At 45.4% G+C, this 143,801-nt stretch overlaps 2 protein-coding genes and 1 long non-coding RNA gene across 5 annotated transcripts; 2 read left to right on the top strand and 1 right to left on the bottom strand.

Annotated features, from left to right (window-relative positions):
• Positions 1 to 24,110: 24,110 nt before the first annotated feature.
• BARX1 (BARX homeobox 1) lies at positions 24,111 to 27,846 on the bottom strand. Its single transcript, XM_003260508.2, has 4 exons — positions 27,405 to 27,846; positions 25,378 to 25,669; positions 25,211 to 25,295; positions 24,111 to 24,810 (listed from the first exon to the last, which is right to left on the bottom strand). The coding sequence occupies exons 1-4, from the start codon at positions 27,625 to 27,627 to the stop codon at positions 24,646 to 24,648; spliced, it is 765 nt and encodes a 254-aa protein (XP_003260556.2). The 5' UTR covers positions 27,628 to 27,846; the 3' UTR covers positions 24,111 to 24,645.
• A 467-nt stretch (positions 27,847 to 28,313) lies between these two features.
• LOC105738477 lies at positions 28,314 to 30,399 on the top strand. Its single transcript, XR_001114283.2, has 2 exons — positions 28,314 to 29,345; positions 29,994 to 30,399. It is a non-coding gene; the product is annotated as an uncharacterized LOC105738477 (long non-coding RNA).
• A 50,499-nt stretch (positions 30,400 to 80,898) lies between these two features.
• On the top strand, positions 80,899 to 128,299 carry PTPDC1 (protein tyrosine phosphatase domain containing 1). 3 transcript variants are annotated; one of them, XM_012500628.2, is made up of 10 exons: positions 80,899 to 81,129; positions 85,794 to 85,881; positions 109,759 to 109,930; positions 112,054 to 112,134; positions 112,365 to 112,483; positions 113,457 to 113,594; positions 115,480 to 116,723; positions 120,041 to 120,226; positions 122,714 to 122,824; positions 126,277 to 128,299. In XM_012500628.2, the coding sequence occupies exons 2-10, from the start codon at positions 85,800 to 85,802 to the stop codon at positions 126,391 to 126,393; spliced, it is 2,250 nt and encodes a 749-aa protein (XP_012356082.2). In that variant the 5' UTR covers positions 80,899 to 81,129; positions 85,794 to 85,799; the 3' UTR covers positions 126,394 to 128,299. The 3 variants fall into 3 exon arrangements, with proteins under 3 accessions (XP_012356082.2, XP_004087059.2, XP_003260557.2); XM_004087011.3 differs by having other exon boundaries at positions 115,480 to 116,738; positions 126,277 to 128,274; XM_003260509.4 differs by lacking the exons at positions 80,899 to 81,129; positions 85,794 to 85,881 and adding an exon at positions 108,436 to 109,280 and having other exon boundaries at positions 115,480 to 116,738.
• Positions 128,300 to 143,801: the final 15,502 nt, after the last annotated feature.

The raw sequence follows: 143,801 nt of genomic DNA, 5'->3' as shown, positions 1-143,801 counted from the left end.
AAGGCTCAAGAAGGTCCTAAAAGGAAAACAGAGGACACTGGACAAGTAGGGGTTGGGAATCTGGGAGTTGTATTTCAGGAGGAGAGGGAGACCACCTGCTGTGGATAGTCAAGAGGTGACAGCTACCATCTAGGTAAGGTATCAGGTGTGTTCACTTGTTAACTCCTCACTACAACCCTGGGAGGTAGTTGTATCACTGGCCTCATCTTACCGGGAGGGAAACTAAGGCACATAGAGGTGAAAGACCCCTGCCTTATGTTTGAGAGCCCAGAAGCAGCAGCAGCAGGATCTGAACCAGGTGGTCTAGAGCCAAAGCTTGCGCTGACCACTGCTGCACACTGCCCATGGGTACTGCAAGCTCTGGGTTTGCTGTCACTGGTGGCTGGATCGGCCAGCTCAGGCTGCTATCACGAAGCACCATGGACTGGGGGCTTAAACGACCACATTCGTTTCCTCACCATTCTGGAGGCTGGAAGTCTGAGGTCTAGGTGTCGGCAGGATTGGTTTCTCCTGGGGCCTCTCCTTGGCTTGCAGGTGGCATCTTCTCCCTGTGCCTTCACATGGCCATCCCTTTGTGTGGGCCTCTGTCCTCATCTCCTCTTCTTATGCGGACAGCAGTACTGAATCAGGACCCACCCTAAGGGCTTCATTTTACCTAAATCACCTCTTTAAAGGCCCCACCTTCAAATGCAGTCATGTTCTGAGGTACCGGGGGTTCGAGCTTGAACTCCCAGTACATATGAATCTTGGGGACATAATTCAGCCCATCACAGTGACTTAGTGAGAGCAATGTTAGTGGAGAAAGCCAGATGTAGGGTGCAGACGGTATGAGAGGAAGAGGACCTGAGACAGCTGGGGAGGGCAACTCCTTAAGAAGCTTAGCTGTGAATGATATATGCTGGTTCTCTATGGCTGGGTAACAAATCATGCCAAAATAACAATTAAAATAACAATTTATTTTTCTGGTGACTCCTACTTGGGCTTTGCTGGGGCTTCAGGGTGGATGGGAGTGCTAAGATGGCCTTGTGCGTACAGCTGGCAGTTCGTCTGGGCTGCCAGCTGTACGCACAAGGCCGTCTTAGGATAGCCTTAGGCACAAGGCCATCGGCTAGGAGTATCTTGGTTCTCAGCCCCAGGTTCTCTCCATGTAGCTGCTTGGGCTTCCTTACAGCATGGTTGCTAAGTGTCAAGACCCAGCACTCCCAAAGGACAAGTCCAGGGTGCTAGTGTGTATTAAGCTTCTGTTTGCATCATGTTTGCCCATGGACCACGCTACTCACATGGCCAAGCCCAGAGTCAGCACGGGACGCATGGCTCATTAAGAGCCACCAAAGTCAGTATGCCACAGGGCCAAGTCACAGCTGACCAGCGGGAGGGCACTCTAAGGTTGCAGCAGGATGTATTTTACAAATGGTTGTGACTTGCTCATGTTTGAGAGCTGACCACAAAGTGGTCAATAGAAAAGGGAGAGGCTGAAGATAAGGGCAACAGAGTGATGATTTAAAACATGTAGAGCTATGCTTTACATGTAGAGCATGGCATGTAGAGCATTTACTGCATGCCATGCTCAATTCTAAGAGCTGGCAACAGCCCAACAATGCAGTTCCTATCTGCACCCTCATTTCACAGATAGGGCTCAGTGCTCTGGGACTGAGCTGCGTGCACAGAGGGAGTCAAGAGGTCTCCTATTAAGCCTAACCTTAAAGTCCTCGTCCCTAACCACACACTTCACTGCCATGGAGGAGTGAAGTAACGCTCACTGGGTGTGATGGGCTGGTTTGTGTCTGCCCAAATTTGTGTATTGAAGTCCTAACCCCCAGGATCTCAGAGTATGACCTTATTTGGAAATAGAGCTATCCTATAGAAGTAATTAGTTAAGATGATGTCACACTGATGTAGGGTGGGCACTAATCCAATATGACTAGTGTACTTAGAAAAAGGGGAAATTGCCAGGCACGATGGCTCATGCTTCTAATCCCAGCACTTTGGGAGGCCAAGGCAGGCAGATCACCTGAGGTCAGGAGTTTGAACCAGCCTGGCCAACATGATTAAACCCAGTCTCTACTAAAAATACAAAAAAATTAGCTGGGCGTGGTAGCAGGCACCTGTAATCCCAGCTACTCGGGAGGCTGAGGCAGGAGAATCACTTGAACCCAGGAGGCGAAGGTTGCAGGGAGCTGAGATCGTGTCACTGCACTCCAGCCTGGGCAGTAAGAGTGAAACTCCATCTCGAAAAAAAGGAAAAAAGAAAAGGGGGAAATTTAGACACAGAGACATGCACTCTGGAGAATCCTTCCTAAAGATAAAGGCAGAGGTTGGGGATGATGCTTCTACAAGCCAAGGAACACCAGTGATTGCTGCAAACCACCAGAAGCTTGGGGGTGGCCTGGACAGGTTCTCCCTCACAGCCTCAGAAGGAACCAACCCTGCCGACACCTTGATCTCAGATTTCTGACCTCCAGAGCTGTGAGACAATGCACTCCTGCAGTTTAAGCTGCTCGCTCTGTGGGACTTTGTTATAGCAGCCCAGGAAGCTAAAGCACTGGACGAAGAGGCCAGGGAGGCTAGAGAGAGTGGACCCTAGAGCTCCGGGGAGGAAATGGCTTCAGGCAGGAGGCGGCTCCGTCTTCCTCCCTAAGGGGAAGCAATTAATGATTGCCGTGTAAACCATCCCAGTGGCAGGGTGTGGTGGCTCATGCCTGTAATCCCAACACTTTGGGAGGCCAAGGCAGGTGGATCACCTGAGGTCAGGAGTTTCAGACCAGCCTGGCCAACATGGTGAAACCCCATCTCTAATAAAAATACAAAAATTAGCGGGACATGGTGGCAGGCGTCTGTAATCCCAGCTACTCCGGAGGCTGAGGCAGGAGAATTGCTTGAGCCTGGGAGACGGAGCTTACAGTGAGCTGAGATCATGCCACTGCACTCCAGGCTGGCTGACAGAGCAAGACTGTCTTGGAAAGAAAAGAAAGAAAAGAAAAGATGAAAGAAAAAGAAAGAAAGAGAAAGAAAGCAAGAAAGCAAGCAAGAAAGAAAGAAACCATCCCAGTGACTCATGCCTGTAATCCCAGCACTTTGGGAAGCCGAGGTGGTCTGATCACTTGAACCCAGGAGTTTGAAGCCAGTCTGGGCAACATAGCTGAACCCCCTCTCCAGAAATAATACAAAAATTAGCCAGACATGGTGGTGCACACCTGTAGTCTCAGCTATTCAGGAGGCTGAAGTAGGAGGAGCGCCACTGCAATCCAGCCTGGGTGACAGAGCAAGATCCTGGCTCACACATACACAAAAGTGGCTTAAAACCTCCAGTTTCTTATCTTTCAGAAGCCTATGAATGCACCAGGCCTGTTCTTGGCATTGTCTGGTGACTCGGACCTGGACTGGCTGGTCCCATCTGTCTCTGTTCCATGCGGTCTCTCAGGAGCTGGCAGCTTAGCCCAGCCTTGTCCCCATAGGCAAGGGCCAGGAAAGCCAAGGTTGCAAGGACTCCTGGGGCTGAGCTCAGAGCTGGCATGTCTTCAATTCCACCATATTTTATTGGCTGAGACAGACTCAAGGGGGCCGGGGGCAAGGGCATGGACACAGGGATGCCTGGAGGGGTGAAGAATGGGGTATTTTCACAATCAATCTATCACAGGTGGTGGAGACTTGAAGGCTTGAAATCATCACCACAGAGGAAAGGGGGCAGGACTGACCAGGAACCTCAGAAGGATTTCCCAACAATGCCCACTCCTCGGCAGAGGTGGGAGACCCTGAATTTGACAAACACTTGAACTGAGCAGGTTGCACTTGAGTCAGCACCTCTGGCTTCAGGGAGAGGCAGGCGCTGGAGGTCCTGATCTGTGTGGTGTTTGGGACAAGGCACACAGGCAGAAAAGTCACGGGAGCCCCTCAGCCTTGTTCAAGCCCTGCCTTCACCACCCACTTGCCAAGCAAGTTACTTCCCTTCTTGGTGTCTCTGTTTCCTCATCCATGAAGTGGAAAAAAGAAGAACACAGTTCCCAGTTAAAATCCAGAAGACCCTGAAAAATGGGAGGTGTTTTGGTAAGTTTGTGGAAACCTGGGTCGGTGCCATGCCCCGACCTTGCATGAGGCCATCTGTGGACTACCTACCCTCTTGGGATCATCATCTCCACAATCCATTCATCATGTTTGATAACATGAGACACATACGTAATGCATGGTGCATGTGCCTTCCAACATCTGAAATACTTAAAGCCTGAACCATTCAGCACCAAGGTTTCGTACTAGGCAGTTGGGACAGGAACTGCTGGAAATGTGGATGAAGTGACCTCATAACGTGCCCAGCCCAGTGCCTGGTGCATGGTGAGTTTCCTGCTGTTACAGTTGAAGGGACCCATGGGGGGAAGAATCCAGCTAGTATCCCCCTCCCTGGCGTGCTTCTTAATATCTCAAGAGGCACAATGCCTGGCAAGGGTCGACATTTGTCCAGTGAATGAATGAGTGAATGAATGTCTTAGCTCCATGTCTGCTCCGCACTCTCTTTAAGGGCAGGGGCTGTGCATTGTTCCCCTCTGCACCCATGATACCTGCTATAGAAGCCAGCCTGAAGCAAGCACTAATAGATATGGGATGAACAGGGACCTCATCTTTGCACCACAGCATGAGTTCCTCAAGGCCAAGCTGAGGCTCATGAATCCCATGGCTTGCATGCAGGGCTCAGAGCTGCACAGGGCAAGTGTCTGGAGACTGAGTTAGCCAATGGATGAATGGAGCTCTGCACTGTTGAATCGAATCAGTTCTAGGCTGATTTCCATTTGCTTCTAAAAGCACTAAGAGAATTTCAAAATTTCTTAGCCTCAGTACTATATAAACAGGAAAAATAAAAGTCTGTGGGGCTGTACTTGTCAGCTGTGGCTGCCATAACAAAATGTCACACAGTGGGAGGCTTAAACAACAGATATTTATTATCCCAGTCTAGCTGGAGGCTGGAACTCCGAGATCAAGGTGTCGGCAGCGTTGGTTTCTCCTGAGCCCTCTCTCCTTGGTTTATAGACAGCGTCTTCTCCCTGAATCCTCACAGGATCATCCCTCTGTGTGTGGCTGTGTCCTCATCTCCTCTTCTCATAGGACTCAGTCATGTTGGGTTAGGGCTCACCCATATGACCTCATTTTGCTTTAATTACCTATGTAAAGACCCTGTCTCCAAATACATTCACCTTCTGAGATTCTGGGGGTTAGAACTTCAACACAGGGTTGGGATAAGGCACAATTTGGCCCATCACAAGGATTCATGCCGTACATAGTTCTGACCACAGCAACTCTGCTGTCTTAAAATTAAAAGAGCACAGACATTCACATTCTCCCAAAACAGAAAGCTCTTTCCAACTACAATGTCAGCTTGGCACAGGGACTCAAGGGCAGATTCTTGTGCACCCTCAGTTGTGTCCCTTCCCTGACCCGGGTCTGCAGTTTTCACCTGTAAAATGGGGACACAGGAACAGCCGACGGCTAACACCTCACTTGGCTTCCAGCTTGGTGAAGGCAGGAGCCAGCGCCAACCAGCTACGGGAGCCATTCTCTGCGGCTCAGTCAGGACATGGGGACGGGGTCCTGCCCTGTGGCCGAGCTGAGCCCCATGTGGGCTCAGCGCCAGAGTAGTGACTCCATCTTTTGGTCCTTTCAGCACCTCAGGGAGCACAGCTGGCCCGCACCCCTAAGCAGAGTCAAGAGGAGGCTCACACCCAGAGGGAGCCTGGCTGTGTGTCCTGCAGGGTGAGCAGGTGCTCGCATGGCCTAGGCAGCTCTGCATTCCTCACACCTTCCCTGGGACTCTAAAAGTAGTGTTTGAGCCCCAGGCAGAGGGGCAGAGAGAGTGGGAGTTGGGGGTGAGAGTGAAGGAAAGAAGAAAGCGGGGAGGAAGAGGAGAGAACCGATACCAGGGAGATCCAGCAGCAAATGCTGCCGGGGGAAGGTCCCTCTCGTACGATTTCCACTTGACCATTTTGTCGCTGGGCCTCAGGAGCCACCTCATCGCCAGCTTCCTGCCCCTCTAGCGTGGGTCCAGCTGCAGAGGGAGTCTCCCAGGCAGGCCTGATTGGTCAGCACTTGAGACTTCTCCAGGGGGAGCCCCAGGAAAGGGTAGGGAATGTATCTGCCTGGCCCTGTCCCTTCTGTATTCCACCAGCCAAGGCCTCCAGGAAGTGACACTCCTGCACTTCAAGCCCTAGGAAACCTGAACTCCAGGTTTGACAGTGAGGAGCCAGCATAGCCTGGCACTGCACAAGCCAGCGTTGATGGGATCACAAAGGGTGCATGGTGTTTTACCCCGTAAACTTACACTAACCACTCTGCTCCTGGGTATCTGTCAAACGCTCTTTCAGCCTGAGAGGAGCCCTGGTGTGGTAGGGGATGGAGGTGATGATTGGGGTCAGCCCGGGGTCTACCACTGGGGAAGCAGTTCGGGGACCTCCTGGGCACACCCCAGCAGCTGTCAGGAGCAATGGGCGGGATCCCTCCCAGCAACACAGACAGACTGTGAAAAACCACAGCGCGGTGTGCAAAAAGCAAGACGCAGAAGGATTCACGGTAACAGCACAATTTCAATGGTCTACGTTAAAAACTCATTTTATTCATTCATTTCCTTGAACAAACATTTACAGAGTGCCTCTATTAGCCAGGCACTGTCTTGAACATCCAAACAATGATACACACTTCATAAGAACATAAAAGCAAACCCCCTAAATACATCAGAACAGTCATGTGCAGGAGGGGGAACGTGGATAAAGGAGAGATACAGGGCCCAGGGCCGGATGGCCAGTACTTTGCTTCAGCTGATTGGAGCCCACAGACCGAAGGCAAAACAATACATCCATGAGTGCCTCTGCCTATCTGCAGGCAGTTTTTAGGAAAAATAGAAGATTCCTCTTGTGGGAGGAGAATGCAGTCTAGACCCAGTACTTGCAGTTCAGCCAGTGAAACGCAGGCCAGATTTCAGCCCCACTCACCGCACAGTTGTCAGCCTTGGGCAGTGCTGGACCCGCAAAACTATGCATGGCTGTCCTGCGTGCAGCTCAGCAGTTAGTACACCCAGTGGTAACACACAAGGTAGTAGGGTAGGGAGACAAAGGGAAGTAGAGAGATGATCGATTTTAAAAGTACAGGAGGAAGGTGAGAGTCTCTGAGCTTCAAACCTGTATGGAAGGACACACCCCAAATCCCTGTGGCTAGCAGTCTTGATGGGAGAGGAATTGGAGAGACTCACAGAGGAGGCTGGGATTTCAGGTAAATTTTATTTTAGTCTTTATTGAATCAACAGACGCTTGACTTTTTAATTAAAAATAAAGCAAAGGATCCCTTTTGCCATTCTGGTTGAGTGCCATTGGGCGGGAGCTGCTGGACGGCAGGAGACGCAGCGTAGGGAGGAGACACAGCGTAGGGAGGAGATGCAGCGTAGGGAGGAGGGCACAGATGGGCTCTAGATGCTGGGCCCTGTGCCCACCAGGAGGAGAAAGCACCAGGGCACGGGAAGCTGAGTCTCCCTGCATTGCCCACCACCATCCATGGGCCTGAACTGCTTGGCCTGGCCTCGAGTCCCAAGAGTGGCGTGCAGGCCCCTGGGGCGCTTCGGTGGAGAGTGAATGGTTAGGGGCCATCCGTACACTGTGTTTCGTCCTCTGCCACTGCATTAGAAACCTGGCATACCTTCCAACACCTGCTAGTGCCCTTTAGAATACAGACAGCGCAGCCCTCAGGATCTAAGGCTTCTGACTCTGCAAGATCATGGTTTAGCCAGAAGTTGATGAGCTTTTTTCTTTTATTGTATTCTTTTCTTAAACTTACTTTCTACGTACAGCAAGACGATACTGGTTTTCCACTTATTGCAGTGATACAGTCTTTCTTTTTTAAAAAACACTTTATTTACATCTTATAAAACTAAATATACTCTGACTATATAATCCAGCAATTACACTCCTGGGTATTTACCCAAAGGAGTTGAAAAATGTACGTCCACATGAAAACCTGCGCATGGATGCTGATGGCAGCTTTATCCATAATAATTGCCAAAACTGGGAAGCAACCAAGATGCCTATGGATAGGTGCATGGATAAACAAACTGTGCGACATCCAGACAACGGAGTAGTATCCATTGCTAAAAAGGAAGGGGCTGCAAGTGCTGAGAAGACAGGGAGGAAGTTTAAATGCATATCACCAAGTGAAGAAGCCAATCTGAAAAGGATACATGCTGTGTGATTCCAACTATAGGACATTCTGGAAAAGGCAAAACCACGGAGCAGTAAAAAGATCAGTGGTTGCCAGGGTTTGGGGGAAGGGAGGATGAATAAATCAAGCACAGGTGGTGTTGAGGGCAGTAAGTCTACTTTCTGGGATTCTGTAGTGGTGGATACATGGCATCAGACATTTGTCCAGACACATAGAGTATACAGCACCGAGAGAGAGCGCTAACGTCTGCTGGGGACCCTGGGTATTGCTGTGCATTAATGTAGGTTCATCAGTCGTAGCCAATACCCCACTCTGGTGGGGGATGCTGATTATGGGGAAAGCTGTGCATGCGTGCAGATGGGTACAGGAGAACTTGCTGCACTTTCCTTCAGTTCCGCTGTGAACCTGAAACTACTCTAAACAATAAAGTCTAGTTTTTAAAAATTAGAAAATTCAGAAATATGAAAAGAAGAAATTATGGTTATTACTTTAAAATAAATGGAGAGATCTACCAACCTAAAAAACAGTGAATGGGTTTAAGGAGAAACATGAAGTCATAGATAGTCAGTCACTCAGTCAGTCAGCCAGCCAGCCAGTCAGTCAGATAATCAGTCAGTCATACAGATAGATAGTCAGACAGTCGGTCAGATAGTCAGTAAGTCAGTCAGTCAGCCAGTCAGTCAGTCACTCAAATAGTCAGCCAGTCAGTCAGATAGTCAGTCAGCCAGTCAGTCAGCCAGTCAGTCACTCAAATAGTCAGTCAGCTAGTCAGTCAGTCAACCAGTCAGTCAGCTAGTCAGTCAGTCAACCAGTCAGTCAGCCAGTCAGTCACTCAAATAGTCAGTCAGTCAGCTAGTCAGCCAGTCAGTTAGTCAGTCCGCCAGTCAGTCAGCCAGCCAGTCAGTCAGTCAGCCAGCCAGTCAGTCATTCAAATAGTCAGTCAGTCAGCCAGCAAGATAGCCAGTCAGTCAGACAGAGGATGCTCCTATTTCATCCTCAGAAGGGCTTGGAGGGCTTCCTGGAGGAGGCAGTTTCTACACTGAATCTTGAAAGGGAAGCAGGAGTTCACCAGGCCTAGAGGCCAGGCAGGCATTTCAGCAATGTGTCAATGACGTGGTTGGCCGAGGAGGGGTAGGGGTACGCTGTGAGCGAAGCACCAGAGACTGAAGCAACCACGTTCCTTTGAGACCCAGTGGTGTGGCCACTTCCCACACAGTGTCTACTTCTAAGATGGACACTCAGAGCCAAAATCACCCTCAGGAAAGAGTCACGCCCAAGACTGCCAGTACAGCCCATGACAAGCCCAGGCTGACCCAGCCTATCTTTATTCCAACTTGGAAATGGACACCTTGTTCCCTCAGTTGAGCACCAGCTGAATGAACAGCCTGAATTGGGGTGGGGTACTCACAGTTAAGGTTTCCCAGGACCGAGGGTGCCTGAAGAACCGACTTGCACATGCACACCCAGCTCCAGACAAGTGTGCAGGGAGGGAGGGTGGTGTGGACTTAGTGTCACATGACTATGTTCTTACTGCAACCCATGCAGTGACAGAGGGTTTTATGCCTAATACATAAAGACTTTTACAGGTTAATAAGAAGAAAATAGGTACCTCAGTAGAGAAATGGACAGAAGTCTTTCATTTTGAGACAGGGTCTCACTCTGCTGCCCAGGCTGGAGTGCAGCGACACAATCACAGCTCACTGCAGCTTTAACCTCCTGGTCTCAAACAATCCTGCCCTCCCAGCCTCCTGAGTAGCTGGGGCCACAGGTGCATATGCCACCACACCTGGCTAATTTTGTACTTTTTGTAGCGACAAAACATAGTAGAGACTATGTTGCCCAGGCTGGTCTCAAACTCCTAACCTCAAGTGGTCCTCCCACCTTGGCCTCCCAAAGTGCTGGGAGTGTAGGCGTGACTCACCACACCCGGCTGAAACTCTTGAATAATCATTTCACAAGAGAGGATATCCATGTGGCACTACATATAGGAAAAGGTGCTAATGCAAATTAAAATCCCAGCGAGCTAGCACTACACACCCACCAGATAAGGTACAATGAAAGAGACTGACTATGCCCAGTGTTGAGGAGGATGTAGAGCACTGAGGATTCTCCCAGGAGGAGGAGAAGATGGTGTTGTCACTTTGGAGAACTGTTTGAAAGATCCAGGAAAGCTGAACCTATGCATACGCTGTGACCCAGCAGTTCCACCCCTGGGCACAGACCCTACTGAAATGCATACGATAGATTGATCTAAAGCTGTTACTCAATCCGTCAGCACATCCATCACTCATTCCACAAGTACTTATCAAGCACCTCCTATGTGCCAATCACTGTCCTGAGAGCTCAGGAAACACATGATAAAAGAGACTAAAGTGCTGGGAGATTGCATTCTGGAGGAAGAGAGACTTAAATAAGACAAAATAAGGACAGCGGATGTGTGCCCAATAGGGATACAAGTTGCGGAGCACACTGGAGCAGTGAGTGGGGAGAGGGGGTGGGCCAGACTAGGGGTTCTGGGCTGGGGCTATAATGGGGCGCTCACTAAGGAGACAGTATCTGGGTACCTGAGCGGCTTGTGAGAGGCCAGAGGGAGTGGACTGTGGGCAAGTCTGGAGGAGGAGAGTCCAGGCAGATGGAAGAGCGTGAGCTAAGGCCCTGGGGCAGATGTTGGAGGAATAGCCAAGAGGTCAGTGTGGCTGGGGGTCTTGAGCAGAACGGGAAGTAGAAGCAGTTAGAGAGGGGAGGGGGCCTTCAGAAGAGCCAAAAGAAAGGCAGGGTCTGGCTGGGAGCACTGGCTCACGCCTGTAATCCCAGCACTTTGGGAGGCCAAGGCAGGCGGATCACGAAGTCAGGAGATCAAGACCATCCTGGCCGACATGGTGAAACCCTGTCTCTACTAAAAACACAAAAATTAGCTGGGTGTGGTGGTGCATGCCTACAGTCCCAGCTACTCAGGAGGCTGAGGCAGGAGAATCGCTTGAACCCAGGAGGCAGAGGTTGCAGTGAGCTAAGATCGCGCCACTGCACTCCAGCCTGGCGACAGAGCAGGACTCAAAAAAAAAAGAAAAAGAAAAAGAAAGAAAGGCAGAGTCTGCCTCCCCACAGATAGGAGCTGATGGAGGCAAGGCTGGCTCTCACCCCTCTGCGTCTCCCCAGCACAAACCAGGCACTTCACAGCTTCTCAAAAATGCAGCAAATCAAGCCAGCCCCATGGCGACAGGACCTGGGCTGCCTGGTCTTCCACTGTGTCAATCAAGTGTCTAGACCATGACCTGACAACATTTCTTATCTGACCAGCCCCTTCCCTGGGGCCTTGGCAGTGACTGCCACCTGGGCAGGCAGGCATCTCATGCCACCGTGTGCAGGAGACCTGCAGTCCACACATCCAGGCCCCAGAGGCTGCAGCACCACAGACGGGAGGTGTGCCAAGGCCACCAGGCGAGGGCACTAACAGCATCCCATAGGCAGAGCTGCCCTCCATGCTGTGGACCACTCTGCAGCCCCACAAAAATCCCAGGCCTCAGCAGACAGCCTCCTGGTCATATTACAAGCAGCCTAAATAAGATACCTTTAATAAAAAGGAAACACACAACCCCATTTATATAGAGTGTAAAATAGATTAAAATAATTTTAAATGTGTGAGTAACTCACAGAGACTGTTCAAAAAAAAATCACAAGCAGCACTTTCTGGTGAAGACATCCAGAAACAGGGGCTTGTCCTGCAGACAAGGGACCCCAGAAGAGAGGGGCCAGGCCATGGATGGTGAGAGGTGAAGCCAGCTGGACTTCCTGGGTCGAGTGGGGACTTGGAGAACTTTTCTGTCTTACAAGACGATTGCAAAATGTACCAATCAGCACTCTGTAAAAACGCACCAATCAGCGCTCTGCAGCTAGCAAGAGGATTGTAAAATGCACCAATCAGCTCTCTGTAAAACGCACCAGTCAGCACTCTGTAAAATGCACCAATCAGCACTCTGTAAAATGCACCAATCAGCAGGATCCTAAAAGTAGCCTCCCTAAAAGGGAGGATTGAAAAAAGGGCACTCTGATAGGACAGAAACGGAACATGGGAGGGGACAAATAAGGCAATAAAAACTGGCCACCCCTCAGCCAGCAGCGGCAACCTGCTCCGGTCCTGTTCCGTGCTATGGAAGCTTTATTCTTTTGCTCTTCACAATAAACCTTGCTACCGCTGCTCTTTGGGTCCGTGCCATCTTTAAGAGCTGTAATACTCACCGTGAAGGTGTGCGGCTTCATTCGTGAAGTCAGCCATATCACAAACCCGCTGGAAGGAACCAGCTCCAGACACAATGGGACCCCTACGATGTAGTCCTGAAGGCTGGCCTTTCCAGGAGTGGGACACTGAGCCTGGCTTATACCCAGGTACGTGGAAGAGCAAGATGCTAGCGCCATGAGCATCCAGCCTGAGTCCTCCCTTCCATTTTCCATGCTGTCCACCAGCTCAGACACACGGGCAGAGATGGTGGACCTGAGGTTTGGGCATAGGCACGGAAATGGTGCTTTGGGTCTCACGCACTCACCCTTGGCTTCCGTGTCATTTAGGAAACAACTCTAAGGGCCAGCGCTGCTCACTTGCTGCAGCTGTCTTGTGGCGGCCCCTCTTAAATCACACACCTCATGTGATGGAGAACTTACCCCCTGACAGACATCTCTGGCGGCTGACGCTAGGAGAAAGCTTTTCTTTGCTGGCACCAGCTTCCCTAGGAGAACAGCCCCGGAGGTTGTTTCCCAGAACTCCACGGGGGGACTGTCCCCCGCCTACCCTTGCTCCTCTCATGGGACCTGGGACCTCTCCTGAAGCCCAACTTGGTCCTCCTACTGGGACGCACGCCTTCCTCCTAGGTCAAATGAGCTGCTCCTCTTCTCTGTGAGTCCCCAGTCCTGTCCCTTGCCCATGCCTAATCACAAACATCAAGTCCCAGCTGCGTGGAGGGCAGCCAGCAGGGAACTGTCAGTGGCTGGCACCACTTCCCACCTCTACTCCCCAGGGTCCTTTCCACCTGCCACAGCTCAGGCCTCACATTAATGCTCCTCCAGCTCAGCCAGCCAGCAACTGAGTGCTCCTCCAGATGCACCTGAATCCCACCTCTGCCCACCTCTGCCACATCTGATCCAGCCCCATCATTTCTCATCTGGATGGTGGCAGTAATTCCCACGGCTCCCTGCCTAGACCCTCATCCCACCCCCAGACACAGCAAGAGGAACCCTCAAACCTCCGTCAGACCCCCTATCCAAGGAAAAGCTAGGCCCAAGCCTGCCCCACAAACTCTTGCTGCACTGGCCAGGCCCTTGTGCCTGCTGTGCTCCTCCCCTCCCACTTCTCCCTTGCTCCCGTGTCACCACCGCCTCCATGGGGCCTGTCGGATTGTGCACCCATTCCTCTTCCTTGGTTTAGTTTCACCAAAGCACTTCCATTTTGTGACCTATTACATCTTTACTTACTAATTTTGTTCACTGTCCCCACAACTGGATGTGGCTCCAAGGGTGGGGTCTTGTCTGTCCTGCCCTCAGCTGTGTCCTAGAATCATCAGATGCCCAGCTGTGTTCACTGAATGTACTAACAAGTGAAGAAAGCAGTCATCAGCTCAGAGTAAATGATGCAGAAGGTGAGGGAATGCATGCTCTCAGAAGGGATGGGCCAAGCCCAGAATCTTGTCCAAAGAAGGCACAATAACTTTTCAGTTGTGGTAAAATATGCATAACATAAAATTTACCATTGTGACTATTTTTAAGAGTTCAGTGGTTTTAAGTACAGTCACATTGTTGTGCCACCATCATCATCATCCATCTGCATAACTCTTTCCATCTTGTAAAACTGAAACTCTGTCCCCCTTCAACACGAATTCCCCATTGCCCCTCCTCCAGCCCCAGAGTAGGCTCACTGTGCACTGGCTAGCAACTTGTCAGAGTCCAGTGAGAGCACACCCAGGTACCCAACAGGTTACATGAAGTGGGTTTGTTCCTTACAGATAGGTAGCAAGGGACAATGGAAGCCTGGGATCCCCTGTCTTGTTCATTCATGTGTGCCCCACTTGCACCCCAGCTGAAGGGTCCTGGAAAGCAGATCTTGGGCTGGGTTTTAGACCATGGAGCAAAGAGACTTGCTGGCTAAACCATTGAAGGACATCCTGCTTCTACGGGGGGAACTAGAGCAGAGCCACGGCTGCCCCAGCCGTCCCCCTCTATGGATGTCGTATCCACAGCACATTCTACAGTTACTCTTGAAGACTACAAGTGAGTAAAAGGGGAGAAGCGAGATTATCCAAAGCCGCCTAAACCCTGGCACCCCTGTTCTACTTTCTGTCTCTATGACTTTGATGACTGTAGGGACTTCATATGACTGGAATCACACAGTATTTGCCCTTTGCTGACTGCCTTATTTCACTTAGCATCATGTCCTCAAGTTTCGTCCACGTTGTAGCATGGGTCAGAACTTCTTTCCTTTTTAAGTCTGAATAACATTCCATTGTGTGTACAGAGCACATTTTGTTTCTCAATTCATCTGTTGATAGACACTTGAGATGCTTCCACCCTTTGGCTATTGTGAATCATGCTGCTACGAACATGGGTGTACAAATAAGGCACAAATAACTTCTTATTGTAAGATCAAATAAGGGAATGAGGAAATGAATACATGAATGAATGAACGAATAAATGATACGTAAAGGCCATCCTTCCTCCGCTTCTCCCACAGCCCCACTCACTCCCTGCCTGTGATGCTGGTCTCCTCCTCCTCCCCCTCCTCCTCCCCCTCCTCCTGCTCCTCCCCTCCTCCTCCCCCTCCTCCTCCTCCTCCCCTCCTCCTCCCTCTCCTCCTCCTCCTCCTTCCTCCTCCTCCTTCTCCTCCTCCTCCTTCTCCTCCTCCTCCTCCTCCCCCTCCTCTTCCTCCTCCTTCTCCTCCTCCTCCTCCTCCCCCTCCTCTTCCTCCTCCTCCTCCTCCTGCATCCCCCATCAGCAAGAGCACAGGAGCTCCATGTGGACTGGGCCTCCAAGAACCCGCTGAGCTGCCCAGCGGGGCGCCTTCGCAATGAAGCATGCTGTCCCTTCTTTAGAAGGGGTTCTGCTTGCTTATGTTCACAGGATGTCCAAGGTCTCCTTGAAGATCAGGAAATGCAGGCAGCCATCCCAGCCTCTGAATAGCCGCTGCCGGCATCACACAGACCGGGCATCAGACAGTGTGTGGTCCTCCTTGGTTTCTCCTACTTTCTTTCCCTCTTCCTTCCTCCTCCTCCTCCTCCCTGTTACACACCAGGGAGGCTGCTGCATGATTGACGCAAAGCCAGTGGTTGCTTGAAGGGGAACGTGAGGATTCCAGAAGCTCAGAGCTGGGCCGGGGTCTCTGAAAGTCTCTACTCTTAGCTGGTCTTAAACCTCGTTTTGCAGCTATCCTGTTGTTCAAATAAAAGCCTACCCAGAGCCACAACAGTTCAGAGACATGAGGGGAGCTGGTTTCATGGTTTCCCCTCCCCACAGTGGCCCTCTATGGAACTTGCCCATCCACTCATGTTACACAGGACAGGACCAACACCACACAGCTGACAAAGGGTGTGGTGTCCAGCAAATCAACCCAGGGGCAACTGGAGCTTGACCTTGCAGGGGAACTCTGGGAGCCAGTGTGGATAGCACCCCTCAGCATCATCTACCTGGGGGTGAGGCAGGTGTCTATCCACAAACTCCCGCCCACCCCTGGTTGAGGACCACTTTCAAGGATGGAAGGGGTGAATTTCTTTGCACTTTCAGGCTGCTGCAAGGGCAGGCTTTGGTGGCAGCAGAAGTCCTGAGCCAACTCAAAGCCAGAGCTTATAACTGAAAGAACTGGGCCATCACTCATTCATTCGTTCGTTCATTCATTCACTTCAGGGCCTGATGGGTTTGACTGAGAGCTGCCGAAGCATCAGTGTAGGAATGACATAGCCTGACCTATGAGACCCTGAGGAGCCCCAAGAGTAGAGCACCCCTAGGGTGACACCCATGCTGCCAAGGGACTGCCAATCACCCTGCCCCTGCCTCAGTTTACCACCAGCAGGCAGGGGAAGAGAGGGTATTGCATTCCACCGGCTGTGACAGGGAAGGCCAAGCTAACTATCGTCATATGAGATCTTCACACATGGGTCATAACCACAGTGAGAGTTTGGCCGGGGCTTCCCAGTGTGTAAGTGTGGGGGCAGCAGGACATTCACTTATCCGGTCCACAGATCTTTGCTGTGCACTTGCCACATCCCAGCGCTGTCCAGGAACTGGGGTGCAGGACAGGCAGGGTCTCTGCCCTTCCGGAGCAGACATGCTGGTGGGAGAGATGGGCAGCTCCCGAGGACTGCCCTCGTGTAAGTGCCATGAAGACAACGGAAGGGAATTATGCCAGACCCTCAGGGACCCCAGCACAAACTTGCCTCCAAAGCCCAGGATCTCTCCTGGACAACAGTCCATCATCAGCCCACAAGGAGGAAGGAGCAGCAAAGGCCTGCAGAGAGCCAGCCCTGTCCCCTTGCCCAGAACAGGGGTGCCCCCTGCAGTTCTGTGAGCTGCTCCATCCTAGCAGCTCCCATCAGCTCCAGGGACACCACGAGAACACCAAGTAATACCCTCGCATTTATTCCAAAAATCTTTTGGGAGGAAATCCTACTCATTGCATGTCCAGGCACCTAATGAGGACATGAGATCGTATTATCGGTTCCTATTTTAAAGAGGGGGAAACTGAGGCACTGAGAAGACAGGTAACTTGCCGAAGGTCACACAGCTAACAAATGACCTGGGTCTTAACCACAGTGCTAGGCTGCCCCATGGCTCAGCTGTGCTCGTATTCGGGCCCTTCACTGATTGAACTCAGAACAGCTGTATTCTGGAATGAATTGCAACGCAGTTCAGCCAGCTAAGCCTTCTCTGGGAATCTTCTCAGGGCTGAAGGTACAGGACTAGCTCATCAAGTTACTTTGGGCTGAATTACACCCCAGCTCTGCTTGCCATTCACTAGGTGTGAGACCCTTTTCTAAGCCTCAGTTTTTTCATCTGAGAAACAGATTTCACCCTCTCTATCTCAAGAGGTTTTTAGGATTAACCACACTGGGATTAGCCACGGCCATGCCCAACATCAGTGCTTCCAAAATGGTGGAGGTGGGGATGGAGAGGCCCCATCCTGGGCCTAGCACACATAGATGGTTCCCAGTGCAAGCTGGCTTCTATCTCTGCCTCTGCTTGGAGAGGGCCTGGGCTCCCTTCAGGCTCCAGGGCTGGGGAACGATGCCACTTGGTGCTCCTGCACCACATCCCCACATGAACCCCAGGACCATTCCCAAATCCTGACTGCAGGACCAGCCCAAACCCCTCCAGACCTTCCCCCCGCCCACACTCAGCCACCAGCCACCATTCAGACAGGAGGAGGGACTCCTACAGATACCCCTGGGGGAAGAAAAAGAACCACTCAGCCAGCATCCTCCTGACTCTGAGTTTGCGGGGCGGGAGCGGTGTCTGAGCATTTGCAGAGTAAGTTCCTTAAAGTGCAGGGGAATGCTAGGTGGAGAGGAGCTGTGAGAGACCTTGCCCCAAAGATAGATCCCAGGTAGATACACAAGGCATTGTGAGTGGTGGTGAGTGCCAGAGCGCACTGCAGGGTGAGTCAGGGTCAGAGCAGGCCTCTTCTGCGAAACGACCCTTGGGAGCCCAGGACGGAAGAAGGAGACAGTCCCTGGCAGCCGGGAGCACAGGGAAGAGCATTGCAGACTGAGGAACAGCATGCGCGAGTGCCCTGGGGAAGGAGGGAGGTTGGCTCATTCGAAAAGCAGAACACACGGAGGAAGTTTTCTGTCACTTTCCATTTTCTCCACTACCAGGCAGGGAACTCGCTCGTTTCTGTGCTCAAGGTCACATGGTGGTCTGCGGGACAGCTGGGCTGCCTTCCTTCAGTAACTCTTTCCTCACCCCAACTTTTCCACCTTCTTCTCCCATCTGCCCTTTCCCTTTCCTTTCTCCAGGCTGTCTCTCCATTTCTCCCCCTCCCTTTCCGCCGTTTCTGTGCCTCCCCACCCCCCACTCTCTCACACACACTTCCCTGTTTCCCCTTTTCTCTCTCTTAGAAACTGCCGCTGTCTTCCACCTCTGTCTCTCCTTTCTGCATTTCTTACCCCGTGTCTCGGTCTCTCGTCCCTCGAGGTCGAGTCCCTCTGCGTGTCCTCCCCTGCCTCGGCCTCCACCTGCCCCTTGCACGGGCGGCGCTGCCTGCCGTGCGCAGCGCGAGCCTCGCTAATGCGTTTCGCATGGCGCGTCAGTCAAACGCCCTTCTAATGTCCTTAAAGCACGCAGAAAATTGCATCCTTATGAAAAAGGAGAAAAAAAGCAAATTGCCTGGTGGAGGCGGAGCCGCCGCGGGGCCTGGGGCGGCTGCGCGTGCGGGCCGAGTTGCGTTCGGCAGGGCGGACTTGGGGCGGCTGCGCGTGCGGGCCGAGTTGCGTTCGGCAGGGCGGACTTGGGGCGGCTGTCAGGGGCTCTCCCGGGCCAAGGCGCAAGAGCAGGACGCTGCCCCCTCCCAGCGCTTCCAAGTGGCGCCTGGGCCCACATTCTTGCCCGCTCTCTCCCACTCTTCCACCTCTCCTTGCTCGTTCCGGACACCCTGGCCTCCCACTGCACCACCTCCTTCCGCTAGGCTCATAACCGCCCCCGGATCTTGCACTTGGTTTCGCTCATCCCCAGGCGCTTTTTACAGAGGTCCCCTTCCTCCTGGTCACTCAGGTCTCCACTGAAGGGTCACTTCCTGAGACCAATCTTCCCAGACCACCCTGACTAAAGCCCCCACCCTACTCATCTTCTATCACCTGTTGCATTTTCCACATGACAACGATCACTCTCTGAAATCATCTTGTGGATTTAATTGTGGCCTCTTCACCGTCTGTCCACCCCTCCCTAGCACAGTGTCTGGCACGTAGAGGGCATGTTGAACAAATTGGTGAACAAATGAGTGAGACTTATTCCAGGCAGGCAGGGGCTCTGGAGACCCTAAGGCATGTGGGGCACCCCAAGCTGGACCTTGAGGCTGCTGAGTGAGGGGCAGTGGAGACTAACCAAGCTGAAATCAGATCCAATTCGTTGCTAATGGCTTTGTGTTCCCGGGCAAGTTGCCTAACATCAGTGAGCTTTATCTTCTGGAAAATGGGAGCAGGAGCACCTAGCTTACTGGGGTGTCCCTGGATCGATAAGATAATTCAGAAGAAATTGGGGGGGTTCTGTCCCTAGCGCTGAGAATTGTCTGCCACACTCAATAAGTGCTTGTTAAAGGAATGAAGGGCTGACATAAGAGCTTGATACCTATCAGTGAGTCCATGCTGCCACTGATGTCAGATGCACGATTATTTCCTGAAGCACTGAGAAAGAAACGTTGTTTAAATATTGCGAATGAAGCCATAACCCATTGCTCTCATATCACGTGGAATTTTTATTTTATACTTACTCAAAGATCTCTTTTAGGCTTATTAGGACATAGATTTAAAAAAAAAAACCCATAGATCACTATTGAGTTTACATCAAAACGGAAACTATCAGCACAATCAATCATCAGTGGAGGTATTCCTAAAACTTCTTTGAGGTCAGAGGCACCTCTCTCAATGGACACCATCTAAGCTGCTCCTCCCCTGTGAATTTCTGTGCCTTGCCGAAGGACCCCCACCCTCCGCCCCGCCCCAAGCTTCTCCTCCCGTGTGAATTCCTTGGCCTAGCTGAAGGACTCCCCTCCGTGGTCTTCCCATCCAGCGTTGGTGCCTGAGAGGCCAGGGGCCACCACTGTCCACTGGAATGGCTAAATAACCTCGGCAGTACACCCATGGGAGTGGGCGGGGGGTCACATGGAGCATCCATGACACCCACAGCCTCTAGGACCCTCACCCCTATCTCAACTGTCATGGAACCCAGATTTCAGAAATGGGAAGATGCTGTCTTAAAGTCGAGACCTAGGAACACTATTGTGTAAGAGCTAAGACAAATTGAACTTCTGAAGTCATACCAGTGAGGGTCCCCCTTCCAAAGTCAGAGAGATCCCAAAAGGGAAGGCCCTTCCGTGGAGGGGCCTCTGACAGTCCTGGGGCAGGAAGTTATGAGTGGCCCCGGGGACCAGAACAGGGTTAGAGAGCTGAGCCAGAGTCAGCACCTGCTAGCCCCGCGGTTGCAGTTACCTTCCTGCCTTGCCCAGCGGAGCGAGAAGTCCCAGCTCCCTTACCTCCCTACAGTGGGGTTGGGGAGGTGGCATTTGAGAAGTTTTCCTTCAGCTCCGAGATCTGCCCCGGGCTGGGCTGGGAGGGAGGGTGGGGGCGGTAGGTGGGACCGCTGGGGAACCCAGCCTGGACAGAGAGGCAGAGGTTCCCAGCATCAGCTAGTCTCCTCCGTGGACACAGGAACCCAAAGTGGGCTCAGGGGTTGTCCTTTGCGTTCCTTCTCCGGTACTGTCATTTCTAGGGCAGAGGCTCCCTGACCTGTAGAAAGGAAATCAGACAGGGGAGCAACTGAAAACAGAGGCGGTGCCAGGTTTCTGCTCGGACCCTGGAGCTCCAGGGAGATGGAGAGAGATGGCCGAGTGGAGGTGCTCACTCCGGGTTGAGAGGATCACATTTTGGCCACTCCTAGCCGGCCCTGCTCGGTTTCCCTGTAGGCACAGTGCCGGCTCCAGGGGACAAAAACTTCAGATTCTGCTGTTGTCGACTTGGGCTGGGACCCGCGCTTCTTTTTTTTTTTCTTTCTTAGTCCCCACAAGTGATCCTCTAGGGGAATCCAGAACAGGGAAGGGAGCAAGCCAGAGGAACTTATTTTTTTTTTTAGGTGAAAAGCCAGGGGGAGGGATGGGGCGCCCCCGCTCGCGACTACGCCTGCGACTGTCCTCGCGGTGCGGGGGCTGTGCGTGGAGCCCGCGGTGAGCTGGAATATCCAAGTCGGCTGCAAGTGGCCTTCCGTTCCCCACACGCCTCCTGCGTGCTGGGCCCAGCTGGGCGCCGCCCAAATCTTCTCTCTCCCGGGACTCTCCAGCTCCCCTTCTACTGACCAGGAGAACGTCTTGCTCCGGCCAGCACCACACCAGTCGAGAAGCGACCCCCTCCCCCATGCCGGGCCAGGGCCCTTCTGACAATCCTCCCCAAGGACTCCCTCATTCCCCAGGCCACCTTGAATAAAGCACACTGAGCGCAAACTTCGCGCCTCTGGGCGAACGCTGCGGCCAGGCTAATCTCAGCCCTCTCTCCGCCCCCAGCCCTTCGCGTCCCCAGGGTCCAGGCGGTCGCAGGCGCTCCCCACTCCCGCAGGGCCACAGCTCTCGCGAGACTCCTGGGGCCTCTCCCTCCCCTGGCTGCGGCCCCCCGGGCTCCAGGAAGCTCAGCCACCGCCTGGGCCCAGGCCATATCTGGGTTTTGTTTCCCAGGACTTTGGGGATGAGAAGAGACTTGTGCATAGAGGGGAAGAGGAACGGGATCCAAGGGACCTTTTCCTCAAGCCCCGGGCCTGAAATGAGGGATGCGACTGCTGCCTGCAGGCAGAGAGACAACCTCAGCGCTCGGTGGCTGGGGCACAGTGGCACGCAGGGCGGGCGCCAGGTAGCTCGGGTCGGGCACGCGCAGTCCGACAGACCGCGTCACCTTGGAAGACAGGACGCGGCCCTTTACCTAGAATGGCAGCTTTGCGGGCTAGGTCAGCACGGGGTCTCCGGGCCGGCGGGCAATTGTCTGCCTCTGCGCCTTAGCTCCCTGGAGCGGGCCTGGAGCTTCCGTTGGGTCTCAAGGGTTCCACCAAGCAAGGAAGCCCTGAGCTGCCCAAACACAATGGCGTGCAGCCCTCTCCTCTTCCCCAGTCTCGGGGACTCGGTCTGTCTCTGCGTTCCCTGTCCCGCCAAGGAGCACAGAGGTGAAGGCAGTGACAAAAACCCCACCCCTCCTGCACTGCAGGGCCTGGAATCTGGTCTCCCTCATTTGAGGCCCAACTTCCCCACTGACCCACAGGTGACCCCCGGACCGGAGTTCCCGCATCAAGTTCCCCTCTGTGCCGGGAGGGGGCTGTTCCCGCTGAAATATTGGGGCCCTTGTGCTCTGACTCCGGATTGGCCGGACCCCCTCCCCCACCCCTCAGAGCCCTGGTCCTACGAAGACCACTAGGTCCAGAACAGCGAGGCACCTTGGGAAAATGCCAAAGACTCGCAGGGCAGCTAATCTGCCGAAGGTTGCCTTCCTCGGATTTAGTAAAACCGGAGAGCCCTGAACTAACTGTGACTGATGCTGGTCAGATACCCCTCCTTGCCCCTCTTGACTGGTTTAGGTGCATTCTACCTTCTTTCACAACTCTGTATGGTAGAGACATAGCTGGAAACCAGGTCCCTCAGGCCTCCCTTTCCACAGAAGTCAGACCTTCACTTCCTGTCCTTTCAAATGGAGAGGATTAAATGCAGTCAGGTAAGTCACTTGGCTGCTGGGACCAGTGCAGGAAAGTTACTGCAGGGTCACCAGGTTGAAAGATGTAGGGGTAACCCCAAGCCTGGAAGGGATTAGGGGCCGCAGTCACACACTGATGATTCATTCATTCCAGGCGGTCAAGGTTGGGTAGGTTTTCTGGCTTCTCAGGAAAAGCAGGCGAGTAGTCTGGGAGCTGTTTGCAAGGCTGAATTAAGAACTCAGAGTGAGCAAGAGCTGGTTTCCCACACCTGGCAGGACTAGGGTGAGGAAAGTGGCTGCAGCCCTTGGAAAGCGCTTGCTCTCTCCCTCTCCTCTCCCCAGGCCGCCCTCCCACCGGGCCCCCCACCCCACCCCCCACCACTCATTCCTTCAGGCCTTGAGGTTCCGGCAGGGGAAGTCCAAGCTCAGGTTCTGGGAAGAGCCTGTCAAGCCAAGATCTGAAAGGGAAGCTGTTGCCACAATAGGTGGGGGCCAGAAGAAGTCACTTTCAGATTCTGAAACACAAAGTCTGCAGCTGAGTTTTTTGTTTGTTTGTTCCTGAATCTCTTTTTTGTTGTCCTTGTTGTACCTAAATCTCTTTTACTTTTTGAGCCTGGAAGGACCTGGCTTCAGGAACTCTGAATGGCCAAGTTTCATAGTCTTCCTGAGCTTTAACCAGTAAAGTGGCCATCGCTCCATCCCCACCTCTGGTCATCCTCCCCACCCCCAGCTTCAGGAAGCACGAGGACAGGAACCCACAGGCAGCCCTGAGCCCAGCCTGGACTGCGGGAAGGCAACTGAGACCTCCATGAGAAGGGGGCACCTGACAGCACACGCAACCAAGCTGTGTCGCTGCAAGGGAGCACCCTCCCTAGGCCGGTGTCAGCTGAGTCCTCTCTCTCCGTCAGCCAGGTGCTCTCACTGCCCGGAGCTGGAACTCAGCAGCCCAGGCGCCGCCGCCCTGAGTATCCTGAGGAAAAATGTGCGAACTCTGGGGAGCCATTGCTGCTGCAAGGACCCGCGGGCGGGCTACCGCGCTGGTGGGGGGCTCTGTCCAAACCTTGCGTCCTCGACTTCCCATCCGCCTCATAAAGGGTTGGTGAAGACCATCTCAAGGACCGCACAAACTGGTCCTTCAAGTCCCAGGAAACCGAAACAACCGACGCGGCTCTCTGTCCGGGCCACTTCCGGAGCGAGCTCTGCGGCGGACCTCTGGCTCCCGCTCCTTTGGGCACCCGCGGTGCGGCCAGACTGCCCCTGCCAGCGGCTCTCTGGCTGGCAAGGGAGAGGAGGTGGAGTTCAGACTGGCCCCTCACGCCCAGAGTGGAAGCGATTCCTAGGATCCTGCAGCCACCGAGCCGCCCGCCCTGCCTAGCCCGGGCTTGATGGTGAAGAGCACAGCTGCCTTCGACAGAGCCGGAGGAAAGGAAGTTTAAGAAGCAATTGCCGGCGTTCCGCTTATCTTGCCGCGCCCACCCCCACCCTCTGTGGATTCAGAAGCTGCTCCACCGAGCCCGATTGTGTCATAAAATATTTTATTGGAAAAAAAGTCACCGTCTTCGCAAGAGGGGGTAGGGGCCCCAGCGACATCGGAGACCCGGCCTCCAGGCCGAGCCGACGGGTTGCCTCGGGGCAGTCTCAGGCCGTGGTGGCCTGAGCCCAACCGCCAGGTCCCCGACGTCCAGTAGCGGGTGTGTGCCTGGAGGCTCCCCGGCCGGGAGGGCAGGCCCCAGACGGGGTGGGGGTGCAGAAGAGGAGCGGGGCGTGAATGCGCGTGGAGCGCTCTGCGCCACGGAGCTCGGCAGAGACTGTAGCTTCCGCCGCGCTGGACGCGAGTCTCCCAGGTTAGAGCGCAGAAGCGCGCTGGGACCTGGGTCTGGCTTTAGGGTCTGTGTCCTTCCTCGTTTGGCCCCAATTGTCCGCATTCAAGATCATAATAAAAAGGTTTAGGAAGTAAACGTCTTGGACGCGGAAGGGCCGGCTCGCGGGTTTCCGCCGAGTGAGGGGGCTGCCGGTGGCGTGGGCATCCCGGGCCCGGCACCGTATACCGCCCTCAGTCCTCGCGGCTCCTGTCGCTGGGCTCGCCCGGCACCTCCGCCGGTTTCTCTGCATCCTTGGCGCGCTCCTGCTCAGTAAGCTGCTCGCTCGTTGGAATTGAGTTCTTCTTGGGCCGCCCCTTGGGCTTGGTGGGAGACTCCAGGCCGCCGCCCTGCAGCACCTGCACCGGGGACCGCCAGCACCTGGGTGAGCCAGGACGTGGACTGGGGACCCCCGAGGAGACTTGAACCCAGGTGGGACTAAGGAGTGCAGGGTCCATATGAGGAAATGGTGGGGAAATGTCCCGGGAAATGGTGGTTATTTGTCCGAATGCCGCCTGGGAAGCGGCCTGGCCTGGGGAGCATAAGACTGCCAGGAGGCCTGAAGGTGCCGCGGGAAAGGAAGAAATGTTGGCTTACCCAAGGGGCAGAAAGAACTGAGAGGGTTCCGGTGCGTACCAGGCACCGAGGGAATCGGGAGGTTGGGCAGAGTCTCCGCGGGGAGAAGGAGGAGAGCAGCTCTGCATTCACCGGGGCATGGCCCAGGAAGCCGAGGGGCGGGAAGCCACCAGGCACACTCACTATTTTCTTCCACTTCATCCTCCGATTCTGGTACCACGTCTTCACCTGCAACTGGCTCAGGCCCAGGGACTCAGCAAGATCTATTCTGGAAAGAGCAGGGCGCACTCTCAGCAAGGCAAGTGACCACCCTCCCACAGCCCGCTGGCCCCAGCCTTGCCCCGCCCTACCTGTCCGGCGTGGAAAGGTACTTCTGCTTCTCGAAGCGTTTCTCCAGGCCCATCAGCTGCAGCTCGGTAAACACAGTGCGGCTCCGACGCCCCTTCTTGGCCTTGGTGCCTGGCTCCCCAGGGCCTGCCGCCTCCAGCTTCCCGCGGAGCTGCAACTCGAGCGGCAGGTGTGGCGCACCCGCGGCGCCGGGCAGCCCAGGCCCCGCCGCCAGCAGCGCAGAGCTCAGCCCTGAACAGCCCAGCGGCGCCAGTGGGAACTTGAACACCGCTGCCTGCTCGGCCTTCAGCACGGCTGCGAAGAAAGAGAATGAGGAGCCGGGTGAGCTACGGCCGCGCTCCTCTGCCCCAGGGGCTGCCGCACCATGTGCCGCGGGGGTGCTCGCGCTTGGCCAGTGCCACCCAGCGCAAAACCTCCACGCCCTGCCGCTCGGCGCGGGTGGCGCAGATGGAGACCCTCCTCAACGCTGCTGTTCCCCAGATTTGGGAGGGAGTATCTCCTCGACCCTGTCTGTGTTCTGTCCTGGAGTTCTCCAAGCCTCAGCTGCCTCTGAGATCTCGGGGTTCTTGATGAACATGTTTGCAGCTGCGAGAAACTCGGAGTGTGTCTTGTCTTTCGGGGAAAGTAGAAACCAAAACGAAAACGGCAGCCGGTCCTAAGAAGATGGGCGTTTGCTCCAACCAAATCAGCATTGCTGCGTTCGAAAAAGAACATGCATGGAGCGTGCACATTTGCTCTTCCGTGCGTGGCACAACAGCCATGGGTGGCCAGGAGTCATCTGGGCCGGAGTTGGGTGCTTCCCGGAAATTCCAAAGTACCCTGAGAACCTGGAAATTATTGTTCACGTTTTCTATTTTCAGACGCTTCCCCATGAAGATGTTTCCATTTTCTTCAGTCCTAAAATGATTGTTTGCCCGCTTCAAACGAATTAGTAACAACAGAGCAGATGGAGATGAAAGGTGGCCGAATGGCCGAGTCCCAGTTGGACTTAGAAGGAGCGCGCTGGCCCTGCTGTCTCCAGGCTGGGGAGCACCGACTAGGAGGTGGGGGGTGCAGGGAAGGCGACTTGAAAGGCTGGGGTCCCGGCTACAGCGTAGGAGCCTCCCTTCCCCGACAGGCCTGTCACTGAGGTGCGAGTCCTAGCCCGGCTGGAGTCGGAAAGGGCAGGGCAAGGCGCGGGTAAATGTGGGGCAGAGGATCCGTAGGGAAAAGGTGAGAAATGGGAGGCAGACCGACCCCAGTGAGAGAAGCCGAGGGAGGCTGACCGGCAGACGGGTGGAAAGCGAGATAGGGAAAGACAAGACGAGGGTGGAGTGCGATGGAGACAGCACCATCAGGACAGAGCAGGCCCCGCCAAATTAGGAGAAAGGGCAGAAGCTGAAAAGGTCTGCGCAGGCCGTTCAAGCCCTGCAGAGGCCCAGCCGACCTGAAAGCAGAAGGGACAGCCAGCAGCTGCTCACAGTCAGGCCTCTGGCCCCGAGGCAAGGCCCAAGCAGGTCCGCACTGCGGCCAAGGCCGCGTTCCTCGCCCGCTGGAGCTCCCGTGGGCTCCGGGCCGGCTTAGGCCCGCGTCAGCACCAAGCCCTCGGGAGCGCAGGCCTCCTCCCCAGAGGTCCGACTTCCCTGGCTTGGGCAGCCGCGGCCACTCCCGGCCAGCCCTCTGCGGCGAAGCCCAGGCGCCCGTGGCCTGAGGTCGCTTCCACCCACAAGAGTCCGTAACCTGGCCGTGCGCCTGCAATGGGGATGCTCACTCGGGGTCCCCGGGCTGGAGGCCGAAGGGAAGCAGTGAAGGAAACAGCGAACACCCTCCCTGGGCGGCCCGCGGGCACGAGGCCTGGTTTCTGTGAGGCCTGGAGCTTGCACCCTCCGCCTCCCGCCTGGAGGGCTCCGAGAGACGGTCCTAGAATCTGCGCTCCCAGAGCAGCTTCCCGGGGCTGCTTCGAGGCCGGAGAAGGCTCGGGGCGCCCCCGCGGTTCAGCTCGCTGTCTCCCGCCAAGCCCGGCCCGCGACCCCTCGGCCGCCACACGTACCCAGGTGGCTGTGGAAGGGCCGCGCCGCCAGCAGCGCCTGCACGCCGAACTTCAGCAGCTCGCCCGCCGCGGCAGCGGCGGCTGCGGGCGCGGCGCCCTTGGGCCCTGGTGGCTCCGTGAGGATCTCCTCAATCATGAAGCTGCGATAGCGGTGCGGCCGGTGGTCCGCGCAGCCCTCGGGCGGGCCGAAGCGCGCGGCGCCCGGCTCCCCCGGCCGCTGCATCGCGGCGCCCACTGCTGCGCCCGCGGTTTGGCAGCGGCGGCGGCGGCGGCTTGGCTCCGGCGCGGGGCCCGCACGGGTCTCTAGGCCGGCCCGCAGCTCGGGGCGGCGCGCGGGCGCCGGCTCATGCCCCCTCCCCCGCCGGCCGGCCGGGCGGAGGCGCAGGGCGCGGGCGGGGCGCGCGGGGCTCGGCCGGTCGAACCCTGGACTGCGCCCCCGCCCCGCGCCGCCGCGCCTCTTGCCCGGCCAGCCCCGCGTCACCGCCCCGCCCCGCCCCGCCCCGCGCCACCGCCCCCAACCCCTAGGCTGAGCCGGAGGGAGGGACCCAGAAGGGAGGGAGGCGGAAGGGAGGCCAGAAAGGAGGGGGCCGCGTGAAAGAGGCCGGCCGACCGAGACCGAGGGAGACCGAGCGGAGCGCACGCCCTGGAAGGAGAGAGCCGGAGAGTTCGGGAGGCAAGACCCCCAGAGACGAGAGTCGGAGGGATCAAACGACACAGGTGAGAGAGGGGGCAGAGGGAGACGGCGTGGGCCAAACAAGATTCCAGACAGTGATGTGAGGGTACCAGAGACGCCACCGAGATGTGCGCAGAGAGACCAAAAGAGGCGTGAGAGCCAGCGGGCTGTGACGTGACGGAGGGCACAGAGGCAGGCGGGGCAGAGGGAGGGGGCGGTAAAGAAAGGGGACAGCTAGAAAACGGGCGGCTTGATCGGCTTTTAGGTAGCCCCGGAAAGGTCGGGAGGAGGAGGGGCAAAGGCCGCGCTCCTCAGCTGAGAAGGAGGTGGTCTCGAGCAGCCTCCAGTCCCGGGCTCCACACCGCCAACCCGGCAAGGGTGAGACAGCGTTCAGGGATGCAAGGGGCAGAGCGGTAGCAGCACCTGTGCACCCCTCCCACCTCTGCCTCAGTTTACCATGTACGGCCTCATTTCTCTCCCGGCTGCCCTGAGAGAAAAATGTTCTCCAGCCGAGACTTGCTTGAATTGCAAATTCAAGTGATCCATGGACACATCCTCCTTGACAGCCCCCAGGAGGCTGTGGGCTGGTTACATCTCCCTAGTTAGAAAAGGAAAAGGATTCGAGGAGAAGGGAAGGATGCAGCTTTGCCTTTTCCCAGCTTTGGAGCATCAAGAAACTGTTACTGGGCAGAGTTGGGGCCAGGGGGCCACTGGGTGCTCTGAGAGTGTAAAGACCAAACTCTGGTGGGACCTGGCTCCATTGCGGAGCCTCAAAGTCTCCAATATGGTGGAGGAAGTTGGCAGTGCCTTCTCTAGATCTTTCTTTCCATCCTTAGAAGAGTATAAGCCCAGGCCGTGGAGTGAACAACCCCAAAGCTACCCTACGCTGAACTCCTCTCTTTGGTCCTGCCACTACTGGTGAAACCACTGACCCTTTCTGGGCCTGTTTCCTTACCTGTCCTGAGGAGATGCTGACCTTTGGCTCCAGAGAGACTGTGAGAACTCAGTGAGGGGGTCCTGCACTCTGAGGGTCCTGCACCCTGGGAGCCCTTAGGTCTGTTTGGAGAGAAAACAGTTCCTCCAGGCAAGAGGGGAGAAGTGTCCCCAGGAGGTTGGGGGAGGAGCACCTGCCCTCCTCCTCAGGAATCACAGGTCCTACCTCCCAGCCCCATCCATCATTGCCAGTCAGCACCTGACGCACTGGGGGTGTCCTGGGCCACCCCGACTTCCTCTGTGAGCTCCATGTGGGGCCTCAGTCTTTACCTCAAGTAATTAGGGCTTACCACACCTACAGACATGCCACCCCCCACCCAAGTTGAAGTCCTTTCTCCAGCTCCAGCTGCTAGTGGGGAGGCCTTCAGGCTGGCCCTCAGCCCCTGGCACCTGCCCCAGACTCGGGAGTGGGGGTGGGGGGCAGGTGGGTAGGACGAGGAAGTGGCCCAGATCCTTTGTCCGTAGGGCCTGGAGTGAGGACAAGACTACCTTACTCTGGTAAGATCCCAGTCCCAAGAGCCCACTGTCTCTCCTTCCCAGTTGTTGCATGACTTTCTGAACTCGGAGTTACCATTGGGACTGAAAGACGGTGGCCTCAATGGCCGCCAGTTGCTTCAGGCTCCCTTGGAGAGTTGTACTGTGAGCCTACATGGTTCTTTGGAAAGGGTGGAGAGGGGCCCGCTAAGAGCAACAGTATCCCACACTGAGCAGGCCTCCTGGTGAGAAACCAAGAGACCAGGAAGCTGGCCCTGTCGCTGTTGGCCAAGCAGCCACCGACATCCTACCTGGCAAATAGAAACAAGCCAGTGTCTCCTGGGAGGCCAGGGCAGCCCAGTCCGGCTCCCCTATCCGTGGGTAGGCTCAGAGAACCCTCCCTAGATGAGTGCAATGGTATCACTCAATCCAACCATCTCCTTCTTCAGATGGGAAACTGAGGCCCAGCAAGAGGCAGGGCCTGGTGCAGGGACTACAGTGAGTAGGGCTGGTTTACTATTGCTCCTTGTACAGAGCCATATCAAGCCCCTTTTCCCGGCTTCCTCCCTCACCTCCCCCATCTTAGCAGGGCCCCTGCCCCCTCCTCACCCCCTGGCTTCTACATCTCCTTAAGGGCATAGCCTAGTGGTGGTTTCTCCCCTGAGTAGGCCCAGCTAGCCTCTGTCCCATCCCCTGTTATTTGGGCTCTAACAGAAGCCACCCAAATTTGAACCATCTCTGCCCTCAAGACCTGAGGGTCTCACATCCTCAAAATGGATCCCCAGATTCCAGATCCAAGGATTTGGGGATCACACTGTTCGTCAGCTGTCACGAAACTTATTTTACTAAGAGCCATCGCCCTGGGGTAGCTCCCTTGGTCAGCTTGTGGGGGAGGGGGTCATTTTCAGGATGAAGGCCTCATCTCTAGATTGTGGGGAGTCAAAAAACTAGTGCAGCCCAGCCCTCGCCCCATTCCACAGGTGTGCACCCCCAGCTCCTTGGACACTGGCCAGGACCATTTCCTGCAGCCCCAGGCCAGCCCTGCAGCATGAGCAGAGGTAGGCTTTGGGAATGAGGCCCTGAGGGCTGGAAGGAGAATGCCCAGCGCCTAGGGAACTTTGGGAGACCGCAGCTGGCTCCAGGGGCTGAGAGAGCCAGGGTCCTGCCCCTGGTCGCCCAAAACACCTCCCTCATAGGTCTGTCCCTGGTCCCCCGGCTCTTCCTAGACACAGCCTCCCCATCGCCCGACCCCCAGGGCAAACCAGCAGATAAACCCCTTTTAGGCGAAAATTACACAAAAACGGCGGCGGCGGGGCCTCCTCTGCTCAGGCACTGCCGCGTTGGCGGCCGAAAAAAGAGGCTCCCAGAGAACGGGAACCCCCTCCCTGTCGAGGACACCGAGGCCCAGAGAGGGGAAGCCTCCTTCCCAGTGGGGTGCAGTCTGGGATTGCAGTCCCCACCCCAGGGGCGCAGCTGCCAGCCCGACGCCTGGGACATCCCCCCTCCCGAGGCCTCTAGCCGCCGCCGCGAAAATCCCGGAAACCGTCCTGCTCGCGGCGGGCGCAGTGGAAAAGGTGACCTCAGCGCCCCGGGCCAGCCGCCCTCCCTAGCAGCCGGGCGGCAAGGGGCTCCGGGCGGCAGGGGGTCCTCGGCGCCGCCCGGTCGCTGGATGTGGGGCCCTCAGAGCGCAGAACCGGCCCCCTCCCCACCCATGTTCTGCTCCTCAGACCCTACAGCCCCTTTGGAGGCTGCGGGACAGGGAGGGGACCACCTTATTCCCACAACCGAATCCCCTAAGCATTCAGGTGTAGGTTCCAGAACCACCTCCCCTCCACCCACACCCTTCTCCAGCGCCTCCCAGGCCGGGTTGTGAAATGGCTCCGCGTGCGAAGGTGTCCAGGAGCCGTTCGTTGTGCAGAGGGGGAAGCTAAGTCTGGAAGGAGCACTCGGGGCAGGCTCAGCGGCCAGCAGCCAGCGGCAGGGGGATCGTGCATCGTTTGGAGGGCGCTGGGCTCTCCTCCATCCGCCTCGGCCGTGGCCAGTTTGTTTCCGCTCCCACTTGCAGCGGGTCTGCAACTTAATTGGCAAAACGAAGTTGGGGCCGCGGTGGAACGGAGGCTTCTTCCAGAACGGTCAGCTCACCTCCGGATGCGGTCGTCCGAGCAGCCGCCTGCGGGGGGTTCCTCGCCCTCTAACTGGTTGACGTGCAGCCCCTAGGGGCCCAGGCGGCCCCGGGCCGCCCCACCTCGCGGCCTTCTGCTCCCCGCGCAGCCTTGAGCGCCCAGACGCCCAGCACACGGTCCGTCCCTGGGGACGCGTCGCGAGCGCCGGGAATGGAGCTCGTTTCCCTTTTTCTTTTTTCTTTTCTTCTTCTTTTTTTAAACCTTTCGTTCTGATTGTCCTCGGCCCAGCAGGCTGTTGGTGGCGTTGGTGGTGCTGCTGGGACTGGGGCACCGGCCTTGGCCGCAGGTGTGCTGTGCTCGACAGAGGCCGCCTGGACCTCGCCCCGAACGCTCCGTCCGGGTGGGCTGCGGCGTTCGCCCTGCTTTTGCCCCGCGCCGACTGGCAACATCTTTTCTAGCTTCAAAACAGAAAATTTTGGAATTATAAAATTACCCCCTCCCCACGCTTACAGGTCACTATCTCCTGGAGACCACCAACTCGCTTTCTCTTTGGAGAAGCCAGTCTCTGTGACCCTTTCTTTCATGAAAATTTCGAACTCAAATGTGGGCATTCGTTTTGAGTCATTTCAAAGCCCTAGAAGCTCGGGGTCAAATTGTGTTTCGGGTGACAGCGCCTTTAGACACATCCCCCTGTCTTTCCAAGCTCCCCCTCTTGGAGCAATTTACAAATTTGTTGCTTTGGAATTCGCTACTTTATTTTTGTTTTGTAAGTTTTGTTGTTGTTTTTTTTAATGTTTAATTTTCTATGGAAGTGTTAGTTTAAATACATCCAACAGCCCAGCGTGGTGGCAAGCGCCTGTAGTCCCAGCTTCTGGGCAGGTTGAGGTAGGGGGATTCCTTGAGCCCAACAGTTCGAGGCTGCAGTGAACTATGATTGCCCCACTGCACAAGCCTGGGCGACAGATCCAGACCCCGTCTCTTAACAAAAATAATAAATAAAAATAAAAGATAGATCCTTAGATAGGTAATAAATAACTCGCTCCTGTGACCCGGAGATGACCCGGTTCTTAGTAGTCCAGGAACCTGAGGCGATGCTCCTGGACACGCGGAGCCGCCAGCCCGCCGCTTCCAGCCCTCCAGGCCCTGGACGGGTCCCGCCTCCATTTCACACCCACCGCTCGCCAGCCCCGGCGGCTCCCGCAGAGACCTTGCATCCGAGTCCAGTTACGCGAACCAGCGGCGCCTGAGGCCACACCCAGAGCCAGGAAGTAGCCATCTGGGTGCCGGGGCTCGGTGGGGCCCGGCCGCGCCGGCCAGAGCTGCTAGGCGCGGACTGCAAAGCCGGGCGGGGACGGTGTTTGCGACCCGCATGGGCGCTCTCCCGCCGGCGAGTGTGGACCCTTCGAGAATGCTCCCTTGGCCCAGGTCTGATCCCCACGAGCATGCAGCTTCGGCCTTCCGAGGAGAGTCAGGGTCGGTGCGGACCGACGCAGGCCCTCCCTGCCCCATCCGGGCTGGTGGAGCCCATGAAGCGCTGGTCACAGCCCCTGGAAGCTGCAGACCCGGCTCTTCGAGGAGCCTCCCCGACGTGCAGAGCCCGAGACCCCAGAGAGCGTCCGGCTCGCGCAGGCCAGAACGCGGCGAGGCGCCCGCGGAAACGGCTCGGCTTTTCTTTCTTTTTTTTCCCCTTTTCTTTCTTTATTTGCTTTTTTTTCCTCTCTTCCCTTCTTCCACCCATTTCCGCCTCCTCTTTCTTTCTTTTTTTTTAAGTCCTCCCCCCACCCCTCTTCTTTCTTTTATTGCTCTCTCACTCTCGCTCTTGTTGTCTCCTCTTCTGCTCCCGCTCCCCCCCCCTTTCTGTTCCTTTTCATCAGAAGGACGGCCAAGCCACAGTCCCGTCCTCCTAATAGGAGAAGAGGCCTTCATGCTCGCGGTGGGCCCACCAGGTGCCAGACGCTCTGCAGATTTAATACGTTTAATAAGCACAGAGCTCTTGGAGGGTTCTATAGCCTGTGTAGTGGGTGGGGAATTCTTTCCAGCTTGGGCAGCCTGGGGAGCTAGGCCTGGGATTGGGGAAGGGGTCTGGGCCCTGGCCCCTTAGCCAGGTGAGATGGACCACAGCATCTCCTCCAGAATGTCTCCTGTGGCAGGGAGGCCAGACCACATCACATTGCCCACGTTCCAGCAGGGACTCACACTTGCATTTGTCCTTCCTGACGCAGGACTCTACTCTGGCTACCAGTCCTGTCTTCACCTGCCACCTCCCCCCTCCACCACCATGCCAGGACTGGAAGGGAGAGGGGGCTGGGCACTGCCTCCTCCAGCTGCACCTCCCACTGGGTGCTGCTTGGGAGAGGATGGAACAGGGGGCATGGTGCTTCTTTTACAGGCAAGAGTTCTGGGGTCTGGGGGGAAAAAGGAGGCTACAGCCACACCACCCCTCAGATGCCAGGCAGGATCAGCCTCTGGTACCCTCGCTCCAGGCCAGCCCTCCTGCCTCCTGCTGGTTTGAACTGACTGAAGATGACACACGGAGAGGATGGGGACAGGAGCTGGTGCCACCTCCACAGGCACTGGGCTTCCCTGGGCCCCCTGTCCCATGTCACACCTGTACTTTCTGCCTTGTTCCTGCCTCTTGGTGCCAGGAATGGGCTTACAAGCCCAGTTCCCAAATGGCCAAATTCCACACATTTGCAGATAGGCAGAGCACACAGGGGACCTCGAGATGAGCCGGAACCCTGGTTTGCAGACCTCTCCCTGCTACTGCCCTTGAGCAAGCCCATTTCCTGTCCAAGCCTCAGTTTTCCCAAATGAAAAAACAAGAGGGGGTTTTTAGGTGAATCTTTCTCCTTGCCAGTGTTAACAGCTTAGGTCATGGTTTGAAAAACTTGTTCTGTAAAGGGCCACATAAGCAAATATTTTAGACTTTGCAGGCCACATGGCCCTGTTGTGGTGACTCAGCTGTGTTTTTGTAGTGTGAAAGTAGCCCTAGATAATGCATAAATGAGTGGGTATGGCTGTGTTCCAGCCAACTTTATTTATAGATATGAAAACCTGATTTGTATCTAATTTTCACATCCCAAAATATGATTCTTATTTTTTTTTCAACCACTTAAATATGTAAAAACCATTCTCAGTTTGCTGGCCAAACAAAAACAGGCAATGGGCCACAGTTTACCAATTCTTGTGTAGTTTCAATTATTCTGATTGCACAAATATTGCACTTCCATATCAGACATGTTGCCTTATGTTAACATTTTTTTATTTTAATTTCTTTTCTCCAGGAAAGCATCTATTAGTTTAACAGTATTTGGGACTTAGGAACACAGAATCACCTGACTCATTTCCTACTCCCATTTCTGAGTTCTCAATAATTTAAATGTTTCCCTTATTAATACTATACCCAGACACTGGATTGCACAACGTACAATCACCCTCTCACTTAATCCTTGCAACAGCCTTTGGAGTAGAGACAGTTTACCCTGCCTTCCAGCTCCTTGCACACCCCTGGAGACAGGGCGCTCACTCCCTTCAGTGGCTGCCTAACGAACTGCTGAGAGCCCAGTGACGTAGGCTTGCAGCCCCTTAAGGGCGAAGGCCACCCCCGGTGAGAATGCTTCTTCCCAGCCAGCCATTCCCAACCCCTGGCAATTCCATCTAAATCCTCTCCAGCTGCTGAAATGTGGATGGACAGGGGGCGGTGGCTCTGATTTTCTGGGAGTTTCCCAAGCCTTGAGCCTTTGCAGCTGCCACGTAACAAATCTTGCAGGGACTAGGCAAAGGGAAAGAATATGACAGAAAAATAGAGATTATAAATGTGTTGCTTGCTAGAAGTGTTTCCAGGAAATCTTGCTCACAGGGAGGCCTTATCGCCCCGCCCCCGCATCTTCCTTGGTTCTTGCGCCGTCTGCTGGTCATATTGAGTCTTAACCATGCTCACTCGGAACCGTTCCTCTTATAAAGGAAAACAAGACTGCATGATCTCACTTGTATATGGAATCTAAAAAAGTTGACATCATAGAAATAGAGTGAAATGGTGGTTATTAGGGCCGGGATGTGGGGGAGAAATGAGAAGATGTCGGTCAAAGGGTACAAACTTTGAATTATAAGATAAATTCTGGGGATTTACTTACAGCATGGTGACTATAGTTAACAATCACGTATTGTGTGCTTCAAGTGTGCCGAAAGGGTCGGTTTTCAGTGTTCTCACCAAAATGGTAACTATGTAAGGCGATAGATATGTTAATTAGCTTGATTGTGGTGATCATCACAATATATACATATATCAAAACATCACATTGTACACATTGAATACATACCTTTTTTTTTTTTGAGACAGGGTCTGACTCTGTCACCCAGGCTGGAGCCCACTGGTGCCATCTCAGCTCACTGCAACCTCCACCTCCCGGGCTCAAGCAATCCTCCCACCTCCTGGGCTCAAGCAATCTTCCCACCTCAACCTCCCTAGTAGCTGGGACTGCAGGCATACACAACCATGCCCGACTAATTTTTGTATTTTTGGTAGAAACTGAGTTTCACCATGTTGCCCAGGCTGTTCCCCAACTCCTGAGCTCAAGCAATCTACCTGCCTTGGCTTCCCAAAGTGCTGGAATTACAGGTATGAGCCACCATGCCCAGCCATATATACAATTTTTATTTGCCAATTATACCTCAATAAAGCTGAGGGAAATTTTTTTTTAAAAAGGAAAAATTAAAAAAGGAAAAATAATCCAGTACTTACTTTCCCTCTCTATGTATCAAACACCTTGCTGGTTGCTGAAGATACAAAGAAAAAGGCATCTTATCTGCCCATGGGAAGTGCAGTTTAACCATGCAGAGACATACAAATGTGCTCACAGCCAGTGGCAAAGACACAGCAAGCAGAAGGTGGTGGACACAGCGGGAGGGAGCATGCCATGGAGCAGAGGCATGCGGGAGGCCCTGAGCGCTGGGAGTGGGGAGCTTCCAGACATACACAGTGAGCTCATGGCTTCCACTGTGGGGTGTTGGTGTTCCGATCAGCGGGCCAGACAGCACAGGTTGGATTTTAAATGTTTGGATACTTTTAGAGCCAGCTATTTCTGACCTTCAGGGACTTAAGAGGCTGAGCTCTGTGCCTGTAATGAAGCCCATGGGGATGCTCTCTGGGCCAGCTACTGAAAAGGGATGTCTCTCAGTACAGTTGTGGTTTCCACTGTGCACTCCCCAACCTGGAAAAGCCCTAGTCAGTCTTCTAGAGAGCACACCCTCTGTGCAAGGCCTTGTGCCCCCGTTACATGATGTCATTTAAACTTAAGTCTTCCACTCTAGGAGACTGGCAATTTTACCCTTAATTTACTAGTAAGGAAACTGAGGCACAGAGGGGTGACCTCATTTGCCTGAGAGGTGGAGCTGGGATTAGAACCAGTGCTCCCTCCACAGTATCACAGTGACCTTTTTGGGGTCCTTCACCTTCTGACTTAACCCCTACTTTCCCTCACTGATTGCCACTGAGACAGACCTATCGCTCCAGCTGCCCAAAGGTCACCCAAGCTGGGTGACCACGGGCACACCACACTCACTGTGTCCAGATCTGGACTTATTGTTATCCTCCTCACCCTGCTCTGAGTGGAGAAGATGGACTGGAGCAGCCATCCCCTGCAGACACAGCTCACTGACCAGGGAGTGCCCTGGGAGACAGCCCCGTTCCTACCCAAGCATGAGCAGCAGGCAAGGCCTCTCCACTCAAAGGGCAGGGCCCTGTGGACTCAATTCTGGTCAGGACACCCATGGTACTGGGCTCCTTCCATAGGTTGGCCCTGTGCTGGTCCCAACCCCATCCCATTCTAGCTCAGTCTTGGAGAGCAGGACTGCCATTTACAGACTATGTAACTCCCAGGGGTGTCATCGACTGTGCTGAGAATAGCACTTCTTGATTGTGCAGTGTGCAACCCACACAACTGTGCCCAACAGTCCTGCCAATTATTTGTTTGCATCTCTTCTCATCAAACCAAATGGATAGAAAAGGTTGTTATCATTGTTTTGAGTTCTGCCTGCTCCTTTCCGAGATGATAAGCAACATATCGAAACAAGGGAAGAAAACATATCCTATCTGCATACTTCCTGTTAAAAATCCACCTTAATTTATAAATCTACTGGCTTTCCATTTTATGTTTCTATTACAGATTAGAGCAAAATTCATCATCAAAGTGTTTGTGCCCTACATAATCCATCCCTTTGAATATAGGGGACCTATCAATGTGATAGGATAGCATCGCCCTCATGGTGCTACCTGATATGGCAAAAAGGATTTTGAGGTCCCTAACTGGTTGACTTTGAATTGATCGAAAGGGAGATTGTCCTGGGCCTGACTAACTGAGACAACCCCTTTAAGAGGGACTGGGGCCAGGCACAGTGGCTCATGCCTGTAATCCCAGCACTTTGGGAGGCTGAGGCAGGCAGATCACCGTAGGTCAGGAGTTTGAGACCAGCCTGGTAAACATGGAGAAACCCCATCTCTACTAAAAATACAAAAATTAGTCAGGCGTGGTGGTGCATGCCTATAATCCCAGCTACTTGGGAGGCTGAGGCAGGAGACTCACTTGAACCCAAGAGGCAGAGGTTGCAGTGAGCTGTGATCGCACCACCTCACTCCAGCCTGGGCAACAGAGCAAGACTGTCTCAAAGAAAAAAAAAGTGACTGAGGTATTCCCTGAGGTCAGAGAAGTTCTGCCAGCCTTGAAGAAGCCAGTTGCATGTTGTGAGTGGCCAACAGAGGGCCCGCGTGGCCAGGACCCAGAGCAAACAGGTAAACTCAGCCAACAGCCTGAATAAGCTCAGAAGTGGGTCTTCCTTGGTAGAGCTCCAGGTGAGACCGCAGCCTGGCTGGCACCTTACTGCTGCCTTATGAGACCCTGAGCAGATCCTGACCCATGGAGGAGATAATAATATGAGATAATAACAGTGTTTGGTTTTCAGCCACTTAGTCTGCAGAGCTTTGCTGTGCTGCAGTAGCACCCGAGTTCAGCCAGGGAGGTGTGTGTGTTGGTGGGGAACCTCATGTCTGCCACAGGAGAGAGACCACAGGAGGGCAGACATCCTGTTTGAATCTTCACCCTCTCCCATCACCCAGGGGCAAACCTCAGAGTCCACCCCAGGCCAGTGACCCTGCCTGCAGAGGGACTGTGATGTCCTTCATCCCTACAATGCCCGCTGGTGCCTGAGGAAGCCCCTTTGGCAGGAGGCTGGCCACAGCATGGACAAGAGAACAAGGGGCCACATTCTGGCCAGCCCAGGGACTGTTGTAATGGCCTGCAGCCGCCACCTTGCTGTGATTAAGAAAGAGCAGATCCTTGGCTCACACCTATAATCCTAGCACTTTGGGAGGCCAAGGCAGGTGGATCACCTGAGGTCAGGAGTTTGAGACTAGCCTGGCCAATATGGTGAAACCCTGTGTCTACTAAAAATACAGAAATTAGCTGGGCCTGGTGGCGGCCGCCTTATTCCCAGCTACTTGGGAGGCTGAGGCAGGAGAATTGCTTGAACCCGGGAGGCAGAGGTTGCAGTAAGTCGAGATTGCGCCACTGCACTCCAGCCTGGGCAACAAGAGTGAGACTCCATCTCAAAAAAAAAAAAAAAAAAGAGCAGATCCGAGGAACACCCTGCCCGGAGAGGGGAGGCCCCTCTTACCCAGGCAAGTCCCAGGGCAGAGATGGCGGCCATCCTCTGCTGAGGTGGCAGAGCTGCCAGTGGTGGACACAGACCAGGGAGCACATCTGGTTCCTTTTTCTCCTACCCCTGGTTTAATTGTCCTGGGCTCCAAGATGCAGGACAGGGTGGCATGTAGAATTTGACCACGTTCTCAGACCCTAGTTCTGGTGGCTGGGGCCACCCTGCTCTGCACCCACCACGGCCTCCACCCCACCCAGCCCCACTCTCAGGACACAGGTGCTGCCCATAGGAGGCCACCCCTCCCTCTCCATGCCCTGCAGGAGAAGTGCCTCCCAGCCTGCTGGACCCAGTGTGGGCTCTCAGGAGGCTCCTGGCACCAGCGCCGGCTGCAGCTGACGCCTGACACAGCCTGTGAGATGCCACGTTCTGCCAGCCAGGCCTGGGCTGGAGGAGCACCCTGACCACTACTCTACCCCTTCCTGTCCTCCCCTCACTTCTCCCAGGTTAGGGGAAAGCAGGAATGTGTGCAGGTGAGGCAGATCCAGGCCTACCCCAAGGGCTTTGAGCTACACGGGCTGTCTCAGCTGATGTGAGCATGGCACTAATCAACACCACACCCCAGCAGGAGTCACTCCCACCCCAGGCACTTTCTGTCTTTCCAATCATGCTAAGTCGAGTCTGAGTTTGGTGCCAGTGTGATCTCACTGTGCTCACAGGCCCATCACTGCCTCATTGGACCAGTTAGGCACCCCCGACCAGTGGTGCCTGGGAGAGTGAAGGCATAGCACTATGCGATGAGATTCAGACCCCAGTTAACTACTTCCACAATTGCTAGGTGATGCTGGGCTTTTATTTTTATTTATTTTGTTTGTTTGTTTGTGTTTGTTTGTTTTTTCTGAGACGGATTTTCGCTCTTGTCTCCCAGGCTGGAGTACAGTGGAGCGATCTTGGCTCACTGCAACCTCTGCCTCCCAGGCTCAAGTGATTCTCCTGCCTCAGCCCCCCGAGTAGCTAGGATTACAGGCACCTGCCACCACACCTGGCTAATTTTTTGTATTTCTAGTAGAGACGGGGTTTCACCATATTGGCCAGGCTGGTCTCGAACTCCTGACCTCAGGTGATCCATCCGCCTGGTCCTCTCAAAGTGCTTGGATTACAGGCTTGGGCCACTGCACCCAGCTTTTAAAACTAAGATCCGGATCACTTTTAAACACATTTATTCAGTAAAAACAACATTGTCATTTAAAGAGAACAGTCAGATAAAGGGAGCACCGGTTATGCATGAGGAAACAGCAAGAACATGAAGATGAAGGTGCGAGCGAGGTGGCACAGTGTCCGGTTCAAACCTTGTCCTGCTCAGTGTCAGAGGCACATTCCTTCTGTGTGCCTCAGTTTCTCCCACTGAGAAATGAGGATAACACTAGCACTCGCGTCCTGGAGTTCTCCTGAGGCGAGGACCAGCTGATGCACATTCCTACAGCCCCAGACCAGCCCAGGCCCCCAGCACATGCTGATGAGTCATCTGTTAAATAAACTGGACAAATGAAGTGGGGGAGCCCTGCACCAGCACAGTGAATCCAGGCTGGCTACCACTCTGCCACCAGCTCATCCCCCCTCCACCAAGCACTCAGGGCCCTGCCAGAGGTGGCCTGACAGCCGTTCCTTCAGGGGACTATGTGATCAGTGTCAGCTGGGGCTGCCCCAGCACCGAGAACCACAGCCTCAGCTTCCTTGACACTTGCTTTTCTTGTCCCTCCAATGGAGGACTCAGCTTCTATGGGAAGAAGTGATTGGCCCTGGCAGGGCTTTCCTCAGTCAGTGGAGTGAGAACAAATGAAGTGAATGAATGAAGCACCCAGGAAAGCTCTGATGCTGCCATGCATGCTACCTTGATGCCCTCGATCTGAGCGAGGACAGTGTCTGCTGTGTGTCCTGCAAGCCACAGAGAGAGCCCTGGGCCTCCAGCAGAGATCCACATAATCCGTCCTGTCTGAAGATGACCCCTGGGCAAAGGCCTCACCAAGGTGGGGACAGCAGCTGCGGGGGCCCACGTGCCAAGGATGCCATCTACAGTGTCCACTTGCTTCCCTGACCAGCAGCAAACTGAAACAGAGTCTCTTTGGCAGGAATCAGATGGCCATGTCCACTGGGTGCGGCCTGATGTCTGGGGTGGGTGCGAGTTGGGGGTTCCCGAGGCCTGTGCCTTCTGGAGCGTCCATGCAGGCCGGTGAGGAGTGAGGTGTGGGCTGGGGCTGGGGGAGGAGGCTGGTTGTTGTTTGTGTCAGTCTGCAATACCTGGAGTCCCGTGAGCCCTCTCCTGGTCCTGGAGATGACGGCCTAATCCCCTTTCAAATGGGGCCGCCACCCTCCCCAGTGCTGGGCCACCTATGTGAGGCCAGAGCATGCCTGGAGGTTGGGTGGGGGCTTTGTGCCGCAAAAACACTCCAGTGACAAGGACATCTGGCCGGAATGTCCTTCCTGAAGGCCTTGGTCACTGGTTCCCATAAAGCTGCCATCTCGGGAAGTCAGGGCAGGGAAGACTTGGTCGCCATCTCTGGATGGCCCTGTTCCGCGCACTTGCTCATCTGCTGTACTTGCCCCTCCTCCACAGGGATCCCCAGAGACGCTCCGTGCTCAGACCCCTCTCCCCATGTACCCCCGCATCTTCCCCCTCCAGCCCTGCCTGTGACTGGTGAGTCCCTTCGCTCCTTCCCCTGGCTGAGGAGGCACTGCCTCCCCTCCCTGCCGCCCTCTGCGTCCTCAGAGCTCTGAGCTCCCTCCGGTGAAATGCCCATGGATCTGTGGGAAGAGCCGCCGGCACCGGCACCGTCCAGGGCCGCTGCTCTACCGCTTTGGTCTCTGTTTCCGCGAGTCACTTCATCCCTGGGCCTCAGCATCCCCGTCCACAATGTTAGAAGTAGAATGCCTTCCTCGAAGGGCGGCTGAGGACACCAAGGGTCCCTGGCGTCCTGGGCACAGGGCCTTACTATGGCAAGTGCTAAATAAATACAGAGCTTGATTTGCAGCCAGCTCGTAGTCCACCGCCTCCAGAGCCCTCCCTAGAGGAGACTCTGTAAGGGCCCCTCTCTTCTGAGAAGTGTCTCCTTCCCCACAGGTCTCCTTTGTCCCTGGCCCCTCATTCCGTCTCCACTCCCAACCATCCAGGCCCTGCTCATGGCTTCCAGAGCTTCCTCTTCTCATTCGCCTAAACTCCCTTGTCCTTGCCTCTGTTTGGAGCCTGCTGTCAGCGCTCATCATTGCATAGGCAACAGCAGGCACGACTTCTTCACTTTCTGATGGGGAAACTGAGACCAGAGCAGAGAGGGACTCACTCCAGCCACACAAATAGTGGCAGAATTGGGACGACATGTCAGTCAAGACAGGTTGCTATGATGAAAACCTCCAACGCCTGGAGGCTTGCAGGGCCGGGGTTTATTCTCTGTCCTGCGGTTGGCCCCTGATGTCAGTGGGGAGCCAGGCTCAGCCTCTCTGTCAGCCAGCACCTGGCCCACGGAGTGGTCCCTTCCTCTATTCAGCAGGTGTTTTGTGCAGCTTACTGTCGGTCGGACCTTGTGACTTAACTTGCTGTGGCACTTTGTCCAGCCAGCTCTTCTGGTGAAGAACAGAACTCCTCAGGGCAAAGATAAGCTTGTTTATTTTTGTATTTTTAAAAATCCCTGCCACTAGTTTCTGTTCCTTGGGAACAGAAAGGTCCACCAATCTCCACCTCCATCCAATATTGATACATTTCTAGGGAGATGGAAAAGTTCTGATATTTTAAATGCTGAAGGGGGGAATCCAGAACAGGGTCATCACTGCCTGGTTAGTTTCCTGTGGTTGCTGAAAAAAAAGAAAAAAGCACCATAGCTGGGTGACTTAGAACAGTGGGCATTCACTCTCTACAGTTCTGGAGGCCAGAAGTCCAAAACCAAGGTGTTGGCAGGCGGCACTCTCTCTAAAGGCTCTAGGGGAGGAGACTTCCTTGTGTCTTTCAGCATTCAGTGGAGGCCGGCAGTCCTTGGCTTGTGGCCACATAATTCCAGGCACTGCCTCTATCATCCCATGACCTTCCCCGTGTGTGTGTATGCAAATGTCCCTCTCCTTATAAGACCACCAGTCATTGTGTTAGGGTCTGTCATTCAGCCGGACCTCACCTTAACTACCTACATCTGCAAAGATCATATTTCCAAAAACAGCTACATTCATAGGTTCCAGGAGGTGAGGACTTCAACATATCTTTTTGGGAGACATGATTCACCCCACAACACTGCCTATATGTCATCTTTGTACAAATTAGATACAGACTCCCCCTCCTACAGATAGGCACAGCTGCAGCCAGCAGAGCACAGCTGGGTTGGAACCCCCAACTAGCACCCTTGTGCAGTGAACAACCCACACAACTGCAAGCAGCCACCCTATCCAGGAACCTGTCCATTCATAAGCTTAACATTCATCCCAGGTAAAGAGTCCAGGCCAGAATTTCAGCTTGAACCTAGGCCGGCACATGTCACAGAGCCCAGGGGAATGGCACCTCAGCAGCGCCTCAAAAGTAAGGCTGAGGCATGGGGGCCTTTAGGGGTACATTATCTACACAGAATGTAAAAACAGTAACAAAAGTGACTAAAAATTTGGTCTGCCTTTTGTTATCACCATGCACCCATTATTCTAAACAATGTCAGTCATGAAATGCTCTTCTCCCCTACTAAATATTTTGTTGGGTTATGTTCCAAACCACTGCTGTAGTTACCACTGCATTTCATAACATGCATGTAAGCTTCAGATGAGCACATATGCATTATTTAACTGCCCATCAACACTCTGTTCTACATGGAAGTTGTGATGGTTAATACTGAGTGTCAACTTGATCGGATTGGAGGATGCAAAGTATTGATCCTGGGCTTGTCTGTGAGGATGTTGCAAAGGAGATTAGCATTTGAGTCAGTGGGCTGGGGAAGGCAGACCCACTCTTCACCTGGGTGGGCACCATCTAATCAGCTGCCAGCAAATATAAAGCAGGCAGAAAAACATGGAAAGATGAGACTGGTCTAGCCTCTCAGCCTACATCTTTCTCCTGTGCTGGATGCTTCCTCTTCTTGAACATTGGACTCCAAATTTTTCAGTTTTGGAACTTGGACTGGCCCTCCTTCCTCCTCAGCCCACAGAGGGCCTATTGTGGGACCTTGTGATCATGTGAGTTAATATTTATTAAACTTCCCTATATATAGATGTGTGTGTATATATATATATTCCATTAGTTTTGTCCCTCTAGAGAACCTTGACTAATACAGATTTTCATACCAGGAGTGGTTCTAGAGGAACAGAATATTAAGGATGGAGTTATTTCGTTGGTTTGGGGGTTTCTGGAGTTGGCTGCTTAATATGATTATGCTAAAGACCCTACTTCTTTTTTTTCTTTTTCTTTTTCTTTTTCTTTTTCTTTTTTAGACAGAGTCTTGCTCTGTCACCCAGACTGGAGTGCAGTGGCATGATCTCGGCTCACTACAAACTCCACCTCCTGGGTTCAAGAGATTCTCCTGCCTCAGCCTCCCAAGTAGCTGGGACTACAGACACGTACCAGCACACCCAGCCAATTTTTTGTATTTTTAGTAGAGATGGGGTTTCACTGTGTTAGCCAGGATGGTCTTGACCTCCTGACCTTGTGATCTGCCCACCTCTGCCTCCCAAAGTGCTGGGATTACAGGAGTGAGCCACCGCACCGGGCCGACCCTACTTCTAATAGTATGGGTATAGATAGTCCTTGGCACGAACTGTTTAGAGAGTTAGACAAAATAAATGCATTTGACACTCCTGATTCTTCACTCATGAGAGGCAAGGAGTTTAGTGACTCCATAAGTAATACCTTCGACCATATGTGGAGAACCAAGGAACATAAGGAAGCTGGTTGGTTGCTCCTAAGTTCAGAGGACAAAGTGATGAAAGAAAATGATGAATTCAGGGATTCTGTCTCCCGGGTTCAGAAGCAGATACTGAGCCTCAAATCTGCTAAGATTGCCCTGAGTGAGAGTCTTATCTCCTGTAGAGAAAGAGCTGAAATTGTGGAAAAACAGATACAAACTCTTATCTTGCAAGTGGCTAACCTGCAATGAAAGATGCATGCACAGCCTCACCAGGTGTCTACTGTTAAAGTGAGGACATTGATTGGAAAATAGTGGGATCCTGCAACTTGGAATGGGGATGTGTGGGAGGACCCTGATGAAGCTGGGGACACTGAGTTTGTAAACTCTGACAATCTTTTTTTGCCAGAAGAAATAGTTTTCCCATCCCCAGTAGTGGCAACATCCCCTCCCCAACCCATGCTGCCATCAGCCTTTCCACCTTTGTCTGAGGAGATAAACCCTGTGCGGCCTGCGGCAACAGTGATGGCCTCCCCTGAGGCAGTTTCCAGGCAAGATAATGTTGATTCTCCTTGGGAGCCACCCCCAACACCCCTGTTTGCTTCTAGTCCTGTAACTAGACTAAAGTCCTGGCAGGCCCCTAGAGGTGAGGTTTAGAGTGTGACCCAGGAGGAGGTACACTACACTCAAAAAGAACTGCTTGAGTTAATTCTAATTTATACAAACAGAAATCTGGAGAACAGGCATGGGAATGGGTATTAAGGGTGTGGGATAATAGTGGAAAGAACACAGAGTTGGATCAGGCTGAATTTGTTGATTTGGGCCCACTAAGTAGGGACTCAGTGTATTAGTCTGTTTTCATGCTGCTGATAAAGACATACAGAAAACTGGGAACAAAAAGAGGTCTAATTGAATTTACAGTTCCACATGGCTAGGAAAGCCTCAGAATCATAGTGGGAGGTACAAGGCACTTCTTACATGGCAGCAGCAAGAGAAAAATGAGGAAGAAGCAAAAGCAGAAGCCCCTGATAAACCCATCAGATCTCATGAGACTTATTCACGATCACCAGAATAGTACAGGAAAGACTGGCCGCCATGATTCAGTTACCTCCTACTGGGTCCCTCCCACGACACATGGGAATTTTGGAAGATAAAATTCAAGTTGAGATTTGGGTGGGGGCACAGCCAAACCATATCATTCCACCCCGATCCCTCCCAAATCTCATGTCCTCACATTCCAAAACCAACCATGCCTTCCCAACAGTCCCCCAATGTCTTAACTCATTTCAGCATTAACTCGAAAGTCCACAGTCCAACATCTCATCTGAGACAAGTCCCTTCCACCTATGAGCCTGTGAAATCAAAAGCAAGCTAGTTATTTCCTAGATACAGTGGGGGCACAGGTATTGGGTAAATACAGCCATTCCAAATGGGAGAAATTGGCCAAAACAAAGGGGCTACAGGGCCCATGCAAGTCCAAAATCCAGTGGGGCAGTCAAATTTTAAAGCTCCAAAATTATCTCCTTGACTCCAGGCCTCACATCCAGGTCATGCAGATGCAAGAGGTGGGATCCCATGGTCTTGGGCAGCTCCGCCCCTGTGGCTTTGCAGGGTACAGTCTCCCTCCTGGCTGCTTTCATGGGCTGGCATTGAGTGTCTGCGGCTTTTCCAGGGGCACAGTGCAGTGAATCTACAATTCTGGGGTCTGGAGGACGGTGACCCTCTTCTCACAGCTCCACTAGGCAGTGCCCCAGTAGGGACTCTGTGTGGGAACTCCAACCTCACATTTCCCTTCCACACTGCCCTAGCAGAGGTTCTCCATGAGGGCTCCACCTCTGCAGCAAACTTTTGCCTGGGCATCCAGGTGTTTCCATACATCTTCTAGATCTAGGTGGAGGTTCCCAAACCTCAATTCTTGACTTTTGTGCACGTGCAGGCTCAACACTGCCAAGGAACATAATGGAAGCTGCCAAGGCTTGGGGCTTTCATCCTCTGAACCCACAGCCTGAGCTGTATGTTGGCCCCTTTCAACTACTAGTGGAGTGGCTGGGACACAGGGCACCAAGTCCCTAGGTGGCACACGGCATGGGGACCCTGGGCCCGACCCACAAAACCACTTTTTTATCCTGGGCCTCCACACCTGTGATGGGAGGGGCTGCCATAAAGTTCTCTGACATGGCCTGGAGACATTTTCCCCATGGTCTGGGGAATTAACATTAGGCTTCTTGCTACTTATGCAAATTTCTGCAGCCAGCTTGAATTTCTCCCCCAGAAAATGGATTTTTCTTTTCTATCACATAGTCAGGCTGCAAATTTTCCAAACTTTTATGCTCTGCTTCCCTTATAAAACTGAATGCCTTTAACAGCACCCAAGTAACCTCTTGAATGCTTTGCTGCTTAGAAATTTCTTCCACCAAGTACCCTAAATCGTCTCTCTCAAGTTCAAAGTTCCACAGATCTCTAGGGCAGGGGCAAAATGCCACCAGTCTCTTTGCTAAAGCATAACAAGGGTCAACTTTGCTCTAGTTCCCAACAAGTTCCTCATCTCCATATGAGACCACCTCAGCCTGGATTTTATTGTCCATATCATTATCGTCATTTTAGGCAAAGCCATTCAACAAGTCTCTAGGATGTTCCAGACTTTCCCACATTTTCCTGTATTCTTCTGAGCCCTCCAAACTGTTCCAATCTCTGCCTATTACCCAGTTCCAAAGTCGCTTCCACATTTTTGGGTATCATTTCAGCAACACTCTGCTTCTGGTACCAATTTACTGTATTAGTCTGTTTTCACACTGCTGATAAAGACATACATGAAACTGGGAACAAAAAGAGGTTTAATTGAACTTACAGTTCCACATGCTGGGGAGGCCTCAGAATCATGGCAGAAGGTGGAAAGCACTTCTTACATGGCAGCAGCAAGAGAAAAATGAGGAAGAAGCAAAATCGGAAACCCCTGATAAACCCATCAGATCTTGTGAGACTTATTCACTATCATGAGAATAGCATGGGAAAGACCAGCCCCCATGATTCAATTACCTCCCACCGGGTCCCTCCCACAACACATGGGAATTCTGAGAGATAAAATTCAAGTTGAGATTTGGGTGGGGGCACAGCCAAACCATATCACTCTGCATTTAATATTGCAGCTTGGGGAGTTAAAAAAGGTTCTAATAGTTTATTTGTTTGGTTAGCTGAAGTATGGATTAAAAGATGGCCCACTGTGAGTGAGCTAGAAATGCCTGATCTCCCTTGGTTTAATGTAGAGGAAGGGATCCAAAGGCTTAGGGAAATTGAGATGGTGGACTGGACTAGTCACTTTAGACCTACTCATCCCAGCTGTGAGGGTCCAGAAGATATACACTTGATCAATGCCTTGCAAAATAGATTTGTGAGGCCAGCACCTGCACCTTTGAAGTGCCTTTTAATTGCTCTTTTCTGTATGTCACATCTAACAGTGGGAACCACAGTCACTCAACTACAAAATTTAAATACAATGGGAATAATTGGATCCCGAGGTGGCAGGGGCCAAGTGGCAGCACTCAACCATCAAAGGCAAGGTGGGCATAGCTACTGTAATGGACAGAAGAGGCAAAGCAGCAATCAGAATAGTCTGACTCATGTAGAGCTCTGGCATTGGCTAATTAATCATGGTATTTTTAGAGGTGAAATTGATAGAAAGCCTACTGAATTCCTACTTTTTATAGGCAGAAAACTTCTTGGTCAAATGGACAAAAGACTAATTTAAATTATAAAAACAGAGAATCATGGCCCCTCAAACAATTCCCAGACTTAAGCCAGTTTACAGACCCAGAACCCCTTGAATGAAGGGGAGGCCGGGTCCCCTTGAGGAAGGACCCCACTACATTGCTGACAATTTATGCTGTAAATCTTTCTCCATTCCTTCCTCAAGGAGACCTCTGGCCTTTTACCAGGGTAACTGTGCACTGGGGAAAGGGAAATTATCAGACATTTCAGGGACTACTGGACATTGGCTCTGAGCTGACATTGATTCCAGGGGACCCAAAATATCATTGTAGTCCTCCAGTTAAAGTAAAGGCTTATGGAGATCAGGTAATTAATGGAGTTTTAGCTCAGGTCTGACTTACAGTGGGTTCAGTGGGTTCCTAGGCTTATCTTGTGGTCATTTTTCCAGTGCCAGAATGCATAATTGGCAAACTAAGACATACTTAGCAGTTGGCGGAACCCCAACATTGGCTCCAGTTCTGAATCTTGCACTCGGTGGTGGTTACACAAATCTGCACGTGATAAAACGGCATAGAACAACACACAGTACCAACGCCAACCTCCTGCTTTCAATTTCAATTAACAATAATTAATTAACCCAAGATGCCCCGATGGGGCCACAGGGGGTGAAGGGGATATGGACCTCTCTCTGTCACTTGTGCAACTTCCTGTCAATCTATATTCAAAACAAAAAGATTTTTTAAATGGACAAGAATAATACCCCAAAATAAACAGTGAGACAGTGCCAATTACAGATGTAATAGTTTTGCACATGAAATACTTGTTTTTACACGAAAAATTGTTTTGTACATGAAATATTTTACTGAATTTGAAATTTTGAAATTCAAATGTATAATTGTTTTATTTTTTAAAAAAATTTTTTTCTTTTGAGACACGATCTTGCTCTGTCACCCAGGCTGGAGTGCAGTGGTGTGATCTCAGCTCACTGCAACCTCCGCCTCCCAGGTTCAAGCGATTCTCCTGCCTTGGCCTCCCAAGTAGCTGGAATTACAGGTGCCCACCACCATGCCTGGCTAATTTTTGTATTTCTAGTACAGACGGTGTTTTGCCATGTTGGTCAGGCTGGTCTTGAACTCCAGACCTCAGGTGATCTGCCTGCCTTGGCCTCCCAAAGTGCTGGGTTTACAGGCATGAGCCACTGAGCTCAGCCATTTCTTTTAAAATTCTGCTGCTTGTTTAATTTTTATTTGTTACTAGACCATAACAGACCAATATATGGGTTGAGGCCTTTCCCCCTTTAGAAAGTACATGATTGTACATTGAAAGGACTAATCCATTAGGCTGTTTTCTATTCCTTCTCTAATAGTATTACTTCTTTAATTATTTTACTGGCATGAAGTTCAGTAAAAGTTTACCATTCCAGTTCCTTGCTTGCCATTATTATGATTATGATTGTTACTCATGTCATTTCATAATTATTATTAAAAAATTTTGCAGTGCACTGAAGGGAAGATGGGATAGAGGTCCACGTGGACTGTCAGATCTGCCAGATGTTACTCTGGGTGCAATTGTTCGTGTTAACCAGAATGATCTTCCCTGGCACCAGGGTCTGACCCTGGCTCTGCCCAGTGCCCCGCCCCCGCGCCTCTGGACCTGAGTGGTAAAAATGCAGAGGGCCACACAATCTTGAGTCATGAGGAAAAACTCGCTCTGCATTTGGTTCTTAGAAGGAAACACATGTTGGAAAGCTTTATTCCCCCAAAGAGAAAACTCAACAGTCCTCATGCCGACAGGGCTAACTTTAGATGATTTGGGACCCATAACCCATGGATGCCTGGGGAGAAGCCACGTGGGCCAGAAACCATCAGGCCTGGGCCAGTGGGAGCCCCAGGAGCAGCCCTGGGTGCAAAAGCTGGTGCCCAGCGCACAGTGTTCCCTTGGTGGGCTCAGGCTCCTTGTGTGTGAATGGTGCCCGGCGATGCCTGCCTCCACTGCCACGACGAGCTCAGTCCCCATGGCCCTGTGTCATCATTGCCACAGATACACATTACTGGTCTCCTCCCACACAAGGAAAATTCAGGGCCACACAAGCCCTGGAGCCCCAAATGCCACTTTGCAGCTTTGTGGCATTAGCAGAGCCTCGATTTCCCTGTCTGTGAAAGGAAGGCTGGATTCAAGAGTTCTCAAGGCCCCTGCCAGCCCTGGCAATTTTGAGTGAGTCACCAGCAGCACCAGCCACATTCCCTGTAAGCTCCGGGTGCTCTGACAGCCCTGGGAAGGCACAAGTAGAGGTCCCCTGGGTTCCTTTTAACTGGGAATCTTATCATCCTAGGATCAATGTCCTCTAGCAAAGACCTGACTCCAGGCCCAGAATCACTGCTTTGTTCCTCAGCCTGTTATCGTATTTCCCGGGCAGTGTCTTTCCCCTCCTGTGTCTGATCCTACACCCCCTGCTTAGTCAGCAGTTTACTTCTAATGGCTAGAGTATTGCTATGTGCTTTAACAAACCCGATAGCAGTTTTTGTTTCATTTATGCGCTTGGCTGATATGGATGCTGCTGATCTGTGCAGGGTTTTCACCATGCAGTGACTCAGGAATCCAGGCTGGTTCCATCTTGCAGTGAGTAACTCCATCCTCTGGGCCCTCAGAGTCCTCTCTGTCTAGGTGGTAGGAGGCTGTGATGAACTGAATAGTATTCCCCCAAAATTCAGGACAAAGCCCTAACTCCAAGCACCTCAGAATGCGACTGTATTTGGAGATAGGGCCTTTACAGGGTTGAATAGGATAATATGAGGCCTTTAGGGCAGGCCCCAGTGCAAAACGGCCAGTGTCCTTATCAGAAGAGGAGATGAGGACACTTGCACAGAGGGATGACCAAGTGGGGACACAGGGAGAAGATACCATCTGCAAGTCAAGGAGATAGGCCATAGGAGAAACCAACCCTGCCAATACTTTGACCTTAGGCTCTGTCCCCCAGAACTGTGAGACAATAAATGTCTGTTGTTTAAGCTCCCCACCACTGCCAATCTGTGATATTTGTTATGGTGGCCCTAGGAAACTGGTACAGAGGGGAGAGAAAGGATGGAAAGAGCACCTCACTGCAAAAGCAAGATGCATTACTTCTCCCATTCCATTATCCACTTGTAGCCATGCAGCCAAACATGGATGCAAAGGGGCTGGGCAGCTGCCCCCCAGCAACCACCTCCTGCTGGGGCAGGGGAAGCCCAGTGCTGGTGGGCAGCTGGCCATCCCTACCACTGGACTTCATTCCAGGCTGAGGGGATCTCAGGTGTAACCTGCACCAGGTGAGTCAGGGGGAGACGGGAGCTGAGAATGTTCCCATCATTTCCTGTCTGCTTCTCCATGCAAATCGAGCTGCTCTGACCCACTTCTTCCAGTTGTAGAGAGGTGAGAACCATCAGAAAAAGCTAGAATAGGCGACATTCTCCAAGGAACCCAGCCCCGTTTCTTCCACAAGTCAGTGGCATGAAAAAGGTGTGCACTGTTTTAGACTGAAAGGCCTCAGAGAAATAATAGCTAAACACAATGCATGGTCCCTAACTGGAGACTGGCTTTAACAAATGCAACGAGGGAAGCTGAGCTTGAATCACTGCACTGGATCTCCTTCTTCTCCACCAGACCCACTCTCCTCCTTCCTCCTGCTCTGCGCCCTGGAGCTGACCTCTATAAAATACATCATCAGGCTCCCAGCTGAACAAATTGTATTTTTCCAAACATTCATTTCTCCTCACACTCAGAATTTACAACCCTACCTATTGCCATGAGAAAGGGTCTGACCTCTAGTCCTGCTGACAGCTGGCTGGGTCGTGTGTTTTGCTTTGGCCTATGGGATATGAGTGTAATTGACGGGCACCACTTCCTAACAGAAGCTTTAAGACCCGAGGTGTGGGTCTTGATGTGACCCAGATAAGAGGACTGCCCAACCCACAGCCAACATAGAAGCAGGGAAAGAATGAGCAGATGCTGCTGGAAGCCACTGAGATGATGGCACCATTGTTCAACCTTAAGTTAGCAGAAGCCTTGTTTCCAGTGGGTTGGCTGATGGGTACACCTGGAGGAGGGCAGCCCCTGGGAGAGGGAGAAGATGGGGGTTTATTTCTCTTGCACTCGCAGGTGCTCAGGTGGATGTTGTGCCTCCACCAAAAGCCACTGCTCCAGGCAGGCAGCTGGCAGGCTCCATCCAGCTGCTTCTCTGAATTCCAGCCAACTTTTTCTCTTGCCCTGCAAGCCGATAGCTAGTGACAGCTATTTCCCTAATTGTCCATCCTAGTCAATTGTCCTTTACTCTTCTCTCCCCGATGGCCCAGTTCCAGCACACCACCTGCTTCCTGCCAGGCCTTAACCAAAAGAACCAGGTAGGAGTGCTCTTCAGGTTTTACTGCTAATTTTTTTAAGCTGTGATAATCGGGGTTATGTTTAAAAGTGAAGGCTTTCAATGTCCATAATTAATTTAAGATGGCTCTGCAAAATAGAAAAAGAGAAAAAGCAAACTATTCACAATTATTAAACCTAGGTAGAGATGACTGTTCATGGTACTATTCTTTTCACTTTTCTCTGTTCAAAAATTTGCATAATAAAAGGCAAAAAGACAAATTGTGGGTGGCAGGGGTCCCAGTCCTACCATTGAGTGAGCTGAAGTTCCTAACCGTCATGCTCCTTCCTTCCCTCCTCTGAACTTTTTTCCAGACTATTCCCTGGGCCAGGGCAGTGCCCATCCTGCATGCCTTCACCTGGAAAATTCCTCCTCATCCTTCTAGTATGTACTCACCTTAAGCTGCTCCCATGCTCCCTGCCCCAACCCAGACAGGGGGAACCCCATGCCCCAGAGCATTCAGCTCTATCCCAGAGCTTCTCTGCCCCACATGCGCCAAACAGTGCATGATGCAAGCCTGAGCAATGTTGCTTTAAGTCTTCTCCAGGTCCTGATATTTACAACATTGTTCCTGACAGCACCCGCCCAGCTCACCCTCTCCTGGTCCTGAGCCCGTTGTTACCACCTCTCTTCCTTACTCTGCCCTGAAGGACATGCTTCATTTGGAAGCCATTCATTAATTCATGCTCTCATGAGCTCATCTGCAGTCACCAGGACACACAAGTGAGGCAGGGTGGTGCTGCTCCCTTGGGGTACCATCAGCTGAAAAGATACAAATCAACCAGCCACACAGATGATCACCCGGCTTTGGCCACAGTGAGTTTCACCAAGGGATATCACTTTGTGCAGCAGTGAGGCCATCTCAGGCTAGAAGGCCTTCTCGTAAGAACCCTTAGGATGCTGGCTGGATATGTGGATTCCCAAATCTTCCACTCAGAACATCCAGGGGGGTACCCAGGGTGTCTGCATTTTCCACAAGTAGCTGGAGTGACATTTATAGTCAGACAAGTCTGGAAATCACTAGCCTCCAGGAATAAGGAGGAATATTTCATTCGTGCAGCACTACGGCAAGGGCTCAGGTGGACTCCAGGCCCTCCCCACCGTGCACATGGATCACAGCACTCTGGAGGCCATCTGGTGATGGTACGGAGGGCAAGTGGGTGCAGCAGGTACAAGGGCTCCCCCAATGCCAGGCCCAATGCAAAGTGGTGTGACAGTCAGTGGAACTCAGCCCCATTAGGTGCAGTCCCTTGGCCGAGGCCCCCAGCTCATTGGCATCAGATCTAGAACAAGGGGTGACCACTGACCAAGTGCTTCCTCGGGATCCCCAATGACCTGCAGGCTGCTCCTCCTGTTGAGCCCCATTACAACCCATGTGGCTGTCACCTCAAACTCCCTCCTGGCCCCCATACTCACTCTGCTGTCCCGGTCCACCCTTCCCTGAACTCCTGCAGCCTCCACAATAGCCCACTTACTCTCGTCTCCACTCTGTTCCACATCCCATTTCCCTAAATCCTGGTCTGCATCCTGTTGCTCCAAGTTTAAAAGCCTCTTCTAGCTTCCAAAATCATTCTGTCCTACTGGCCGCAGGGCCAGCTGCCTCCTCTGCGGCACCCCTCCTCTTGTCCCCAAGCTCCGGCCATGCAGGCCCCTTCTTGCCTTCTAGTCGGCAGCTCATTCCCTCCCTGAGGCCTGCACGTCTGCTCTCCCCTCCTGCCTGCATTTCTCCCTTGGTGGGGCCTCCCTATCTCAGCTGGAGTATGAGTTCCTCAGGGCAGGCTTTCTAGACCCCAGTCCTAAAGGCAGGTTTTCTCTCCCATGTATATTCCTTCACAGCATGCACCACAGTCTGCATGTGCACGTTTCCTTGAGCGTTACTCATTTAATGTGCATCCTCCCATTTGACCAAAACCTCATGGAGGAAGGGACTGCACTTGGCTGGCTGTGGGGTCTGGCACAGGAGGTGCCCCAAGGGACTGTGAACGTAAATGAGTGATGTGAGATTTAGGGAGGGGAGTCCTATTATCAAGGCTCTGTGGTGCTTGATATGGGCTGAATCGTATCTGCTCTAAAGATAGGCTGATGTCTTAACTCCTCTCTAAAGATAGGCTGATGTCTTAACTCCTAGTAGCTGTGAATATGACCTTATTTGGAAATAGGATCTTACAGATGTAATCAAGTTAAGATGAGGACATTCGGGTGGGCCCTAATCCAATATGAATGGTATCCTTATCGGAAAGAAAAGTGCCACATGAGGACAGACACATGGGGGGAGCGCCATGTGACAATGGAGTTATGAAGCTGCAGGCCAGGTCACGCCCAGGAGTGCCAGCAGCCACCAGGTGCTAAGGAGAAAGAGTGGGATCCATCCTGCCCTGGGCCCTGCAGAAGGGGTGCAGCCCTGCTGGTGCTTTCATTTCAGACTTCTGGCCTCCAGAGTTGTAAAAGAATAAACTCTGTAGTTCTAAGCTGCCCAGTTTATGGTAGTTCATTACAGCAGCCACCGGAAACTAATACGTGATTATATCATTAATGAGCGGTAGTGTCAAACTCAGACTAGTTTGGCTATAAAATTTCTGCAATGCTACTTTGTTGTTTTGGTGATTTCAAGCAAATTATTTCACCTCACTTCTCTATGCCTCAGTTTCCTTTTCTGTAAAATGGCATTACTGATGAAACTTACTTCGTGGAGTTGCTGTGAGGTTTAAACACAGTAGGTGTGGTATCAGAGGTGAATATGCCCTTTTCCGATAAGGTATTTGCATGTATCATGGTGGGAAATTTCTTCAGCCTGAAATCTTCTTAGTTCAGGGATTCTGAACTAAGGATTCAGATTTTCATCTGCTTTATTGAAGGGTGTGTATACTATAGTTATTTAGGCACAGGTCTGATCCTTGTTTGAGGTCTTGATGTTCAAAAATTTAAAGTTAGCCTTGAATACAGGGAAGATTTTGGTTGCATGTATTTCATTATGGGGTATACCTTTGCCCTCTCCAGCACAAAAAAATATTACTAAAAGAAAATTGATAAATTCCTGGCAACATACAACCTTCCAAGATTAAATCAGGAAGAAATTGAAACCCTGAACAGACCAATAATGAGTTCCAAGATGGAATCAGTAACAAAAGACCTACCAACAAAAGGAGCCCTGCACCAGGTGAATTCACAGACAAATCCTACCACATGTACAAAGAACAGCTGGTACCAATCCAACTGAAACTATTCCAAAAAAATCAAGAAGGAGGGTAATATGGTTTGGATCTGTATCCCTACCCAAATTTCATGTTTAAATGTAATCCCCAACGCTGGTGGTAGAGCCTGGTGGGAGGTGATTAGATCATGGGAGTGGTTTCTCATGGTTTAACATCATCGCCCCTTGGTGCTGTGGTCACAAGAGTGAGTGAGTTCTCATGATATCTGGTTGTTTAAAAGTGTGTGGCACCTCCCCTTTCTTCTCTTCCTACTGCTCTGGCCACGTGAAGTGCTTCATTCCCTCTTTGCCTTCCGCCACGATTGGAAGCTTTTTGAGGCCTCCCCAGAAGCAGAAGCCACTATACTTCCTGTACAAACTGCAGAACCATGATCCAATTAAACCTCGTTTCTGTATAAATTACCCAGTATCAGGTATTTCTTTACAGCAATGCGAGAACAGACTAATACAGAGGGATTCCTCCCTAACTCATTCTATGAAACTGGCATCATCTTGATACCAAAAGTTGGCAAAGACACAATAAAAAAAAACTGCAGTCCAATATCTCTGATGAACATAGGCACAAAAATCCTCAACAAAATACTAGAAAACTGAATCCAGCAGAATATCAAAAAGTTAATTCACCATGACCAAGTAGGCTTTATTCCTGGGATGCAAGGTTAGTTCGACATACACAAATCAATAAATGTGATTCACCACATAAACAGAATTAAAAACAAAAACCATATGATCATCTCAACAGATGAAGAAAAAGCTTTGAATAAATCCCAGTATCCCTTCATGATAAAACCCTCAATAAACTAGGCATTGAAGGAACATACCTCAAGATAATAAGAGCCATCTATGACAAACCCACAGCCAACATCATATTAAATGGGCAAAAGCTGGAAGCATTCCTCTTAAGAACTGGAACAAGACAAGAATGCCCACTCTCACCACCCCTATTCAATATAGTACTGGAAGTCCTAGCCAGAGAAATCAAGCAAAAGAAATAAGAGGCATCCAAATAGGAAAAGAAGTCAAATGACGTCTCTTTGCTGGTGAAATAACACTATGCCTAGAAAACCCTAAAGACTCCATCAAAATGCTCCAAGACCTAATAAATAACTTTAGTAAAGTTTCAGGATACAAAATCAATGTTCAAAAATCAGTAGCATTTCAGTACACCAATACGTTCAAGCTGAGAGTCAAATCAAGAATGCAATTCCATTTATAGTAGCCACAAAAAATAAAATATCTAGTGATATGGTTTGGCTGTGTCCCCACCCAAATCTCAACTTGAACTGTAGCACCCAGAATTCCCATGTGTTGTGGGAGAAACCCAGGGGGAGTTAATTGAATCATGGGGGCTGGTCTTTCCCGTGTTATTCTCGTGACAGTGAAAAAGTCTCATGAGATCTAATGGGTTTATCAGGGGTTTCTGCTTTTGCTTCTGGCTCATTTTTCTCTTGCCACTGCCACGTAAGAAGTGCCTTTCACTTCCCACCATGATTCTTAGGCCTCTCCAGCCATGTGGAACTCTAAATCCAATTAAACCTCTTTTTGTTCCCAGTTTAAGGTATGTCTTTATCAGCAGCATGAAAATGAACTAATATATCTAGGAATATATCTTACCAAGGAGGTGAAAGACCTATACGAGTAGAACTACAAAACACTGCTAAAAGAAATCACAGGTGACACAAACAAATGAAAGAGCATTCCATGCTCATGGATTGGGAGAATCAATATCGAAGTAGCCTACAAGGCTACAGTAACCAAAACAGCATGGTACTGGTACAAAAAACCAGACACATAAACCAGCAGAACAGAATAGGAACCCAGAAATAAAACTGAACCCTTATAACCAACTGATCTTTGACAAAGTTGACAAAAATAAGCAATGAAGAAAGGACTCCCTATTCAACAAATGGTGCTGGAATAACTGGCTTACCTCATGCAGAAGAATAAAAATAGACCACCTACATGCTACCATATACAAAAATTAACTCAAGATGGATAAAATGCCTAAATGTAATACATAAAAATATTAAAATCCTATAAGAAAACCTAGGAAATACCCCTAGACATTGGCCTTAGGACATAATTTATGACTAAGCATTTGCAACAAAAACAAAAATAGACAAATGGGACCTAATTAAACTAAAGAGCTTCTGCATGACAAAAGAAATTATCAATTTAGTAAACTGACAACCTACAGCATAAGAGAAAATATTCACAAATTATGCATCAAACAATGGTCTCATATCAAGAATCTATAAGGAATATATACAAACAAGCAAAAAACAATAGCCCTATTAAAAAGTGAGCAAAGGACACAGACATTTCTCAAAAGAAGACATACAAGCAGCCAACAAACATAAGAAAAAAATGCTCAACATCACTAATCATCAGAGAAATGCAAATCAAAACCACAGTGAGATATTATCTCAAACCAGTCAGAATGGCTACTATTAAAAATTCAAAAGATATTATGTTGATGAGGCTATGGAGAAAAGGGAATGCATATACACTGTTGAGGAAAATGTAAATTAGTTCAGCTACTGTGGAAAGCAGTTTGAAGATTCCTCAAAAAAACTAAAAATAAAACTCTTATCTGACTTAACAGTCCCATTACTGGGTATATACCCAAAGTAAAATAAATCATTCTACCAAAAAGACACATGTATTCATATGTTCATTGTAGCACTATTTATAATAAAAACAAGGGCATGGAATTAAACTAGGGCCCATCAATGGCAGATTGGATAAAGAAAATGTGATACATATACAGGATAGAATACCACACAGCCATAAGAAGGAATGAAATCATGCCACAACACGGGTGCAGCTGAAGGCCACTATCCTAAGCAAATTAATGCAGAAACAGAAAACCAAATACTATATGTTCTCACTTATAAGTGGGAGCTAAATATTGGGTACACATGGACATAAAGATGGGAACAATAGACACAGGATTATAAGAAAGTGGGAGGTGGGGAGGGAGCAAGGGTTGAAAAACTACCTATTGGGTTCTATGTTCACTAATTGGGTGATGGATTCAATCATACCCCAAAACTCAGCCTCACATAATATACCCTGTAACAAATTTGCACATGTGCCCCCGAATCTGAAATAAAAGTTGAAATTTTCAAAATATGTATTACTAAAAAGAAATTAAGATTGAGCTTTATTTCCTGCAATGGTGGACTAGCTTGTTTCAAATTAACACCAAGAAAAACTAGAAAAGCTGGACAAAATATAGATAAATATCTTTTTGACAGCATTGCAGAGAGACAGCAAGCCCAGAGAGGGGAGCTTGATAACTGGTATATTTTCTCCTCAAGACATTTGCCAGTAACAAATGCTGTTGTAGCTGAGAGGCCTAGAAGCTGAGCAAGACTGTAGGTGGTGGCATTGGCCTAGGGGACAATAATTGTCATGCAAAGTCAGCCAAACAGAAAAGGCCCTGTCAAACATCCAGGCTCTCAGGTAGGCAAACAGGAAGAATATCAGCTCTTACAAGGACCAAAGCCAGCTTTAAATCAGCTCAGCCTTTTGTTTGATTAAGGTGATCTGCCTCTCATTAACATCCTGCCAGAAGCAAAGACAAATCCTGTCTGTATGAGACAGAATCCAACGTCTCAAATTCCCTCTATGATTTTTAAATCACAGTCTGAAACTCAACCAAAGTTAGGCTGGCATACAAAAAGACAAGAACTGACCAAAATTTGAGAGAAAAAAGTAAGACCAAAGACAGACGCATAGAAGGGCCGGATATTGGAATTACCAGACATGTACTTTAAAATAGTTATGTTTCATATATCATATCATCAATACATCAAATAAGAAACTGCTTAAATTTTTTAGAGAACTGGTAACTATTAAAAATAATCAAATGAAAATTCTAGAATTGAAAACTATAATAACTCAAATTAAGAACTCAATGGATGTCTTCACTTCTGTCGATAACAGAGTAAATGCTATGGGAATTGCTGTCAGGCTATCAAAAAAAAAAAAAACAAAAAACAAAACAAAAACAAAAACAAAAAACCAGAAAACCAGATAAAATATCCAAAACAAAAGTTTTCAGAAACTGCCAACGCAGGTGCCAGCATACACTACCCTGAGGCACAAACAGGTATCAGTGTAAAGACACAAGAAACATGAAAAAGCAAGGAAATACAACACCCCCCAAAAAACACAAGTATCCAGCAACAGATCTTAAACAAAAAGAAATTCTTGAAATCCCAGATAAGGAATTCAAAATATTGATTTTAAAGAAGCTCAATTAGATGCAAAAGAACATTGAAAAACCAATACAAAGAATCCAGAACAACAATTTATGATATGAATAAGATATCTATTTACCAAGGAGATGGATTTTTTTAAAAACACCAGATATTCTGGAATTGGAGAATTCATTGCAGGAAATACAAAATACATTTGAAAGCTTCAACAATAGATTAGGTTAAATAGAAGAAAGAATTTCAGAATTTAAAGAAACGTCTCTTGAAATAATCCAGTCAGACAAAAATAAAGAGAAAAGAATAAAAGAGAACAAAGTCTTCAAAATATTTTGGACAATATAAAGCAATAGAATTTATGAATTATTGGTATCTCCTAAGGCAAATGTTAGATATAGTAACTCCAAGTTTCTCTTCAAAGAATCAGTATATCAGTATGTTCAGCTCTCTTATTCTTTGATTCTCCATTTTAAAGCTTAACTTCTTGGTTCTCTTTGCCCCCTTGCCTCCAGTTTCAGTAAACAACTTTCCCCCCAGTTCTAATCAGTAGTTCACATCTGTTCCCCTGGTCACCTGCTTTGACCTGAGTCACCTCAGTCACCTGCTCCATCCTGAGTCACCCCTGGTCACCTCCTCTGACCTTAATCATCCTGAGTCACCTGTTCTGTAACCGCCCTTCCTGCCAAATTATCCACCCTGCTACTCCAGCTCGTAGCCCTGCTCTCTTTAAAATAGCCAGTCGGAATTAGCTTAGACTGTGTGGTCCAACCCTAGCCAATAGGGGAATGACACAGCAGTAGGTGCTACCTGCGTCAGGAATAAGAACCCCTTCTCCTCCCTTGTCCAGGTGTGCTCTCGCCATTACTCCATTCATGAGCTGCACCCTTCAATAGAAGTAAAAATTGCCTTGCTGAAAAAATTAAATTTATGTTCGAGTGCTAGGTCTTTGCAGCACCAAGGAACAAGCATTTTGTTTCTAACACGAAGAGAGATAAAAAGGTTTAGGAAACATATTTAACAAAATAGTAGATGAAAAATTCCCAAATATCGCAAGAGATTCAGATATTCAGATATACAAGGCTCAGTAACTCCCAAATAAATATAACACGAAAATGTCTTCACCAAGGCACATTATAATCAGACAGTCTAAAACAAAGTGAAAGAGTGAATTCTAAAAACAGCAAGAGAAAAACATCTAGTCATTACAAAGGAAACCCCATCAAACTAACAGCAGACTTCTCAGCAGAAACCTTACATGTCAGAACAGAATGAGATAATATATTCTAAGTCCTAAAGAAAAAAAAACCCGTCATCAAGAATACTACATCCAGCAAGATTAACCTTCATAAATGAAGAAGAAATAAGCCTGCTGGCACCTTGATCTTGTGTAGGGAAAAGAAAGAGAGATCAGACTGTCACTGTGTCTATGTAGAAAGCAAAGACATAAGAGACTCCATTTTGAAAAAGACCTGTACTTTAAATAATTGCTTTGCTGAGATGTTGTTAATTTGTAGCTTTGCCCCAGCCACTCTGACCCAACTTGGAGCTCACAAAAACATGTGTTGTATAAAATCACGGTTTAAGGGATCTAGGGCTGTGCAGGACATGCCTTGTTAACAAAATGTTTACAAGCAGTATACTTGGTAAAAGCCATTGCCATTCTCTAGTCTCAATAAACCAGGGGCACAATGTACTGTGGAAAACCACAGGGACCTCTGCCCTTGAAAGCAGGGTACTGTCCAAGGTTTCTCCCCATGTGATAGTCTGAAATTTGGCCTCGTGGGATGAGAGAGACCTGACCGTCCCCCAGCCCGACACCCGTAAAGGGTCTGTGCTGAGGTGGATTAGTAAAAGAGGAAAGCCTCTTGCAGTTGAGATAGAGGAAGGCCACTGTCTCCTGCCTGCCCCTGGGAACTGAATGTCTCGGTGTAAAACCCGATTGTACATTTGTTCAACTCTGAGATAGGAGAAAAGCTGCCCTGTGGTGGGAGGCGAGACATGTTTGCAGTAATGCTGCCTTGTTATTCTTTACTCCGCTGAGATGTTTGGGTGGAGAGAAACACAAATCTGGCTTACGTGCACATCTAGGCATAGTACCTTCCCTTGAACCTAATTATGACATACTTTTGCTTACATGTTTTTTGTTGACCTTCTCCTTATTACCACCCTGCTCTCCTACTACATTCCTTTTTGCTGAAATAATGAAAATAATAATCAATAAAAACTGGGGGAACTCAGAGGCTGGTGCCCATGTAGGTCCTTGGTGTGCTGAGTGCCAGTCCCCTGGGCCCACTGTTGCTTCTCTATACTTTGTCTCTGTGTCTTATTTCTTTTCTCAGTCTCTCATCCCACCTGACTAGAAATATCCACAGGTGTGGAGGGGCAGGCCACCCCTTCAATCTTGGGCATCCAGCCTCCAGATCTGTGAGAAGTAAATTCCTGTTTTTTTTTTAAATTACCCAGTCTCAGGTATTTTTTTAATACACACATTAATGGACTAAGACAAGACTCAACACTGTCAAGTTGTCAATTTGTGCCAAATTGATCTATAGACTTAATATGTTCTCAATAAAAGTCCAAACAGGGTTAATGTGGAAATTGACAAGCTGATTCTAAAACATAATGAAAGGCAACAGACCTAGAATAATGAAAACCCTTTTGAAAAAATGACTATTACCTGAAATGAAGAGTCGGCATAAAGTTACAATGATAAAGACAGTGTGTTACTGGCACAGGGATAGACGTATAGACCAATAGAACTGAATTGAGAATCCAGACGTATATATCAAGTCAATGGGGGAAAGGTATAGAATAAAGAGGTATTCATATAGGAAAAAGCAAATCTCAAATTTTACTTCATATCATACACAAAAAATGACTCTAAATGGAGGGTAGTCCTAAATGTAAGAGCTAAAGCTATAGTACTTCTAGAACAGGGGTTACAATTTTTTTTCTTTAAAGAAACAAATAGTAAATATTGTATGCTTTGTAGGCCAAAAGATCTCTATTGCAACTACTCAACTCTGCCATTGTAGCACCAAACAGTCATAGATAATACACAAACAACTGGGTGCGGCTATGTTCCAATAAAGCCTTCTTTACAAAAATAGGTGGTGTTCCAGTAAAACTTTGTATACCAAACTGGGGGCTGTAGTTTGAAGATCTTCATTCTAGGAGAAAGCAAAAAATAAAATATTTTTGACCTTAGGTCAGGCAAAGATTTCTTAGATTTAACACAAACAGCATAAACCATGAAAGAAAATAAATTAACCTTCATCAAATTAACTCTCATCAAAATGAAAGCTTCAACTTTTCAAAAGAAAATGAAAAAATAAGTCATAAGCAAGGAGAAACTATTTGGTGTATATATATTATATATTATATATATATAAAATATAAATTATATAGATATATAAAATTTCTGAGACCATGAAATTTGTGGAAGAAAAAGGAGAGCTTTATATCCTATAAAAGGTTATAACCTGCAGATTGAGAAACAAAGATCCTAGACAAATAAAACATATTTTAAAATAAAGATGATTTATGCTGATAGGTTGGCGATATAAATTTTGGAGGATAGGAGAATCTATAAAATTATAATGAGGCTAAATGCATGCTCAGTGAGTAAACATATATGTTAAATACATTCCATGTTCACTTTGGGGTAGAGATTTAACATTAAAATGAAGTAAAACTTGGCTGTTTATGTCAAGAGGTGAAAGACAGGACACAAAGGCATCTCATGCACAGCCTCTGTGGACTGGCCAGAACCAGGCTCTGGTTGGTGGTCGTCTACCAGGAAGGAATGTTTTGTAAGGCTGGTCAGTTGTCATGGCAAGACCAGAATAAGAGAGGGGAGGTTGGCTACGATGTCAAGCGGTCTGTCAAGATTGGTGGGGAAATCTTCCAAACATTGTTTCTCAGGAACTGGTTTCTGTTTAATTATGGGAAAGAAAATCTTGTGGCAGTTGGCAAGGTAAATAAGAATATACGACGTAAATAAGAATCAAGTGAAAATTTTAGAACTGAAAGATACAAATGAAAAACTCAATGGATGAGCTCAGTGGAAAATGGGAAGAACAGAGTAAAGAATCAGTGAAGTTGAAGTTAAGATAATAAAAATAACCCAGCCTGAGAAATTACCCAATCTCTGAGAAACGGAGAAAAAAATAGATTGGAAAAAAATACTGCAGCCTCAGAGTCCTATGTAATTACAACCCCAAAAAATCTAATACTATGCCATTGGAGTTGCAGAAAAAGAAAAAAGATAGGTGGGGGTTAAAAAAGTATTCAACAAAATAATGGCCGAAAACTTCCAAAATTCAGCAAAAGACATAAAAACAGATTCAAGAAGCTAACACTGAACAGTATAAACCTAATGGAATCTATGCCAAGACATATCAGTCAATCTCCTGAAAACTAAAGACAAAGAAAAAAAAATCTCAAGAATAGTGAGAGAGGAACACCACCTTATCCATAGGAGAAAAAATAAAAATGGCAGCAAATTGCCCATCAGAAACCGTGATGGTCAGAAAGGAGTAGCACAGCATTGTTTCAAGGAACTGTAAGCCCAGAATTCTACATCCAGTGAAAATACCCTTTAGAAATGAAGGGGAAATCAAGACATTATCATCTGAAGGAAAACTAAGAGAATTTGTCAATAGCAAATCTACCCTAAAAGATGCTCTTGAGACAGAAAGGAAATGATAAAAGAAGAATTTTGGAACATCAGGGAGGAAAAGTAAAAAATTGAAAGGGTAAAAGTACAGATAAATGGAATAGACTTTCCTTTTTTTTTTTTTTTTTTTTTGACAGAGTCTGGCTCTGTTGCTCAGGCTGGAGTGCAGTGGCGCGATCTCAGCTCACTGCAACCTCCGCCTCCTGGGTTCAAGTGATTCTCCTGCCTCAGCCTCCCAAGTAGCTGGGACTACAGGCGTGTGCCACCATGCCTGGTTAATTTTTGTATTTTTAGTGGAGACTGGGTTTCACCATGTTGGCCAGGCTGGTCTCGAACTCCTGTCCTCAAGTGATACCCCCACCTTGGCTTCCTATTACAGGTGTGAGCCACTGCACCTGGCCTCCTTCTCGTGAGTTTTCTAAATAATGTTTGGCAGTCGAAGCAAATCAATGTTACCTCGAGTCTACTATGTAACAAGGAGCATCAGTGTCAGGCATGTCCTGTAATTGAGGTTTCAAGCTAAATGGAATAGTTTATACATGTAAAATGTTTAGAACAGGCCGGGCACAGTGGCTCATACCTGTAATCCCAGCACTTTGGGAGGCCAAGGCAGGCAGATCACTTGAGGTCAGGAGTTTGAGACTAGCCTGGCCAACATGGTGAAACCCTGTCTCTACTAAAAATACAAAAATTAGCAGGGTGTTGTGGCAGGTGCCTGTAATCCCAGCTACTCAGGAGGCTGAGGCAGGAGAATCGCTTGAACCTGGGAGACCCAGGTTGCAGTGAGCCGAGATCATACCACTGCACTCTAGCCTGGGCAACAGAGCAAGACTCAGTCTCAAAAAAAAAAAAAAATTAGAACAGCACCTGACACATTAAGGAATAAATAATTAGTTATCTAAATGCAATAAATGTAAAAAGACAAACAAAAGTCAAGAGAAGGACACCCACTAGCAAAGAAGGCACTGAATCCTTCTGTCTTCACCCCTAAATGTGGGCACAAAGCAAGGGTGGGCAGAAATCCATCTAGCTTTTCCATTTCAGTCCTATGCTGAGCTATCTGTTCTTAGTGTACCAGGGTTGAGGTGGTCATAGAAACTATTTTAGTGTGCTTGGGCTACCATAACAAAATACCATGCACTAGGTGGCTTAAACAACAGAAATTTATTGTTTTCACAGCTCTGGAGCCTGGAAGTTGATGATTGAGGCCCAGCAGCTTGGGTTCTTGGTAAGGGCTCTCTTCCTGGCTTGCAGTGGACACGTTCTCACCGTGTGCTGACGTGGCCTTTCCTTGGTGCATGGGAGAGAGAGTGAGCAATCTCTCTCTTCCTCTTCTTTTTTTTTTTTGACAGTCTTACTCTATACCCCAGGCTGGAGTGCAGTGGCACAATCTCGGCTCACTGCAACCTCCGCCTCTTGGGTTCAAGCAATTCTCCTGCCTCAGCAGCTGGGATTACAGGCGCCCGCCACCATGCCCGGCTGATTTTTGTATTTTTAGTAGAGACGGGGTTTTGCCCTTTTGGCCAGGCTGGTCTCGAACTCCTGACCTCAGGTGATCCTACCACCTTGGGCTCTCAAAGTTCTGGGATTACAGGTGTGAGCCACCAGGCCCATCCGGGAGAGGGAGTGAGCAGTCCCTCTCTTCCTCTTCTTATAAAGCCATCAATCCTGTCACATTAGGACTCCACCCTTATGACCTCATTTAATTACCTCCTAAAAGCCCCAACTCCAATACAGTCCCATAAGGGGTTAGGTCTTCAACATATGGATTGGGTACGGAGAGGGCACAATTTAGCCCACAGGGCAAATCTGGGGGGAGATGTGAGTTCTTCTCGGTCTTTATGCCCCAACAGGCTTTCATGTTACCAACTCAATCAGACCACTAAAATCTGTTCTCAGAAAAAAGTCCTTCCCTTCATTTTCTGTCCTGAATATACACTTTTCCCCAGGCCCCAAGCCACAGAGCCTGAAACATCAGGAAAAGGTTCTGTTCCTACTGCTCTTATCCAACCTCTTTCATCTGACTATTTCAAAATGTCCTCACAGCCCTAATTAGGTAATGAATTAATCAACAAAGTTGCTGGTTAATTGGCTTTCATTTTTGGAAGTAGTTCCAGAAATGTCAGGAGAAATGACATTTTTCAGAGTTTAAAAATGCATTGCTCAGCCTGAAATGCTGTGCTACATGAAAAGTTTTCCTGCTAGGCTAGATCAGAGTGAACAGGGGGAGGTGGAAGCAGGCAGGATTTCTCTGCTTCTGTGGCAGCCTGCCGGGTCTGGAGTGCACATCCTCTGCTTTCTCTTCTGATTCTCTTTCAGCAGGCTAGACGAAAAAGGGCACTGCATTCAAAGTCAGAAGACTGAGGCCACAGTCTCTGACCATAGCTCAGCTCTGTCACTAACCAGTCACCTGACCTTGGATGTCAATTCCACTAGCCTTGCCTATAAGGTGGATGTTAATCTACCCCATCTAGCCTTTGGAAATGAATTAAATGATTCTGTATGTCATCTATAAAATGGATACAAGTCTACCCAATCTAGCCTTTTACAAGAATTAAATGATTATATATGTAAAAGAACTTTGTAAACTGCAAAATACAATTACACAGTCATTTTCACAGTATGAGCACCTTTCTCAAGCTGGGGTAGAGAAGTTGGGGGAAGGCTTCATGGAAGAACTAATAACTGAGTTCAATCATGAAGGATGAGGAAGGGAAAGCAGGGACATTTTGGGCCAAGAGAGCAGCATGGCAACAGTGAGTGAGGGCCTGGCACATCTGACAAATTGCCTTAAGTTTGCATAGCTAGGTTTAAAAATTAAGGGAAATGGAGTGGGAGGAAGGATGCTAGAGAGAGAGGGCGAAGCACTTTGCACACCATCCTAAGGAGTGTGGACTTTTCACGGACGTGGGAAACAGTGAAAGCATTTAAAGAGGCAGTGCCATGATCAGATTTGTATTTAGAAAGCTCACTTGGTGGACAGCAGTATAGAAGATGGATTGGAAGCAGTCCAGGCTAGACAGAGAGATCACTCAGGAAGCAGGTGCAGTAACCCTGTTGAGGATCTAGGGAGGGCAACTGTAACAGAAGTGGAGAAGAAGAGTTGATTAGTTAATTAATCCAAGTGGTTCTGAGGAGGTGGAATCCATAAGACAGATAGCTGGTAAGCATGGAGACAAAGGAAAAGATCAAAATTAACTCCCCAGTTTCCAGTTTGGGCTAACAGATAAATGGTGGTGGTTACATTCACTCGGCTAGAAGGAGCAGTTAGGAGGAAAAAGACTAAGTCAAGTTTTAGAAGGTTAAGTCTGTGGGATAAGAAGTAGAGGTGTCTAATGACTGTTAAATATAGGGTTCTGGAGCACAGGAGAGAGATCTGAAATGGATAAATATAAGATAAATATAAGACAAAATTATGTTTTAGAATCACATTACTGACTAATAGCTAGTATGAAAGATACTCTAGATCCAGCTATTTTCAAACTCTGCACCCATTTTCCACAGAATTTTTTAAAAAGGAAATCAAACTGGAACTCCAATATCTAAAATATATTTTAAAAGTTCTTTAGGTGGTTTAAATCTTCATCTTGCATGGACCATGGTTTTAAAGCCCTCAGATTCGTAACGATCTGAGAATATTGCTGCCTAGATATACTTTTCCAGGATAGAGAAGCCTCAATAACATGGCCAGTATCACTTAACATTTAGTCAAGAATTGCCCTCCATATCCAATGTAAATTTCTTTTGTCTACTTAAGCCCATTGTTTTAGGTTCTGATCTTCATCGGAAACAGATTAATTTCTTGTTGTCAGCTTACACAATAATAGTTTACAACTTTAAACCTGTGATTTGACTATTACAAACATATGGATGAAGAATTTTAAATGCAGTTGTTCAGATGTTTCCAAATTTCAACTGATAACATTGACATTATTTATGCCCGTACCCCTAGACAGGGACTAAAAAAATAGTTAAAATTGCCCAGAAGGCCCTGTGTGGTCTGAGCCTGGCCTACCTGTTCAACCCAATTGCACGGCCTTCTCCCTCTTGCTCACTTTCTGCTACAGTGGGCTTCTTTTTATTTCTGGGAGGCCCTGGCCCTTATTTTCACTGTTGTTTTTTTTAAAATAATGACTGCAAATAAGCTGATATACAAATTAAGCCCTTATTTTCACCGGTTTTTTAATAATGACTGTAAATAAGCTGATATACAAATTAAGATCAAGGGCAGAAATGAGGTCACTTCCTTCCTCTTGGCTGTTAGTTTCTTCATCTATAAAATAAGAAGGTTGAACTAGATTGGGGTTAAACTCCAAGGTTGGAATCCCTGAATTGGGGGTAGAGAGCTCAGCAATATGAATGGGGGTTAGTAAGCTTACTAAAACCAAACTTTTGCCCATGAGAATGCTAGAAAAGCAATAAACATTTACTAAGTATCCTGTTAACAGCTCATTTTTCCTCACAGTTACTTAAAAGTAGATGTTGTTATATTTATTTTATCATTTCTATTTTCAGAAGAGGAAATGGTCCCACAGAAAGTCAAGATAGCTTTATTAAGGCAGAGCTAGAGTTTACAAGGCCAAATAAAACACAACAACAAATTTCTTTGCTTTTATATAGAATTATATCAACTTAATAATGTAACCAAGATAATCCAGTTAGAGAAAAAAAGAAAAAAAGGAAAAGGAAGTGTATCAGGCATGGCCTGGTGGTTCATGCCTGTAATCCCAGCACTTTGGCAGACAGAGGTGAGAGGACTGCTGGAGCTCAGGAGTTCAAGACCAGCTGGGCAATATAGCAAGACCCCATCTCTACAAAAGATTTTTTTTTTAAATTAGCCAGGCGTGGTGACATGTGCTGCAGTCCCAGCTACTCAGGAGGCTGAAGTGAGAAGATCACCTGAGCCTGGAAAGTTGAGGCTGCAGTGAGCCATGATCATGCCACTGTACTCCAGCCTGGTGACAGTGAGACCATCTCTCAAAAAACAAACAAAAAAATAGTGTGTTTTTGTTTGACAGAAATCTTTCAAAATATGGGCGCATGTGGGAAGCAGATAATCAATGGTGTCCCTCCGAACAAAACTTGGAAACCAATGGAATAGTCCTTTTCTAAAGCAAAGACCTCCAGCTCAAAAAGTACCAGGAATCTAAGGAAACCTGTTGACACAGTATGGTCATTGACAGCTAACTGCCACAAGAGGGCAAAATTCTCAGGAAAAGGAATGAGGTCGATCCAAGTCTGAAATCTCACTTTTGCCTTCTCCACTTAGAACTTTTTTCTTTTAGATATTGTCTTGATTTTTCAATTTAATAAGAGCTAACTTGTAAGACTGTGGTTATTTCTTTGGCCTGAAATCTCTCCCACCCTTTCCTCCCTCCCTCCCCGTTAACTCACATTCATATTCAGTTGTCACCTAAGATATTATTTCCTTAGAGAACCTCACCTCCCTGGACTAGGTTTGTTCCCTGCGCATACACTCACTCCCAGAGCATCTTGCCCTTAGCCATCAAAATACTTTACACTCTTGAAGTTTCTAACTTCTAGATTTTAAGCTTCATATAAAGGCAAGGGACCATGTTGATCTTTTTTGCAGTTCAAACCTAGAGGCCAGCCCAGTGTTTGAGTCACAGTGGGTATTCAATAAACCTTTGGTCAATGAATAAATTAATGGTAGATTTTAGGGGGAAAAAAATCTTCCCGCCAAAAATAAGCAGATAAACCTGCAGCTACCAACTGTCTATCTTACCTGGTCTTTTATTCTGTGTAACGGTGGGAGATTAGCAATGCATATGAATTACTTAATAATTCTTTGGTGTCACAATATTTTCCATAATTGTTAATGTAATTTAACCATCAATTTATGGAGCAGTCAACTACAGTAATAATAACTGAGTGGTAATAATCTCTGGTGGCTCATAGAACAGCTCAGACCTAGTGTGAAGAGGGGATTTCCTCCCGGCAGCTGCCCTCTGGCAGCTGAATGACTTCTCTCCAGTATCAGGGGTGTCAACTGTGGCATTCTCCCAAAGTGTGCTGTAGCTGCTCCATGCTTTCCAGCCATTCGGGTTTGGTGTGTGCAAAAAGCCTGAGCACAATCCATCAGGAAGCTCTGAATAGGATCCCTGCTCCTTTTTTGTGTGCTAATTTCAATTTATCTCCAATTAAATTTAATTAGACATTGAGCACCTGCTGTGTGCAGGAAACTATGCTGAGTGTTTTAGGTGATATTGAGAAGTGAAAGGAAGTTTGCAATCCAGTAATTGTTATTTCAGCCCTGTGATTCTGTCATTCACATTAAGGTTATATTCTGGACAAGTGAGTCTTCAGGAGCGCCTAATAGGATCCTGTGCTAGGTGGCAGGTGGGAGCAGGGTTAAGTTCTGAAGTCATTGGGAAGAATATATTCAGTGTATTCTTATTGATTTTTATCATTCTAACTACAGAAGGTAAAGCTCAACAAAACTATCCTTCAGAGGGGATAAGCACTAGATTAAAGGATTAGTAAATATTGATTACATGGATTTAAAATTAGCGGGAGCCAGGCGCAGTGGCTCACGCCTGTAATCCCAGCACTTTGGGAGGCAAAGGCGGGCAGATCGCTTGAGGTCAGGAGTTAGAGACCAGCCTGGCCAACGTGGTAAAATCCCGTCTCTACTAAAAATACAAAAATTAGCTGGGCTTGGTGGCGGGTGCCTGTAGTCCCAGCTACTTGGGAGGGTATGGCAGAATTGCTTGAACCCAGGAGGCGGAAGTCGCAGTCAGCTGAGATGGCACCACTGCACTCCAGCCTGGGTGACATGGTGAGACTCAGTCTCAAAAAAATAAATACATAAATACATAAAATAAAATAAAATAAGCGAGGTTATATCAGAGTGATGCTTAACGTGTTCAGCATAGAGGTATCCTGTTTACAGAATCCTCTCTCCAGCTTCACCACTCCAAATACTCCAGCAATATTCTGTTTGCTAACAGTTCCCATTTACTCAATGCCAGCCCTGGGCTTTAGAATCAGCAGGTATAACCTATATGGTCAGTCTTACTAATGTCCCATGCCTTCCTTTATGCTGCTACCTCTATACGGGCTGCTCCAGCACCAATAGCCTGGCAAACCACTTAGCTTTAAAATCCAGCCCAAGCTTTACATCCTTCAACCAAGACTCCCTTCCTCCTCTGGGACTTTACTTTGTAGTGACTGCTTATTCATATGGACACCAACGCTCGGCCTCCCTACCCAGAGTGTAAGGGCAGGTACCTTGCATTATTCCTGTGGTACTTCTGAGCTCTAGCACAGGGCCTCAGGACGTTGAAGAGCCTCATTCCCTCCATGTGCTCCCTGAGTTTCCCACAGATGAGCTGATGGCCTTCGAATCAGGAGTCACAAACTCTATCTTCCCAACATATCCATAGCCATGGCCCTAAAATACAGATTACTTTTCATGAGAAACTGTTTTAAGAATCTTAAGAGTCATCTGAGCTGGAAAGAACCTTAAAGGTCACATCTAATCCTCTTTCAAGTGAAAATTAAGACCAGAAAAGTTCAAAGACTTGTCTCAAGTCCCAAGATCTCACCAAAAAAGCAGGGTGTGTTAGTTTTCTATTGCTTCTTAACACATCACCACAAACTTAGAGGTGAACAACTATGTTCATTCATTAGCTCACAGTTCTGTAGCTTCTGAGTCCAGCATGGCCTGGCTGGGTTCTCTGTTCAGGCTGTCACAAAGGTGAAACAAGGTGTCAGCCAGGCTGAGTTCTAGTCTGGAGGCTCTGGGAAAGACCTGCCTAAGCCCATTCTTGTGGGCAGGTTCAGTTCCTTCCAGTTGCAGGACAAAGGTCCCATTTCCTTGCTGGCCATTGGCTGTGAACTGCTCTCAGCTCCTCACGGTCTCCTCCAACAAAGTAAAAACATTGCAGCAAGCCCTGCCCATTCTTTTAATCTCTCCGACTTCTGCCACTGCTACTGGCCATAATGAACTCTCTGGTTTTAAAAGTCTCATGTGATTAGACCAGGCCCACCTGTATACTCTCTTAACATCAGCTGTGCCATATAATATTTACTGCCATGTAATCATGGCAGTAAAAGCAATCAAATTCACACTCCTAAGGATTATATAGAATGTGTACATGGGGATGGCAAGGAGGGAAATCTTAGAAGACATAGAATCCTGCCTACCATGCAAGGATTTGGGAATCATACAGACATGGATTTGATAGCAACGTTACCACTTAACATCTCTGATTTCACTGAGCCTATGTTTCTTCTTCTGCAGGACGAAAATAATAAATACCCCACATGCCTATACATGCCTTTTGTAAGGGTTAAAGAGAAAATGGATACAAAAGTGACTTTTTTTTTTTTTTTTTGAGACGCAGCCTCGCTCCATCACCCAGGCCAGAGTGCAGTGGCACGATCTTGGCTCACTGCAAACTCTGCCTCCTGGGTTCGAATGATTCTCCTGCCTCAGCCTCCTGAGTAGCTAGGATTACAGGCGCGCACCACCACGCCCAGCTAATTTTTGTATTTTTAGTAGAGACGGGGTTTTACCATGTTGGCCAGGCTAGTCTTGAACTCCTGACCTCAGGTGATCCACCCACCTCGGCCTCCCAAACTGCTGGGATTACAGGCATGAGCCACCGCATCCAGTCTGAAAGTGCTTTTAAGGTATAAGGCACTACCTGGCAGGGTCTAATTGAAGTATTGTGAGCAAGTATACGGCATCCCCTAGATAAAAATATCCTTAAGGTTAGAGGCTTAAGGACGTGACAAAATCAGGGTCTGAGTGAGCCTTACTATCTTTTAGTGAAAATAAGATGGAAGTTTAGAGCACCAAGAAACAGATGGTAAATAAAGAGTTTCAAATGGCCATTTATTTCGTATCTAAGGCAATGCAAAGCCACATTCAGATATATCTGGACTGCTTCTGACCCTCCACTGAAGGTGGGATTCTTCTTCAATCTGTGGGACAGTCCTGGACCTCCATGCTGACATGGTTCATCTAGTACAGTTGGGACCTAACTCAGATGACTGTCCTACAGATTAAAGCAAGGCACTACAGAGGTGACCAGGCAAGTGTTTCAGCAAGGAGCACAGCCTGTCCACCCCTCCCTGCTTCTGAACATTAGGGCAGAAATTGTGAGTTATGATAACAACTCTCTAAATTTAGAACACTGAAGGGCAAGATTCTCTATTGTCTGAAAAAAAACACTGAAAGCAAGCCAACATAAGCATCTATAGGAGCTCCATTTTTCTCTTCCTTCAGTGTGGCTTAGTTTCTGAGAAAGGAGCACACGCACCTTGGTGCAACTTGCTTAAGAATGATGATTATAGTACATGAACTGTTTCCTTCTTAAGCAGAAGAAATCATTGTGGGATCGTCTCCTTCAATCCTTCCTTGCTAAATACACAGGGCCTGGCACATAACAGACATTTCAAAAAGCATCTGCAGAATGAATAAATGAAACAAACCAACCAAGCAGTGAGCTGGAACCCAGTTCTCTTCACTTCCTATCCAACACTTTCTAGTACGCAATTCTGTTTCCCACTATACTGGCCTGGTGTCTGCCTTCTGAACAGAATTAATAAGCAAGTAGTGAGACTCTAGCTAAACTTAAATGTGCTAGCTCCAACAGTCCCTAGAAATTCTAAGCCAGGCTGTCAAGTTGACACTGTCTCTAGACAATAGCCGTGCAGCTGAGGAAGTGAGCAGCATGATGACCATCTGGTCCCTTTCTTCTCTGGGGAGCTGAGCTGAAGGAATTCACAGAGGTTAATGAGCCCTCTCTGGCTCATGTAGTCTTGCACAATCTGTGGGTCTGGGTCTTGTCCATTTTAGAAGATAAACACACACTTGAAAAGCCTCAGGTGTGCACATGCCTATACAATGATTAGAACTCTCTTGCCAAAGTGATATGTGAACTTTTTAGAGGCTATAAAGGAATACTGGAAAACTACTCGGCCTTTGTAATCAGACCAGCCTTTGTAGTTCAGGGTTACAACCCTTGATTTCTCCACTTATTAACTGGGTAACTTTGGTTCCTTTTACCTCTCTGAGCCTCCGTTTCTTCATATATAAAATGGGAATAATACAAAGAGTTATGCCTTGCAGGACTATCATGAAAATTAATTAAGTGTGTGGAGAGCTCAGTACAGAACATTCAACACATGGGCTACTGTGGCTATTGGTATGTAACTAAACTCCTTCTCAAATATATTTCTATACATTTACTTCTTCAAACCACCCATGGTATTGAAACCAAAGGTTTGAAACTATTTCATAAAGATTCACTAAGTGACTAATACACACCAGTACCTACACTGGGTGATAAAAAATGGAGACAAATAAGAGAATAGCATAAGAGAAAGGAGAAAGAAAATAACATTTATTGAGAACCCATATTGAGCTAGGCACTGCACTAAGTGCTCAGAATCCTAGGCAAATAAGTCACAGCACTGGAATTTAATGAATTTAATGCTTGATTTTTCATTTCACACATTCATTCCTTAAGAGAAATCAAGCTCATGAAAGTTCCTATGGCTTTCTGGTTACCAGAATCTCTTCTCTGAATTTCACTGGAGCAGAAGAATGTACCTCAAGAGACTTGCTTCACACTTCAGCCACACCTGAGCTCCTTCTTTCTCAGCTTGCCACTCCTCTCTAACTTCAGTTGCCCATTTGTAGTGATGAATGACTCGTTTCTCAACCAATGCCTTGGTGCCCTTGGCCTCAATATTATTGTTTTTGAAAGTGATTGTGTTATGGCAGGATCATCCTGCCCTCTTAATTAAGGGCATTTGTGGTTTGGTCTTTGTCCCATGTCCTCCTGGTCAATTACGCTTATTTATTCCCTGTTGTCAATTTGTCACTAATAAGTCCTCTCATATAATGTTATTACAGCACAAGTGATACACTTCTATATAATCTCAGGAAAAAGTAGACATTACTGGAACAAAAAGTGCTTAGAGAACCACATGATGAAGAAAACATTTCACAGTGTTGGTTTGTTCTCTATTTCCCACAAATCTACAGTAACAAGTTACAGATTTTAAAAATAACTCTAGAGTTACCCCTCTCAATTGAATAACTCAATTTTTAAAAAAACTCATCACAGGACAATAGCAATCAATCTATTTGCAACACAATAATTCTAAAACAATTAAAATGTAAATGTTAAAAGAAACCATAAACATTCTAGAACAAAAATAAGTGAAAGGTTTTATGCCCTTAGGTGGGAAAGACATTTCTAAGCATGTCATCAAAGGCAGAATGCATTAGGAAAATCAATAGAATTGATTTCAAAAAACATTAAAAACTTTTTTATGGCCAAAAATCCCCCATAAACAAAATTATCCCCTAGAAACAAAATAACAAAAATATTAACAAACATAAATAAACTAGGAAACATATTTGCAATCCACAAACAAAGAGCACTTAACATACAAAGTGCTTTCACAATTGCAAAATGGGCTAAAGTCATGAAAAGGCAATTCAAAAAACACAATGTCCAGTAAACATATAAAAATATGTTTGAGTTCACTAATTTAACAACTTCAAATTAAAACAATAAGAAATATTTTTTTCACTCATTAGATTGGCAAATATTAAACTTATGGGTAATGCCAATGTTGGCAAGTTATGCATATGAACCAGCATTCTCATACATTCTTAGAAATATAAATGGGCTTAGTTTTCTGGATAGCTATTTTACAATATGCAAAGAAAAAAAGATTTAAAAAGTATACCATCTGACTCAGCAATTCACTCTGGATATCATCCTAAGAAAATAATCAGAGAAGTCACAAAGGTATATGCATGAGGACATTTACTGTAACACTGTTTATAATGAAAAATTTAAAACATCCTAGTATCCATAGAGGATAGTTAAATAATGTTACAGTCCTATAGTGGAATATTATGTTACCATTAAAAATTATAATGATTCTCTCTCCTTTGTTGGCTTTGAAAAAGTAAGCTGCCATTTCTGAGGTCTATGGAGAGGACCACAAGGCAAAGAATTGAGGTTGGCCTTTAGAAGCTGACAGCAGCCCATTGCTGATAGTCAGCAAGAAAATGGTGACCTGTCTATAGCTGCAAGGAGATGAATTCTGCCAATAACCTGAGGGCACATGGAAGTGGATCTTTTCCCAGTTGAGCTTCTGATAAGATTGTAGCCCTGGCCAGTACCTGAATTGCAATCTGTTGACAGAAACTGTGGCAGGACTGATGATGCACAGAAACAGATAATAAACATGTGGTGTTTTAAGCCATTAAGTCTGTGGTACTTAGCAAAGCTGTCTAAGATATGTTACGTAAAAAATAAGTTATGAAACAGTACATATGATATGATCTTATTTTAAAGTACACTTATATTTAAATAAATGTTCATAGAAAAATGTCTTGGACAATGTAAACCACTACGTGTATTCCTCATACTTTTCTGCCTTTCTTGAAACTTATATTCAATGAACATGTATATTATAAAGATAGATGTATTTTCATTTTTAAAGAAAAAATGATATTCAAAACCTTGGGAAGAGAGTTTATCTGTGATGTGTAATTTTTGTGTCATAATGATGCTACAGTTTTAAGCCCTTAGAAATTTAGAAAACTAAAGAATTTACATATAACTAAATAATTTATGTATAAATAATACAGTGATTTTTTTTTCCACGGGGGAATCCTGTTGTTATTGAGTTGGAACTCCAAGAAGGTTGTTAGGTAAACATGGAATGAAAGTAAAACCCACATATTACTCAAATTTGTGGAATAACCATCCAAGTTACAGTAGAGAAATGAGGTTTACATAGTCCAGATTTCCCATGCAATGCTTATTTAAAATACTAAAGTCATTTAATTTTTGGTTACAAAATATAATCCTAATAGCTATAGAATACACCTTTCGAATGGCTGGAATACAGTATTTATATCCAGTCGTAAGATGTGAAAATCAACTAGAGACTCTGTGCTATTGAGTTTGCTGAAGAAAACATCACACACGACCTCTATCCTTGATTCTGCTCTCTATCCAATTTTATAATCTTTTCATGGATCCAAATGAAATCTCATCCCCTCCCTAGGGAGGCATGTTTAAACACTCTCAACTCCCTATCCCACTACTTTTCCTCTCACCCTTGGCAGATAATCTGGTTGGCCTAACTAGGGTTATCCATCTATCCACTAGTCGGGGAAACACAGTGCATCTTAATAATGCCACCAAGACTACACACAAGGTGGAGAAATAATTTCCCCAAAGCAAGGGAAGGAGTGGATGCTATGACCAAAGGATGCAAACTCCCTAGCATGGCACACATGATCCATCATGACAGGACACTAACTCCTCAATATGTTCTTCTACCCCCTTTCTTCATAGCCAGTGTCACATATGCTGGCTTCTCTCGCATCAACATGCTTTTAGACTACCTGATCCCTCTGCTTGGACTGCCATTCCACTTACTTAGTTTGATCCGCTCAAGCTTGATTTTCAAGACTCAGGTCTATCGTTTCTTTAGAAAGTCTTCTCTAACGAAAATCCCTCTTTTTCCCTCTCTCCAGCCAGGTTGGATACTCTTCTCATGTGCTCCCATACCGCCCAAATACTGTTATCATGATGTGTTCTAATTGTTTGTATACTTGTCTGTCTCCCCATAGACTGTGGGCAGGCGTAATGTCTAATTCACCTTCGAATTGTTAATGCTCAGTGCAGCACAAGTATACACAAGACATTGTTTATTAAATGTATGAAACCAATCCATTACTTTTTTTTTTTTTTTTTGAGATGGAGTCTTGCTCTGTGGCCCAGGCTGGAGTGCAGTGGTGCGATCTCTGCTCACTGCAACCTCCGCCCCCTGGGTTCAAGCAATTCTCCTGCCTCAGCCTCCCTAGTAGCTGGGATTACAGGGGTGCACTACCACCCCTGGCTAATTTTTGTATTTTTAGTAGAGAAGAGGTTTCTCCATGTCGGCCAGGCTGGTCTCAAATTCCTGACCTCATGTGATCCACCCACCTCGGCCTCCCAAAGTGCTGGGATTACAGGCTTGAGCCACCGTGCCCGGTCTCCATTACTTATTAACAAGCCCAAGTATGGGCACTGTTCTCTGTAGGACAGTGCTGAGAAATACCAAGTCAACATTTTCAAATCTCTTTTCATCTGTTGCTTACTAAAACCATTTTTTTACATCATTACCATACTAGTGTTTAGATGTGTCACACTATTTTTGCATTGGTGTATTATATGGGGCCTGCTTCCTGAGCCACAGGGCAGTATGGTATCTTCATCTTGTTTGTCGATTCTTGCCAGCTTTAGGCAGAGTGTCCTTTGTGGACTCTGCACAGAAAATTACATTCTTAGGTCCATGTGCTTGCAAGTCTGCAGCCAACTGGTATCAGACCATCTGGTCAATCTAACAGCCTCTCTGCATTCACAGTTTGTCACCATTTCTATCTTCTAGAGTCATCTGCAACATGGGGCTAGTAATGCCTACCTAGAGAAATTAAATGTGAAAATATATGTAAAGCATCCAGTATAGGGTCTGCCACAGAGTATGTATTTGCCTAGTGAGTTGTTCTGCACATGCAGGGGAAGGACTTATTTCTACTGAGCCGTGAGACACAAGACCACTTGCGAGGGTGAAAAAACAAGATGCAGCAGAGATTGCTAGTTGCTTAATTAAATTCATTCTTCCCTTCATTTTGGAAAGAAGATTTTTAAGGGCATCAATGTGCCAAGTTAAGATTATAGTTTCCAGCTCTGCGAGGTCATGATGCTAAATTCGAGTCTGTAAGATGTAGTTAGAAGGTTTTGTGTGGGACTTCCAGAAAGGCCCTTTCTAAAATAAGGATGTGATGGCTGGAGCTCCAACTACTATTTTGGCCCATAACGCAAATTTGTGGACACAAGCCAGGCTAGGCTGTACGGATGACAGAGCCGAACGAGCTTAGGTACCTTCCTCCCACTTTCTTTTATGGGAGAGGGGAAAAGCCCCTCGTGAGTTTAGGATACTGGAATCTGGGGGTTCCTGTTACACGCAGGCAAACCCCGTCAGCCACTCTGTAAACTGCTGGGTCTTGCTCTCACCCAGATTCTGCTCCTCGGATTTCTCTGAACCACCTGGGGCCGCGAATCCGTTAAGAGTTGGGACGATAGGACCAGTAGAAGCAGGAGGAACAACACAGGAAGCGCGCCCGGAGAGAGGCGGCCAGTCGCCGGGTTCCGTCCGCTCTGCTCCAGGGCTCTCGTGGCTCTTCATTCACTCATCTCGACCCTGTGGCCGGGGAGCGCTTGGAGCTAGGTCCGCCGCGGTCCTTCTTGGCTCATGCCGTCCCCTTACTTAGGGTCCCCTTTCCGCACCCGCGCCATCCCCTCAGCGTCCCTCACGGTTCCCTCACCGCCCCCGCCCGTTGGAAAATGCCTAGAGCCACCGCTCTCGTCACGGTCCGCTTCAGGCCTCCATTGGCCAGCACACGTCACGTGAGGCGTGTGGCGGTTGACATTGGCTGGCGAGCGGGCGCGCTGAGGGCAGCGCCGGTGACCCGGCCTCTGCCTCCAGGGCGCGTCAAGAGCAGCAGGCATCGGTGCCGCGCCGTGAGGGTGCGCAGAGGCTGCCCTCGGGCCCGCTACCTACAGACCCTCCGCGGGGCAGCGTCTCCCGGCCGGCCGCGCCCTGGTCCCCCGACCGCAGACGACTTGCGACACGGACGGCGCGTCCTGCTGACCCCAGCCGGCGCCGAGGGCTTGGGATCCCGAGCGGGAAAAGGTTCGGAATTCGCAGCTAGTTTAGCCGCACACTCAGTATGGTTCTTTCAGATTTGTTTTTTTAAACGTCTAGTTATTAAGTGATGCGTGGTTGGAGGCAAATCATTGAGGGTCGTGAGCTTGAAACTAAAGTTTAAAGGTCTTGGATTTGAGGGTCTCACATTCAGATGTCTGCAGGGACCAGGCTGGGAGATGCTGGGAGAACCCCCACGTTCTGGGGTGGCGAGCGCCTCTCAACTGCCGCTCGGAGCGATCTCAGATTTTTCTCTCAACTACCGCTCGGAGCGATCTCAGATTTCTCATGAGAAGTTGAATATCGGGATTTTTATGTGAAATCTCTTGATTTGTAAATGTTGGCAATCAATTTAAAAAAAAAGAAGAAACATTGGAAGCCAGACAAAAGACATTTATAAGCTGGTTCTAGTCTGCCAGTTTGTGACCTCTAATTTAGGTCTAATTCTGCCACTAAATTAGTCACGTGACCTTGACCAAGTCACTTATCTCTCAGACATGCATTCTCAACATGGGTGATATTGCTCGTGTTCTTAGGGGGCAAAAAGATCCTAGATATTACCGTTCTTTGTGGCCTTCCAAAGAGCCTGAAAACAAGCAGATATACATTATACCTATGTCATTGAAATTTTATGGGGTTGGCAGATTCGGAAATAAAATGTCTAAAACGTCTCCTGGGAGGAGAGGGGGAAAATCAAGAAAAGGTTGAGAAACACTGCTTTAGGGAGGTGGATAAGCAGATGATCCTGCGATAGTTGTGTATGTGGAAGGATTAAAATATACTAGCATTCATAGACTGAGAGCCAGAAAACTCCAAGAGATCATCTTATAGAAGTTCCATAACAGGCACTGTTAGCACACACACGTACAGGTACATACATATATACACACATACATATGTCCACACAATTTTATTTGATCTCCACAACAAAGTGTCATTTCATTTACTGTGTGGGAAAACAAGCTCAGAGGGTTTGAGTGACTTGTCACAGTCAGAGCTATTAATATTAAATGGAAGAACTGGAATTTAAATCCAAGTCTATGTGGCTCCAAAATCACCCACTCATCCTGTTGGTTCCCAGCTTGTCCAGTTGTGTCCAGACCTCTTAGTGCACAAGAATTCCACCTTGTGGCTTTTTAAAAATGCAAAATCTCAGCTCCCACTCCAGAAATGAGGATTCAGTATCAGCGACAGGGCTGGAGGATCTGCATTTTCACACCCTTCTAGGGTGATTCCAATATTGGTGACCCAGGGACCATTTTAACAACAATTGTTCTAGTCTAATTTCCCACCCAATCCCAGAGTCTTCATGGGGTTGTACCCAAGGAGCTTAGCCATTACTTTTTGTTTCTTTTTAGTTTTTGAGGCTAGAGTGCAGTGACGCAATTACAGCTCACCGAGGTTGCAGCCTCAACCTCCTGGGTTCAGGTAATCCTCCCACCTCAGTCTCCCAAGTAGCTGGGACTACAGACATGTGCTACCATGCCTGGCTAATTTTTTTTTTAATTTTTTTGTAGAGACAGGGTTTTACCATCTTGCCCAGACTGGTTTTGAACTCCTGGGCTCAAACGATCTGCCCACCTCAGCTTCCCAAAGTGCTGGGATTACAGGTATGAACCACTGCATGCAGCCCATTAGTATTAACAGGACTGTTGGACAGGTATGAATAGAATCCTTTACAAATTCTTATAAAGCTAGGAGGGAAATGAAGTGAGTACAGACTAAGAAGGGAAAAAGCAAAAAGATTACGGATACTGGTTTGCAAAGTAAGATAACAAATATTTATTGAATACTTAAATGCCAGGTGTTGTGGTAGGAACACACACACACACCCCTTTCTTCATCCTCACAACAATCAAGAAGAGTAAATATTATAGTCCTCATTTTATAGAAGAAATTGAAGCTCAGAATGATTCATATAGCTGACAGTGAACAGTCAAGACTGAAACACAGAACTTCTGATTCTAAAATATAGTTTAACATACTTGAAATAGAATTTTTGATCAGCAGTTATATACAGTTGGACTATAAATGAATGTTTTTATGTATAGGTAATGCATATTAGGCACTATTTCACAGTTCCCTGGATTTGAGTTATTTGAAGATGGCCAGAGGGGATTTTCACTTCCAACCAAGATGAAATAAGAGAAATTAGATATTTATTAATACCCTTCTGCCTAAAACAACTAGAAAACTGGACAACATATATAAGAAAATGTCTTTTGGATTTTGGAAAGAAAGCAGCTGAGGACCTAGATCTCTGAGAGAAGAGAAACAAACACAGAGAGTTTACCATTGCATCAGCTGTCTCCCTGGGGGCAGTTTCCAGGCTTCAGTGCAGGGAGGGGGACTAAGACAGAGCTTTCCCGGAGGTGTGCAGAGAGCAGAGTTCAGTGTGGCCAAGGTGGCTAGAATTTGCAGAGTCAGGTCCTGGCTAATTTCTAAAGAAAAGAGGTCTGATTGTCTCATGGTTCTGCAGGCTGTGCAGGAAGCATGGCAGCATCTGCTTTTGGGGAGGCCTCATGGTGGAAGGCAAAGTGGGAGCAGGAGCAGGAGGAAGGGCGGGGAGGCGCTACACACTTTTAGACAACCAGATATCATGAGAACTCTACCACAACATCAAGGGGATGATGCAAAACCATTCATGAAGGATCCACCCTCATGACCCAGTCACCTCCCACAGGCCCCACCTCCAACATTGGGGAACACAATTCAACATGAGATTTGGGTGGGGACACAGATCCAAACCATATTAGACATGTTTTCAATAGGCTTTAGGATACAGAGATAAACAAGACATGAATAGACTCAAGGAACTCAGTCTAGTATGGTCCATTTCAGTTTGACAGTTGTGTCACGAGGGTACCTATACTGGCTTTTCCATTCTCTAGAGACATAAAGGTGAACCAGTCATAACTTATCCTCATGACCCCATGTTCTACAGGGGAGACTGTCAGGTATACATGTTTCATTACATTACAGCTGAAGAGCAAAGAGTGAGGGCAGGGAAAACTTCACAAAAAAAGTGATGACTGGTCCAAGTTTGTCACCAACATGCTCTGTCACTCTCCATACTGTATCATGTGGGACAAGGAAGGACCTTCTCTGGGACATGGTTCATAACTTCTTATATACAAAATAGCCAGGGCTAGTGTCCCAGCTGCTCCAAAATTCCATGATTCTAATATGGTAATAATTGTTTTTCTCATCCAAATGTTTTAAGAAAATAGTCCAAATTTTAAAATATGGTAAAAAATGTTTTATCTAAGTCTAATCTTAATGATATCCTTTCAGATTAAGTTTTTGCTAATGAATTTCCTGGAACAACTTGTTCCATTAGTCCCTTTACTTAATGGTTTTATGTAATGTTCATTTGAAATACTATGCACATTATAGAATTTTGCATTAATTAGTATGATACCCAGTGTGTGACAATAATATTTCAGGAAGCATTCTTTTTAATTTCACTTCAGATCACCCCTGTGATTTTAATTCCTGTATTTCTTTTGAAGGGAAACAGCTTTATCAAATAGGATTTTAGATTTTAAATTTTGTACTTTTTGAACATATGAAGATTGCTTTTAGAAGTAAAATTTTAGTGAACTTGAAATTCTCAATCACTGAGATTTGAGGAGTGACTTTTTTCTCAGAGGAATGATCCAGTGCACCAAAGAAAAATATTAATTAGGGCTGGATTTAATTACCACTGTAGATTTATTGGTGCAAGAATTTCAACAAGTTTTTATTGCCTTTAAATAAAATTCATAGCCATTTAATAAGCTAATAAAAGTATAATATTTGACCTCCCAATAATAGATGTTCAAACCATAAACACGGTTTTGCCAAGAAAATTATTAAAATCATTATTTAGAAAAAACTTTTGAATTGTGTTATTTTCTCTTGTATCACAGTCAACTCCATAAACTTTTCTGGGTTATGTGCTTGCATTTTATGGAAATAGTTTTGTCATTTATAAAATTCCACAACTGAGTTTTGTTTTCATCAATATTTACATTGAGGTACACTCAGGAACTACAAAGTTGAATTACACAGTTTAGCTGGAAGCTCAAAAATGTTGAGGTCATCTTTATTAGAATTTCTTTCATCTGCAGCTGTGTACTAATTGAAAAAACTGAACTGGAAGCTGAAAGATGGGATTAACTACCACCCTACTACTTAGTGTGTGTTAATCCTACTGACATGACTTCTACCCCTTTAAAATAGGGGATGATAGCTACTTCGCAGAGTTCTTGTTAGAAAAAAGTGACTTAATATTGGTGTCTGGCACATAGAAAGAACTTAATAAAGATGATAATTTTTGGTTTTTTGACATCTAAGATTTAATTAACTTTCCTCAATGGAAACTGTATCATTTGAGCAATACAGTAATCTCTTAGCCATGAAATTTAGCATGTGTAATTAATGTAAAAATTATTGAGGTATTTTACATTGTATTTTTGTGTTAAATTTTCAGCATCTTGTGTGTATTTTACACTTAACAGCACATCTCAACCTGTCTAGCCATATTTCAAGTATCTGCCACTTGGCCAGTGACTGCATCACTGGATAACAAAGGTCTAGCCATATTTTGGGTGATTAATAAATGACTATCCCAAGGCAAACTTTCAAAAAGTAATTTTTTTTTCCAACAGACTACCATGGCTGCAGGATTCTTGCCTCAGAATGAACAACCATATTCTACCTTGGTGAATAACAGCGAGTGTGTTGCAAACAGGAAAGGTAATGTCTCTTTAATACACTTTTTTGTCTCTCTGTGCAAGCTGGCGTTTAATAAAAGTAGCTATATGAATGGACACAAAAGAAAAGGCTCTCTTCTTCATAATGGAATCCCAAGTTGCAGGTATTACTTACTGCCTTACCATCTTGGCCTGTTAGAATTCCTTTTCAAAAATCCTGAATAATGGCTTTGGCCTTTTAAGAAGGAGTATTGCAAACAGTGTTTGTCTCCTGCATAATTACCATCAGCTGAGATTATGCATTTGTTCCTGTCATCAAAGGCCTACTTATGAATCAAACTTTAATTTCGTTCTCCTTTCATTAGTTTTAAGTGCCACTTAGCACATCCAGAAGCACTCCAGCCCTACTTCTCCCGGTGTCTTTTCTCCCATGCCGTTTTGCTTTTTATATGACACCCCAGGCAAGGACAAGTGTCGTGACTTGAACTCTTACTACCACATTTGCCCTTTACTCTTCCTGGCCATCATAAGCTCTGAGCTGGGAGCCTCCCTTCTTCTGCTTTGATATTGCTGGTCTTGCTGCCACCACCGGCAGTTAGCCAAGGGAGATGTTAAGTAATTTCTCTTGGCAGTACCACTTGCTGTATTTTCTAACTGCCCCCTTGGGGCTTTGCCCACATTCACTTTAGTCCTACTGTATAGAGAACTTTGAAGGATTTCTCCCCTAAGTATGGATTAGATGACAGGAAGAAGAGTAAAGGAGTAAGGGTCTAACTAGAGGTATTGAGTTCTACACTTGCTAGGAACAAGTCAGTTCTGTTGTGTTCTTGCTGGAATCTGACCAGTCCACCAGGGGGCGTTCTCTCATCAAGAAAACCATCGTTTCCCACTTCTCATCTTGTCTAAACTCCGTATCCTTGTAGATCCTCCTTCATCTGTCTTTGCTGTGTTTGACCCTAGAGGCACTAATACTACTGGTAACTACCATTTGTGGACAGCTTCTAGGTGCCAGACTTAATGTGTTAGTTTCCCTGGTCTTAGAAAGAAGTACTGTCTAAAACAAATGCAAGAATGATGTCTACTGGCTGCTTCCCGTCTAGAATAATGTTTCTTTCCCCCTGAGTAACTCTTCAGCCAACAAGTCTGAGTCAGACGAACCTTTTTCCCTTTTCTTTCTTCTGTTGTAAATGTTACCTCTTAGTTGGTGTTTCTCAATGGCAATTCTGTTGGCTTTGAGGGTGGGACAACTCTTTGCTGTACTGGAGAGCTCTTGAGCACCTAAGACATATATATAGCATCTTTGATCCCTCCCACTAAATCCAGTAGCATCCCCAGGTTCCAGTGACAATGAAAAAACCCGGCATATTTCCAAACACCCCCAGCAAGGTGTACCACCTCTATTGTGATCCACTAGGTATGCTGATTTTTACCTTTCCAAAAAATTTTTTTAATTAAAATTTTCCTCTTAGTATAAATGCAGCTAGTTTTTAATTAGGAAAAAATCTAGACAAATAACGTCTGCCTTATAGCTAATTTTATTAAAGCATATCTATAAAGATAGTTATACTTTATTATGTTTGTGGATGGGAAGTTTTTTTTAAATGTTATGTAATTCATGGGAAAATTTAATTGGGTGATACATAAATAAAGTATTTATTTTTAAAGGAAAACAGAAAACTTATCAAGAAGTAGCTGTGGAGTGAGACAGACCTAGAGTTAAATCTTGATTCTACTACTTAAAAAAAAAAATTATTTTTGGTCGAGGGAGGGGCGTGGCGGCGGCAGCAGGAGGGCAGCAGGAGCGGTCGGGCTGGCGGTTCCGCGCCGCGGCTCCTTCTGCCCAGCGCCTGCAACTCTGAGCTGAGAACTTCTCCCGCCGGCCCACTCGCCCTCACCCCGCGCACTCGGCGCCAGGCGACTTCCGCACCTTGTCCCCGGCCCGCCTCCGCCTCCTCCTTCGGCCGCACCACTCCCTCTGCCGGCCGCGCTTCTCTCCGTTACAAAGAAGGGAAAATGAGCCCGGCGGCGGCGGCGCGGCGCGGGGCCACCACGGCGGCGGCGAGCGCGGCCGCCCCCGACACTACGTAAACCGCCCCCGCCCGCCCAGCTGCGGCCCAGGCCGGAGCGGAGCCTGCCGCCCGCCGCCTGCCTGCTGCTCGCCTCCCTAGCCCTGCGTGTCGCCTCCCGGCCCGCCGAGGAGGTGGAGAAGGAGGAGGCGCCGCTTTCCCCGCGGCGCGCGCCCTCGCTGTTGTCTGAGCTGTGCCTGGACCAGTTTGGGGAAGTTGCCGGGGCCCCGCGTCGCCCAGATGTGCGACCTCATTGAGCCGCAGCCGGCCGAGAAGATCGGCAAGATGAAGAAGTTGCGGAGAACTTTGGCGGAGAGTTTCAGTCGCATTGCTTTGAAGAAAGATGACACTACCTTTGATGAGATATGTGTCACAAAGATGTCTACACGGAACTGCCAGGGAATGGACTCAGTGATCAAACCCCTGGACACAATTCCTGAGGATAAAAAAGTCAGAGTTCAGAGGACACAGAGCACTTTTGACCCATTTGAGAAACCAGCTAATCAAGTAAAGAGGGTGCATTCTGAGAACAATGCTTGCATTAACTTTAAGACCTCCTCCACTGGCAAAGAGTCACCTAAAGTTAGGCGGCACTCCAGCCCCAGCTCGCCAAGTCCCAAATTTGGAAAAGCTGACTCATGAAAAGCTGCAAAAACTAGGGGAAGGATCTTATGCTACAGTATACAAAGGGAAAAGCAAGATAAATGGGAAGTTGGTAGCTCTGAAGGTGATCAGGCTGCAGGAAGAAGAAGGGACACCTTTCACAGCTATCAGGGAAGTATCTAAGATGTCAGTATTTGGGGGTCGTTTCTTGGAAGGAGGCTTCAGTTTCTACAGAAAAGGATTATTTAATCTCCTGCCTGGAAGATTTCAGTTTGCTCCCCACATTGTGGGGATTGAGTAAGAGACAGAGGTTACAGGGGAGTCTCAACCTTCAACATGCAGATTTTTATTGAATTTACCTGTTTTCAGTTCAGATTATGCAGTAAGTATTAGAGAGACAAAAAGGCACCCAAATATTTAAGGCAAAAAAATAATGGGCCTCTAAAAAGGTTTTGGCAGTAGGGATAGACAGGAGATAAATATGTTTGGAAGGGACTTAAGAGGGACACTTGGTAGGGCTTTGTGTTTGACTAGACATGGAGCTTGATGGAGGTGGGGTTAGTCAGGGTGACTTCCAGGATTCTGGATTGGGTAATTAGGTAGACAGTGGAACCAGGAATGAGTAACTGTGGTTGGGGATAGGGGAGGCAGGTGGAGTATAAGAAAGACAATGAGTTCAATTAGTGAGTTTGAAGTCTGGCATTCATGTGGCAGTTGTGTGACGTGGTGCAGTTTAGATAACAGGTGTTTGTTGTATCTAAATTGAGAACTTTACAAGTCATATTCGAGTATATGATCTAGTTTAATTTTCAATTCCTTGAGGAAGATTGATGTTACCATCTTCATTTTACTAATCAAGAGGCTGTGGTAAAACGAGATTTTTTTTGTGCAAAGTCACACAAATAATTAAGTGGTAGATATGGAGTTCACCTTGAATACTCTAACCAGGGCCTGGAACAGTGCCTGGCACATGATTGGCACTCAGGGTATGTTGAATGACTGAGTGAATGAATGAATAGACTCCCATGTTCTTTCTTTGTATTCTATTATATAGCCTTACTATTGGGACAGAAACCCATATGATGAAAATTGTACACAGATTCTTCTCAGGCTGCCCCAAAGCAAAAAGGTGAAATTGAGAAAGCTCCATAAGCGAGCAGCTGGAAATTTTTCAGTCTTGGTGGAGACTGTGCCTCTAGCTATGTGATCATAAGCAAGTACTTAACATATTTTGTCTTTAGTTTTTTCATTTTTGAAATGGAGACCATATTATTTTAGAGCTTTATAATTAAAATAATATTACCAACATGAATCTTTTACCTGGAAAAAAGATCTATAATTGTATCACTATTATTCTCAATGCATACATGCAGTAATATGATGCACATTTATTGGGTTAAAATATTTTTTAAACCCTCTAATAATCACCCTTTATGTCTCTCACTGAAAAAATTAACACGAATTGCTTAAAGCGTTTTTATAATTGACAGGCAAAACTTTTGTAAATGGAAGATAAAAATCCATGAGTCTAGACTGTAATTCTAAGTATGCTTATGTAAATTGCCACAATTGTTATTCTAAGTCTGAGTAATCTGATGGGTGTCTGCCAACTGATATCAACAAAAACTTGTCAAGTGTTAAATCATGTGGTTAAAAACTATGAAAGTCATATGTTTTCTTTTTTATATTAATAATTTTAATGGATAAAGTTTGTTTTTTAAAATCAAGTAACTGAATTCTTGGCTGTTTAAATTTGTAAAAAATTTATATGACATTTTGTCCTATTTTGTCAACTAGAAATATAAATTGAGATATGATACTTTTATATTTAAGACATTTTTAGGAGGATTACATAACCAGTTCTAATCTGAATTCATGTATAACTTCTAAAAATCCCATGGACTTTTTCAGTTCCTACTTTGCCAGTCTTTAAAAAATGCTATCTCGTTTGATTTTCACCAAATCTTATGTTATATGTAGGTTTTAATATACCCAAGTTACAGATGAGGAAATTGAGGCCTAGACATAAATAAAATGTCCTGTGTTACAAAACTTGCCAGTAAATGACTGTTAGGATTTACACTGGGATTTTTTAATTGAGGTGTTTGTTCAAAGATAATACATTCTTCCATTCAAAATTTCTGGGTTAATTTTAAAAAATGATGAGAATTCATAATGTACTTATAAACTTGTCATGATAGTAATTAACATAGCTACTATAAGTTGCTTTAAAAAAATGTAACCCATGAGCAAGGGGGGGTATCTAAAGTTCAGTTTGACATCTCAAAATCATTTAATGTAATACCATGTTAATAGAATAAAGTTTAAAAATCACATTATTAAAAAAAAATTTTTTTTTTATTTTTTGAGATGGAGTCTCACTCTGTTGCCTAGGCTGGAGGGCAGTGACGCAGTCTTGGCTCACTGCGGCCTCCGCCTCTCAGGTTCAAGAGATTCTCCTGTCTCAGCCTCCTGAGTAGCTGGGACCACAGGTGCATGCCACCACACCCGGCTCATTTTTGTATTTTTAATAGAGATGGGGTTTCACCATGTTGGCCAGGCTGGTCTTGAACTCCTGACCTCAAATGACCTGCCTGCCTCAGCCTCCCAAAGTGCTGCGATTCCAGAAGTGAGCCACCATGCCCGGCCATAAAAAAATAAAAAAATAAAAAATAAAAAAACTTTTATTACAGAAAATTTCAAACACAAAAGTATACAGAATAAAATAAAGATCTCCATATTTGTATCATCCCCCATGTATGCATCATCCTTCAAATATGTACCATAACCCAGCTTTAACAATCTCAGCCACTCACTTCTCTCACTCAGTTCCCTGCATCCGTATTACTTTGAAGCAAACTCAAGGCATCATGTCATTTTATTTGTTAAATAACCACATCATTGGCTGGGCGCAGTAGCTCACGCCTGTAATCTCAGCACTTTGGGAGGCTGAGGTGGGTGGATCATAAGATCAGGAGTTCGAGACCAGCCTGGCCAATATGGTGAAACCCCATCTCTACTAAAAATACAAAAAAATTAGCCGAGCATGGTGGCGTATGCCTGTAATCCCAGCTACTCGAGAGGCTGAGGCAGGAGAATTGCTTGAACCCGGGAGGTAGAGGTTGCAGGGAGCCAAGATCATGCCAGGCATTCCAGCCTGGGTGACAGAGTGAGACTCCATCTCAAAAAATAATAATAATAATAATAAACCACATTATTACTACCATACCTCAAATAATCAACAGTATTTACTTAATATCATCAAATATCTAAACAGTGTTCAATTTTCTAATTGTCTTATAGATACACCATAGATATATTTATACATATATGTATCACGTGTGTGTATAATTTGTTTGAATTGGGATCCAAAAAAAGTCAATACATTGTAATTGGTTGCTATTTAGCTTCAATCTCTTTTCTTTTTTGTCTCCCAGGCTGGAGTACAGTGGCACCATCTCAGCTCCCTGTAACCTCTGCCTCCCGAGTTCAAGCAATTCTCATGTTTCAGCCTCCCAAGTAGCTGGGATTACAGGCATGCACCACCGTGCCTGGCTAATTTTTGTTTTCTTAGTAGAGACAGGGTTTAGCCATGTTGGCCAGGCTGGTCTCAAACTCCTGGCCTCAAGTGATCCACCTACCACAGCCTCTGAAAGTGTTAGGATCACAGGCGTGAGCTACCGTGCCTGGCTTTCAATCTCTTTTAAACTTGGGCTTCCCTCTGTCTCTTTTTCCTTACAGTTTATTTGTTGAAGAAAACAGGTTTTTTTGCCTTGTGGAGTTTGCCACAACCTGTATTTTGCTGATAATATCGACATGATATTTTCTATAAATTTGTAGATGGATGTAGAGTCTAGTCAGATTTTTTTTAATTGGCTAGACTGTTTCATGGGCAGTGCTATATTCCTCCCTCAGGATGCCCAGGCTGTATGATTGTCTTGCTTTTTGTGATGTTAATTTTTTTATTTTGAAATAATTTCAAACTTACAGTAAAGGTACAAGAAAAGCACACAAAAGAACTCCTACATTCTATTCACCCAGAGACCCCCCATTCAAGTTTTGTCAGCAGTCCCAATAATATCCTTTAATAGGAAAATGATTCTGGTAATGTTTTTAAATCCCTTTCAAAGGCCCTAGTCACTCCTTTCTTGACCTTTATGACCTTAACATTTTTTAAGATTATAGACTTTTTTTTTTGTAACATGTTCCTCAATTTGGGTTTGTCTGCTGTTTCCTCATGATAAGACTGAGATTATGCATTTTTGGTAGGAAGGTCACAGATAACACTAGATGTCGTTTTGCCCCATCACTGGTAATGTGTAGTTTGATCACATCAGTAAAGTGGTGTCTGCCAAAGTTTATCCATTATAAATTATGCTTTCTCCCCTCATAATTAATATTTTAAGGAGAGATGCTTTCAGACTATGTAAATATCCTGTTCCACATCCAACTTTTACCTAGCAGTTTTAGCATCCATTGCTGTTTCTTGCCTGAATTAATTATTACTGTGATAGATAACGAGATTTTCTTCCCCTGCCCAACCCTCCGATAGCTGGAGATTTTCTAATTTCATTATTCCTTCTGTCTTTATTCGTTAGCATTCTAGTGTAAGGAAGAATTTCTAATTATTTTTGTTCGATTATTTATTTATTTAGCATGGATTCCTATTTTGTTCAGTGGATTGTAATCCTTTACTATGATTTATTTGGATGCTTCAGTTTCCCCATATTTGGACAGTAAGAGCCCCTTCAAGCTGTTTACAATGTCCATTTTACATGTCCCCACCATTCCTATATTCCTCACTCTCTAGCACAGCAAGATCTTCCAGCTCATTTTATCCTTTTCTTGCCCTGGCCCAGAAATCAGCCATTTCTTCAAGGAGCCTTGGTTCTTTTTAGTAGGAAATATAACCAAGATCTGGTATGCTCACTGCTACTGGAATATCATGATTCCCAACCCCTTTTAGGGGACAAAGCTAGGAAATATGTGTTCATACATATACATATGTACCTGTCCATTTTTACAGGTACAGTCATCCCTCCTTGTACACAGGGGATTGGTTCCAGGACCCTCCCACCCTGGTATACCAAATCCATGCATACTCAAGTCTCACAGTCTCCTCTGTGGTACCCACCCATGCTAAAGGGTTTTGCATCTTGCATATACTGTATTTTCAGTACCTTTTGGTTGATAAAAATCTGCATATAAGTGGACCAGCTCAGTTAAAACTTGTATTCAAGAGTCAACTGTATATTTATTTCTGTCTATACATATTGAAAACCAGAAGTTCACTTTGGTACTTCCAATTCTTTTTTTTAGACAGAGTCTCGCTCTGTCGCCCAGGCTGGAGTGCAGTGGTGCGATCTCTGCTCACTGTAACCTCCGCCTCCTGTGTTTAAGCAATTCTCCTGCCTCAGCCTCCCAAGTAGCTTGGATTACAGGCAGCTGCCACTGCGCCCAGCTAATTTTTTTGGTAGAGGTGGGGTTTCACCATGTTGGCCAGGCTGGTCTTGAATTCCTGACCTCAAGTAATCTGCCTGCTTCGACCTCCCGAAGTGCTGGGATTATAGGCGTGAGCCACCATCCCCGGCCAATACTTTCTTTTTTTTTTTTTGGGACAGAGTCTCGCTCTGTCTCCCAGGCTGGAGTGCAGTGGCACAGTCTCGGCTCATTGCAACCTCCGCCTCCCGGGTTCATGCCATTCTCCTGCCTCAGCCTCCCGAGTAGCTGGGACTACAGGCGCCCGCCACCAAGCCCGGCTAATTTTTTGTATTTTTAGTAGAGATGGGGTTTCACCGTGTTAGCCAGGATGGTCTGGATCTCCTGACCTCGTGATCCGCCCGCCTCTGCCTCCCAAAATGCTGGCATTACAGGCGTGAGCCACCACCCCCGCCCAGTACTTTCAATTCTAATCCATTATTACACCATCTTTATAGCTGTTCCCATTTATAATTATGTAAGAATGAGAAACCTGGCTTTTATTATCCCCAGTATGTTTGCTTATTTACTCAGCCCTCCTTTTCCTAACCACTCTCTCAACCCTGCCAGGCCGGCACCCAACTCAGCTGTATTTTCCACACAGGGCCCGTACCCTGCCAGGCCCCACAGCATATGCCATGCACCCTACTAGTTGCCTGCCTTGTGTTGCCCTGACCTTTGCTAGGTGACCCTTGCTTAGGCTTTATGTATAGCTCTTTCTCTTTGATTATATATACATTTTTAATTAAAATATTGAGATAATTGTACATTCACATGCAAATATAAAAAATAATGCATAAGAATCGTATTTATCCTTTATCTAGTTTCCACCAATAGTAGCAGCTTGAAAAACTATTGTGTAATAATAATATCACAGCCAGGATATTGACATTGTTATGGTCAAAATACAGAACAGTTCCATCAACACAGGATCCCTCCTACTTCCTTTATAGTCAAACCTGGCCTACACTCATAACTCTGGCCTGTGGCAACCGCTATCTGTTCCCCAGTTCTATAATTTTGTCATTGCAAGAACATTATGTATATAAAATCATACAGTATGTAACCTTTTAGGAGTGACTTTTTTCAGTCGGCCTAATTCCTTTGAGTTTCATCTAGGTAAGTGCGTACCAATAGTTGATTCCTTTTTATTGCTGAGTAGTATTCCGTGGTATGGATGTACCACAGTGTGTTTATCAGTTCATTCACTGAAGGGTATCTGGATTCTTTGCAGTTTGGGGCTATTATGAATAAAGCTGCTGTAAATATTCATGTACAGATTTTTGTGTGTAGATGGGTTTTTACTACTTTGGGATAAATACCCAAGAATTTACTTTCTAGGTCATATGATAGTTGCATGTTTGACTTTATATGAAACTGCCAAACTGTTTTCCAGAGTAGTTGTACCATTTTACATTCCTACCAGCAGTGTACAAGTGATCAAGTTTCTCTACATCCTCACCAGCATTAGGTTTTATCAGTATTTATTTTAGCCATTAGAGCAGTTCTATAGTGGTGTCTTTTGTGGTTTTAATTTGCATTTCCTTAATGGCTAATGATGATAACCTCTTTTCATGTGCTTATCTGCCATCTGTATATTCTCTTTTTACATATCTGTGCATGTCTTTTATCCACTAATTGTTTTTTTTACTGTTGAGTTTTAAGAGTTCTTTATATACTCTAGATAATAGATCTTGCTCTGATACATGGTTTGCAGATACATTCTCCCACTCCGTAACTTACCTTTCCATCTCTTCGTATGATCTTTCTCTGAGAAAAAGTTTTTAATTTTCATGAAGTCCAATTATTCTTTTACAGATTACACTTTTGCTGTCAAGTCTTCAGAACTTTTCATCTATCCCAGTGCCCTGAAGCTATGTGAATGTGTTTGTAGATTCATTGTTGGGTTTCACTGAGCTATATATCTGTCCATCCACCAATACCACCCTGTCATGAATATTGTAGTTATGTAATAGAGTGATTCTTCCCACTTATCCTCTTTTTCAGGATCATCTTAGATAGGACCTGTGACTTTAAATAAGCTTATTTATGTCAGCAAAAAATATTACTGGGATTTTGATAAGAATTAAATTTGTAAATCAATTTGAGGAGATTGCCATCTTTACTTTGTTGTGTCTTCTAATTTATAATCACCGTATATTTCTTTTTTTATATCTTTGACTTATTTCATCAGAATTTTATAATTTTCAGCATATAGATTCATACATGTTTTAAGTTTATACTTAAGTATTTCATTTTCTTTGGGGTGATTTTAACTGGTATTGTGGTTTTTTTGTTTGTTTGTTTTGAGATGGAGTTTCACTCTGTCGCCCAGGATGGGAGTGCAGTGGCATGAACTCAGCTCACTGTAACCTCTGCCTCCCAGGTTCAAGCAATTCTCCTGCCTCAGCCTCCTGAGTAGCTGGGATTACAGGCGCCTGCCACCATGCCCAGCTAATTTTTGTATTTTTAGCAGAGACACGGTTTTGCCATGTTGCCCAGGCTGGTCTCAAACTCCTGACTTCAGGTGATCTGCCCGCCTTGGCCTCACAAAGTGCTGGGATTATAGGCATGAGCCACCACACCTGGCCTAGGTATTGTGTCTTTAAATGCAGTTTCCACATGTTTTTTGTTTGTGTATAGAAATGCAATTGATTTTTGTGTGTTGATTTTATGCCTTACTACTTTGCTGAACTCACTTTCCATTCTGGGAAGTTTTTGGTGATTCCTTGGGATTTTCTTAAACAATCACGTCTGCAAATAAGGACAGTTCTATTTCCTCTTTTCCAATTCATATGCTGTTATTTTTTTTCTTCCCTTATCATAGTAGCCTAAAGCTTCTACTAAGTAGAATAAGAGTCACAACAGCAGAGTCTGCCTTCTTCCTGACCGTAGGGGGAAGGCATTCAGTCTTTCGACTTTCAGTATGATGTTAGCAGTAAGTTTTCCATAACAAGTTGAATTAGTTCCCCTCTATTCTTAACTTGCTGAGAGTTTTTATCATGAGTCAGTGTTGAATTTTTTTATCTAATGCTTTTTCTGTGTTAATTGATATGATCATATGATTTTTCTTCTTTAGTCTGTTGGTGTGGTGGATTATATTGATTGATTTTTTAATGTTAAACCAGCCTGTACCTATAATAAATTTCATTTGGTAGTGGTGTATAATTCTTTTTATGCATTGCTGGATTTGATTTGCTCATATTTTGTTGAGGATTTTTTTCCTAAGTTCAGGATTGATGTGGGACTATAGTTTTCTCTTTTTGTACCCTCTTTATCTGCTTTTGGTATCAGGGTAATGTTAGCCCCATAAAAGGAGGTGGGAAATGTTCCTTCCTCTTCTTTTTTTTTTTTTTTTTTTTGAGACGGAGTCTCGCTCTGTTGCCCAGGCTGGAGTGCAGTGGCGCAATCTCGGCTCACTGCAAGCTCCGCCTCCCAGGTTCACGCCATTCTCCTGCCTCAGCCTCTCCGAGTAGCTGGGACTACAGGCGCCTGCCACCACGCCCGGCTAATTTTTTTGTATTTTTAGTAGAGACGGGGTTTCACCGTGGTCTCGATCTCCTGACCTCGTGATCCGCCCGCCTCGGCCTCCCAAAGTGCTGGGATTACAAGCGTGAGCCACCGTGCCCGGCCTTCCTCTTCTATTTTCTGGAAGGCATTGTGGAAAATTGGTGCCCATTCTTCTTTAAATGTTTGGTAGCATTCTCCAGTGAGGTCGTTTAAGCCAGGAGATTTCTTTTGGGAAACTTTTTGTTTATTAATTCAATTTCTTTAATTTTTATAGAACTGTTCAGGTTGTCTCATTCATCTTGGTCGAGTCTTGGTAGTTGGCAGTGTTCAAGGAGTTGATCCATTTCTTCTAAGTTGTCAAATTTATGTCAACAATTTCTAATTTGTTTGTATTAGTTCCTTGTTATCTTTTAAATAGATGCCAGATCTGTAGTGATAGTTCCTGTTTCACTCCTGATATGGGTGATTTGTGTCTTTTTTTTATTTTTGTCAGTCTTGCCAGATCTGTAGTGATAGCTGTGTTTCATTCCTGATATGGGTGATTTGTGTCTTTTTAAAATTTTTGTCAGTCTTGCTAGAGGTTTATCAATTTTATTAATTTTTTTCACAGAGCCAGCTTCTTATATCACTGATTTTTCACTGTTGTTTTCCATTTTTAATCTTACTGATTTATGTTCTTATTTTTATCTGTCCAATACTTGTTTTGTGTGTGTTTTGCTCTCATTTTTCCAGTTTACTTAGGTTGAAATCTGGATTACTGATTTGAGACCTTTCCTCTCCTCTAACATAAGCATTAAGTGATAGAAATTTCTTACAAATCTCTGCTTTACTAGCATCTTATATATATTTTGATATATTTTCATTTTGATTCAGTTCTGTGTGTTTTTGTAATTTCCTTTGAGACTTCCTATTTGACTCATGATTTATTTATAAGTTTGACGTTTAATTTCCAAGTCTTTGGAGTTTTTATTGTTGTCTTTCTGTTATCGATTTCTAGTTTGATTTCATTGTGGGCAGAGAACATTCTCTGTATGATTCCAGTTATTCTAGGAATCAGTGCCAAGACACATTATAATTAAAGTCCTTAATGGAAATTTTCAGCATATCATTTATCTCCATTTTGATGTCTGTTGATTGTTTCTTCTGATTCAAGTTGTGATTTTCCTCATTGTTGGTATGACAAGTGATTTTCAACTGTATTCTGGACATTTTGGGTCCTTTTTTTTCTCGCTTGTCAGGCAGTCTTCTTCTTGAGGCATTACCCAGGAGCCAGGTGAGTGTATATGCCCAGCTCCCTGTTCAGCTTCACTGACACCACCCCAACAAAAGTCGGGTGCTTAGAAACACTGCCTCAGTCCAGATGACGAAGTGGAATTTCAGCTCTCTCACCAGTTCTGTTTGACATCCTTGTGGTGAAAGTGGGGCATTGCCTTGCACTGTCATGTTGCCTTTGAGTCAGGGGGATAAGATCAGCAACATGAGAAAAAACAAATCTGGGCCCCACTGCCACCTAGTAAGAAGTAGAGGGCAACTCATACTGCTTTGTTTCTGCGAGGTGTGACTGAAGCTCATTCCTGGCTGGGCCCTGTGGTCCTCAGGGGAGGAGAAGGTGGAAAGTGTAATGCCAAGCCTCCCACCCCCCACCACCTCTTTCCTCCTCATACCAGATGGAGTTGGGAGTTCAGGTCCCCACTGGACCCCATTGACACCAGGGGATTGGGAAACGGGAATGTTGACTATCCTGCTTCACACCCCCGCATTCTGCTTCATTGATGGCAAATGAGTGTGGAGGCTCAGCTTCCCTTGAAGCTCCCCTGTTGCTTGGGACAGCGGCAGCAGGGACATGAATGCCAACTAGCCTTTCCTCCTACTGCACTGTTCAGTCTTGTGGACGCCAATTGAATGTGGAGGTTTGTCTCCCCACTGGGCCTCACTAAGATGAAAGTTAGGGGAAAATAGAGTATTTACAGGCCCCCACTTGCACAGCTTTGTTTAGTGTCCTTGATGATGGATGAGAACAAAGGTTCAGGTCTCCACTGGGTCCCACTTACATAGAGGCAGGTGGTGAGCCTGGTATTGATTAATCCCACTTCAAACCACCCTGTTAAGACTGGTTGCTGCTGGGTGAGGCACAGCTCACAGACCCCAATGACACCACTCTGGCAGGGGTTCAGAACTGCAGCACTGCCCATTTCTACCTGATGGGGGGAAATCATCTTTCTGCTCAGGTCACCACTGCCACCCAGCAGGGGAATCAGAGTGCCACCTGCTTCTTCCAGTTGGGGTATGGAAAGTTAGCTCCCTGATCAGCCCCAAAACCACCCAGTGGGGGAATCAGAGCACCACATGGTCCTTCTAGACACAGTAGAAGATGAGATCCATGTTTATCCCTCCGACACCACCTGATGGGAGAAGTGGATTGATTCCACTTCTGCAGTCCAGGAGTATTTGATAGATGATCAGCTCCCTCTCCATCCTCTCTGAAACTGGGGGTTGGAAGATGATAACGGCATTTTTAACTGGGTATTGCCAAAAATATATTCAGTTGTTGGGTCACATTTTCCACAGACCTTTGGCAAAGGGGGACAGGCTTTTCTTATAGCTTGTTCTGAGTTGAAGGTTTCTGCAGCACCCTATTAGGGATATATTGGAGGCAATAAAGAATCCCAGGTAGCTCACAGCCATATTGTTCCTCAAGTCTTGAGGTCCTTAGACAGTCTCCCCCTCTCAGAGTCTTCCTATGTTTATCTGTTCTATTGTGTCCAGAGTTTCTAAGACACAAGGATGAGGAATGGGGCAACTCTACTTGGACAGAACCAGAAGTCTGCCTAGTAGCTTTTTGCTTTATTAAGGAAAGGAGAGCAGGAAGGAGGGAGAAAGGGAGAATTTCCTTTAACTTCTTTGAGGTATAATTATCAATAATTCACCCATTTAAAGTACCGATCCAGTGTTTTTAGAACATTCAAAGAGCTATGTAACCAACACCAAAGTCAGTGTTGGAAGATTATTATCACCCCAAAAAGAAACCTTGTGCTTTTTTGTTTTGGGGTGTGTGTGTGTGTGTGTGTGTGTGTTTTGAGACGGAGTTTCACTCTTGTTGCCCAGGCTACAGTGCAGTGGCACGATCTTGGCTCACTGCAACCTCTGTCTCCCAGGTTCAAGCAATTCTTCTGCCTCAGCCTCTCAAGTAGCTGGGATTACAGGCACATGCTACTGCACCCAGCTAATTTTGTATTTTTAGTGGAGACAGGGTTTCACCATGTTGGTCAAGCTGGCTGGTCTCGAACTCCCGGTCTCAGGTAATCCACCTGCCTCAGCCTCCCAAAGTGCTGGGATTACAGGCGTGAGCCACTATGCCTGGCCACTTTGTACTCTTTAGCAAGCACCGGCTGCCATTTGTTCTTTCCCTTCCCACTGGCCCAAGGAGCCACCAGACTACTTTCTGTCTCTATAGATTTCATTTTTTCTGGACATTTCATATAAATGGAACCATGTAAATATGTGGTCTTTGTGATTGGCTTTTTTCACTTAGCATAATGTTTTCAAGGTTCATCCATGTTGTAGCATGCGTCAGTGCTGCTTCCTTTATATAGTTGAAAAATTTTCCATTGTGTAGATATACCACATTCCATTTATCCATTCCCCTGATGGGCATTTGGACTCTTTTCACTTTTTGGCTATTATGAATAATAATAAAACCTGAGTTTTTGTATGGACATATGTTTTCATTTTTCTTGGGTATTTACCTAGGAGGAAAGAACTGGGTCATATGGTAACTCTGTTTAATCATTTGAGGAACTGCCAGACCATTTTCCAAAGTGTTTGCTTCATTTTATATACCCACCAGCAGTAGATAAGGGCTCTCATTTCTTTTACATCCCCATTGATACTTGTTATTATCGGGCATTTGATTGTAGCCATCCTAGTAGGTATGAAGTGGTATTTCATTGTGGTTTTAATATGCATTTCCCTAATGACTAGTGATGTTGAGCATCTTTTCATGTATTTATTGAAACTTTCTACATCTTTTTTGGAGAAATGCCCACTCAAATTATTTGCCCTTTTTAAATTATTGAGATATAAGTCACATACCATAAAATTGACCCTTTTAAAGTAGTCATTGGTTTTTAGTATATACTTAAGGCTGTGCAGTCATCAACACTATTTAAATCCAGACTATTTTCATCAGACCAAAAAAAAATGTTCTACCAATTAGCACTTGAGAATACAGAGGAATAAGCAAGCTCAGTTTATCCTGCTACACTCTCATAACATGTTTCTGACACCAGATGTGCGGGGTTTTTTCCACACACCAAACAAGCAATAAATTCTGCAGGAGACTCCGGATGGGTGTCCTCCAATTTAATTCTGACATTATCTACCTAGAGATAGCGTCAGATCCCACAGGTTGAGGGCTCAGTCTTATAAGATTGCCTCCTACTTCTGATGCCAGTCACAAGCCCCAGCTTGTTTAACCTGTGCTTCTGACTGACTGGCTATAAATTGGGGTTCCCACACCCCTCTCTTTGGGTTTCATTAATTTGCTATAGTGGCTCACAGTACTCTAGGAAACATTTACCAATTTATTATAAAGGCCGTTACAAAGTATGGAGATGAAGAGATGCATAAGGGTGAAGTATGGTGGAAGAGGCACAGAGCATCCATGCTGACCCCAAGTGTGCCACCCTCCAGCAGCCTCCATGTTCTCAGCTCTTTGAACCCTGTCCTTCTAAGCTATTATTAAGGCTTCATCACATGGCATGATTGACTAAACCACTAGCCATTGTTGATCAACTTAACCTCCAGCCCTCTCCCCTCCCCAGAAGCTGGATTTGGTGCTGAAAGTCCCAACACTGTAATCCTACCTTGGTCTTTCCAATGGCCAGCCTCCATCCTGAAGCTACGGAGGGACTGACAGCCACTAGTCAATTAATTAACATACAAAAAGATATCACCTTGGAGATTCCAAGGATTTCAGGAATTGTATGCCAAGAAACAGGGACCAAGACCAACTATATATTTCACAATATCCCAACAGTGAGTTCCCATTCCACTTTCACCCTAGTCCCCCTGGCAAACACTAATCTACTTTCTGTCCCTGTCAATTTGCTTCCTTGGGACATTTCATATAAATACATACTGTCTCTTGTAATTTGCCAGTGTCGTTTCTTTCACGTGGATTCACATTAGTCTTGGGTGACTTGCTTTTAATCTGAAGAACCTCCTTTATATTTCTTACATGCTGAGTCTGCTAGCAACAAATTCTCTGCTTTTTGTTTACCTGGGAATTCCTTTATTTCCCCTTCATTTTTGACAGATAATCTTGTTGCATGTAAGATTCTTGATTGACAGCTTAATATTTAGCACTTTGAATATGTCCTTCCTCTACTTTCTGGTCTCCATGGTTTCTGATGAGAAGTAAACTTAATCTTTTTGAGGTTTCTTTGTACACAAGGAGTCATTTTTCTATTTGAGCATTTTTACTGTGATATGTTTTAATGTGGATCTATTTGTATGTAACCTACTTAGAGTTTTTTGAACTTCTTGGATGTGTGGATTAATGTTTTTCATCAGATTTGGGAAGCTTTAAGCCATTATTTCTAAAAGTTTTTTCTACTCCTCTCTCAACTCTCTTTCTGTTCACTTATAATAAGGTATATGTTGGTTCACTTAATGGTATTCCACATTTCTGTGAGGCTCTGTTCATTTTTTCATTTTTTATTCTCTGTGTTTTTCAGAGTGCATAATCTCTATCAGTCTATCTTCAGGTTCTCTTAATTCTTTTCTGCCACTTCAGATCTTCTGTTGAGCTGCTCGAGTGAATTTTTCATTGTTTTTGTACTTTTTAACTTCTGAATTTCCTTTTTATAATTCCCATCTCTTTATTGGTGTTCTGTATCTGATGAAACATTGTCATCATAGCTTCTTTTACTTCTTTAGCATGGGTTCCTTTAGGACTTTGAACGTATTTGTAATGGCTGCTTTGAAGGCTTTGGTATATCAGATGCCTGGCCCCTCTAACAGATAGTGTCTATCGACTACGCTTTTTTCTGTGTATAGGTCATACTTTTTTCTTTCTTTCCATGTCTCATACTTTTTGTTGAAAACTGGACATTTTAGGTAATATTTTTTAGCACCTCTAGATACTCTTCCCTCCCCGGGCTTGTTTTTGTTATTTGCCTATTTGATCAGAGACTTGACTAGACCATCTTAGTGATGGACTAGTCTTTTTTTCTTCATAGTTTGAAGCCTCTGATGTGACTCCTAAGAGGGCATGGCCTTGGCCAAGCAAACGCAGTCACCCTGAGAAGACAGTGTTTTTTTTTTAGCAGGGCACTCTTCCCCTCTTCCACGAATCTCTCTGTTAGGCTGTCTCCCTCAGTTGTTAGCACACCAGCTGTTGGGTTCCACTAATTACCTGCTGATCACTCTGTTGTTTTTGACAAAGCCCTGGGTCATCTGTTGCCCTACAATCTGATCTAATTAAGTTTGGGTGGTGGCCATTTTTGAGGTCAGTCTTGAGGTTTGATCATACTCCATGAGAGGGCTTAGTTGTCTCTTTCCTTGGTTCTCTCTGGCAAACTAGTGTGACTACAGTTCAGCTTATTGGTCTCATGAAGCTATGAGGCTACTCTTATTAATAACTGCTTAACCAAAGCCTCCATTGTTTTTGAAAGCATCCTAGGCTTGAACTTCCCCATGCTGTGTTTCAGATAAAGATAGTTTTGTAGGGGGAGAGCTTCAGAATTCTCTGTTTTTAAGGCCTGCTTCTCCTTCTGGCTGAAGTCTACTAGCCATGTCTCTGGAGCTTGAGGCAGGGGCAACAGTCCACTTCTCTGAGTGATCCCCCTGCTTTGCAAGGTGAGCAGGAATGATAGCTTCTGGTCTTCTTGGCTTGCCTAAATGTGGAATCTTTGACCTACAGTTGAGGTGGAGCAGGGGCACTTGGGAGAAGCCAGCAAGGGTGAGGAGGAAATCCATATGGGAGAGCAGCCCAGGAGTGGTGAAGCCTGAGCCAGATAACACCCATGTGGGAGAGTGACCTGGCCCGGGGTGTTAGAACATTCCCAGGCATCAGAGCTTGGGTCAGGTTGGGAGGGCTCCATGTGGCAGGGTGACCGTGCATGGAATATTGGAACATAGGCAGGGCGAGGAGAGCATCTACCCAGGTGGGTGGCAGCAGCAGCTTGGCATAGGTGTTAAAGTCCACATGGGATGAGAGAGGCATCCACATGGAGGAGGGAGCAGAGGCAGTGATGGGAGACTGGTTACATGTAGGGGGCTTGGTCAATTAGGTAAATATATTAAAGATTACTGTGCCCAGGCTTCTCACAGAGTTATAATTATAGGTATAGTTGTGGAAAGGGTAGAAATTAGAGCAACCCTGTGGTGTTGGCTTGGAATTGGTAGTATCAGGGTAAACTCTTGGTTTTCCATATGTATATATGCCTACATACGGGAATAAATATAGATGTAAAGTATGGTAATGTATGTGCCTGTGCATAATATCCATATTCTTTAGCTCTGTCCACTGAGAGGGCCTGGCAGCAGTAACACTCTAATGGCAATGAGCATACCTAACACGCAGACATTGGTTTCTAGATGCCGTTCTTTACTAATAAATGCAAGGGCTTCTGAGTCTAATCATGAGGAAACATCATGCCCAAATTGAGAGAGATTGCTACAAAATAACTGGCCTATACTCTTCAAAAGTGTCAAGGTCATCAAAGTCGAGGAAAGACTGAGGAACTTGTTCTAGTGTGAAATAGGTGAAAGAAACAGGACAACTAAATACAACATGTCCTTTTACTGTAAGGAACATTTTTGGAGTAATCAGTGAAGCTTGAATGAGGTATGAGGAATAGAGGGCAAGTAGTAGTATCTCAACCATAATTTTCTGATTGGGATAATTTTCAAGAATATCTTTGTGGGAAATATACACTAAATTATTTGGCGTAATGAGGCAGCATTTCTGCAAGTTACTCTAAAAAATTCAAGGAAAAATATTCTTTTTTTTTTTTTTTGGGACAGTCCCGCTCTGTCACCCAGACTAGAGTGCAATCTTAGCTCACTGCAACTTCTGCCTTCCAGGTGCAAGCAATTCTCCTGCCTCAGCCTCCCAAGTAGCTGGGACTATAGGCGTGCACCACTACACCCAGTTGATTTTTGTATTTTTAGTAGAGACTGAGTTTCACCATGTTGGCCAGGTGGGTCTCTAACTACTGACCTCAGGTGATCTGCCCTCCTCAGCCTCCCAAAGTGCTGGGATTACAGGCATGAGCCACCATGTCCAGCCAAGGAAAAATATTATTTGTACTCTTTTGTAACTTTTCTGTAAGTTTGACATTGATTCAAAGTAAAAATATAAAATATTCTCAAAAATATATGGGCCAGGCCTGGTGGCAGGCACCTGTCATATTGGCTACCAGACAGGCTGAGGCAGGAGGATTGTTTGAGCCCAGGAATTCAAGGCTGCAGTGAGCTATGATCACGTCACTGCTCTCTAGCCTGTGTGACAGAGCAAGGTGCTGTCTTTAAAAAAAAATTAAAAATTAAAACTAAAGTGTTCAATTGTGTTGCATGCTGCTGCACAGTCAAATAGAAACTCTAAAGAGTCCACCTCAAAATAGATCATTGGAGGCCTTAGCAAGAGTAGTTTGATTTGAGAGTGGAGGCAGAGGCCAGAGCTGAGTAGGCTAAGGATGAGACCTGTGACATGTGGAGATGGCAGGTGTAGTCACCTTAGTTTGGAGGTTTAGCTATGAAGGGGAGAGAAGAAGGGCCCTCAGAAGAAGGGAGATTATAGTGAAAGATCTGGAAACAATTACATATACCTAGGAATGTTTGAAAAACAGAAATAGGGAAAGTCTTGGAAAAGTTCTGTCTTCTGATATTTGAAAATCTTTCAAGACAAAGAGATGCTTTATTCTTTATTTTCAGTGGGAAGAACCAGAACCAATGTTTATAGAATGGATTTTAACTCAATACTAGAGAATATTTGAAGACCAGCATGTTGGCAGGCATCTGTGTAGTCCCAGCTACTCAAGAGGCTGAGGCAGGAGGAGCCCTTGAGCCCAAAAGTTTGAGTGCAGCCTAAGCAACAAAGTGAGATCCCCATCTCTAAAGAAGGAAAGAAAGAAAACATTTGAGCTGTCTAACAGTGGAATAGTCAGTTCCCTTATGAAAAGTGAGCCTGTTGTCACAAAAAGTAGAGAACACGAGGCTGGAAATTCAGCTGTACAGCAAATTCCTGGAAGTGACTCCTCTGTGGACTTAAGAATGCGGATAGGTGGGCCTCCCACGCCCACCAGGCACCCACTGCATTCTCAGCCTATTGTTCTATGACTTTACGAAGTAATGAGCCCTTTCTGAAATCTTGAGTACAGAAGGAAATTGCTAGTTCTTGGTGTTCTAGATCTCACTTTTCAGTGTTTTACCTTCCCACTTGTAGAAATTAAGGAAGAAAAGACTCAGTACTCACTGGTACATTTTAGTGGGTTTCTTTGTTGTGTTTATTGTGACTGATTTCATATTTGTCATGATCAGTATCTCATTTGGTTCCTTAAATATTATTCTAAATTTGGTTCTCATGTCCAGAGGTGGGTACATTTCTTTTCATCTGCCGCATCAATGCAAGGTATATTCACAGCACCTCATTGTTGGGAACACTGAGCAAGCATGCAGAAAGGGCTGCTTTCACCTTGCAGAATCCTGTTTGCGTTAGGCTTGACTTCCTTAGACATTGACACAGGGTCACTGACTATAGTAACTGGGGTCAGCTCAGTTGTTTTGTGTTTATTTGAGGTCAACCCAGGTCTCAAGATTTCACCACAGAGATTATTCTTGAGGTGATCTATAAACCATCCCTTCGTTAGCCTGGTCCAAATAAGTCCTACCCCTACCCCTTATCTAATGAAATTAGTTGTCATTCTTAGTGTAGTTGAAAGCAGTTACTTTTGACTTTTCTCTGTAGATGTCCTCAGATGCTGGTTCTCCAGGCCATGGACTTGTCTCTGCAGAGCTCACCACCCTTGTCTCTCAAGAGCTAAGTTAACATTCTGGAGTGCCACATACTCAGAAGCACAGACTTGCCCAGAAATCTTCTTAGACTCCCTCTTACACAAATAGCAAATATACAGCTCCTTAGTTTGAGCATTTAGGGCCTCCTGCCAATAAGTTCATGTTCCTGTCATGCAGACCTCTGTGCAACTGCTGTTTCTGTGTTGCCCTTAGGGTCCTGAGGGCCTTGCCTAGAGTAATCCTCATATAATTCCTCCAACAGGAAAGCTGTGATTTCTTCCATGGCTGTATTCTAAATAACAAAGGCATGATACTACACATAGAGTAGGAATTTGGACACCAAATTGGGATTCTGTGTCCCTGTCTTATTTGACAAAAGTGCACATTATTGGGGAGATGGGGGCAGCATTTTAAAAGGAGCTTGGTATAGCATTAGTAAACGTTAAAAAAAAAAAAAAAAAACAGAAAATAGCCTTATCTGTAGCAGTACAGTAGTTTGTTTCTGTGCACACACATCTGAAATACCACTTGTGCAGAGAGCGAGCGAGCAAGCGAGGGCGCAGCCTGACATTAACAAGGGAGGAGGCGGACAATGAGTACATTAGTGGTTGTTGCACTTTCTGTTTTCTTTATATCCTTTATCTTCAAGTTGCAACCTCCCCCTCATCTAGTTCCTTTAAAAATGTGATACTTAGTGATCTTTCTTTATATGCCTCTGCCAAGACATTATTGAAGCTTCTTTTTTCCCTCATTGCAACAAAAGGCAGAGAATGGTGTTTTGAGTTTTTGAGAGGCATGGCTACTATAACTGTCCAGCAGAGGCATAACTAAGAATTGGGTTTTTATATTCTGAAAATGAACACATGAAGTTAAATGTCTTCTGATAATATATCACCTCTAAAAATGTCTTTATTTGTTCTATCCAAGTATTTCTTTAATAGTTTTACAAAGAAAAAATAGAAGTGGTTTTGGTTATGAAAAATTGGATGATATTTTAATAATGTTGTAAGGTGTCCAGTATATCCCACTTTATTACAATTAACTTTTTTCTACACTATTCAAATGAGGAGTAGAAAGGTAATTTTTTTCAAAATATCCAGAGACAGGTTGTGAAAGGAATAACAGAATTTAAGCTTTTTAACACGTATGTAAAAGGCAGTTTTTGCATCAGGAAGACAGTTTTCTAAATTCACTACAATATTTTGGGGAGTAACTCTTTGAGTGGTTAGATATTTTAAGTGCATTTGAGAAACAAAATTTAGTAATCAATATATTTAAAATTTATATTATTCTTCCCTATATTTGAACAATTTGTCCAAAATGCAATCTGTTCATATTGGATTTTGCCTGTTCAGATCTAAGTGGGAATCAGTAGTTTCTTTGTTTGTCACCATGGAAACCAGTCAGCCAATCTGAATGGCTCTTAGATCATACAGAACGATGCAATGCTCCGTGCTCTCAGTGAAAGTTTCTCACTGAGTAAGTGGAGCTGACTCTTCCTGCCTCTGGCTCTTGCCTCCCAGTGCCATGCAGGTGCAGGATGCAACCAGGCGGCCCTCAGCCCTGCACTTCCTCAGCTCCTTTCTCCAGGGCCGCCGGCACTCCACCTCAGACCCAGTACTGCGGCTGCAGCAGGCCCGGCGGGGCTCTGGCTTGGGCTCCGGCTCTGCCACGAAGCTGCTGTCCTCGTCCTCTCTCCAGGTGATGGTGGCTGTTTCCTCAGTCAGCCATGCAGAGGGAAACCCAACTTTCCCCGAAAGAAAAAGTAAAGGTCTCTTTCTTCTTATAGATTGCCATACCTTTGTATATAAGTTTGAGGAATGGGAATCAGCTGTGTTGTGTTTATACCTTTTTAAATATTGGCGGTTTATTCTATATTATACTTTTTGCTGTCTGTTATGCTATTTTAGTGAATATATAAGAGGATATAAAATGATCAAATGTTTTGTGTTTATTAAAAATATAGGTTTGAACAAAACTCATTCTCTTGTAAAACATCTGCTTCTACAGTTTCTTCCTCCTAATTGCCAGTATGTGTGGAGATTATTATATGTGAAAGCTTTTTTACATTAAGAGATATATGTCACTTTGACAGGGAAACAGTTTTGTTTTCTTGACAAGATGAAGGCGATTTTGCACTGGCTTGTCATCTACCATCCTGAGATAAAATGGAAGCTGTTTCCCATGTTACAATTTCATTTGGAGAGTGGAATTTTGAATTTTCCTTTCCTTATATGTTCTAGGAAATTTAGAACATCCAACACCAAAGTACACAAAAGTAGGAGAGTATTTACGGCATGTCATTCCTGGACACATGTGGTGTTCCATGGCATGTGGTGGTAGAGCTTGCAAGTATGAGAACCCAGCCCACTGGAGTGAGCAGGAGCAAGCCATCAAGGGGGTTTACTCATCCTGGTGAGTGATCCTGTTGGTCTTTCATAGCTCTGTTGGATACAGGAAAGATGCTCTGTGTGAGCCAGGAGCCCTGAAGTGTGGGAGGAGCAGTGTGGGATTTTGAAGTCAGGACCTCACTTTGCCAGTCAGATCTGGCTTTGCCCTAGCTGTGTGATCTTGGCCTATTGACCCTCAGTTTCTTTATCTGTAAGGTGAAAATAATAAAACCAAAACCATAGGGTTTTTTTAATTAAGTGAAATGATATATATAAAGTGTATTGAAGAAATGGATAATTAGCTCTTAAATTTCAGAAATGTTTAGAAATAATAAAACTGTTCAGCTATAAATTTGAGAAAATTATGAGGTACATGTGTAATTTTTCAGTTTCATGCAAGTAAGCTTTAGCTTTTATGTGATTCCTGTATTTTATATGAAAGGTCACATTTTCATACAAATACCCTTCAGTCTACCCTAATAAAAGTGGTACACGTTGTCAGCTCAGTAGAAAACATAAGATATTTGCTTTTTTTATGGTGTATAAGTGCAATTAATATTGTTCTTTAATCATACTGCTTTTTATTAAACAGTAAACTAGTCAAATACACCTTTTTGATGTAGTAACATCTGAAAAATTCTGCTAAATCACATTGGAAGCATACTTAGAGGAATTCACTGTTTAATTCTAGTAGTGAATTATTTTATACATCAAGAACCCATTTTTAAATTAGATATTTGTCAACTGGCTTATCCAGCTTACAACCGTTACTTTTTCATATTGGATTTGCTCAGTACATCTGTAGTGATATAGTCTGGGGTCCACTGTCATTATTGTTCACCACAGGTCATATTCTTGTCCATCACTATCATACTAATAGTATGAGGCCACTGATGAGAAATTTGAACAGAACAGAGTGAAGCCAAAGCCCAGAGACCTGACAAGAGTAATAGTCATTTATTGGGTGTCTGCCCACTCATTCATTCAGTAAATACCCATTTGGCTGTAGGCCAGTCAGTGTGCTAGATGCTTTCATACTATTATCTTTTATCTTCACAAAACTCTTGTGAGCTGTTAATGCCATTTTATCGATGAAAGAATTGAGTTCCAAGTAATTTGCTACCAAACTAGAAAGTAGAAAAGCCAGCATTTGAAACCAAGCCCAACTGACTCTGGAGCCCATATTTGTCATCAAATTACAGTAACTCAGTATTTATTTGTAACTGCATTACAGTAACTCAGTATTTATTCATAACTGCATGTCAGGATTTGTGCCAAAGACTTTACATCCACATCATATTGAATTCTCACACCAACCCTGTGAGACAGGCATTATTATCCCCATTTAACACCTTGTAACTAAGATTCAGATAGTTGAATAACAAAATATCTCCCAGTTGGCCCTCCTCATATAAGTCACTACCCATTGAGTAACAATCCAGACTGTTACCTTCACCACCAGCTGAGTTTTCTCCATCATGTCCACTAGAATCTCTTGAGAGTCCTTGAAAATACTTTGCTGGAATCCACAAATAATTTACATCTTGGAATTTTTTCCAGGGATTTAAGAAGCTAGAGTTTATTAGAGCTCTAATCATCCAAAATTGAAGCCAGATTTGTATAAGAATATTCTTATACAGGTGCACCAAAATCTCAAAATTCACCATTAAAGAACTCATCTATGTAACCTGAAATAATCTGTACCCCAAAAACTATCGAAATTTTAAAAATTAACCTAAAGAGAAAAAAAGCAAAGTATCTAACAGTGCCTTTACTACACTACCTTTTGTACAAGAAAAGCAGATAAATAAGAATAAATATTCATATTTGCTTATATTTGCAAAAATAAACACTAAGATGATAAATATGAAATTAAAACAAATGATTACATATGGGGAACAAACCGAATGGAGTGGATGAAAACGGTTGAGAGCAAACATTTTAGTGCATACGTTTTTGTATTGTTTTGATTTTATTGAACCATGAAACTGTATTACCTGTTCAAATAAAATTTATACACAAAAAAGAATATTCTAACAGAGTTGTTGAAATCATAGAAAAAAATCATCTCTCAGGGCTGGAACATCTCTTTGGGCTGGAACTTCCTAGGTTTTGGCACATCTCACCAGTCCCTCCACCTATTTGCAGGGTCACTGATAATATACTGGCCATGGCCCGCCCATCCTCTGAGCTCCTGGAGAAGTACCACATCATTGATCAGTTCCTCAGGTAAATGCTGTATTGTTCACACACGAGTGAGCAAACTCATGTTTTTTCTTTCATTGCCTTTGTTTTCAAGTGAAAAAGTGCTTTAATTTTAACAATAGGCAGTGAAGAGTGTATTTCAAATGAGAAATTAAGATTTTGAGAGTAATTAATAATGTTGATTAATACCAAAAATGGTTAATTTTTTTTAAACGCTAGCTCCCAATATGACTGACTGCCCTTTTTCCTTTAAGCCATGGCATAAAAACAATAATCAACCTCCAGCGCCCAGGTGAGCATGCTAGCTGTGGGAACCCTCTGGAACAAGAAAGTGGCTTCACATACCTTCCTGAGGCTTTCATGGAGGCTGGCAGTAAGTTCCTCCCACCCTCCTCTCATGAATTATCAAGGGCAGCACTCAGAGGCTTTTCTCTGCTGGGTTCTTAGATTAAAAAGATGATGGAAATAAATACCTCTTGCATCGTAGTAAGGATTAGAAAAAATGAGCTACCATTCTCTTTGGTATTGCTGTTCAAAGTACAGGATTTCTTTGTTCCTGTAAGAGGGATGTTGGGAGGAGACCCTGTAGTAATAATGATTAACATTTAGTTAATGCTTACAGTATGCCAGCCACTATTATCTCATTTAACCCTTAAAGCAGTTGTGTAACAAAATTGTTATTTCTGTTTTACATATGAAGCCACACAGGGCTTAGAGAATTACCTACTTGCCTAAGATCACACAGCTTAGAAATGGTAGTCAGGTTTGGAACCTGGACATGCTCCAGGTTTACTGCTGTCCAGCCCTGCTCCCAAAATGATGCCCAGGAATTCTACTTCTAACAATTTCAAAGCCGCCTCAGTCACAGGAGCTTTGGGATGAAATACACTCAACATGTGTCCTTCAAACCAGGCTGGAAAGGATAAACAATCTTGGAACTTGTTTTTAAGAAGCTTATTTACACTGGATAGAAAATCCATATTATACTGTCTTAAGCTATTTATCAGTCATTTAGACACATTTCCCTGCTTAAACAAGAGTGTATGCTTTCCCTCCGTAGCTGAGTAACTATAGCATGAATCACTGACTTTATTAATTTGTAATTATACTTTGCCATAATTCTTTCTGGCTGAGTTTCTGCAGGAAATGTCTTAAGTAATATAAAGTGTGCTCTGTGAGTAAATGTTAACAGTAAAGTTACTAGGAATGTAAAATCCCTCTTATTTTATGCAGTGTATGCACTGAGATCTACATGCCTCAGTGTAGATCTGTGTACTTTTCATTAGTGTGTGTACTTTCATTAATTTCCTGTATGTTGATTTTCTTTTCCTTTTCTTTTTTCCTAGTTTACTTCTACAATTTCGGGTGGAAGGATTATGGTGTAGTGTCTCTTACTACTATCCTAGATATGGTGAAGGTGATGACATTTGCCTTACAGGAAGGAAAAGTAGCTATCCATTGTCATGCAGGGCTTGGTCGAACAGGTAGGTCCTAAGAGGTGGTTTATTGTCTTGTAGGCATATTTAAACATAAAAGGAATACGATTTCCTAATTTGAGGATAAATGTTTCTCAGAATCCTATCAAAGCTTCGGAGTCAGGTGGAAGAAGGGAATAAGTTCTAGTGTTCTGTACCACTGTAGGGTGTCTATAGTTAAAATGATATATAGTTTCAAATAGCTAGAAGGAGGATATTGAATGTTCCCAACACAAATGCATGATAAATGTTGGAGATTATGCATGTACTAAATACACTGATCTGATCGCTATACATTATATGTATTAAAATATCACTATATACCCCATAGATATGTATAATTATTAACATTAAAAATTGATTCAAAAAAATTTTAAGATATTTGAAATACCATAAACAGGTAGTTACAATGACCATATGTATATCATTTTAAAGTCTTTAGCAACAATGTGAGTTGGAGAAACTGCAATTTGAGAGAAGTAATTTGCTACATTTAGTAAGTGCCAGGGCCACACTTTAAATCCATGGTTGTCTGACTCCAGAGTTCATGTGCTTTCCATTTTTGGAGGTATAAGGATTTTGTTTGTGAAGAAGAGTCTATCTGTGCCCAGAATTCTATTAAAAAGTCAGTGATTTTACTTAAAACATTCAGCTGAATTTCATTACAGTGCTGATATTAGGGCAAAAATAAAAGGCCGTAGGGCTGAAATTTTCATTGTCATCTGATCCAACCACATGCGGCTCAACTCTGTCCGCAGTGTACCTGTGCTCCTGCCAGGGGATCTGCCACATACCTGGAAGCATGCTCAGGGGAGGGGACTCAGCTCTGCTTGAGATTGGTAGCTCTTAGGATCAAGCCAAAATCTCACTGTTTCTGGACATTGACATGATAGCTCTGCAGACGTTTTACATTTATACTAAGATCTTCCGTGTCCTAGTGAGAAAGATATGTTGTTCCCGACTGTGAACTGGAGAGCGTGCAGTTTTCAGAGGTTCTGATTTTCATATGTAACAACGTGTTCACAAACTTGGGGATCACACAGGTGTATTTGATTTGCCTTTTACTTTAATATTCATTGACTGTTATATTTGAATTAATTTATTAATTATTACCTTTTCACTAGTAATTATTACCTTTTAACTAGTAATAACCTTACTAGTTATTCCTTTTAATTAGATATTAGTAAGAATACCTAATGTTTATACCATTAAGGCTGGCTTCCTTAAGATTGCTTAATTTTCCATAATTGCTTATGGAAAAATAGAATTATATCATGGTCTGAAGGAAAACACATATTAGTATAGGCACAAATCTGGAAAAAGAATTTCCAAGAAGAAAAGTAGGCTGTGAATATGAATAATTCCCAAAGAAGAAACTGCCGTGGTAGGGAGAGTGCCAAGCTGGGATGTGCCAGCAGTTGATGGCAAAGATGGCAGGGTGGGAGGTTCCAAACACAAAGTGTATGGATTGATTGGATGGAAATTCTCAAGAACTGTTCAGAGTGGAAAATAGAAACAGGATTTGCTTTCTTCTGTTGGAGTTAAGTAGAACAAGGAGGATAGATGGGCCAGATGATCAGTTTCCCTTCCCTCCTGCACACTTACTCACCTACATTGTGCCTGTGCTGGCACAGCTCTGGGCTACTGAGATGACTCAGTCATGGGGAGGCGGTGCCACGTAGACATTTAATAAAGTTCTGTGCAGTAAGGAATATGCAATAATAACAGTTCTACAAAAAGTCACAAAGTTATCATCATAATTGTCCTTAAAATGTGTCTCTATTTATATGGTTTCTTAACACATATTCAAATTGTAAATCATCAAAGAGTGATAAATAAAATTAAAAAAAATGTAAGCTTTTCTCATACCAGTCTTCTCTTCTTCACTGTTTAGGTGTTTTAATAGCCTGTTACTTAGTTTTTGCAACGAGAATGACTGCTGACCAAGCAATTACATCTGTGCGGGCAAAGCGACCCAATTCCATACAAGCCAGAGGACAGCTCCTCTGTGTAAGGGAATTTACTCAGTTTCTAATTCCTCTCCGCAATATATTCTCTTGCTGTGATCCCAAAGCACATGCTGTCACCTTAGCTCAGTATCTAATTCGTCAGCGTCATCTGCTTCATGGTTATGAGGCACGACTTCTGAAACACGTGCCAAAAATTATCCACCTAGTTTGCAAATTGCTGCTGGACTTAGCGGAGAACAGGCCAGTTATGATGAAGGACGTGTCCGAAGGACCTGGTCTCTCTGCTGAAATAGAAAAGACCATGTCTGAGATGGTCACTATGCAGCTGGATAAAGAGTTACTGAGGCATGACAGTGATGTGTCGAACTCGCCTAACCCCACTGCTGTGGCAGCAGATTTTAACAATCGAGGCATGATTTTCTCCAAAGAGCAAGAGTTTGACCCTCTTTGGAAAAGGCGGAATGTTGAGTGCCTTCAACCCCTGACTCATCTGAAAAGGCGGCTCAGCTACAGTGACTCAGATTTAAAGAGGGCCGAGAACCTCCTGGAGCAAGGGGAGACTCCACAGACAGTGCCTGCCCAGGTCTTGGTTGGCCACAACCCCAGGCAGCAGAAGCTCATAAGCCATTGTTACATCCCACAGTCTTCAGAACCAGACTTACACAAGGAAGCCTTGGTTCGCAGCACACTTTCTTTCTGGAGTCAGTCAAAGTTTGGAGGCCTGGAAGGACTCAAAGATAATGGGTCACCAATTTTCCATGGAAGGACCATTCCAAAGGAAGCACAGCAGAGTGGAGCTTTCTCTGCAGATGTTTCAGGCTCACACAGCCCTGGGGAGCCAGTTTCACCCAGCTTTGCAAATGTCCATAAGTATCCAAACCCTGCTCACCAGCAAGTGTCTCACTGTCAGTGTAAAACTCATGGTGTTGGGAGCCCTGGCTCTGTCAGGCAGAACAGCAGGACACCCCGAAGCCCTCTGGACTGTGGCTCCAGTCCCAAAGCACAGTTTTTGGTTGAACATGAAACCCAGGACAGTAAAGATCTGTCTGAAGCAGCTTCACACTCTACATTACAGTCTGAATTGAGTGCTGAGGCAAGAAGAATACTGGCGGCCAAAGCCCTAGCAAATTTAAATGAATCTGTAGAAAAGGAGGAACTAAAAAGGAAGGTAGAAATGTGGCAGGTATTATTAGTATTTTATTTAATTATAGATATGTGGGAAATATTTATGTCAGGGCAAAAGTGTGATACATTTTCCCAAACTTACTTATTATAGAAATGTGAAGATACGTTTGCATAATACCTTCTAACTTCAGGTTTCTCGTCTCTGATGCGAACCTGATGTTATAGAAAAAACATAGGGTGTTTGTATGGTTTCATTTAAATTTGCATACACAAGAAAGCACTTGGTGTGATGCTTGACCCACACAAGGCATTGATATTAGTAGCTTCCTTCTTTCTTCCTGGGCCTATGGGGGCAACTGGCCCACAGCAGACAGCATTCGAAACTGACTTGAAGCATCTTTAACATGAGGCCTGGCAGAGGGAACCGTACTTTGAGAACTACTGATGTACAGACATAAATAAAATATTTATTTTCCAAAGCTCATCAACACTGGTGCTGAGCAAGGTCAGAAGAGTGAGGCTGTCTCCTTGGCATCCTCTCCTTCAGACTTGCCAATCCTGCCCTAATAGGGCAACTGTGGGAAACCATGAAAGCAAGTGGGTGGAACCACAGATTACTACGTGCCATTCACTTTAGCTGAGATGAGGTCTTTGGGGTCCATTTCTTAGCTTTTACTTCGATTAGAATGTAAATGTTTAGGCCGGGCGTGGTGGCTCACGCTTGTAATCCCAGCACTTTGGGAGGCCGAGGCGGGCAGATCACGAGGTCAGGAGATCGAGACCACGGTGAAACCCTGTCTCTACTAAAAATACAAAAAAAAAAAAAATTAGCCGGGCATGGTGGCGGACACCTGTAGTCCCAGCTACTCGGAGAGGCTGAGGCAGGAGAATGGCGTGAACCCGGGAGGCGGAGCTTGCAGTGAGCCGAGATTGCGCCACTGCACTCCAGCCTGGGCGACAGAGCGAGACTCCGTCTCGAAAAAAAAAAAAAAAAAAAAAAAAGAATGTAAATGTTTAACTCTTTTTTTGTGTTGTACTTTTACTAGGATACAGTCGTAAGTCAGCCACACTTTCTTTGCCCTGAATGAGCACCTGTTCTCGAGAAAAGATAGGCCTTATAAACCTAGCTATGAGAAACAGCTAAACTACCCCAAAAGGAGGCTGACTTGGACAGTCGTGAATCACTGAAATCTTGACTTTTGAGCCCATAACCTACTGTGAATTATTTTAATAGCTCGCTTTCATAGTCTGCCATTGATTAAACAAGGCATATAAAATTTCTGAGTGCCAGTATCTCTTCAGATGCGGAGGCATGAAAATTAAGTTTGGAGCTTCACATTAACTTACAACTATATGATGGGAGGAGAGAACTTTTGATAAAAATTTTGTTCTTCAGAATTGTGTTTCGCCTATCCAATAGTTAAATGTATTGCTTTCTTCCAAAATGAATTATTTTCTTTATTTTCTGCTCCAAACTGAAAAAGTCTTTCATTCAGTCAGCAAATGTTTCCTGGGCATTACTGTGTGCTAAGAGTTAGCAAGAAAGAGAGTCTTCTATTTTAGATGAAAATCTCGCACCCCCACTCCTGGGTCAGCCCCAGTGCCCATGCAAGCTCTGCTGTGGTGATGAAGCATTCAGGACTTGGTTTGGGCCAGACCGTATGTAGCGTATATGAAAGCATTTTCTGGAGGTGAACACAGACCTTTAATCAGGATAGTTTTGCGTTTTTTTCCTTTCTAGATTTTATTTTAGGACTTTTAGTTATCAAAAAATCAGTTGAATTCTGGAAAAGAATAAAATGAACATTATTTGAATAGTATAATGCCACCCATGCCTGTACTAGACCATTTCACATATATTATTTCACGTGATTTTTCACAGTTATCATAGAACATATCTGTGAGGCAGATGATACTATTTCTACAGTCTTTGTTAATCTTATGAATTCAGTATCACAGATGAGGATGCTAAAGGTCACAAAGGTTAGAGGGTAAGTGACTTGCTCAGGGTCACATGGCATGCATGTGGCAGAGTCAGGGTACAGCACATGTGTTTAACACTTTCCATTATCCCAGGATTCTTGGCTAACCTCCCTGGAGAGCCTCAGGAAACATCATGATAAGATAGTCATTTTGCTAAGAGCATTTTTGATTACTGTCAGTTCTGCCCAGCTTGTCTCCTTCATAAGATTGAATCAAGAGCTACTTTGTTTTATACATGATCTATGGGATACGAAGGACTGTGAATAACAAAGTATTGGCGTATTCATAAGATAATAAAGAGAAGCCCAGTACCGGAGGGCCCTTGTGGTTTAACAGAAACAGCACAGACTCTGGAGTAAGGCAGAACTGGGTATGAACACCCCCTTTGCCATTTTCTAGCTTTTGGCTCCTAGGTGAGTTATTTCATCTTTCTTGAGCCCCATTATATGTATTGGTGAGGAAGCTCCCTGCTGGGTGCCATTTGAGAGTTAGAGATAAGACATGTATTACAGTTTCTGTCCCACTATGTGCATGTAGTAAATATTGGATAGGTGAATGAATGAGTGGCTGGTAGCAATTATTACACTTCTATTGTAAAAATGTATTTGACTCACTAAAACATAAATCTGAACCCTGTCAGAAATTCATGAAAATCCTTATCTCACTTTTCCCTTGCTCTCTGTGAGGTAAAGTTTTAAAATCTCATGCTTAAATTTTCTCTAGGCATTTGGAGTATTAGAAAAACTTTCCAGTTATCTTCCCTATGTCAAATTTCAGGACTCGGGGCTTATTGTTAAATCCTACATAGGATGCTAAAAAGATATTTCAAAGAAGTACATATGCCCCATTTACCAACTTTCAAGCACCTTTATTTTATTTTTGCAGACTGCGAAGCTCAAAGCTTTTCCTTTTCCTTAGACCCCAGGTTAATGTATAAATCTTTCCTTATTTCTACTTTCTCATCTACCATCTACTTTATTGCAAAAAAATAGTTCTGTTTTGTTCACCAGAAGGCTGAAAAGGAAGACTCTTCTGAACTGTTTCTGTGGTTTCTAAATAAAGTAGAGAACTTGGATTAACTAAGCCCTTTCCCTGTGCTATAAGCTTTAACCGACTTTATCTCAGTCAATCAGCCCAACAGCTTGTGATGCAGGGGATGAGTTTCATAGAGAGAAACTGGGGCTTACAGAGTTCAGTGTCTTAGTCCAGCGTCCAGCCTGGAAGTGGAGAGGCTGGGAGGGGTCCCAGTTCTGCACTCTGGAGCCTGAGTTTCACTCTCATGGGCAGCGCAAGAATCATGCAGTGTCAAATGGTGCACCTCTCTCTCCTCTCCCTGTCTCTGTCTCTGTCTGTCTGTCTCTTTCTCTTCCTTTTTAGAAAGAGCTTAATTCCCGAGATGGAGCTTGGGAAAGAATATGTGGCGAGAGGGACCCTTTCATCCTATGCAGCTTGATGTGGTCTTGGGTGGAGCAACTGAAGGAGCCTGTAATCACCAAAGAGGATGTGGACATGTTGGTTGACAGGCGAGCAGATGCCGCAGAAGCACTGTTTTTATTAGAGAAGGTAAAGTGGGTGTAGGACCAGTTAATGACTGTAACTGAGGCCCTTAGTTTTTCACACAGAAAAAAAAATCCAGTATAAAAAAAGAGAATTCACACAGAATCCCAAATCTAGGTCTAATTTAATAGTTTTTCCAAGAGAAGAGAAGAAACTGATACCCAGTGTAAACGCTTAGAAAATACAAAAATAAAAAGAACTATCCATAGTCCTGGGAGAGGCACTGCAAACATTTTCAAATATTTTAAACTTATCAATATGTATATTAACTTGTTAAAAATCATTTTAACATACAAGTTTATGTTTCATTTTTGCTTAAAGTTATAACATAGCTATTTTCCCGTGAATAAAGTAAGCTTTTCATAAATATTGACTCTTAACGGATATGATGCTGTAACACGAGACTGTGCCATAATTAACCACTTTTTCACTGTTGGTTGTTTGTTTCTACTTATTTGCCATGAGCATGCATATGGGAAAAATTATGAATTAGGTTGAGATATGCACTCATTCGTATTTTTAAAAAGGGGTAGGTGTCACACATATATACATGTATATATAATTTCTATTTGTAAAATATAGATGTTTTCTATATTTTATGTATAAAAGATAGATGTTTAAAATAGAGAAAATATGTATATATGTATAAAATATATAGAAGGAGAAATAAGAAACTGGTAATAGTGGTTACCTTTAGGAAAAGATATTAGAAGACAATGGATCTAGGAAACAGGAGAAATTGTATGAATCCTTTTATACAATTTATCATTTTTATCCATACAGAGATACTAAATTTTCAGTTTAGAACAGGGTTTGTTTTTGTTTTTGTTTGTTTGGTTTTTTGAGACAGAGTTTCGCTCTTGTTGCCCAGGCTGGAGTGCAATGGCGTGATCTCAGCTCACCGCAACCTCTGCCCCCCGGGTTCAAGCGATTCTCCTGCCTCAGCCTCCCGAGTAGCTGGGATTACAGGCATGCACCACCATGCCCGGCTAATTTTGTAATTTTAGTAGAGACAGGATTTCTCCATGTTGGTCAGGCTGGTCTCAAACTCCCAACCTCATGTGATCCACCCACCTCGGCCTCCCAAAGTGCTGGGATTACAGGCATGAGCCACCATGCCAGGCCTGTTTTTGTTTTAAGAAACAATGTTATCGAATAACCAGCCTTGAGTTACCTACTATGCTCCATGTAAATATCTCCTCGGTTTCTAAATTTCACTAAAAATCTGCTGTTACTACACATACACACACGGACACATATGGACGGATGCACACGCAGACATGCAGATACATGCACTCACATGCACACAGATACAATACACAGACATGTGTGTGCCTGCACACACACACACACTCACATACCACAGTTATGCAATACATATCTTTTAAGAAATGATTTTTCCTGTATCCGAAGTCCTTTTCTTAGGATATTTTCTCAGCAATTAAATCACAGAGATAAAACAGGAGATGGTGATAAGGGAGATTAATGTTTGGTAGGTGACTGGGCCAAGCCTTTCAGGACATAATTTACATTTTCTCTTCTGTTTATCTCAATACCCCTTAGAGGTAGAGGCCCGTTTCACAGACAAGGAAAGCTGAGGTTGCATGCCCAAGGTTGGCACCACATGTCAGAGCAGAATTCAAGCTCAGACCACTCTGGCACAAAGCCCATGTGCTTTCTATTACATAAGGCTGCCTGTTTTATCCTAAATCACCCTCGCCCCATGTATAGGGCATTTATATTGCTTCAGGTTTTTTACTTTCATAGGCGTCATTGTAATGATAATTTGTGCTTGCAGGTGTTTCTTTATTATAGATTATGCTCTTAGAGTAGATTTTCAGAATTGAAATTGATGGGTCCCTGTACATTACATCTTGGATATGTATTGCTGAAGGTGATGGAATTTCTTCTTTGCTAAGGTAAACAGCCCCCAAGAGTCAAGTCAGTGGACACATTTTTAAGTATCTTACCCCCTTAGGTTGGAGGCTAAGCACTTAAGCATTGCATTGCTCCTGGGGGACTGGGGTTGTCCTTGTCCTTTTCTTTGTCTACCTGCCTCCCTCCATATCATCTGCAGTGGCTGGGCACCCAGATCCTGACCACTCAGTGCCCAATTAATTAGTCCATATATCTCTATGACATGTCACCATCTACTAGACAACTGACATTATATCCAGAAACAACAAGAATGGGAAAATCTATTCAGTTCACTGCAAGAGAAACACTTGGTTTAAAAGTGCACTGATCTTCAAATTTAGTTTTACTTTGTACAATAGCTAGCCAGCTTTGATATTATCTCCTGAAAGCTTTTCAAATTATATTAACACATAACAATAAACATTTGTTGATGTTTAGATATTTTGTTAGATATTTTGGCATTTGACATTATGAGTACTTGGTCACAAACCAATTCTTGACTCTATGATAGTTTTGAATTGATTTATTGAGGCATTTTTTGAAAAATTTTTAAAATTTTGATTTCTACAAAAACAGGGACAGCACCAGACTATTCTCTGCGTGTTGCACTGCATAGTGAACCTGCAGACAATCCCCGTGGATGTGGAGGAAGCTTTCCTTGCCCATGCCATTAAGGCATTCACTAAGGTGGGTCACACTCTTCCTTTCCCCTCTCTGAAACACAAATCAGCATCATCTTTGTAAATCAGAATCCAGAGGTCACCATCCTTCTCTAAAATAAAACATGTATGTGTATGTTTTCCCTTCTTGGAAATCTGTTTGACATTTCTTCTAAGTAGTTGCAGAGTTTTGACCAAAAAAAAAGTTTCCAAACAATGATCTTAGGAAAAGCTGAACTGTGGGTTTTTTGAAGGAGAACGTTGCAACAAAGAGCTTTTATATAAAAGAAAGAGAAACAACTGAGTGTTGAATACATATTTTTAGATCATATGCCTAATCGGAGTCAGAGAATCTTTGCTTGTCGAGTCAGTTCTACCTTGGGTGTAAGTAAGAAACCATCTATTGAGAATTAAACATCCCACATTGCTAACTCAGTACTGAGTCCTGGTTGGAAAATCCTAAGGAAAGAGTTAAAAAAAAAAGGTTTTCTTTCTAAAAGCCCATCCTTTTGGATGCAGCAGTTTTTCCTGGCTGAAGAAAGAAGAAGAAGCCAGGTTCATACTAAAAGAAAAGTTTCCCCTTACCCCATCAGCTATAATTTGTTTATTACTTCTCATTGATATGAAAGTATCTATAATTTGTTTGTTACCTCTCACTGATATGAAAGTGTCATTAAACAAAGAACCCAGCTTTTGAATGACAACATCTGTGGTAACATTAATGATAATAAGTTATTATTTATACTCATTAACAAGTTGTGAAGATTCTTCCTTTTTAATATTTGTCCAGTCTCCTTCCCCTCCACTCTTTCCAGAGTGATGTTCTTACTTCAGGCCTTCCTTGTTCCTCATCTGGATTCTATGGCACTAACCACTAACCATCTTTTCAGTCTGTTCTCCACTGTTTCCAGAGTCAGTAGTCTCAAATCCAAACCACATGGTCCTTTACATCTGTATTTACATTTTCATAGACTGAGAGGCTACCCACTATGTGAAGAAGGTTGTGGTTTGGTGTTTAAGAAAGTAAACAGAGCCGGGAGTGGTGGCTTACGCCTGTGATCCCAGCACTTTGGGAGGCTGAGATGGGCAGATCACGAGATCAGGAGATTGAGACCATCCTGGCCAACATGGTGAAACCCCATCTCTACTAAAGTACAAAAATTTAGCTGGGCATGGTAGTGTGCGCCTGTAGTCCCAGCTACTCAGGAGGCTGAGGTGGAAGAATGGCTTGAACCCAGGAGGTGGAGGTTGCAGTGAGCTGAAATCGCACCACTGCTCTCCAGCCTGGCAACAGAGCAAGACTCTGTCTCAAAAAAAAAAAAAAAAAAAAAAAAAGTGGCCAGGCGCGGTGGCTCAAGCCTGTAATCCCAGCACTTTGGGAGGCCAAGGTGGGCAGATCATGAGGTCAGGAAATCAAGACCATCCTGGCTAACACCGTGAAACCCCATCTCTACTAAAAAAAAAATACAAAAATATTAGCCGGGTGTGGTGGCGGGCACCTGTAGTCCCAGCTACTCGGGAGGCTGAGGCAGGAGAATGGTGTGAACCCGGGGGGCGGAGCTTGCAGTGAGCCAAGATTGCGCCACTGCACTGCAGCCTGGGCAACAGAGCAAGACTCTGTCTCAAAAAAAAAAAAAAAGTAAACAATTCACACCATTATTAATGTTAATAAGGAGTTTTTTGCAAATGGGATAGATAATATAGTTATAGATAAAATTAAGTTCCTGAGCTTGACTGAAAAAAATCCTTACGATTGGTCTCTCTGAAAGCAGTAGGAATTCTTTACAACTTCTTTTGGCCTTTTAAGGGGATACGAATGAAAAGTTAGAGATGACAGTTGTTCAAAATCTGTCTATAGAAAATGTTAGGAGACAGTTTTCCTTGGGTCTCTCATGTCTCTTCATAGTCTGATGAGCAGATGCCCTGACCACTCTCTTTGGGGATCAACTCTTCACTGATGTCTGGAGAGCTCTGCCTGGAGAGCAGAAGGCACACGTTCTGACTTCCAGGATAATAAAAATGTTTCCCTTCAGTGCAAAGGTTGGCAGATTTGCTTGCAGCCCCCTTGTGAAACATTGGAGTTTCCTAAGCTTGGGGCTCCTCAGCTATGAGGCAAACCCCGTGCTTGTGCAGCCTCCACCTAGGACCCTCTGCATTGCCCCCATGAGACTTGGGAGACAAGCAGAACCCATGTGAACATGAAGCACGTGCAGCTATGAGAAATAAAAGTTGTCTGTCTCTGACCCAGGAATCTCGTATCTTCTACCAGTATCCATAACACTGGCAAGCCAACAGGTTAAAGTCTCAGATCCTTTACAGTTGTTGACAGACGGAACAACGTTTCATTTGTCAAAATTTATCAGAGAAGGAGAAATTCCAGAAGGAGAGAAGCAGTGATTGTGTGACCCTGATTCTTTCCCAGGGAGTTACACATTACTCTGGGAATGGGGTTGAGGGTGGGTACTTGCTCTGGTTCTCTGTCCTGCCATCACTTCTAACCCAGAGTATGGTAAACTTGGGTGAAAAATGCAAATATGTGTAAATAGTGCGCTCCCATCAAGGGAAAAGGAAATTTACCTTTATCAAGGTGGGGTTTGTTTGTTTGTTTGTTTTTTGAGACAGGGTCTCACTCTGTTGCCTAGTCTGGAGTGCAGTGGCACAATCTCAGCTCACTGCATCCTCTGCCTTCTGGGCTCAGGCAATTCTCCCACCTCAGCCTCCCAAGTAGCTGGGACTACAGGCACGTGCCACCATGCCTGGCTAATTTTTTTTTAATTTTTTGTAGAGATGAGGTTTTGCCAGGTTGGCCAGGCTGGTCTCGACCTCCTGGGCTCAAGCAACCCTCCCACCTCGGCCTCCTAAAGTGCTGGGATTACAGGCATGAGCCACCACGCCCAGCCAGTTGAGGTTTGTATATATGTGCCAAACATATGTTAGACTCATAGATAACGCTATCCTATGAAGGTGGGTATCATTATCTCTGTTTTACAAAGGAGGAGATCAAGGTCCAGAGAGGTTGGGTATGAGATGAGGACATATAGCTCGCAGGTGGGGAGCTGGGCTTCTATTCAGGTCACTATGACCCTGTCCAGAGTGGCCATAGGGCCTCTCAGCAGGACATACACAGCTGATGTGCTGTTTTAATATGGGAAACTTTTCCCTTATACCATCAATGATTAGTCTCAAAAAAATTCACTTCACACCCACTGTTGACTTGCTTCATGGCTGGGTGTATATAATTAGACTAAATATCCAGGCACTAGATTTAATTTTGAGGTTTTCATTCATAAGTTTGATATTGACATGGTTGGCAGTTCTAATATAGTCTTTCAACTAAAATGTGTTAAATTTATTATGTGTATTTTATATAGAGTTTTGTTTGTAAGTCTGGTTTTTTTCTCCACTCCCTCCTTCTCTCAAAATAGAAACTAGTTCAAATTCTTGTTACAGTGTCCTGAATATAAATTTCTTTGTCACCAGGTTAATTTTGATTCTGAAAATGGACCAACAGTTTACAACACCCTGAAGAAAATATTTAAGCACACGCTGGAAGAAAAAAGAAAAATGACAAAAGATGGCCCTAAGCCTGGCCTCTAGCTTTCCCTCGTGGTGAATATTTCAGACCTAAAGATCCAGATAGTATCTCTGTTCATATGTGAATAAGTTGAAGATTTTGGGGCTACTTTTTCTTATAGCACTTTATTTCGAATGTTGTTAGTTTGTGCTGAGAATGGTCGTCCCTATTTGAACCAATTATTTATTTTAAAATATCCTTAAGCTACATTTTTGTTTTGCTACATTATGGCAGTTTTGAAAAATTGCCATAAATTTGGTGCCACTTTCTTTTATTTATTTGACTGAGTTAATATTATTGTATTAACATTTTAAGTATATGGTGTTTACATTCTTATTTCTTTTGACGTTTTGGAAATAATCATAACTTGTGTTTCCAAAATAACCATTTTCTTGATGGAACTCTTCCTAGAGTTTTTACCAAATAGCTAACTTTAGTAGTAAAACCTCATTATGTATCCATTCCCCCACAAATGAACTAAGAAAGTCACCAAGTGTCTTAAGCTGTTTTATATTTGTTACAAAAAAGGCTATTGCTACAATATTTTTAAAGGTTTTTTTTTAACTTTGAAATTTTTTGTTTTTCCTTGTCTTTTTATAAATGTAACAGACGGTTTCAAAGCATATTATTTTTCAGAGAGATTTAATTTTACTTTAATGGAGTGACTGTGAAGTGGTTGGGATATTTAGCTTGTAGAAAGTAGACTTGCTCTTTGTCAGATTTCCAAACAACCTTGCAGCCTTGGCTGTCAAAAGGAGGCAGGAGCAGTTCTCAACACACCAAGCCTTATTCCCACTCCCTTGGGTTGCTGCTGAGCCAAATGGCGTCTTTACAGAGGAAGTGGGATCACAGGCAGGAAGTGTGGAAAGTTGCTAAGAAGCAGGGCTTGCCTCTGTCCTCCTGGGGACTCCACAGGGATATTCGTGCAGGGCAGGGGCTCTGTGCCAGCCCTGCTCTCTCAGGTGCCACAGCCACTCTGCAGAGGTGACTCTTGGAGCTGGAGGAAGTCAAAACTGGGCCACTGTTTGTGCTGATGGTGTATTAGCATGAGCAGCGTGGCCCTGGCCCCATACTCCCAAATCTGCCACTCCATAGACCCACTTGCCTCAAGGCTCTATATTTGGCTGCTTTCTTACAATGAGAATTAAGATTTTTAAACTGAAGTTGACCATACAGGTTGCATTAGCCCTAATTGGCTTCATGTAAGAAGAGTGACTGCCTAAACTAGTTCCTTGTAAGCTGAACCATCAATTATCAATTGAAGCCATACTTTTATTTAAATTAATATGTATAGATACCAGAGGCCAAGCCAAAGAGGGGATAATAGTTTTTCCCAATAAAGGTGATATTAATCAGACTAATTTCAAGCTAAAGAAGTTACTAAAGATGGAATTTCAGGGGAAGCAAGACTCATTTAGAACAAATGAAATTTCTCCAATCCTACATTTCTGAATTAACCTCTAGCACGTCGAAAATATTTCAGTCATTATCAGTCTCATTAACTCAAATGCCAAATGCTAAATGCAGTGTTCTTTCACACTGTTTTAATTTTCTTGGGAAATCAAGTCCAATGGATGTTAATGGAGTGGGTTACCCATATCTGAAATGTCTTATTTTCAAGTGCCTGGCCTGGGAAAGAAGGAGAAGAAACAATTGCATTTTATCCAAAGGTACACTATAAAAAAGATGTTTGTTCTTATCTCAATCGGCCTCATTTGGGCAAGTGACCCACAGGTCCTTTGGCGAGTTTGCTATTTGCCTGTTGAAATACTTGTTTCAACTTAGAGAACAGTTATGATGTGACCATAGCAATGCACAACTAAAAATCTAAGCCTGAAACCTGAAAAAAGAGATATGACAAGGGAAATTAATCAGGCTATATATAAGTATTGTATTTATTTGAATAAAAGTGAAAAGAACAACCCATAATCCTAGTCTTATACTTCTTTACCTTGATGCTCTAGGACATCTGATGATAAAGATGAGGTTTTGCTCTTAGATTATCCTGACAGGCAAATTGAGTTGTCGGCTGAGTCAGTGAGCCAAGCTCTTGTTAGTACAGACTCCTTCCATCAGTTCAGCATGACCAAACACTGGGGGGTTGGGATAGGTGAGTTCTAAGAGGAATAGCTGAGGAAAATCTCTAAGCTGACAAGATTCCTAACTTCCCATATTTGGATGAGGAGTTCTTTGTAGCCCAGAGACAGAAATCTCACATATTGGGAGAAGTGATAAGGTTGAAAAATTCAGTTCAACAGAAAGAGGAAGGTTAAGGGCACACACATATTAAGAACTTACCATGGGCCAGCCGTATCCATTACCTCTCTGAATTATCTTGACAGAGAGAAGTCTTTTTTATTTCATTTATTTATATTTATTTATTTTTTTGAGACGGGGGTCTCACTCTGTAGCCCAAGCTGGAATGCAGTGGCATGATCTTGGCTCACTGCAACCTCCGCTCCCAGCCTTAAGCCATCCTCCCACCTCAGCTTCCTTAGTAGCTGGGACTACAGGCACACGCCATCACATCCGGCTAATTTTTTGTATTTTTTATTTATTTTTTTATTTTTTTTAGAGATAGGGTTTCGCCATGTTGCCCAGGCTTGTCTTGAACTCCTGAGCTCAAGTGATCCTCCCACCTCGTCCTCCCAGAGTGCTGGGATTACAGGTGTGAGCCGCCGCACCTGGCCTGAGAAGTCTTAATCATAACTGTGTGACGTGAGATGTGGAGTCCAATGGACCCCTTGCTGTGCCCTCCTCTCTGCTCATGTTACCTGCCTATAGGACTCTTAACCTGGCAAAGCTGCCCAGTCAAACTGCCTTCTCAGGGACCTTGAGGTCCCTTTAGCACTACATTTTATGATGGCATTAAGAGAACACTGTGCTGTCCATAACTTAGTGAAAATACCACACACCTGTCCTGGAAGAGGCTGAACCAGCTCTATTACTATCGTATGATGCTCTCTAGTATATCGCACTTAGAGGAAGTACATGATTTCTTGCCACTGTTGCCTTTTCTTACTTCAGAGAGCTGCCTAATGCCCTTTGAGACAAATTGCTGCTGGTGGTAGAGCTCGCTTCATTTACTTATGTAACTCAGAAAATCTGTGCTGAGTTACTTAGTCATATCTTCACCCAGCTTCCCAGTCTTAGAAAAAGTATTTGCTTCATCATTCTGGATTCCATGAAAACCACCATATATCATAATTATTCAATAGAGATAAAGTTTCTCTATTTTCTCTTAAATGGAGAATGCTTGCCGATATGATTGGGTGCTATTTCAGGCTAGTTTCCACATGTCTGAAAAAATATCCAGGGACAGTATAATGTAGATAGAATGCAAGCCCCAACTTCTTGACATCTGACAGCCCCCATGTAATTTGGGGAGTCAATTTAAAAATGACAGCTTACTCATAGGATCTTTATTATTGTTCCAAATTAACAAGCATTAGTATATTTTCAGTGCAGGTAAATCAAGAACAACGTACTCTTTGATGCTTTTTATGAATGGCACAAGATTAGCATGTTACCTAAGAGAGCTTTTCTCAATGCTAGATGGCTGCAAATTGTTTATAAAGTAGCCGGAGAAAAATTCAACAAAATCCTGTTTCTCAGTGGTGCATTATTTTTTTAGTTATGCTTTTAGGCATGAGCTAATCTCTGATTACCTCAACACTGACAATAAAACTGATTTATAAGTAATCACAATGGAACCATTCAGTATTGGAGCTTGACAAGCCTTTGTTCAAAGCCCTCCAGTCACTAAAAATAATGACCCAATAAGACTTAAATGTCATAAAACCTTTTGCAATGAAAATAAAAGTTTCATACATCCACTGAAACTTATATAGTAAGAGAAGCCTGCTAAGCCCCTGCCTCTCGGCTTTCTTGATTAAAATGAAAAGATATTTTACTCTTGAGATTGCCTATTTTAGAGAAAAATTACATTTTGAGGATGGGCTCCTGCTTACCTGATCTTTAGAAAGTGGTCTGACAGTAGCCTCTGGTTTTGATTTAATGAGTTGCTTTATCATTTTTTTTTTCTCCTCTTAAAAATGAAAACAGACCGGGCACGGTGGCTATAATCTCAGCACTTTGGGAGGCCGAGCCAGGCAGATCACAAGGTCAGGAGTTTGAGACCAGCCTGGCCAATATGGTGAAACCCTGTCTGTATTAAAAATACAAAAATTAGCGAGGCGTGGTGGTGGGCGCCTGTATTCCCAGCTACTCGGAAGGCTGAGATAGGAAAATCACTTGAACCTGTGAGGTGGAGGTTGCAGTGAGCCAAGAGCACACCACTGCACTCTAGCCTGGGCAGCAAAGCGAGACTCCATCTCCAAAAAAAAAAAAAAGAAAGAAAAGAAAAACAAACTACTCAGGCTTTTGATTTAGGCTGCACCATAGGGAGTGGCCATTTTTTTTTGGTAAAAAAATGATCAAGCACTGGCCATTTTATGTGGTTCAACCTAATATCAAACTCAGTATTTCCAGGACAAGTAGGTGACATTTCCTGAATTAATTTTGGTAAGTTTAGATTAGGTGATCAATTATTTTCTAAGACTATCCTGTATGCTCACAGTAGAGTTCCAATACAACTGTAAGTAACAAATATGAAACATTCCTTCAGCAACATGTCTGTGCCTATTCTGCTTGGCCCTCTGCTAATTCTGGGGACACACAGGAATTATTTATTCAGTCATTCATCCCTCTAGAAGTCACGTTGCCTAATCCCTCAGAATTCATGTGTTGGAAACTTAATTCCCAATGCAATAGAGTAGGAAGGTTCAGCCTTTTAGGAGGTGTTTAGGTCATGAGAGCTCCACCCTCATGAGTGAACTAATATTATTAATAAAAGACCTGATGGAGGGAATTCTTTTTTTGCCCTTCCACTTTCTGTCATGTGAGGACACAGCATACTCCCCTCCAGATGACGCAGCATGTAAGTAACCATCTTGGAAGCAGAGAGCAGCCCTCACCAGATGGCAGTGCCTTGATCTTGGCCTATCCAGCCTCCAGAACTGTGAGAATAGATGTTTGTTGTTTAAGTTGCCCAGCCTGTGCTATTCTGTTATAGCAGCACAAAATAGACTAAGACAGCGATTGGTACCAGGGGAGTGGGGTGTTGCTAAAACAAATACCTAAAAATGTAGAAGCGGCTTTGGAACTGGGTAATGGGTTGAGGCTAGAAGAGTTGTGAAATGAAAGCAGGAAAAAGCTTGTATTGCCACAAGTGGAGCATTAAGGGTGATTCTGGTGAGGGCTCAGAAGGAGAGCTGTAGGGAAATTCTCATTCATTCTTCTGAGAAACTGCGTAAGTGGCTTTGAACAGAATGCTGATAAAAACATGGACAGTAAAGACCATTCTGATTAGGTCATAGACAGAAATGAGGACTGTCATTGGCAACTGAGGAAAAGGCCATCTTTGCTACAAAGTGGCAAAGAACATGGCTGAATTATGTCCATGTCCATGTTCTAGGACTTTGTAGGGGCAGGACTTAGCAATGAACCAGAATATTTGGCACAAGAAATTTCTAAGCAGGAAAGTGTGCAGGATGCTGTGTGGTTTCTCTTAACTGCTTATGTTAACATGTTAAAATGGGAGAAGAGAAATGATGTAAAGACAGAATTTATCATTCAAAGGGAAGCAGAACATAAAGATTTGGACAATTCTTGGTCCAGCCATGTGAAGAATGAAAAAGATTTGGACAATTTTCAGTCCAGCCATGTAAAGAATAAAAAGGTATGTAGGCCAGTTGTGATGGCTCATGCCTGTAATCCCAGCATTTTGGGAGGCTAAGGCAGGTGGATCACTTGAGGTCAGGAGTTCGAGACCATACTGGCCAACATGGTGAAACACCGTCTCTACTAAAAATACAAAAGTTAGCCAGGCGTGGTGGCAGGTGCCTGTAATCCCAGCTACTTGGTAGCCTGAGGTAGGAGAATCACTTGAACCTGGGAGGCAGAGGTTGCAGTAAGCTGGGTTGGCGCCACTGCACTCCAGCCTGAGTGACAGTGAGACTCCATCTCAAAAAAAAAAAAAAAAAAAAGGATGTTTAGGGCCAGGCATGGCGGCTCACACTGTAATTCCAGCACTTTGGGAGGCCGAGGTGGGTAGATCACTTGAGGTCAGGAGTTCGAGACCAACCTGGTCAACATGGTGAAACCCCATCTCTACTAAAACTACAAAAAAAAGATTAGCCAGACATTGTGGCAAGCACCTGTAATTCCAGCTACTCGGGAGGCTGAGGCAGGAGAATCACTTGAACCCAGAAGGCAGAAGTTGCAGTGAACAGAGATCGTGTCACTGCACTCCAGCCTGGACAACAGAACAGACTTCATCTCAAAAAAGAAAAAAAAAAGTGTGTTTAGAAGATAGCACACGGTGTGGCCATGCCACCATTTGATAAGATTAGTATGGATACAAGAAAGCCATGTGCTATTTATCAAGACAATGGGAGAATGACCCCAAAGGTATTACAGACATCTTGGTACAAGGGGAGGGGGCAACCATGCCCATCAAAAGCCCAGAGTGCTAGGGTCTGGGGGACAGATGAATTTTGAGGAGGGGCCCAGGGTGCTCATGGGACCTGTGTGCTCACTGCTGAGGGCCACCTTGGGTCTCTGCACCCTGCACTCTGGCACAGTGCTCCTTGGCTACCCCAGCTCTGGTTCAAGCAGGCCCAAGTCCAGGTAGGGCCACTACTCTGGAGGGTGCAAGAGTGAGCCTTGGCACATCCATGCAGTGCTTAATTCTACAGGTGTGCAGAATACAAGAGCTGTGGAGGCATGGCTTCCTTCACCTAGATTTCAACGAATGCCTCAGTGGGCCCAGGCAGAGAACTGCTGCAAGGACAAAGTCTCTGCAGAGAGCCCCCACTAGGGTAGTGCCTAGTGGAGTCATACGACTGGGGCTGCTCCAGAAACCCCAGAAGTGTGTAAGCACCAGCATACAGTGTCAGTCTGGGAAAGCTGGGGGCAGACTATTTCAGTGCATGGGAGCTGAAGCATGGGCTGTACCCAGCAAAGCCATGTGGGTGGGCCTGCCTGAGGCCATGGGGACCTAACCTCCACCCCAGTGTACCTGGAAGGTGGGACATGGAGTCAAAGATTATTCTCATGCTTCAAGATTTAATGTTGGGCTGGGCACACTGGCTTGTGCCTGTAATCCCAATCCACTGGGAAGCCCAGGAGGGAGGACTGCTTGAGGCAGGAGTTTGAAATCAGCCTGGGCAACATAGTGAGACCCCATCTTTACAAAAATGAAAAAAAAAATAGCTCGGCAAAATGGCACAGACATGTAGTCCTAGCTACGGGAGAGGCTAAGGCAGGAAGATTGCTTGAGCCCAGAAGTTCATGGTTGCAGCAAGCTATGATCATACACACTGCTCTCTAGTCTGGGTGACAGAGCAAGACACTGTCTCAAAAAAATTGAAATTAAAAAAAAGATTTAATGTTTGTCCTGTTACGTTTTGGACTTACATGGGACCTCTTACTCCTTCCTTCTTTTCTATTGCTCCCTTTTGGAATGGGAATGTCTATCCTATGGCTGTTCCACCATTGTATTTTGGAAGTATATAACTTGTTTGATTTCACAGGCTCACAGCTGGAGAGCAATTTGCCTCAGGATGACTCTTACTTTGAGTCTCATCCATATCTGATTAGATGGGACCCTGTACTTTAGCTTTGAATTGTTACTGGAACAAATTAAGACTTTAGGGGCAATGGGATGGAATGAATGTATTTTACATATAAGAAAGACATAAATTTGGGGGGTCAGAGTGGAATGTTACAATCTGAATATGTACCTCAAAATTTGTAGTGTTAGAGAGGTGTGGCCTTTCGGGAGGTGTGTAGTTCCTGGGGTCTGTAGACTCATACAGTGATTAATGCTATTATAAAAGGGTTTGACAGAGAAAGTGTGGTCATTTTTTATCCTTCCATCTTCTGTCATGTAAGGACACAGCATTCCTCCCCTCTGGAGGATGCCGCATTCAAGGCACCATTGTGGAAGCAGCTAGCAAACTTCATTAAATGCTGGCATCTTGGATCTTGGCCTTCACACCCTCCAGAACTGTGAGAAATGAATTTCTGTTGTTTATAAACTACCCAGTCTCAGATATTCTGTTATAGCAGCACAGGCGGACTAAGACACAAGTATAGTGCACATCCATACCTACAGCAGCGCTTGTCCATGACATTTTCTGTACCTCTGTTGTCACCCTAGTTAGTTTGGCATTGCCTACCATCTAGATACCTCCTTCAGTCCACACTTTCATTCCTTATATACAACGCTGGATGATTAATACTCAACATGTCCTTCAAAACTCAGCTCTTTTTCCTTGGAACAGAACATATGCTAATTAACTTCTTGTTAAATGTAATTAAATTTTATCTACCTGACTACCACACAGCCCAAAGAGATGGGAAGGTGTTATGAACTGAATGTGTCCCCCATAAAATTCATGTGTTGAAGTCCTAACCCCAGTAACCAAGAATAAAAAAAAAAAACCATAACTCAGAATGTCTTTTTTTTTTTTTTTTTTTTTTTTTTTTTTTTTTGATGTAGGTCTTTAAAGAGGTAATTATGTTTTTTTTTTTTTTTTTTTTTTTTTTTTTTTTTTTTTTTTTTTTTTTTTTTTTTTTTTTTTTTTTTAAGGTAATTAAAGTGAAATGAAGTCATTGAGGTGGTCCCAATTTTAACCTGACTGATGTTCTTATAAGACAAGGAGATTGAGGCCAGACCCAGTGGCTCATGCCTGTAATCCCACTAAGTTGGGAAGCCAAAGCATGCAGATAACTGGAGGCCAGGAGTTTGAGACCAGCCTGGGCAACATGGCAAAACTCTGTCTCTACAAAGAAAAAAAAAATTGTTGAATATGGTGGCTCACACCTGTCGTCCTAGCTACTTGGGAGGCTAAAGTGGGAAGATCACTTGAGCCCGGGAGGTGGAGGTTGCAGTAAGCAGAGATTGCGCCACTGCACTCCAGCCTGGGTGACAGAGGGAGACCCTATCTTAAAAAATAAAAAAAAGTGAAAAAAAAGAGGAGAGGAGATTGAGACACAAACATGGACAAAGGTAAGGCTATATGGAGACACAGGGAGAAAATTGTCATCTACAAGCCAAGGAGTGAGGCCTCAGAAGGAACCAACCCTGGTGACACATTGATCTCAGACTTCTGGCCTCCAGAGCCATGAGACATAAATTTCTGTTGTTTAAGCCACCTAGTCTGTGGTACTTTGTTATGGAGCCCATAGTAAACTAATACAGAAGACAGAATTCCCTGCTGTTCCTTAATTCTTCCACTATAACTTGTGTGTACTTCTTTATAATTCTATCTTAAACAACATATTTCTTGATTTTGCCTGTTTATAAACCTTACATAAATTGAATAATGCTGTGTGTATTGTCCTGTGACTTGCCTTTTCTGTTCAACGTGCTATTCACATTTATCCACATTGATGTGTAAGCTGTAGCTTATTTGTATTCACTGCTGGATGGCATTCCACTGTGTGGATATTCCACAAATTACCTCTTTTACTTGTGATGGACATTTGGGTTGTTCATATTTTCACATGTCTCTGGGTATACATGTGCAAGAGTTTCTGTAGGCTATGTAGCTAGGAGTAAAATTTGTGAACTTTAGGGTATATACAATTTCAATTTCCTAGGTAATGACAAATTATTTCTCAAAATGATTGTACCAGTTCATATTCTCAACAGCAGTAAATGAGAGTTCCCACTGCTCTGCATCCTTGTCAACACTTAGTATTGACTGACTTTTTGATTTTTGCCAGATTCAGTTGGTATGAGATAGTACCTCAAATGTGTTACCTTGTTACATGTTTTGAGCCATTTATGTTTCTTTTCTCTAGTGCTTGTTCATGTATTTTTCAATTTTTTTACTGTAGTAAAATATATAATGAAATTTATCATTTTGTTCATGTTTAGGTATATAGTCTTGTTATTGAATACATTCATAAATGTTGTACAGCCATTACCACTATCCATCTATTTAAGTCATCATTTTGTAAAACTGAAATGTTATACCTATTAAACAAGAACACCCCCATCTTCCAACATGCCAGCCCCTGGTGACACCATTCTTTTTGTGTCTCTCATTTTAACTACTCTAAATACTTTATATAAGTGGAATAATACAGTATTTGTCTTTTGTGACTGGTTTATTTCACTTAGCAAAATGTCTTCAGGATCCATCCCCGTTGTAGTATAATGCAGTTTCCTTCCCCTTTAAAGTGGAATAACATTCCAGTGTATGTATATACCACATTTTGCTTATCCATTCATCTGTCAATAGATACTTGGGTTGCTTATGTTTGAGCTATTGTGAATTATGCTGCTGTGAACATAGGTATACAAATATCTCTTCAAGACTCTACTTTTAATTCTTTTGGGTACACAGCCATAAGTGGAATTGCTGGATCATGTGGTAATCATGTGTTTAAATTTTTGAGGAACCACTACACTGTTTTCCGCAGTGGTTGTACCATTGTATATTCCCACTAACAGCGCACTAGGGTTTCAGTTTCTCCACATCCTTGCCAACACTTATTATTTTCTGGGTATTTTTGATAGTAGCCTTCCTCATGCATATGAAGTGGTTTCTCATTGTAGTTTTGATTTGCATTCCCCTAATGACTAGTGATATTGAGCATCTTTTCATATGCCTATTGCCTTTTCATGTATCTTCTTTGGAGAAATGTCTATTCAAGTCCTTTGCTCATTTTTCAGTTGGTTTGTATTTTGTTGTTGAGTTTTAGTTCTCTATATATTCTGGATATTAAATCCTTATTAAAGATATGATTTGCAAATATTTTCTCCCATCCTATGGGTTGCTTTTTTACTCTGTTGACTGTGTCTTTTGATGCACAAAATTTTTTAATTTTCATGAAGTCGAATTTTCTATTTCTCTTTTGTTGCCATTTCCAAGAAATCACTGCCAAATCCAATGTTGTGAAATTTTTGCCATTTTTTTCCCTAATAGTTTTATTGCTTTAGGTTTTACATTTAGGTCTTTCATCCATTTTGAGTTCATTTTTTTTACACGACATTAGGTAAGGGTCCAACCACATTATTCTGCATGTGGATATCCAGTTTTCCAAGCACTACTTGTTGTTGAAAAGGACTGTTAGGTCTTGGCACCCTTATCAAAAGCTATTTGAAACTAGATGTGGTGGTATGGGCATGTAATCCCAGCTACTAGGGAAGCCGAGGCAGGAAGATTGCTGGAGCCCAGGAGTTCAAAACCAGCCTGGACAACATAAGGAGACCCTCTCTCAAAAAAAATAAAAAAGAAAGAAAGAAAAAAGAAAAGGTGACCAGGCACAGTGGCTCATGCCCCTGTAATCCCAGCACTTTGGGAGGCTGAGGCAGGTGGATCAGTTGAGGCCAGGAGTTCAAGACCAGCCTGGCCAACATAACCAAACCCCAAACCCCATCTCTACTAAAAATACAAAAATTAGCTGGGCATGGTGGCATGCACCTGTATTTCCAGCTACTTGGGAGACTGAGGCACAAGAATCACTTGAACCTGGGAGGCAGAGGTTGCAGTGAGCCAAGATCGGGCCACTGCACTCCAGCCTGGGCAACAGAGCGAGACTTCATCTCAATAAAAAAAAAAAAGTAATTTGACCATATTTGCAAGAGCTATTTCTGGGCTTTCTATTTTATCTCATTGGTTTATATGTCTGTCTTTTTGCCAGTGCCATACTGTTTGGATTAATATAGCTTTGTAGTAAGTTTTGAAATCAGGAAGTGTGAGTTATCCAGCTTTGTTCTTTTTCAATGTTGTTTTGGCTATTAAAGGTCCTTTGAGATTCCATATGAATTTTAGAATGAGCTTTTTTATTTCTACAAACATTGGGTTTTTCAGATAGATTTCACTGACTCTGTAGATCACATTGGGTAGTTTTGACATTTTAACAATAATCTTCAGTCCGGGTGCTGTGGCTCACACCTGTAATCCCAGCACTTTGAGAGGCCAAGGCAGGTGGATCACCTGAGGTCAGGAGTTTGAGACCAGCCTGACCAACATGGCAAAGCCCCGTCTCTCCTAAAAATAGAAAATTAGGCTGGCGTGGTGGCTCACGCCTGTAATCCCAGCACTTTGGGAGGCCGAGACAGGCCTCTTTAAGATCTGACTTAATAGAAGACAGCTAGATTCTCATAGCTGCTTCTGATACAATAATCTATGTTATAGTATTACAAATCATATAATCTCTGGAAATTTCCACTGTACATTCATGAGTGAAAAATGCACATGACATCTTAGTATTAGAATGAAAACAGTTTTAATTTTTCAGACACCTTGAAAGGGTCTTGGGTCCCTCAAGTATTCCTGACAGTGTATGAGCCCTATAAATGCTCAAAACCAATAAGCCAAAGCTCCTTTCCAGGAAAGCCTCCAACTAAGGAGATGCTGCTGGAAATAGAACTCAATTTGAAGAAGAGAGAGAAATTTGGGGCAAAGGAATTAGAAAGACTATTTAAAAGTAGGAAGAGAAACAGCAAGTTGGAGTTCATCTTTTTCATTATTTCAAAAACCACAGAGAAAGAAGCCCTTAAGCCATGAAGTTAGGAAAGGAGTTCTGTCCCAATTCAAGTAGTACGAGCAATAGTAGAGGACCACAGTTTAATACCATATAAAATTATTAAAAGAATAAAAAATTGATGAATTAATGTGCAGAATGACATCCCTATACATAGTGAAAGTGTGCCAGAAATATGTGCTCACAAAATAAAGACTATTACCATTACCCAACCCTTCAAAATAAGCTCTAAAAATTAAGAAAATTGGGTTGGCTTTAGCTCAGGCAGTTACTTCCTCATGCCAGACTTTTCATTCATCTAAAAATTAAGAGATTATAGATTGAACAGCAAAATTTAGAATTTGAAAACTCAGATGAGATGATTTGATAAAAGGAAGATCTGAAAAAAAGATGATGAATTAAAGAATTAGAAATGAAAAGACAAACTTTCAGAAGAGGAAGATTAAACTAAATGGGCAAATAAGTCTTCAAGAGAAATAAGTTTACAAGAAAACCAAGAAGGGAGAAGAAAAAAAAACATTTTTTTAATAAGGAATGATTTAAAAGATTTGAGAAAAAGTGATAGATATAGAAGACATGCAAACAAGATTCAACATAAGTATAATAGGAGTATCTAAACAAGAAAGAGTAATGAAAAAAAGTGTTGAAAAGCTATAATGCAACAAAGTGTTGTTCAATAAAAGAAGACTTAAAACTATATACTGAAAAGTTACTCCATTTACATGGGAAAATCAACCCAGCTGGCCAACAATGAGAAATGTTCTAGTAAAATTGTTGGATTTTAAAGGGAAGAAGAAGAAAAAAAAACCTTTGGACAATCAGAGAGAAAAAGACCAAGTCATTTATAAGGGAAATGATACCAGACTGACATCAGACTTTTCAAAAGCAACACTACACCAGAGGACAATGATTTCAGATACTCAAGTGTTAATATAGTTTGAATGTTCTCCCTGCCCAAATCTCATGTTGAAATGTAATCCCTAGTGTTAGAGGTGAAGCCTGATGGGAGGTGATTGGATCATGGTGGGCAGAGTTCTCATGAATGGTTTAGCACCATCCCCCCTTGGTACCATATAGTGACTAAGTGCTCATGAGATCTGGTTGTTTATAAGTATATAGCACTATCTCCCTCTCTCTCTTCCTCCTGCTCTGGCCATGTGAAGATACCTGCTCTAGCTTTGCCTTCCACCATGAATAAAAGCTCCCTGAGGCCTCTCCAGAAGCAGATGCTGCCATGCTTTCTATATAGCCTGTGGAACTGTAAACCAATTAAACCTATTTTCTCATAAATTACCCAGTCTCATGTATTTCGTTATAGCAGTGCAAGAACAGGCTGATACAGAAAATTGGTATTAAAAAGTGTGGCATTGCTATAAAGGTACCTGAAAACATGAATGCAGCTTAGGAATTGTTTAACAGGCAGAGGTTGGAAGAATGTGGAGGGCCCAGAAGAAGACAGGAAGATGAGGGAAAATTTGTAACATCCTAGAGATTTGTGAAATTGTGGCAACCACAATGCTGATAGTGATATGGAAAATGAAGCAGCCTCCCAGCCTCGGCAGAGGAGGTCTCATACAGGAATAAGGAAGTTATTGGGAACTGGAGTGAAGGTCACTTTTGCTATGCTTTAGCAAAGAACTTGGCTGTACTGTGCTCCTGCTCTAGGGGTCTGTGGAACTTTAAACTTGAGAGTGATGATTTAGGTTATCTGGTGGAAGAATTTTCTTTTTTTTTTTTTTTTGGAGACAGAGTCTCACTCTGTCACCCAGGCTAGAGTGGATCTCAGCTCACTGCAGCCTCTGCCTCCCAGGTTCAAGCGATTCTCATGCCTCAGCCTCCCGAGTAGCTGTGATTACAGGCATGCACCACCATACCCAGCTAATTTTTGTATTTTTAGTAGAGACGGGGTTTCACCATGTTGGCCAGGCTGGTCTCGAATTGACCTCAAGTGATCCACCTGCCTTGGCCTCCCAAAGTGCTGGGATTACAGGCATGAGCCACAACACCCAGCCTTGGAAGAAATTTCTAAGCAGCAAAGCATTCAAGATGTTACCTGGATGCTTCTAAGAACCTGTGTTCATATGTGTGAGCACAGAAATGACCTGAAACTGAAACTCATATTTAAAAGAGAAGCAGAGCAAAAAATTTTGGAAAATTTGCAGGCTGGCCATGTGGTAGAAAAGAAAAGCTCATTTTCAGGGGAGGAATTCAAGCAGGCTACAGAAATTTGCATAAGTAAAAAGAAGCCAAATACTTATAACAGAGACAATGGGGAAGAGCCCTTAAAGGCACTTCAGAAAACTTTGAGGCAGCCCCACCCATCACAGGCTGGGAGGCCTGGGAGGACTGAATGGTTTTGTGGGCCAGGCCCAGGGTCCCACTGTCCTGCACAGCCTCAGGACACTGCTCCCTGCATCCCAGCCACTCCAACTCCAACCATGGCTCAAAGGAGCCCAGGTACAGCTCTGGCTGCTGCTTCAGAGGATGCAAACCATAAGCCTTGGTGGCTTCTACTTGGTGTTAAGCATGTGGGTTCACAGAGTGCAAGAGTTGAGTCTTGGGAGTCTCCACCTAGATTTCAGAGGATGTATGGACAAGCCTGGATGGTCAGGCAGAAGCCTGCTGCAGGGGCATAGGACTCATGGAGAACCTCTACTAGGGAAGTGCAGAGGAGAAATGTGGAGTTGGGGCCCCCACACAGAGTCCTTACTGGGGCACTGCCTAGTGGAGCTGTGAGAAGAGGGCCACCATCCTCCAAACCCAGAATGGTAGAGCCACTGACAGCTTGCACCACATGCCTGGAAAAGGTGCAAGCACTCAACACCAGCCTGTGAGAGCAGCCATGGGTGCTGACCCCTGCAAAGCCACAGAGGCAGAGCTTCCCAAGGCATTGGGAGCCTACCCTTATACCAGTGTGCCCTGGAGTTGAGACACAGAGTCAAAAGAGATTATTTTGGAGCTTTAAGATTAATGATTGCCCTTCTGGGTTTCAGACTTGCACATGGCCTGGAGACCCTTTCTTTTGGCCAATTTCTCGTTTTGGAACATGAGTATTTACCCAATGCCTGTACCCCCATTGTATCTTGGAAGTAACTCACTTTGTCTTTATTTTACAGGCTCATAGGTAGAAGGGACTAGCCTTGTCTCAGATAAGATTTTGGACTTCGACTTTTGAGTTAATGCTGGAATAAGTTTAGACTCTGGGGGACTGTTGGGAAGGCATGATTGTATTTTCCAATGTGAGTAGGACATGAGATTTGGAGGGGCCAGGGGTGAAATGATATAGTTTGGATGTTGTCCTCACCCAAATCTCATCTTGAATTGTAATCTCCAATGTTCGAAGTGGGGCCTAGCAGGAGGTGATTGGATCATGAGGGGCAGAGTTCTCATGAATGGTTTAGCACCATCCCAGCCTCGGTACTCTATAGTGAATGAGTTCTCACAAGATCTGGTTGTTTAAAAGTGTATAGTACCTCCCACTTCTCTCTCTTCCTCCTGCTCCAGCTTTGTCTTCTGCCATAAGTAAAAGCTCCCCAAGGCCTTCTCAGAAGCAAATGCTGTCATGCTTTCTGTACAACCTTTCTGTACAACCTGTGGAACTGGGAGCCACTTAAACCTCTTTTGTTATAAATTACCCAGTCTCAGGTATTTACTTATTTATAGCCATGTGAGAACAGACTGATACAAGTATCTTGTTAGGATGTAAATATTATCCAAAGTAATCTATAGAATAAATGCAATTTCTGTAAAAATTCCAATAGTCTTTTTTTTTTTTTTTTTTTTTTTTGGCGGCGTCTTGCTCTATCTCCCAGGCTGGAGTGCAGTGGCATGATCTCAGCTCACTGCAAACTCCACCTCCCGGGTTCACGCCATTCTCCTGCCTCAGCCTCCCAAGTAGCTGGGACTACAGGCGCCCGCCACTATGCCTGGCTAATTTTTTTTGGTATTTTTAATAGAGACGGAGTTTCGCCATGTTAGCCAGGATGGTCTCGATCTCCTGACCTCGTGATCCACCCACCTTGGCCCCAGTAGTCTTTCTTTACAGAAATGGAAAAGAGATTTTCTATTCAGCCAATGCAACCTTTTTATATGTAAAGACCACAAACTTACATGAACATGGATGATATAGTTTGGCTCTGTGTCCCCACCCAAATCTCATGTCAAATTGTAATCCCCATGTGTTGCAAGAGGGGCCTGATGGGAGGTGACTGAATCATGGGGGCGGATGTTCCACTTGCTGTGTTCATTATAGTGAGTTCTCACAAGATTTGGTTGTTTGAAACTACGTAGCACCTCCCCATTGGCTCTCTCTCTCTCCTGCTCTGACATGTTAAGACGTGCTCTCTTCCCCTTTGCCTTTGGCCACGACTATAAGTTTCCCAAGGCCTCCTAGCCATGCTTCCTGTACAGCCTGCAGAACTGTGAGTCAATTAAACCTCTTTTTTTCATAAATTAGTTCTTTATAGCAGTGTGAGAATGGACTCATGCAGTAGAATAACTTATTTGAATATTGTTCAAATGAGTCCTTCCTGAGGAGTCTTCTAGACTAGGGATCAGAAAACTATGGCCTGCAGGCCAATCTAGCTCACTACTTGTTTTTGTATGGTGCATGAGCCAGACAAAAGGTGTAACGTAAATATCCATGGGTCCATATAGATATAAATAAATGTTTCAACATGAAATAAGTGGGGGAGATTAGATAAATTGCCTGTACAGAATAATTCCAGATTAATTTATGTAGCTAATTCCCTCTCCACCCTACCCAAATGGGGGATGCACTTAGTAACTTGCTTCGAAAAAGTAGAATATTGAAGTGAGGTTGTGGGGACAGATAAAAAGTTTACAGTGAAAAAAACCTGAAAAC

This window comes from Nomascus leucogenys, chromosome 1a, assembly GCF_006542625.1.
Source record: "Nomascus leucogenys isolate Asia chromosome 1a, Asia_NLE_v1, whole genome shotgun sequence".
In the NCBI taxonomy this organism is placed as follows: Eukaryota; Metazoa; Chordata; class Mammalia; order Primates; family Hylobatidae; genus Nomascus; species Nomascus leucogenys.
Note: the sequence above shows the minus strand (reverse complement) of the source record. Positions and strands in the feature narration are given on the sequence as shown.

Bases quoted from the DNA above. Each gene is read 5' to 3' on its own strand.
- PTPDC1 (XM_003260509.4), top strand. From the start codon at position 109,043: ATGCAGGTGCAGGATGCAACCAGGCGGCCCTCAGCCCTGCACTTCCTC. The intron at 109,931-112,053 runs GTGAGTGATCCT...ACCTATTTGCAG, and splicing joins AAGGGGGTTTACTCATCCTG to GGTCACTGATAATATACTGG. The intron at 116,739-120,040 runs GTATTATTAGTA...CTTCCTTTTTAG, and splicing joins GGAAGGTAGAAATGTGGCAG to AAAGAGCTTAATTCCCGAGA.
- BARX1 (XM_003260508.2), bottom strand. From the start codon at position 27,627: ATGCAGCGGCCGGGGGAGCCGGGCGCCGCGCGCTTCGGCCCGCCCGAG. The intron at 25,670-27,404 runs GTACGTGTGGCG...CTTTCTTCGCAG, and splicing joins GCCCTTCCACAGCCACCTGG to CCGTGCTGAAGGCCGAGCAG. The intron at 25,296-25,377 runs GTAGGGCGGGGC...TGCTCTTTCCAG, and splicing joins TACCTTTCCACGCCGGACAG to AATAGATCTTGCTGAGTCCC.